A 107,102-nucleotide genomic window follows, 5' to 3' on the forward strand; every position below is an offset into this window, starting at 1 on the left:
TAGGTGTTGGTGGGGACGACCCCCTAGCTGGTGTCCTAGGTGCGGCGGGCCACCCGCCTAGCCCGCCCAGCGCTGTTCTTGATTAGTATCTGGTTAATATCTGTTACCTGTTTGTTAATGTTTTAATTAATAAATTGTTAATTGGCTTCTAACCTCTGATTGGCTCTTGAGGATCAATTTATCACAATGCCACAACTGCACTTTCTGAATACAAACTGTTATATGAGTGACTCAGAAATCTACATTCTCAGTTTCTTAACTCCAGGGTACCATCCATCCAGAAATCCAGTGATGACATTTTAGCATCAGTATCAATAATTATATTACATTCTTATGACATACTGGGAATGAAGTGGGTGGGTAAAATGGAATTGTGAAATTAAAAGAAAAGGTCAAGAACACCAAGTAAATTTGGTAAGGGAGAAACAGAGAAGGAAAAACAAGAAACTAAGGGTCCCCAAAAACAAGGGATAGAAGCAATATTTTTTTTCTCCATGGATGACTGAAGACACATCAGTGAAGAATGGCAAAAATAACCATTCTCCTCCATAAAAGCCAGATTTGGCTCTTAGGTGTTAGGCAAATCGTGTGCTGACTCCAACAGATGTCCTGATGTCTTGGTTTAAAAGACCGGTGTCTGCCAAGGATGGCAGGAATCTTCCTTGTAATAGAGGATATGACCCCTCCCCCCTTCCCTCTGAATTATTCTAACTTTTAAATTAAGAGGCTTTCAGGCAAACATATGGGAAAAGGAATAACAATTCTTTACTCGTATGTATAACAAGGCAAACAAATTACAACGGCAGCAGTAACAAAGCCAGAAACCCAGTGACAACCTTCGCAGGAGCTGTCCCACTCCCTCCCCTGTGGTGCAATTCCAGTAATAGCCGGCAGGAGCGCTGGTGGCTCCCGGCCGGGCAGGTGCTATGATACCTGCTCGCCGGCAGGGGGCGCTGTGGCGCAAGCTCAGTCATCTCTTTCACATGGGTAATGGCGGGCGCAGCCAGCGGAAGGGTGGGGGAAAGGGGCTTTCTTTACAACCTCACAGGGGCAGCCGGTCCCGGTGCCCCACCAAACGACGAGATSGGCTGCAGCAGGAAGCTCGGAGCGGTGGCTAGGACAGCAGGGCTGGCTTACCGGGGATAGCCAGCAAAAGGTAGCAGAAACTCCCCAGCTGTAGCAACAGACACGGTGTGTCGTGGCAGGCATGGGATATAGAGTTACAGTGTAGCAAAAACCCAGAGCAGGAGCAGAAAAACAGCGGGGCTTGAAGGGGGAATCACTCCCATGGGTAGCTTATTGGCAGTGTGTGCTCCCTGGGTCAGGCTGTACAGAGCATCCTCTGGGAAGGGACGGGGATACTCCCGGTCCCGGATTATGGGGCAGCTTGCACTGGCTCTCGTCTCCCAAACAGCAGAGAAGCAGGGAGAGAACCAGTAAGCCCAGTCATAGTGCTGAAGGAAAAGAAACAGGCAAGACCACGAAGCAACACTATCTCTGCCAGAGCGACCTTGCCGCATGGTCTGCCTAANGATGCCTGCTCCCTGGGTCAGGCTGTGCAGAGGGAGGCATCCTCTGTCAAGGGACGGGGATACTCCCGGTCCCGGATTATGGGGCRGCTTGCACTGGCTCTCGTCTCCCAAACAGCAGAGAAGCAGGGAGAGAGCCAGTAGGCCCAGTCAYAGCGCTAAGGAAAAGAAACAGGCAAGACCACGAAACAACAGTATCTCTGCCAGAGAGACCTTTCCGTGTGGCCACCTAATCACCCCACCGGTAAGAAAGGGAGGAGCTGCCCCTTGCCCCCGACTTGTCCCGAAGAAGTGTGCTTGAGATCACTCAAAAAGTTATCGACAAGGGTATGAGTGAGAGTCAGATTTAATATTAAACTACAAAGCACAGCAGATTCGTTGGCAAGATTCACTCTACTTATAAAGGACAAGTAAGGCACAACAAGGGAAAGCAAACAACAACAAAAACAAACCCAGGCAATCAAAGTAGAAGAGAATTGAAAACTACCTAGGTATGTGTGTGTGTGTCTGTGTGAAGACAGTACAGACAAGGATGAAAAGGAATGTGGCCTAAAGCTTAACACATATTTTTAACAGTACTTTGACTTCACTTGTACCTTAATTGATAGCTTAACCTTAACAGTCTAATAGAGAAATAACACTTAACAGCATTACCCTAAATTATAACTATAACATAACCTAACTTTGGTATAGCATATGTGTAAAGGGCATGCATCCAGACAAAAACAGTCAGTGCAAATAAGGTACCTATGGAAAAAATCTCCTTCTGAAGTCAGAGAAAATACTCACCTTGGATGCTTTTGCATCTCCCAACTGGCAAAGGATAGGGCCTCGGGGAGTGAGGGTGTTGGCCCAGGACATGAAATGTTTTGGTGATCCTTCAGGTCTAGCAAACCTGAGGGTTTTTGCTGGCTCTGAGAGGCATCCCACTCAAAGGAAGCTTGCTGGTCACAGGCTTGCTGCAGTCGAGGAGAGCTCAAAGGGTCCCATTTTGGACTGCTGTTAATCGGGGTGGAAGAGAGTGGGCTTTAGTCATAACAATGCTTCATCCTGGCCACAGTTGTGGTCAGCACTTTTTTTGAAAGTGTGAAAACAGGCATGTTATGTCATTTGGGCCAGAGAAATACTTTCCAAGGCTGATCATGAGGAAAACACAAGCTTGTTAGGAGTTCCTGCCAGCAAACAGTGTTTTTGATAAAGTCAGAACGAGCTGAGTCCAGGTGGTGTTTTCAAGGACAAGGCTTAACAAGCATTTCTCAGATTACACTGCAGCCTGGAAAGGAGTAGGGAGTTGGGGTGCATCACCACATCATTCCAACTCTGGTAGGAAATCACAGGCTGCCTCTCAACCATTGTGATATTCCTGGAGCCCGGCTGGGCGGGGTGGATGGGATAGAAGAGCAACACTCCCAGACACAAAGCAAAAAGAAAAAACCCAAATATGGTATGAGATAAAAGACCATCCCCAAGACACCTGAGTAGTCTCAAAAGGAATATCCAATTCTGATCACCCCGTAGGAATTCAGCCCTTACTGATGAATGAATGGGAAGAATAAACATCTCTGCTTCAGCATATTTCACTTTTGCTACCATGATTTGTGATTTTTCCTTAATATTTAAAAATGCAAAGGTCAGGGATTCCAAAGTGTTGTTTATGGTCCTTTTTTGCTTATTAAAAGACTGTGTTTCTGCTGAGGATTCTAAAGTTTATGTTCCTGTATTGCATATTCCATATAAGTGAATTATAGCTATATATTTTTATAGCATACATTTTTGTAATGCTTTGAACAACAGTGTGTTTTGAGAATATAGGTTAAGTATCCTTCAATGAAATAATCTCACTGATATCAGATCAAATAAAAGTAAAGTACTACTTAGCCAAAGCAAGAAAGGTAATCTGATTTTAAGCAGTTTCTCTGTTAGGACAATGATAGCCAAATCAAGCAGTCCCTGTGATTTTAATATATTCAAAAAGGACTAAAACATAGTATTTAAACATTAAATTTAGTTCCTCTGATTAATTCTCTGTAGCATTAAATATGGCAATTATGAAATCAATGCGTTTTTACCTCTAAAGCTTTCAATCTTCTTCAATACCATCAACAAGTTTAACTCTTTCTTTGAATGCTTTAGCTAGTTGCAGCCTAGTATCTGCAGTTAGTCCTAATAATAATGATAACAATTATAATAAAAATCAGGAGATTATGTTAATTTAGTTGCATTCATTACAATTCAGCTGAAGGGCTGTACATTTGTGTTACAATCCCCTTCCTCACATATTATTCTAAGAAGATACTACCAATATTAAAGTTGAATGGTTTTATGAATGTTTATTTTCAACAGTAAACTCTACAGACCAAGCATTCAGGTATCTTTCCCTTCTTAGGTGGTGTGTGTGGGGCTTCTTGTTCCATTTTGGTTCCCTCTAGATCTTCTGAGAGATTCTGATTTGCTATATCCTCCAAACAAAGAAATAGAGAACACTTAAAACAGCCATGGCTGTCATAAACACATCAGGAGAAATACCTCTGTGGTATTTGTTGATACAAATACCACAGGCAAATTGTGCTCTGTTTATAATATTTAGGTRGTAGATATTATTTACACTTTCAGGCAATTTTTCTGAGAAATTGCTAAACACACTTTAAAATGCCTAGGCTAGTGGATAGCCTTTATTAACTCATAAATTTATCTTGGTTACCTTGCTACTTGCATAATTCTGAACAAATATCCCTGCATGTGTCCTGTTTAAAACCAGCAAAAAGGACAGACCTGAAACATTTACATTGGACTGAACTGAGCAAATGATTATTAACTGATACAGCTGCTTATAATAATTCAGAACATATCTCTAATTTCACAGGTGCTCATAGATACTTGGCCCAACACGGTTCTGTATTGCATAATAAAATTGATGTGTTTTAAAGCTCTAGACTTCAGTTTCCCAAAAACCTTTCGATTCTTGTAATTACCTTTCTGATTTTACTGAAAAAATATACTCACTCTGTACTTTATCTATTTATCCCATTCTTTGTACACCTTATTACACAAAAATCACACTGCAGTATTTTTACTTTATATTCACCTCTTTGGCTACAAGATAATATATTAAAATTGTGTTGTGTGTAAAGAGGTTGTGAAAAGTGCTATTGTGAAACAAAACAGAGGCACTAGGAACAGTCCACCTTCAGACTGAATTTCAGAATCACTAATAATTCATTATACCAGTTAAAGTTAAGGAGGGACTACAATCAGTGAAATCAATAGTTTGAATTCCTAAATAGTTTGGTATCCTTAAACCCATCTCCTTTGAAGTACATATTCTGAAAAGTAAATGGTATAAAATGGAGACTTAATTTTTTTAAAATCTGCTTTATACTCTGTACTGCTTTTTTTTAGAAACTGTCATTCCTATTTTTACGTTTCACTCTATGAGTGATGATGTGAAATGATATATTGTCCCTGAGTAAACTGAGTATTAGAATAATAATACAGTATTTATTGAGTCTCTAATTTGTGATGGAACTGTTACAACTAGATTCATGGCAACACCCTTTTGTACATATGGTTTTTGAAACTCAGATTTGGTCAGATTTCAAACTGTTGATATGTTGGATGGGTTGGATTGCTGTAATTTAAGGCAAAGTATTCACATATTCAAAGTGTGTAGACAATACAATTATTTTCTGAGTAGTTTGGAGAAAGAACCTTTGCCATGTCTGCCTGCAAGGAACCACTTTGTCACTGAAAACCAGGAAACAAAATCTCCAACCAGTTTGTTGGGTTAGGAAGCTGATCCTACTTTATTCAGCATGCGGGGTGCATGGGAATAGTTTTACCTAATGCACATTCACTTCCAAAACTTTTCACTATTTATACACTRTAGAAAACAAAGAAATTAATTTTCATAGGCTAAAAATTATGTAATTATCTTCATTAATTAGTATTCTTCTATTTGTTATTGTTCTCTTGTTTCTCATGCTAATTAGTCCACTTCTTAGTCTTTTTATCTTTTTCCCAAATAGAGAGGTTTCAGTTCAATTGCTGAATTGACTTTGTCAGTTTCTTCTTTATCTTGGGTTTCTGCAAAATGTCCTTGTGGTCCATTAATTTTGCATTACTTGTGTGCAGTTGCAGCAATAGATCTGCTTCCAAGGCTTTGTTAATGTCCTTCTAGGTCTGAGATCATTGAACCATATCAAAGCAAAATGTAAAGTTGTTAGCAAACAACTTGTTTTAGCAAAACGTAAAGTTTCAGTCATTTTCTCAAATCATGTGTCCACAATATCAGCTTATGACAACCTTGCTAAATTACTACAGTGGCATATGACAGAGTGGAAAATTACACTGTTTATGAATAATTGAAACAATTAGAAAAGTTAATTAAAACAATTAATTAGAAAAGTTAGGAGGAACATTATATAATTTCCAACACTAGCTGCCACCAGACCTATTAGTCAGAGATGTAGGGATTTAACACAAAGCCACATTAATCCCAGCAATTTTTGCATGACACAAAACTAAGCATTAATCCTGGATAGGGTTCAAACACTCTTGTGTGAAGGTTAAAATAATTTCCCCCCACTGCTGCATAAACTTCTTTTTAAAGAATATAGCTTGTTTGGTAACACTTTATTTACAGGTCCTGTGACTGGCCACAAAAGTATATTTTACATGCTTTACTCACTTCAAATATAAAGATGAAACATTAAACTCTGATATCTAAAACTTGTGGTTGACGGATGGAGGCTATGGAATGCTGCTTTCTTGAAGCATAATTGGATTATACATGTAATGGTATTATATATATATATATATATATATATGTAATGGTTATCTGGAGAGGACATGAGACTACTGAAGGAACCTAAGGGAGCAGAATCACAGAACATGCTGATTTGGAAGTGAAAGGAATGAGAAGGGAGTGTCTTTACAAACAGACTGACTCTGGGGCTAAGATAAGGCTGATACTACGAGATAGAAGGAAACAATGGAAAGAATTTTCATAGGAATTCCTTTGAGYGACTTATCCCAGACTATGTTAATAGACTACAAGAGCAGAGACACAGAGATGTATATTGAAAGGGGACAATGTATGATAGAAGGGGCGGTTTCATCAGGCGTTTCAGGGAGCCTGTGCCTCTCAAGTATCTGAGCCAATGGGGAAAGAGAGAGGGAACTGCAGCCGGGAAAATAAGATAAAAAGAGGCTGAGTCCTCTGTGTATTTGAGAGACGCCATGGGAAATGCCCATGACCTCTCCCTTTATTCATGAATAACGTTACGGGACTCCTCTGTCTCCTTTTTGGACCTAAACCTGTGGTGCTTGTGGATTAATTTTCCCGACAGAAGGGATCCATCAGGATCAAGTCCAGCTCCTGAGCCTTTACAGGACATCCCAAGAATCACACCACGGGCTTGAGAGCATTCTCCTAACATTTCTTGAACTCTGTCAGGCTTGATGCTGTGAGAACTTCGCTGCGGATCCTGTTCCAGTGCCCAAGCACTCTGTGAGTCAAAAACTGATATCCAACCTAAATCTCCCCTGACTCAACTTCGCACCATTTACTTAAGCCCTGCCACTAGGCCCCACAGAGATCCGTGCCTGCCCTGCCTCTTCCCCTCAGAAGAGATCCGTGCCTGCCCCCTTCTTCCTCTTCCACGAGGAAGTTCCAGACTGCGATGAGGTCTCCCCCTCAGTGTCTTCTCAAGCTGAACAGACCAAGTGAACTCAGCCACTCATTATATGGCTTCCTCTCCAGACCCTTCATCATCCTTGTAGCCCTCCTTTAGACGTTCTCCAGTAGTTTAAATGTCTTTTATATTGCGGTACCCAAAACTGCCCCCAGGACTCGAGGTGAGGCAGCACCAGTGCAGTGTGGACCTGCAAGTTCATATGAATAAAACTGAAAGAGAAACAAGAGTGCTGCTATTCTGCAAAAGTTTTACCACACGTTTTGCCACGGTCCTTCCTTAAAAATGAAACATTTGGAAAAGGAAACAAAACACCCTCAATACCAGGACGGACTCACCCGGGTCCGCCCCCCAGCCCCTGCACSTTCAGGCGCCTCCCAGCATGCCCCGCGCGGGCGCGGCCATGTTGCGGGACCATGTTCCACAGCAGCACGCAGTGGCGGCACTGGACCTTCCGCGGTGAGGAGGAGCTGGCGCGGCGCCGCGCTGAGGGGAACCGCCGGGCCCGGGCCAGGGCGGCGGCCAGCGGGAAGGTGCGCGGGGGTGCGGGGCGGGCGGGGGCTGCGGGGTGGTCTCGGGGAGGAGGAGCGGGGCGTCGCAGTGATTCCGCGGCGGACTCAGGCGCGGCTTTGCTTCTCCTAAGGTGCCCCAGGGCGACCCGGTGCTGCTGGAGCCGCACGAGGAGCTAGCGCTATGCAAGCATTACGAGAAGCGGCTGCTGGACTTCTGCGCCGCGTTCAAGCCCGCGATGCCGCGGTCCGTGGTGGTAAGAGAGGCGAGGACGGAACTGCAGCCTCGGCCCCCGCTTAGTCTTTCGCTTTCTTCCTGTTTGGTTTGTTCGGAGCGCGGATATCTCTAAAACCTCTTTTCTCTCTTCCGAAACTCCTATCCAAGCTGTCTGTGGCCGCTTTTTATCTTTTTTGTTTTGTTTTCTGACACTTGCAGTCATTTCAAAACCTGATGTTTTTCAACGTGATCGTCTGCTTGTGGCTCTTGAACTTGAGTGGGTGACTGAATTGTGTTGTTTTTCTTTAGCAAAGAGTAGAAACAAAATAGTGGTAGATGGTTGATGGTAATGTTTGATGATACAATGAAACAATCTCTCAGTAGCTAAAAGAGATGGTCTCCAATTTGGACTGTCCGTTTTTTCTCCAGCATTAATGTTTGTCTGACCACAGAATTAACTGGATCAAATATAGCAATATACTGACCTCCAAAGGAAAAACAAAATTATCTTTAACTGACTGGCTTGAGGGCAGAAGAGGGCGTTTCAGAAGGGAGAGAGTAGGGACTTGGAACCGAAGAACAGAGTGAAATTGTGCTCCTCTCTCACTAAACCAGTAAGCTGTGTAACTTATGTTGTCCTTTGTTAGTCCTCCCTTTTTCAAGTAGATGTGGTGAAGAGTGCCATGCTTGAAGATGCCTTTGAAAAGGGGCAGTCGCTGCCATGGTATGTTCTGTGAAGCCAGGCTGATATTTGAGAAGTAGCCCCTGCAGTCTCATCAAGTAGGGGTTTGGGAAAGCATTAGCTTTCATGTTGATAAACATGCTGCAAAATCTAGTGGTCTAAAAAGTGAAATGGTTAGGATTGCTCGCAGCTTTCAGAGTGATGTTTTTCAGTCTTTGATTTTTAAATTTCATTTCAATACAACATTTTTTTCATAAAGATACTGTTGGCTTTTTCAGCATTGTTTTCCAAAATATGTCTAAAAAGAAAAAATATTTTGTATGGCAGTCATATTGTAAGGTTCTTGCAGGCAAAAATACAGACTTTGAAATATTTAATGACATGGCTGTGTATGTGTCTTAGTGCCTCAGTGTATCTGTGTGCCTGTAGTATATATTCAAACTTGCCTGATCTATGATTTTTTTCTTTTTATGTATTCATATTTTTTTTCTTAATACTTTTTTTTCTCTTCCCCATTTTTTTTTCAATTTAGGGAACAGCTTGCATGTATTTCAAACGCTTCTACCTCAATAACTCAGTGATGGAGTATCATCCTCGGATAATAATGTGAGTTATCAACAGTTCTTAAGTTACTCTATCAAATGGACTATTAGAGGTAGGATTTTTATCTTTGTAAAAACCTACCTGAAAAAAAAGGAAATTTGAGAGCTTAAGTWGGAGTAAAGACAAAATCTGATCAGTTTCCGTTTTCATGTGCTGTGTTCAGAACCTGGTGTTTTAAAGATACACAAATTCTCTGAGCAGAACTCTATAGAAGAATGGATGCTGCATATGTCAATTGTTTGAGTTTTTTTGGTTTTTTCTTCTTCCAGGCTAACATGTGCATTTTTGGCCTGTAAAGTAGATGAATTTAATGTATCCAGTGCACAGTTCGTTGGTAACCTTCGAGAAAGTCTTCTTGGACAGGAAAAAGCTCTTGAGCAAATCTTGGAATATGAACTACTACTTATTCAGCAACTGAACTTCCATCTCATCATCCACAATCCATACAGGCCATTTGAGGGATTTCTAATTGATATGAAGGTAATGCTCTTTGCTATGCTACGTGTCCTGTATAGTGAAGTAATACAAGGCTGTCATGCATTGTCTTAAAAAACTTTATTTCCTTTTATGCCTGTGATCTTAAAAGTTCTCATTTCTAAAGTGATAGACAAATACCTGAAAGATAGTTGTATCACCTGTGATCTTTAAGCTATTTAGGGTACTCTTGAAATAAAAATATGATCTGCTACTTTCTAGCTTTATAAAATATAGTTGAATTGTGTATTCTGAGCTCATGAACAAGAATGATGAACAGCTCCTTATTTTCCTAAATCCTTACTTTTCAGACTCGCTATCCAGTGCTGGAAAATCCTGAAATTTTGAGGAAAACAGCTGATGACTTCCTTAATCGCGTGGCTTTGACAGATGCATATCTGCTCTTTACTCCCTCACAGATAGCTCTCACTGCCATATTATCTAGTGGTTCCAGAGCAGGAATTAATATGGAAAGGTAGTGTTTTCTTTCTTATAGGTGCAATTTAAACAGTATATTTGATTCTTGTGTAAAACTCTTGCACTAGATATTCTTAGTAGAATTGTCTATTTGCTGATTGTTAGCACTGGTCTGTTCTTTATCTTTTAGAATGGCAGTGGTACTGTTCGTTTGATTTTCACAGATAGGTGATAAAAGCAGTTAGTTGGTGTCTGGTTTTTATATTCCTTTGGAAGAAGGAAGAAAAAACCACCCTGATGACTTTGCCTAGTTAGAACAGCATAGGACTTTCAGACTGAGCTTGAGGGTTACACAGTTAAGAAAAAGGAAATATGGTAGAAAGTGAAAAAAATCCAAAAAGTTATTTTTTAGAATAAAATACTCCATGTGCTCTGAATGAATGTCAAATGTCTCTTGTTATAAAAGAAAAAATTTGGGAGTATTCTCAACAGGATTAATTGTCTTCTCAGAGTTGTGTAAAAACATTCAGTTGCTGACTTTAACTTGAAACTTGATCTCGTTCCTAGATCTGTATGTGTACTGCTTGTGCGAAAATTCAGAAAAGTATGCTTGTGAAAAGAATTAAAATAATTTGTCGATAGTGTGTGAATCAACATGTCTGAACTTTGTTTGCATGTTCAGGAGGAACTCAAATCTTTGTAAYCTGTCTGCATCATACAGTTGTTATAACCTTGTTATTTATTGTTTGATGTGAGTCTTTGTTGCTAGACRTGAGAGAAGCTGATGGTGCAGCTTCTGTCTGTGAACTTGTGTGTAGTGTACCTGCAGAAGTGGGACAAAACACTGGGGAGCTGAAAAACCTGTTGCTCCCATGATGGRAGTGATAGAACTTCTTGGTTGTTCTGTGTGTTGAAGTGTTACTCATGCATGTTGGGTTTTATCCAGGCTGTGTGCATTAGTGTTCTTACTAAAAAGAAGTGAGATCTTAGTGGTAAGAGGAAGGCTTGTTTAAGACAGCATTTAGAAATAGCTTTCAGCTGCCAAAAGAAGCATGGCTGTCTTGCAAGCTCTGGTGTCTGTTGGTAAGTCTGAAAACCACTCTTCTGTAGTGTTTGGTTGTCCTGTAGGCATACTGTACAATAGTGTGATGTCATAAAATCTKAAACTTAATTTGCAGTTTAGAAATGTTTCATTTGGCAGTGTTATTGCTATGTGGCTGGGAATACTTTTGTCACTTGTTACAGTGACAGACTTGCATTTTTATCATTGTATAGCACTTAAGTAACCAAAGGACTCTTACTTACTCTAATTATAAAACTCCAGGAGATGTAAGTAATAAATAATTTGCTTTTTGTTAACTCACTGTAATTGCCATGAACTGTATGACACTTCAAGAATTTATTCTTCCATGTCTCTTTGCAGCTATTTATCAGAGAGTCTTACACTGAAAGAAAACAGATCAACTCTATCCAGGTTACTAGATGATATGAAATGTAAGTAAACATTGTAGAAGCATGATAAAGAGTATTGCAAAAGGAGGAAAAACCATCTTTTTCCAATTACAAAAGCTTTAGGCAGAAAAGTGTGCTTCAAATGGTTTTCATCACCTTAAGGCATGCATAGGATAAGTAAAACAAGGGCGGTAGAATGAACTACCCAGCATATGGATGGAAGGGGAAAAAAGACTGACATGATGAACAAATTAATATGAACAAATTAAATAAGTTAACAGGCAAAGGATCTGCCTGATGCTTTCAGAATCTTAAGTGCTAGCAGCTGATTCAAAAGTGAGAAATCTGTTTTGAGAACTAGGTAATGATTTTTGTAAGACAGAATTAAACTGCTTTTCAAGTCACCATATCTTAAAAATTATAGCTTAAGGCAAAGCCTGCATATAATTACTACTACCACCAGAAGATCCCTTTTGTAAGATAAATGATTAATGTGATACACCAGGATTTATACTGTGTATCTCTTTTGCAGCTGCGAAGAAATTTCAGAAGATGCTTAGTTTCACTAGTTTCACTAGTTTCACTAGTCTCCCTGTTTTATGTGTGGGTGTGTATTTTACAAATATTAAGAATATTGCCATGGTTTAGCTAAGGTAAAAGGGAATGTAGTACACTGATTATTACCTTAATTAAATTAAAAGTCTGGGATATAAAATTGCCAGTAAGTAATCAGTTACTCAATGCTTTAAGTTAATSCATGCATGTAAAATGGGAGTGGTGACAGTAATACTGCAGTCTTTGGCTAGGCTGATGTGAGCAGTGAATGCACAATACAAGTAACCAGGGTATTTATTCAGTTTACATTGAATTTATAAAACATAAGATGCCCTTTCCTCTCTCTTTAACAAATGCAGTCTTCAGACTTCCATTGCTGAGATGAAAGGGAATGCTAGGATCACTTACTCCTCAATTATTCTGGAAAGTAGCTTTAGCCCAAAAGCAGCTCTTCTGTAAACACAAGATAATGGGAAGGAAATTTTTCAAGCATTTGTAAATTACTTTTACAAAAACAAAACTAGTGGTAGAGCAAAAAATCTTGTAAATTGAATCTGCATTATTAACAAGACTAGAACTGAGTATTTTTTTAATGACAGCAGGTACAATGCTGATTGCAAAAACTACCTGTGTATTTTGAAGCTTGTGAGCAGAGTAATGTGAACTCTGCCTTGAGGAAATCCAGAGTCAGTGATGTTAGAGACTTGTTTCAGTGTTGTTACAATGAGGGAAGRAAAGATGAATTGAAGGAAGCCATGACTATGAGACATGAGCAATATTCAGCCATGCATCTGAGTGATAGGGTTGTGTAATTCACAAGTTCGGTGGGTTGACCCGTACTGGATGTCAGGTGACTACCAAAGCTGCTCTATCACTGACCTCCCTGTCTGGGCAGGGGAGAGAAAAGAAAATAACAAACTCATGGGCTGAGATAAGGGCAGGGAGTGTCACTCACCAGTCAGCTGTCATGGGCAAAACAGACACAACTGGGGGAAATTATTAACTGCCAATCAAATCAGAGCAGGGTAGTGAGAAGTGAAAAACAAATCTTAAAAAGACCTTTTTCCCCAGCCCTCCCTTCTTCCTGGACTAAACTTCACTCCTGAATTCTCTCCCTCCAGTGCAGGGGGACTGTAGTCAGCTTTTCATATGTTGTTGCTGCTGCTACTTCCTCATCTTCTTCCCCTGCTGCAGGGTGAGGTCTCTCCCACAGATACAGTCCTGTGTAAATTTTTCCAACGTGAATTCTTCCCACATTCTGAAGTTCTTCACAAACTGCTCCAGTGTGGGTCSATGACACAGGATGCAGTCCTTTAGGAATGGCTGCTTAAGTGTGGGTGTCCCATGAGGTCACAAATCTTGCCAGCAAACCTCCTCTAGTGTAGGTTTCTCTCCCCATGGGTCCACAGGTTCCTGCCAGGAGCCTGTTCCAGCACAGTATTCCCAAGGGGTCACAACCTCCTTTGGGCATATCCACCTACTCCAAAATGACCTCCTTTACAGGTTGCAGATGGATTTGCACACTCCACACTCCTCTTGACCTTCATGCAGGAGTACAGCTGCTTCACCGTGATCTGCACCAGGTGCCTGGAGCACCTCATTCCTCTCCTTCCTCACTGCCCCTGGTAAATGCAGGGCTCTTCTCACATATTCTAATTCCTTTTTTCAGCAGTATCCAAACAGGATTTGGGTTTTTCTCCTTTAAATCAATTACCCAAGAGGCAAATCCACTGTCACTAACAGGCTTGGTCTTCGTCAGTGGTGGATACCTGTTGGAGCTGTCAGSTGTTGGTTCTGTTGTGCATGGGGGGAGCCTCTAGCAACTTCTTAGAAAGCCACCCCTGTAGCCCATCCACTACCAGTATCTTGCCACAAAGGCCCACAAAACAAGGCAGAGCAAAATTATCTGTATGCTTAGAGCTGTGTTGTTGCTATTTTAGGCATGAAAAATCTCATAAAGAAATACGAACTGCCAAGGCCTGAAGAGATTGCTGCTCTAAAACAGAAATTAGAGAAATGTCACAGCTTGGAGCTTTCACTTAATACAAACCCGTAAGTAAATCCTGGATATGCTAAACTTCTGCATTTTTATTGGCATTTCTTATCTGAGTGATGGAAAATGAAAACGCTTAAATGTTTAAGCAGTGTTTGCCCACTTGCTATAAATATCTACTGGAAGCTGAGGTCCAAGACTCAAAGTAGTACTTGTATTAATACATAAATAAGTTCTTTTGTGCTGATTTGCACTGGAAGCTGAGTCTTTTGTAATACAAAAGAACTGGAATAGTGGGTGACTTCTAAGGTCTGGCCACTTGATGTTGTATATAATGAGAACCAAGGGCTTTAAAATAATGTGATTGAAACAAGAATTGTGTAAAGGGTTAATTTTCTCTTAAGAATTATGTGGCTTGGAAAGGACTTCCTGATTGTTCTTTTCTGCCCTTTTCAATTCAGTATGCATTCTGAACTTCCAGCAAGCTGCTTGCTGAGGCTTTGACAGTTTTTTTATGGAACAGGCTTATCTGTAACCTAATCTTGGGGTTAAATAAAGCGAATCTTAACTTCCAGAATATCTAAGCATTTCCCTTATCTTCTGGGTTAGGAAGAAGAGGAAGGGTTATGAAGATGATGACTATGTCACAAAGAAATGTAGAATGGATGAGGTCAGTAAACCTATTRTACAAGTTTTTCCTGGTTTTTTTTCACGCTTAAGTACCAAGACAAAAGTGACACAGCTACTGAGATAAACTTATGGATCTGTAATATTATTTTTTTTCATCTTACGTGAGCTAGATTTCATACTAGCCTGCACTTGAAAATGTGTTGTGGAGAGGGGAATGATCATGCAGTCCATCTTTCCTGCTGTTTCTTGTGCTTTAAAAGTTTTTATTCTGTTTTGGTTTCTTGCTCAAAGCAGTGCAATGTGCTGGAATAAATTTATGTCAGACAATTTACTAACAAGGCTGCATGAGTTACAGATGAGTAGCTAGTACTTTGGATTATAAAACTAAGTATAAATAAGGTGGAGATAAACTGACAAGGGTGAATCAACCAATGAAAACAGTGTTAAGGTTGTCTTTTACCTGTGAACACCTTCCATAGTTTTTGTTTGTAACACGAACAGGAAGTTGTAGAGAGTCCATTCTGGCAGAGATGAAGAATCCTTTTTAACTGGACTCCTCTTGATACTAAAGAGACTACATACTGATAGTCAAACACATGTTAAGCATGGCATTAACGATGCCATGGAAAAATGTGCTAACAGCTGAAGAGGGTCATCTATCAAAATCTGAAGATAAATGACACAATTTGTGTCTTTTGCTATTAGAGATTTTTATAGTAGATTGATGCCATAATGTCAAATGAGAATCTAAAAAATTATTTAAACAAGATTATAATAAAATTGGCATTGAAGGTATGTTCTAACAAAATACAGAACCTTGAACATATATTTGTAACTTCAGTGCAGTGAGAACTGTCATTAATGTTCACTCCAAATGCCAGTCTTAAAAAGTATATTGAAACTGGCAATTCCATAAAACAGGCACTTTCAAAACTTTAAACTTTATAACAGAATACTAATGAAACAGCTCCACATAAGCTTTGAAGGTTTCACTTGTTCCCCGATTTAATTTTAATTAGTTACACTACTGTGTTTGAGGCATAAATTCACATAGCCTGCAGCACTTCATTACAGACTTGCACAGTTCCAAAGTCCTGAAACTTTTCATTATTGATGTATCTGAAATAGGTTTCTACTTCGGTAATTTCATTTCCGAGTAATCAAATAAGCAGATCTGAGCTGACCAGGACACAAAGGAGAAAGTGTGCATAACGTTTTGAAAGCTTACAGAATGCAAACTCTTGAGGCTTCATTAATGCTGTAGTTAGCTGATATTAGACTCTAGTCTACAAGTGCACAGTCAATTCTGATCTAAAATGTTTCCCGATTTAATTGCTTGCAGCTGAAGGTCAGTATCAGTAGGAAAGCTAGAACCGAGAGGGTGAGCTTATCAGTTTGAAATGACAGAAGAAAGATAATGACTGAGCACAGGTGACTTAGCTGCCAAGGTGATGAAGCCATGAAAAGCACAAGACATTAGAAGCTGCAGTATGAGCTGCTTTGGACATCTGTATGTAGTTATGCAAAATAAAGAATCATAAGCTTTATCTCAGGTATTAAAAAGGGGATGCTAAGATGACTCTGTCCATGACTATAAGCATAGGTATGCATAACTAGCTTTAAGGTTAAAGGCCTGACTTTCCCCAAGTTAAAATATGTTTTAGACTTTCTTCTGTTCATAGAAGCTCTGTAGAAATTTTTAAAGGCACAGCATAAGGAGCACACCATGGACAATGTCACTCAAGATGTCTTTTTCCCTTCCATTAGGATGAGTGGACTGATGATGATCGTGTGGATTCAGCATTACTTTGAAGGAAGATGGACTTCTGCCACTGCAAACTACTTTCTGGTGTCAGGTGTGACTGCCTGCCACAGGTTCCTTATTCTGTGTCACAAGGTTTTTGTGCTGTTAGTTCTTAACTTGCAGTAAAGCATTTTAAGCTTTTTTCCTAAAAGAATGAGTTGTGGTTCCATTGAAGCCTCATCTAGTGGAGGTCAAACACTTGCTTTAAGAAATATGGTCCTGGTTTTTGGTTCAGGAACGGTCTGATGTGGGTGAAGTGTAGGATAAGAGCTGATTTATTTCCTTTTCATACACTGTATTAGAGTTCTACAATCCCCACACCTAAATGCAGCTTTGAGTGTTGCCCAGTTTCATTCTCTTCACTGTATTTTTTGTGTAACAGGTAAATTAGCTAGGCAGCTCTATCCTTTTATTCTTCTTTTTACCATGTTATACTGCCTATACCCAAGCAATTAAATCCACAAAATCCCTTTTATGCACTGTGGAAGATCTRAGTAGGACAGAACAAGAGATTAATTACTTACTCCTCTGAGCTGCAGTTTCATACAAGCTTGACGTGGTTATGGGACAATTTTAAGAGACTACTTCAGTACCAACGTCTTTCAAGCAGGTGTATTGTCGCTATAGGAGAGCATCACGTGTGTCTGCCCAGTGCCATGCGTGTGACATTTGGAAACTCTCGCCTTCAAGGAAGCCGGAGACCAGGGCAACACAGTAAGAGCTACTGTAATACTACTGCAAAGGTGCAAAAGTGACAGTGGAGTAGCAGTTCTAATACACAGGAAAAATAGTGTAGGTGTTGTAAACAGTGTTCATATGATAATATTACTTAARTGATACCTCATTAGTTGTGCTAGAGCATCCCTTTTATGTATGTAGTGTGTAACACATGGTGATGCTGAAATACCCTCTAAATCAACAAAATGCATTTTACTTTTCATTTTTTTTTTAATGGTTTGTGGCAGTGTGATGGGAAAAGACACCTTCCACTAGACCAGTTAGTCCAAGCCTCATCCAGCTTGACCTTCAGCTTGACTTCTAGGGACTGGGGCAATCCCAATGCCAGCCTCTCTGGCACTGTGCCAGTGCCKCTTTTATGAGAATGTACAGTGATGTACAAATTAAGGGAAATGGACAAGATAAATGTTGTCTGAGGACTCACACTCAAAAAGTGATATAGCATGAACATTGCAAATACACCACCTGTGCAGACACTGTAAAAAATCCACAGCAGCTGGAGTTAGCCAGTTTCCATTGAGTTGTTATGCAGCTTGATTTATTTTAAAAACTTTTCACTTATAAAAATAATATTTATGCTAGACTTACAGTACACAAAAGACCAAACAATACCTATTTTATAAAATGGTTTAATGAATGCATGCATGTCTGATACATGATCAATAAATTTACTCAATTCAGATTATTTACTGTTGTAAACATTTTACAAAAGCATTGTGATTTATCTGGATACACAGTTCTTGATAGAAGAACCATTCAGACTGAATCAGTGGCACATCAGAAAAATAAAGCTGACAAGATCTCTTCTCCATATTCTCTTTCAACATAATTCCAGCAAGAGAAACAGCATGGTATAAAAAGTGTACAGTAAAGGTTGCTCCTACCATAACATCAAATTCTGGAAACTGTAAATGCAAGTTAAAAAGTGGTTGAAACAGTCAAAAGTCATAATTATTGTAACCAGTCAGAAATTACAGTAAAATGTTATCCAGTTATAGGCAGTTGTCAGAATACCACTTCCTTTTCATGTCAGTTGATAATTATTTTCCAACCAGACAGCAAAAACTTTGGCAATCAGAGGTGCTGAAAGTTTTAAAGTTCAAGACAGAGTCACAGCATTTTCTCTGCAGAAGGTGGCTCAGAGGTTGTGAAAACTGTTTCCAAGTGGAAAAAAAAAGTGCAAATGTCCTGCACAGATAGCTTAAAAAAAGCTGCTGGTACAATCATTCACCAACAGGATCTTTGTTTCCTTTTTGCATAGTTCACACATCACTGGGAATGTGACAGGGTGTGCTATTTTTGGCAAGAGCAAGAAGAAAGTGATACTGATGTGAGTTGCCATGTTGGGCATGCTGGATCTGTGCAGAATTCAGGTAGAGGGCTGCTACCTGATGTTGTTAGACACCGAATACTGATTTTGTTTTTGTTGTAGCAGTTCAGTAATGGCCAAAAGCTTCTTAAGAACGTGCTGTAAGAGAGAGTGTGTCAGTAAAACCACATTAGCTACTGGAGACAGAAAAGTCCTCCCTGAGCATCATTTTCAGCATCAGCCTATGAGACCTGTGACTACATAAATACATTACTGAAAAACAAATACGGAGTCATAAGGATAGTCTTAAAACAACGTCATGAATTTGCCTCTCCTTCCATGGATCTTGTTGCTTGTTAATAAGGAGGCAGAGAAAGTGTACACCTAGGGTTTGCCAGCTGAGTTTGCCAAGCTTAAAAGTGTGCTGGCAAACTAAGCAGAAATGACATGTTAGCAGAAAGCTAAACAAAGTGAATTTAGTTCTCAACTGAAGAAAAATCAAGATCTGAAATCTAAGACCCAGAGAGCCTGTCAGGAGACAGTAATTTTGGGGGTTTAAGGATTCCTCTGGAAACAAAAAATCCCCAAACCTACTTGATTTTGTTACATGAAGGAACAAAACTATGGATATGGACTAAGTATTTCCTTCACAGCTAAAAACCTTGTGGTGAAATACAGCATCAGTTGTACTGCTGGAGAAATACTACAGAAGAATCCCGGTATTAAGGAAGTAACTCAGGACATAGCACCTCTACCTGTAATCTGTGTTAACTCACCTGCATCACCCCTCGCTCGTTGCTGAGTGTCCGAAGCTCATCTGAGTGTGCCACACAGATCTCATGCAAAGCTGCCAGGTCACGGGAGAGGTCAGTTCTAGAGTGCTCTGTAGTGTCTGGAAGCTCAGGAACATTCTTCAACAAAACAGAAGACCAATTTTGCTCTTTTCCAGCTAAACCTTCAGTCATTTCTGTTACAAATAATCTATTTGTTTTCTTCTCTCCACAGGCATGTGTTTTGGGAGCATATTGCAATTTATATTCCTAGGAGAATTCTTACTAGAAGATCTGGTATTGCTCTATTACCTTTGACCTGACCAGGAACCTACGGCATGGAGACTCAAACCTAAATGAAAGGTGAATCCATCCATTAGGAGCTTTTTTTAATCTAAGTGAGGGAACAGCGACAAATTCAGCAAAATCTGCTGTTAGCTATAACATAAATCATAAATCAGTAATGCTGCAAATTAAAATGGCAGATTAATCCAACAGGTATTTTCAAACCAACAGTTATCAGAGACCTCATACAAAATCTGTCATTTAAAGAAAACTGATGTATCACAGTATGCAGAAGTTGTGATTTAGTCAGAAAAGGATGAAACCTGGAACCTACTCAAATTTTCCATTTGATCAAAATATTCTGAGATAATTTCTAAGTACTTTAAAAGAACTAATTCACGGTGCTTAGCACATTTTTTTTCATCTGGATTTTTAAAATTAATTATTATTGGCTTTAAAATACATACACATAACGTGGTGACCTACCTGCTGTTACAGCTATCATACACACAAAGCAGTCCCACTTCAAAAGGACTCCGTGACAGCAGTTCACTTTCAAACTACAACTCGTAGAATGCATGCAGTGAAACTCTGGCCAATGCTTACTGAAATTCAGCCTAACATTTTTAAAGCAAAAATTAATTTCGGTCTCTGGTCAAAACCATGTGACAAGTTATGTATAAAAATTTTTGGTTTAAAACATGGTTTTGGAAAGTTTGAATTTTTGGCCAAAACTTTATTTTCATAGCTATAAAATCTACTTGAGCTTCTCACATTTACAGAGGCACTAAATTAGTAAAGTCCTGTATGATAAACTAGCAATTTTTAAACATGCATAAAMAAATGTACTCAGATGAAAGCATTCAAAATTGTGTGGAAACTGATACACCGTTGAGTTAGTTAATAAGAGGCGTAAAGAATTTGAATTTACACTCCTGCTACATAACTTCAGCAAACTTTTTTTTAATCACTTACCCCAAGTTCATCCAAGAACATGATCATTCGATGTTTGTTGCTCTTGATGAATGGATTTACCCCTTCCATATATGGCTCCTAGTAATTTTAGAAAGTATTAACAAATCAATTCCAAGATAATTGTCACACCTGACGCAAACACAGTGCGTTTGGGCAAATGACACTAAAAATAAGTATGTAAATTGGAATTTTATAATCTTTTTTCAAGTGAATTTCTAATGTATGGTTTGCAGCCAGTCAAAAGACTATAGAATTCGGTATTTTCTTGTATTCAGAAGATTAAGATCTGTGATTCAGAATTTTTCTTACACATGCACAATAATATGAATTTATATTAAGATGAGTATCTCTAATACTTGTTTGCAGTGAACAGATGCTCTATGTGCAGAGGTATAATCAGGAACAATTGCTTTCTTCCCTGTTTTGTCATTAATTCTTACATTCCAAGTTCTGTGTGTCAAGAGAAATAATTTTCTAATGCCAGCGTGAAGCTATGTTAATTGTGCTTAGGTCAACAGATTTATTTTTAGCTGTGTGTCAGCCTGGAAATTAAGATCAATTACAGCTGGCATTGTTTTAGTGTTTTAATAGAAACTTCATTGAGAGGTTGGGCTTTTTAGTGCAATATGTACACTTTACTCACAGCTTTAATTATGTATAGCAGTACAAACAGGAGAGCTTTGAAGTGCTCTGTCACAGAAAACACTAGTCTAAGGGGTGATAAAAGCAAGGTCAAAGTGGAGGAAGAGAAAGTCAGAGGTTCTGCATGAGAAAATAGCAAGAGATTTTTTGCGTGCATTACACAGGAACATGTGAAAAGTATACTGAACACACAGTTCTAGGATGTTCTCCATGTATGAAATTATATTCACCTTAGCTCCAAATTCAACCAGATTAGCTAAATTCTGCACAGACTTGGCGACCAGCGTCAGCGTTCTTGCAGCAATGGGGGAAGGAGAATCTGGCAGGAATGCAAAGTGAAGAGTCACTGGCTATGCAATTTAAAATTAACAGCAGTCACATAAAAATGAAGTTCTCCCATTCATATTTTTAATGCAATTTTTTTAATATAACAAAACTGCATGTGAAAGATATCAGTTGGTAAAATCAAATATAATGTTTTGTAATGTCCAAAATACATATTAATCTGATCATCTGGTTCCACACAGAACAAGGCAAAATAATATGTTCGTAGGAGTTACATGAAATAATAACAATTTTTTCAAAACTGGAGCAGTTGTATTGAAAGGAGGATTACTTGTTAAAATAAAACGTTTACCTTTGAAATAAAAAAGACATTTAAATTTTCTGTATTTGCTTATATCCACGTAAGTGGGCCCTGACAAGTTAATACTTTGAAGCTACTGGCAGCAGGAAAACAGTGAACGTTCATGCAGTCATGGCCTGTCTTTCCATGAAACTGTAGTCTGTAATCACTGAGACTATAAACACTTTATGTTAACCACTTAAGTCAGTTAGAAATTTCTTTTCCAACAAGCGATGTTACGCAGCAGTATCTCACAAAAGCACATTTCTTTCCCATTAAGGTAAATCACCGGATTAAAAGCATTCCACTGACAGGGTTATAAGGTCCGTAAGTTTGCCTTAACAGCAGTCACAAATACTAGCTGGAGGTAACTCAGCAGGATTGTAATGGACAAGCTTAAAAGGCATTACTAAAATTTTTAAAAGCAATGGGGAAAGGAGAATCTGTTTTACACCTGCAGTCACAGTGCAACCCAAGTTAGGAGGTGCCTAACTTGCAAACTATCCAAAGATAATAAAATGCTAAAAAAATATCACTTGTTCCAGGCTCTGTTTCTCAAATGCTTTCTCCAAAACATCTACATAAATTATTACTGTGCGAGAGAGAGAAAGGAACTTTGTTTACACAGTCCGTCTCATTTAGAACAGTTTAATAACTGAAGGTAGAAAACATGCCACATTGTCTAAAAGCTGTCTGTAAATAAAGGAAAAGAATGCTTTTCTGAATACGATTTTTTATTTTCTCCTGTATTTCCTCCTGTTTTTCTCCCTTTCTGAAGCCTACCCCTCTCTCATCTTTAAGATTCTGTTTTTAAGACTGACTGTATTCAATGAGTCAAAACACCACGCCAAGAGCTGGAAGCCATCTATGCAGGACATTCAGACAAGTTTTCAACAATAATTTTCTAGATATACAAATACATTCCAAGTTCTGCAGACACATAACTTTATAAATCTTGTTCATTTCAGAAATACCACTACATTCAGCAATTAACTCGGGCAAGGTAGCATACTGAAAGTGACATCTAAGTTCCCATTACATTTTTCACACTGCTACAATGCATTAAACACTGCAAGACAACATTTTATTATTAAATATCACAATGCATGGTTTTTTCGACTTTAAAATAACATTGGCAATAACCATAATCAAGCCTTTGAGGGTGAAAAGCATATGCCCTAAGAAGTCAGCCAAATTATATGAATAACTTGACTTCAAACAGAGCATTCAAAAAAACTTCCAATTTTGCTATATTAGACACCACAGTGATTTCATGCCTCCTGCTGCATAAAGTACAGATAGATTCAATCTGAAGAACATAGTCACCTGAGATGATATTAAACATCCTTGGGTTCAGGATAGCAGGACAAATCAGTCGAAGAAAAACAAAGCCACTGAAATGGAAAGAAAATTGTATTTTGTTCAAAAACCATGAGAAAATTAATGTAAAATTGTGTAGTCTTTCAGGAGTAAAGTTAATTTGGGATCTTGCTGAGACAAACACCAAGCAACTAGTCTGTGCTCTGCCAAAACATCAATTAAGATCACGGTGCTATGATTCTATGAATTGCAGTGAAATCTGAAAGAATAGGCACTTCGCTTTCCCTGTAATAGTGAACTGTTTAAATAGTGTAGGAAGAACTTAATTGCCAAGTAATAACAAAGCCAATCCCAGACCATGCTGGCTCAAAAAGGAAGAGCCCTTGGTCTCTGACCTCCCAAAAGTTCTTCGCTGTCTGCTACTTCAAGTCATCCACCCCACAGCTACCCACTTCTCAAAGTCATCACAAGCTGGAGTGCAGGAGTGGGTAGGCAAAAGAATCCTCCCCTGACAGAACACACCTTTAGGTCAGTTTCAGCTGATCAATTATGGTGATGATAGTACAATTCAGTGGAAAAATAAGGGATCTAGTACTTTCCACCATGAAAGAACTGCTGCTATCTAAAAAGCTGGAAAAAGTGTTCTAATTAAAGAACTATGAATTAATGGAACAGGAACCCAGAACAGGCTTCAGCAGCATGAGAAAGATCTGCCTGTTAATACCACAAATAAAAATCATCCGCTAAGGTCAACCTAAATTCTAGCTAATTGCTGTACAATGAAGTGGCATACAGATGAACTAAATAAATCTAAAACAACGGTAATTTTGTCCTTGGACATCACCAGCAAGCTGGTTTTCAGTACAGCAATACCAGAACCTGACCACTTAGGCAAAGAGGAAGGAAACCTCACACTACCTTGTCTATTGTTAAGTACACGGTGATGGAAATGTCCACATTACTTGAAAGTGACAAACAGCAGTGAGGTTAATGCACCTTCTGGAAGTCCAAGAACACCTAGTATGTTCTGTTATAGATATGTCTTACATCTCTAAGAACTACAAGTTCTGGGCTGGTAAGAAAACAGTTCTTGGCCAGAGGTTAATTTAAAATACTTTTGGTGGCGACAATTTTAATCTATGAATAAGTAATTAATTTTGAAATCATAGTGCATACACCAATCTCTCTCTTAAAGTGCCCAATGATGAAGGCCAACAAAGTACAAATCTAGCAGAGACCCTGCTGATAGGGAAGATCTGATACTTACCTTTGTCAACCTGCCTAAATTAAGACTGACCAAATATCTACATGGGAGTTTTACAGCCAGAGAGAAATGGCAGCACATTCTGACAGATACAATAGGGAAGATACTCAGATATCAAGAATTTGTCCATCTGGCTCTGAATATTTAATCACTCTTAAACCAAAAGCAGTGCAATGAAAAGTAATAAACATCACTGGAAGCCATGAAACTGCACTCTAGAGAGAGATCTCAAGTGTATCCACTTGTCAAAATGGAACACCACAAAAGCAAGTGATAAAGTATTTTTATCATCCAGTGGAGACCACTGGGAAAACTGAAAGTGAGCTGTGTGTCCACTAAGGAAAGTCACATGGTCCTCTTCAGAGCTGGGAGGTACAGAAAGATACAGAATTCACTATTGAGCCTTACAGCCTTCCAACAGCTTAGCCCCTCAGAGTATATGGAGCTCTCACAGTAGGAGCAGTCTACATTTGAAGCCAATGCCACTTCATAGTATGGAACACATAAGGCTTTTGGCATTAAAATGGTAAATACAAGCTCAAGAGAAATCCTCCGAAAGATGCCTTCATGGGATATTAACTTCTGCCAACCGTTCAACTGCCTGACTTCACAAAAAAGAAAACTTAGGCTTTGATACCCTTAAAAGCCCTGGCACATCTAGAAAAAGTGTCAAGATCACATGTTTGTTCAAAGTTTTTGTTTGACCTACCCTGGCAAAGAACAGAGTTAGAAGAACTTTCGCATTGCACTGGCTTAATAACTTAAGACTGAAGTTCTGGTGGCTGGTGTGAGTTCAAAAGAGCCAGGTTAAGTAAGCTCCACAACATTTTCAGATGACCTCCAGAATATTTCGACATAATTGGGTTGTAGTATTGTAAATTCGAAGTTAAAACCATTAAGTAAAACTATATTGACCTCTATATTACATCATTTTATTCTGGCAAGGCTCTAAGAACAAGACCAAGAATCCAGCAAGCTCAATCTTTATCTGGGACATTGTGCTTTAGCATCATAAATATCTTCAACACTGTTGTAACCTGTGTAAGTATATCGTTTTGTCACTAAAAGAAAACATAGGTAAGTACACTGATGTATTCAACAAGGCTTGAAAGAAATATTTCCAGAATAAGGTTGACAAGTAACTTACCTAACAACTCTGGTTCTCATGGTAGTATTAGCTGGCCATTTGTTTTGAACAGACTTCTGCAGGCACCCATAAATATACCTCAATGTCCTGCAGAAATAGTAGCTAAATACTCATTCCATTAAACTTACAGAATCAAAAATGCTGGTTAGAAATGACGTAGACCAACCTCCTACTTGATGCAGAACTGTTATCAACTTTACATTAACAATGTAGCCAAATCTTACATTAACTTTAACTAAGAGTTAATTTTTAAGTTAAAAAATCTATTAAAAATCTAAGGTTTGTACTAAAAAGTAAATTTATAAATTACAAGGAAAACCCATTTTATTTACAATTCTGTAATCATTCAGATGTGCTTTATATGTTTTGTAACTGTCTCCTTAAGTAGATTTTCCCTTTTGAAAAAAGACCATTCTGATGGTTGATTTTTTAGTTTCTCTCTTAACTAAACCAATTCTTTTTACATATGCTGCATAGCAAGAAAAGCTAAAAAATTAAGCAACACAGCAAGAGTCCTCTCCCATTTAAAAAACAAAAAAAGGAAATTTGTGGTTTATTTCAGAAAATGTTGATCACTGCATCATATACTTAAAAGAAGTGCAATTTTCAATGCTAATCTTACCAGCACAGACACAAGAGAAACTTCCACGCTACTCTAATGTCTCAAACTTGACGGTTTCATGTACTTATAAGCTAATGACACTGTGAGAGGATAATGCACTATCAACTTTTTATTAGATGATTCAAATCTGAGGTATGAAAACAAGTTACTTTACCAATTAAAGCAAGTGGGGGAAAAAATAACGTATGCATTCCCTAGAGGACAAAACCAGGCATGGCATGGTAACATTATACCTGCCTGTTTTTTTAATATGCTGTTAACAATTCCATCTCTTTCTCAGAGACAGACTGACAAATATGTCATTGTTTGCTAACTTACCATAGTTTTACCTGTTTGTAAAAATATGAGATTAATTAGTTTTTCCTATTTTTTATCTTGATCTTCTGTGTCTGGTAGCTTGTCCTTAAAAGATAAACAAATGTGCCAGCCARAGCTTTTATAAAAAGCACTATTAATTTCCAGAAGTGTTATTTTTCCCGCATCTATATTCCTCTGTGTCTATACAACAACCCTAAGATATATCACTAAGAATATCATTTTAATTCACAGAAACAGGAATTTTCAAACATAAGTCTGAACAGAAAAGTGCAAACTTACGGGGGCAGTATCTCTGCAGCCATGAATATCTTCTCGACCAATTCTGAAAGTATACTGAGTAGATGTGCCAAATTAGTGTTTACATCTTCATTTTTTTCTAACTTCGAGGGATTTAACTAAAACAGAGAAGACAACAAGATTTCTTCTTCTATCTAGAACTACATATATATATACTTTCCTAATATACACACTGCTATTTTAAAGCCAATATTCTGTTGCAGTGTAAGTCTCTTACAGAACTTAGCCTCTTTCAGTGGCAGGACAGGAAATGTGAAGCAACATTTTAAGCTCTAATACACATATATGGCTTTCAACAGCTTGGACATTTACCACTTTTCTTCTGCATGACTTTTTTGTCTCTCTCAATCCAAATTTCTGACAACTCCCATCCTTTCCACAATGAAGTTGAAGTGAAGGAGTTAGGGCAGTCATTTTAAAAAGAGTTCCAGGATCAGTAACAACCATTTAATATCAGGAATTTTATCATTAAAATAGAAGTTCAGACCTTGATTTCTAAGGTATCTTGTATTTARGAAGACTTACTTATATTAGGACACTCAATAACAGCTACATAATGCCTACAACTGCTAAGTAATTAAAACAAATTTTGATTTAAAAACTTAGTAAGCTCTACTATGAATATTGTTGGAAGCCAAAATCCAGAAAAAAAATTTTAAAATCTCTTCATGAATTCAGTTCCTGTATATCTAGTGTAAATGAAGTCTAGTTCTGAGACATTAATAAATGTCTCTAAAACAAATACTTAATGTAAATGTAACATTTAACAAYCACTGGATTACTGTGTCAACAACATGTTTAGGAACACACTTAAAGGGATCACCTCACAGGACTGCTTGCTCTCCATTATCTTTAATATGGAGTCTTTCAGCGCATGATGAACAAAACTAGTTGCAGTGGCTTTCATATACTGCTCCATAAGAGTGCTTGCTAAAGTGGTGGCACGGAACAAGGTAGTAGCTTCATCTGAAAAGAGAAATCGGAAACAAAAAAATTGAGAAAAGGAGGCAACAAAAGGAGAGGAAGTACATGTTTACTCTTTGACATAAGCTGCAACTAAAGCAGGAGAAAATGAAGACAGCAACCAGAACTCTTCCCACCCCACCTGCCCAGAATTCCCGTAAACCTTCATGTGATTTGGTGCAGTACCTTCCATGCTTATCTCTCTGTCATTTAGTGTTCGTAACAACAAGGACTCAAGCTTTTCATGAAGAAAAATCTTCAGTAAAATGCCAGCCAACAGTGTTCTATCTTGTCCACAAACATGTGACAAGGCATAGACTACATGAAGTTCTTTCTGGAGTATAAGCTGAAAGAAAAACAATTTTAAAATATTCAGAAGCTTTCCTAACATGTAACAGCTTTGGAAAAATATTATGTATCTATATCCATATATAGATGTCATTTTAAAAAATTATTTGATTACATCAACTGTAAGATCTGAGATCTGTCTCAACCAATGAAAGAAAAAAAAGAGTTCCGACACATAAATCAAGGACAGTAAAGAGAGTTCATACCTCTTTAAACTCACTGTACTCTTCTTCTGGCATGATCTTCTCCATGGAATATCGTGCTCGAACACGCAAAGATCCTGGCTCAATACCCTTTAATGGTACATGGGAACTGAGCTGAAACCACTCATCTGTAGCATGTCCTTTTTGTAATCGGCTTAATTGGCAACGCATAAACACTTAAGGAAAAAAAGCATTGTTCAGGCACATTATCTCCATCAAGAAAGTGCTACTACTGAATAAAAAAATCACTATATTTTTAGCACGTCATCTTATTTCAGAAAAAAAATACTAGTAAGATTAAACAAGTTTTTCATCAATATATTAATGGGTTCTCTCTTCAATAGCTTAACAGAGTCCTGTAAACTGAAAAATAAATATATGGCATTTTGTAAAGAATGTATACATATAAATTCAAAAATACCACACAAATGTTGCAACACCCAAGAAAAGTAAGTAACACAGTGCTACCCTGCAAATCAAGATAGCAGTCAGAAACTAAAAAACAGGTTAAATCTTTAGAATTCACAATTCCCTTTCCAGCCTTGGGCTGACACCACCATTAAGTCTGCTCCTATTTGTCACTACAGTGTTGCTATGGTATTCCCAAACACTGACATCTGTATTTCTTTTATAATACTTCCAATCTAAGCAACACTTTATGTATATTAGGTTAAAAAGTGTTTCCAAGCACTTGATGATTAGGTAATGACAATCAGCTCAAGAATGGCAAATCATAAACTGATGGTGTTGGTACACTATACTTGCCAAGCAGTGATCTGGACTGCAGCTGAAGTCGGATACAGCAGCTGGCTAGCAGGCTACAGCASCTGGGACAGAGCACAGGCCCATCCAGAGCAGGTACATGTGCTCCTGAGTGAAGGGCTTTTTACCCAGGAAGACAAGGCCCAGGCACTTTCAGATGCAACAGTGTGTCTGTAACACTCACTATGCTCCAAGAGGAGTCTGCGATTAGTTTTACMTTTAGCCTATCAGTGTGCACCTCTCAGTCAAACAACCACTCTCTCCTTGACTCTCAAAGGTATTTGCTTTTAATTTCCTCACATGAAAAACAAACAAAAAAGCCCATAAAGGGTTAGGTTTTTTTTCCACAGAAAAGAAACTGTCAGTGGTTCCAGCAGACTTCTCATTGCCCCAGTGCTGCAGCAATACATAGCAGGATATAATTTGATACTGGAACAGAAAAAAGACCACATTTATAATGCTCCATTCAAGACAATCCAGCTGCCTATTTAATATTCTTTGGAGTTCATAAACTGATAAAAGTTAATGGATTTAAACCAGTCAAATAACATGAAAAACAATCCATCACCACGTGCTACTTATCACCAGTGTGGACAGGATTATGTCATTAGCCTATGTAATAAATTGATTTTCCTAGAATATTTCTCATTGGCACCAAAGCCAAGTATGCACAACTGAGAAATGTGCTTTTCTTCTTACTTGCTTGCACATGTAAAGCCCGTGTGCCACAGCAAGAGGAATGGTGAATGAAACACAGGACCCAGAATAAAGTGATGATTTAATTTTTCCCTGTGGTTATAGCAGTACTTCATAGCTATAATGTAAATACTAACATTTCATTTTGATTAAGGAAAAAAAAAGATCATAACAAATATCTGTACAAGGATCACAGAATAGTTATCATAATTCATACTAAATAACTTTAAGTAATAAGACTTTTTTCTTGTTTATCAGGTTACACTGAATTGGTAGGCTCCTTTCAGTAAGAGACTTCTACTCAACATGAACTAATTTGAAATTAATCACCAAAGTGTAAACGAAACCAGAACCTCCACACCAATTCAATACTGTGTGGTCCTGCAAGACTTACTAATTCAACTATCAATAGTAGCAGATGAAGTCTATTAAAAATGCTATGGCTTTGGATTTTCCAGCCACTTTATCTATTTATTTGAATAAGTCCTTATGCAATTTACAGTTAGAGAAATGAAAGTGAAGAGATTTGATAAATTGGTGCTGAACTGTTTAGTATCATTTCTGACTATCTGGAATACTTAAAAAACTCTAAAATAAGTAGGGAACACTCAGACAAACTTCAATGTAAACACCTGAAAAATCAGGAAATATTTTAAAATATTGAAAAGGTAGCCTTCACTCACGTATCATTCTGGTATTTAAATTTTGCATGTTATGATGAAAGAAACAAAGCAGTGAATCCAATTAAATGCTGGGACTTCAATTTGCATTACATTGAAGGAAAAGAAAGTAGAAAAGGTGAGTTAACATAATTAACTGACTAGATGACTAGCACCAGCTGTACATGACGGCCACTTCATAGCTTTCCACACATAACATCTGTGGCTGCAAAGGAAAGGAATGGTGGTTCAGGAAAAACAGGCTGTGAGTCCAGGTAAGGGACCAGTTATCTTGCATTTGAAGTGTTCCAGGTTTATTCTGGTAGTGCAACACAACATATGTTAGAGAAGAAGTGGTTTAGCTTATTTTACCCAGTGAACTTCACACTTTTCATAGGGCTGGGGATGTTAGCAGACATGTATGGTCATTCAAGTTGACTTAGTGTAATCTTTATCTCAAAGTGGAAGAGTTTCCCTTTGCTCTCGCTTTCGTATAATCATAGTCATTGCCTTGTTGCCTTTTGGCCAGTCTTAGAATTATGAGGCAGACACAATTAAAGGGATAGAAGGGTTTTACCTCAGTATTTTAATAGGATCCTAGGTGCACAGCTCTTCAAGGTGGAACACACCACAATGCATACCTTGTATAATRAGTTTACAATTTTTATAGACCTTGAAAATTAGCGTATCTGTCTACAATCTCCYAATAAGAAATTCAATAAATGAAGTAATGACCCTCTAGTCTAAAGAATGCCTCCTCAGATGAGGCTAGAGCCCAGTTCACAAAGTATGTTCCAAAGAGAACACATTTTTGAGTTTTGAGACAATATGCGGCTGACGGGCCTCCTACTGGGGATGTTGGTCTTTCAGCCAAGCAGAACTCCAAAATTAAGCTAAAATATCAGGCTACAAAAATTACAAGCATGTACGCTAAAGGTACAAAGAATATATAAAGGGTACAGAAAATACCTTAAAGGAGATACAAATATATTAAAGAGTATATAAAAAGAAAAGATAAAAATCATCAGGCATCAGCCTAGCAATAGTTACCATAGAGCACAGCCATGGCAGACATACAGGGCTGGAGTACTGTGCCTTTTATTACTAAAATCAATGGAAGTTCTCATCATAAAAACGTTAAAGGAAAACCAGTACCAGACATCAAAAACATACACAGACACCAGTATGGCGTACATAAAAATATACTTAATTGTCTTGTGACAGTGCTTGACAAAAGCAGTGATAACTACTCAAAGTATCCATTGTGTAGTATATAAGCATCTTTTACAGAAAAATACTTACATATATCTGGATCTTTACTTTTCTTTGTTTTGTTACTAAGACTTATCTCAAATCTATTAATATCAGATGAAAGATCACTAGGAGAAAAGACAGAAAGCCTTAATTAATACTATAACTGGCTGGCATTCAAGTTTTTCCTAATTTCATTTCAATCCCAAGTTATCATTATCAGCCTTGATAAYTGCTTATATTAGTAAAGATAGGTGTCTACTGAATATTCTGCCCATGCAGAATTTGTCTGAAAATGTGCTGATGTATAAACATATATATGGTGGTTTTTTAAATACTGTAAAACAATACACAATATTAAGAATCTTAAATGTAATACAAATTAAAAGTGAAATTTACTAATTCAAGAAGATTAAGACTTACTCAAAGACAAATTCTTCAGACCACACAGGGTTCTGTCCTTCCCTAATGTGTGTTTTTGCTACCTGGACACTATTCAGGTAAATGTTACAATATGGATTTGTAAAATGCTTTACTGGGAGCGTATGAGCTTCTTCTACATGCAAAATGAGACTGCTGACCTGAAAAAAAAAAAATAAACACAATTTATTTTTTGTTGCTAAAGTATAAAGCAAGTGAATTAATTTTTTTATTCCTCTGTGCAGAGGCTTAATGTTAATACATGAATACAAACTATAAACTCCTTATTAGAAGAGCAAAGAAAAAACATATTGAAATATTTTAACAGGCAAAAGCAAAAAAATAAGAGTAATTCACATAATTACAGAAAGCAAATATCCAGCCCCATGTTCTTAAGGTATTTTGTTTTTTATTTTAAAATAATTTTTGAGGCATTAGGATTTGCAAGTAACAACTTTTCCAGACACAGAAAATTCTACTGAAATGAATGACTGGCACTTTGAGTGAGTCATGAGCAATTCCAAACATTGTTTGGTGCTTTCCTAACAGATTATGTAAAATTCTCTTATGCAACACATTACATTGTATTCCTTTATGTAGATTAGCATTGTCTTTGCTTCTTGAAGAAAATAATTCCCTTTCTGCTTCACCCTGAAGCTCTTAACTGCACCTGCCACTTTATCTATAAATTTACCTAATTTAGTTCACTTACTCAGCAGAATCTAAACTTCTTTAATATTCACAACCAAACAGCTGTGGTTTATTCCTTTTATTCCACATTTTGTTCCTTTCTCTATTGTCTGCAGATAAATAACTACATTCAATGTTCGTAAGATTAAAAAATATTAAGAATTCTTGATGTATTTCCCTGTTATTCTCCAGTCGTTACAGACATAGCAATTTAAGATTGACTGTCCCCTCTTTCTGAAGAAATTCTGCCATAYACAGCACTTTCAAGAGGTCAAGAGAAATTAAGGCATAAGCATGGTTCAGCAGTTATTTGTTACATAAAATGAACAGCATTAATTAAATGTGTATTATATGTAAATGAAATGTAAATTAATATTTTATGCACATGCATTTTATTTACACATTATATTAATTTTTAAATTATCCCATGTAAAGTGCATTCTACATCTTAGAATGTACTGACTTCTTGACACTTCTATTCAGGATTTGCTGCTGTTGAAAGGAAAATTCTGAGATTTATCAATATCATTTTGCAAGGAGGAAACAACCAACCCCACAGTATCAGCTTCACCTGACGCAGACGTTTACTTGATGTTCCTGGACTGGTTTTTCTTAAGCTGCAAAACATCTGCAGGGCTTTCATCCAATCCTAAGAGAGAAGGAGGCAGAATAATGTTATGAAACCAAGTCAGATACAGCTTCTTGCAGTGGAACAGATATATCTACAAAGAGTATCTGAATTTTCACATTAGCTTGGCAAAACCTAAGTTTTCTGTAATTCCACAGTACAGAAGTTCAAATATTAAGGCAAATGTATTATCTTTACTGAGCAAAACCTCATAAAGGATTTGAATCATTTTCTCTTATGGAATTACTAGGCATTACTAATGGATATACAACCTTTGCCAATTTTCCAGAGTAGCGATACTACAATAATTTAAATTGTATACAAAATTAAGCAAAACTTGTTTGCTTCTCAGAAAATTCCGTTTAACAAGCCAAACTGGTCTGATTAATCACTCCAGTATGGCAGTCATAACACTGCATATATTTCAAAAAAAACGAAACAATTAACAGAGAAACACAGAGCATATATCCAACACCCTCCAGTTTGCCTTTAGAAGGTGGAAGATATGTCCTCATTCTCTAGTTACTGTCTACCARCCATCAAATCCTTTATATTTCTTGTAAAGGACAAAATTTAGGTTTTGACCAACAGCCCTCTCTTCAGTCTGTATCTCAAAGATCTACTCTCAAAGTACAACTTAACAATGCCATCAGAACCCCCACAACACTGCTTCAATCTTATTCTTCACAATACCTTCCACACTCTGAAAATATAGGAATATGTACTGTATCTCTTCTCAGCTAGATCACCTTGTGAGTTAGGATTCAGTTCTCAAATCCTGCCAAGGAAAAGCTTTCAGAAACAGCCCATGAAGATCCTATTTGTCTATGAAAGCTGAGCTTTCGCGAAAAAGAAATACCTGTAAACTTTTCTGGGCCAAAGCTATATTATACAGAAACCTGAAAAAACTGTGTTCTGTACAAATGCAGTGAACAGCTTGTTAAGCAGTTTYAGTACCAAAAGCAAATGATACCAAATGTTCAGGAAACAAAACAGAATACTGTATTTTCTACATCTTCTCAATTCTTCCACTTTTTAGAACCTAAGATTTTACATATATGGCAAAAAAATAATGTACAATAAGGGGCACAGAATTTATTTTATTCTCAATTATGATACAGCACATTGCTTCTCAAAAACAGTACAATGACAGTTATAAGACAAATATTACTACATTATTCTTATGTTATTCAGCAAATTTAACTATTTTGCATTAATCCAACATGAAAATTTGTGCTAACCTGTATAGACAACACAGGAAAATACTACATTGATACAGCCTTCATGCTCTGGTGAATAATAATCTGTTATGAGTGGTCTAAAATACTTCCRTTCCCTTCAAAAAACATCAAATGCAAAGCTTAACTTCTAATGTAACATGTATACATCGGAGTAGTGGACTTGCAGAGCTTAAAACTTAATAAACCAGAACACTGTGGGATTTGAGATATAATCTGCTGGTGAATGAACTTCTCAGAAGCAGGCTTTATCCCAAAATTCTTCATCACTGAACATGATTGTTAAGAGACCTAGTAACTGAAGATGCTATACAAACCCAGAAAACCTTGCACTATGCACCAGCAGGGTCAATGACTATAAATGACTACCAATTTATACACAGGGCCAATAACTGGAAAAGGCAGTTCAATGTACGTTGGTCACTGGGCACACATACATGCATTAGCATTTTATTTATTTCAATCTGAAGTTAAACTCTCACTTACAATGCTGTGTTTTATAACATGAAAAAGACCAGAAGAGTAAGTTTTTCTTCTGAATTGAAATATGTCCAAAAATATGTATGTTTTCCAGAAACAGAGAATAGAAAATAATAGAAGTTCTAATGGGACCTGACTGGAATTTGTCCAAACTGAAACGCTGAATAGCAAGTAACAGAGGTGCTGAATTTTCAGCACCAACCTTTCCCCTCAGAGATCTCCTATTACTCCGTTTTAACACATGCTAATATAAACCACTAAATATTTGTGACACATTTGTTTAGTTTTTCAGAAGGGCAACATCACTCAACAACACAAGACAAAAAGTTTTTTTTTTTACACTTAGCAAAAAAAGCTCTCACCTGGGCTTGTTCTGGAGTTTCGCCTGCAAAGTAAAAGATGTAATGCTCTTCACTAAAGTGCTGAACTACTATCTGAAAACAGTTTGGCCTTAAAAATAAACAAAACAAAAATTAAGTTTCATTAATCTTCACATATCACCTCCACTTGATCTATGCCAAAACAAAGTTTACACTCAACTAATGGATTTCTGCTCTTTATCTGTAAGGTGCATTGAAAGACTGCATCAGTTTTTGTTTTACTATTTGTCACCATCACACATGGAAAGATGAAGAACTCCAACAATACTTCTCAAGTCCTTCAAAAATTTTATTTTGTTTTTGAATGTATTATGTCATTTTAAGAAAACTACACTTCAGTATACGCAGCCTGCTTCAGAATATTGACATGTTTTTAGAATGGTGTGTACTGAACAGGCATGTATGCTGAGTTACAGTCAAGGCAAAAAACCAGCCATCTGAAAAAATTTGTCAATAGGGTTTATTCCTGGAGAATTCAAAAGCAGCAGAGGTTCAGCATTAGTTCACAATCAGTTTATCACACATTAAGGATTTTTCTTTCACTAAACAGTATTAACCTAAGGAATCCCCTATGTGAATGTGCCCCAAAGGTCTCACAACCAGTGAAATGTGTACCAAATGATCATGCACTGAACACTCAAGTGTATGTGACAGAAACCTCTACAACCTTAAGTGCTGCAGAGGCACAGACTTCACTGTAGTTGACTGAAAGAGCAAAGGCAGTTTTTTACCAGCTGCTTGAAGTATCGGAAAAATTCTGTCTCAGCTGCAGCTCCTCACTAACAACTTCCTAAGCTGCTGCAATCATGCACACTCTCCTACACACCTGTAGTACCACCTGTACTCAACTATGTAGTACTTGCAGTACGCAACTATGCTCCAACCCGCAACGCAGTTTTCTATCTAAGCTGTTTAAGACACAAAACCAAAATGTTCTTTGATTATAATATACCTCAAGGCTTCCTGCCTAATTGTCAGCTACATAAGGAACATTTCAGTGATTTTTTTAAAATCTGTATCTATGCTCCTCATTCCAGTAGTTAAATATTAGGGGTTTTTTTTTCAAAATTTTACAAAGATTTTAAAAACCCCCATTAGACAGAACAAAGMATCAGTCTTTGCAGTTCAAGAAATGCCACTAATTTTAAACATCTGCCTTTAAGTTTTTTCACAAAGTAACTAGAAGTTGACTAGGTATTATTTTTCAATAAATATTAATACCCTTAGGATAACCAGAATTTCTAACTTCTATCACTTACAATGTAAGTAAATGCAGGTATTTCTTCTATAAATCACTAAACTACAGGCCAGTGGAGTTGCTTTTCTAACTACCAATGAAAGACTATAAAAACTCTCTTATTTATTACTAGTGATATCTAAAAGAATGCTGATGCTCATATTTCTTGATGATAATCACATCCCTTGTGGTCAGCATATTTTGAATATCAAAATATTATAGTAAATAAGATTTGATGCAAMAAGTAACTCTGAGTATGGCAATTGTGCAAAAACAATCTCGGGGGATGTTYACTTAAATGAACTTGTTTATCACAAACTAAGTACTTGTTCTTAAATAGAAAAGCACCTACAGACTTCTAACCACATTAGCTTTTAAATACCTATCAAAATAATGCAGCACTCTTGGATCTTACTATGATTCTTTATCTTTTTAACTCTTGATGCAATAGGATTAGAAGAAGCCAGAAAGCCAGTGTCCTACCTGCCAAACAAACTGTCATGTACTCCATAGACAGAACACACGCTAAGGTCTATTAGTCCTTTGGGTTTTGTGGCTCGTTTTTCACTTTCAAAATAAATAAGCTGGGCATCATTTCCCTCTAATATAAAGTACAAGTTTTTCCATCTCTTTCCTTTACCTGTACAAGAGTCAAGCAAAAGGTTACAATACTGTCTAAATCAACATGGAAATTTTGTAAATTAAGAAAACAGAAGAGGGCAGTGAAGTTTTTGTCAAATACCCAAGAGAAGAACAATGTACAGATAATCACACTTGAGTTTTAACATCAGAATACACACTAAATTTTATACATGTGACTAAAATCAGACCCTTTTCATAGATGCAGGTAGAGCTGCAAAAAGATTCTTCAAACACCTTCAGTGCTCTCAATATGATTAACTAAGTGCATATGAGCTGCCTGAACAGTAAGCTCCTCTCAGTGTTATGCCTGTCTCTATGCAGATTGCAAATAATGTCAGTGTGGAGCCCATTCCTTAGACTTTTACTAAGAAACTGACTTTTGACATGAGATTACTCCTAAGCTCTGACCAGTGTTTAACAGATTGCACTACAGTACCTTAAAACAGTATGGCTGAAGAACAAAATGGAAATACTTTATATGCAAATTTAAATCAGAATCAAGCCCCAAGCACAGCTGTATCTAAGAATTTGACTGGCTCCACTTGCTGCAGAGGAAGATTCTTTGATTTATAATGGATTAGGAACTTTCTGCAACAAATCAGTGCATAAGTCAGAGTACCATTTAGAACAAACTTTGTGTCTTTATTTTATACTTCAATCTTCATAAATCCACTGGGTTCTTAATAAACTAGTAACAACACTACTTTCAAAATATAGACGTACCACTCATTCATTATACTGACACCTAGATGGAAGACTGGTTATATTTCATTTATTCCATATATGTTATGTGCATCTAAAATTTCAGTGCTCCAATTAGCACATTTAATATATCCTTTAGTCTAATTTTTCCAAGTAATACTCAGTTGATTTCCTCACTCCATGACACCTCTCTACACCTCTCAGAGTAAGCATTCTCAACAAATGAGATGCTTTCCTTGTGCTGTTCAGAAGACATAGTTTGGGGTGGTTTAGGGTTTTTTAATGTCTCTTATACTAGGGCTATATGTAAACTCATACCTTCTTGCATTTGGTCACTAATCAGATTACCATCTGTAATTTATCCTTGTCACCTGCAGAAATTTTCTCATTGATAGTTTCTCTGCCTCCATTAATGTTGATTCTTTTTTCAAAAGGAGAAATGTAACACTCAGCAAGGGACTAGCTTCCTCAAAACTTCAAAGACTTGCTCAATGGCAATTCTTCAGGGTTTTATCAGAGGTTACACTGAAGTGAGTGAGGCTACCAGATTTTAATTAATATAATGTATGCTGACTGTGTTGGTGTTAGAACCCTAAAAAGTCACTATATCCTTTGTGTGGCAGACTGTGCATTTTAAATTTAAGACTGAAAACATATAACCTGACTTGGAACAACGGAATTAAACCAGTTGTGCTCTGCAGTGAATGCATAGCTTCATACTATTCTAGACCCCTCAAACCTCTATCAGCTAGAATTTAGTGAGTTCCATATTAAGTACAAACACTTTACAATATTATACTTCATTACATGATTTTGAATGCTACCTTTGACAAGGATGCCTAGCTCTTGTCCTATGCCAATTTTTTTCAGAACTGCCAACCCACATTTTCACACTGCATGTAATTTAATGTATCACATTGCTCTATTAATCTACTATTTAAGGAAAGAGATCTTTCATACTCCTTACACACTTTCTATAACATTTTGCCCACTTCAGTTCTGCTCTTTCTAGTACCACTAAACTCACTAAGTTAAGCTAAGAGCTGCTGATCTCTGCTCTCTGGTGACCAACAATAGGACATGAGGAAATAGAGTTAAGTTGAATCAGGGAAAGTTCAGGCTGGAACTTAGGAAAAAGTTCTTCACAGAGAACGCTGCTRTAACAGGGTAGACAAGGAAATGCTCGCAGCCTGTCAGGGTTTAAGAAGCATCTGGATGATGGTCTTAGTCCTGTAGTTTAGTGTTCAGTAGACCTGCAGTGAGCATGATCATTATGAATCCCTTCCAATTTAAGATACTCTTAAATGTGTGATTCTGTGATCCTTATCTGCTTTTTTCTTCCTTTAAAAATATAATAGAAGCAAACATAACTCACTTTTTTTCAGAAGATAACCTTTTTTAACAATATTTTTATAAAAAGCATCCTTTGTTTTCCGACGAATTGTATTGTAGATTTCTTTTCCATCCACTGTATCATTAAGCACTTGTTCTTGGTGCTGGGAAACATGTAAGAAAAACATACTTTAGGCTCAGAAACTGTCATTACAAAATGCATCCTATGAACTGCAATCAGGATCATTTTACTGAATGTTACCAACTCACTACTATTGTTCTCTCATGCATTTTAATACAGCATTTATTTTTTATACAGTACACATGCTAGAAATGTACTATACCTCTTTCCGTATTTCCAAAACTGAAAGAAAGTAAGAGTTTTCAATACAGAACAAAACCTACAAAGTAAGTATGTCTTTTTCCTGTAAAAATAAAACACATCATCTTTCACTGTGATTTGTGTTAAAATTTATGCAAGTCTTTAAAGATTTATCTAGCTTCCAACTGTCTTCTACCAAAATTCATTGGCCTGAATAATGATGTATAAACTCTGAAGGAAAAATGGTGCAGATCACAATTAAAATCAGCTCAAAGGAGCACAGTCTCTCAATCCCATTAGAAAGCCCAGATCCTAACCGAGCAGAACTCAAGACAAGAGAAGAAAGCAGAAACAGAAAACTGAAAAAGGATAAATTCCCACAAAAAATGGCAAGATATGCAAATGCATGCAATCAATATGGCCAAAACCCAAGCCAGGTTTGACCCTACCATGTAAGCTGATCAGCAAAAGTTCTTCCGCCATAAAAAAACAAGAAAAGCAAGACTGTTAAGTAGTAAGAACATCCCTGAGATGAAAAGACACATATGAACTGGTTCTTACACATTATTCTAGTTTTCTTCCCGTGCATATGTCTACAAGAATTACGATTTTGAAAAAAAAAAAAAAAAAGCAAGCAAGATGAAAAATAATTAACAGGAATTACAGGACCTACAATGGAAGCTATATCCAGATGTTATAAGATGACAATGTCTGTAACATAATTATCTGTCACAATAAAGTTTGTAACATAACTATACAAGGAGCTGTGCACAAAACAAGTGATCTAGTGACAAATAATTTTAAGTAAATAGCATGTAAGACACAGGAATTCAATCAGATTGACCCTAACAGGATACATAACTTTTGAATTTTTTCCCCCTCAAAAACATAAGAGCATGGTGGTATGGGCAAGGGAGGCAAGATAAAGCTGAACTTCAAATGCTCCACTGACCACTAAATTTTTTTAAATAGTCACGTGTTCTCTGGCTAAGTTGAAGAATCTGAAGTAATTTCACATGGAAAACTAATCATTATTAATAGAAAACTGTAAGTTTAAAATGTAAGAGTTACTGCCATGATTAAAGAGCAATGATGGAGCATGAAGAAAGTCACTGTGTTGGTTTTGCACAGCATGGTTTTTGGTAATAGGGAGGACCACCAAGATGGCTTCTGTAAGAAGCTGCTAGAAGCTTCTACCATGTCCAGCAGAGCCAATCCCTGATGGCTCTGAAGATGGATGCACCACTAGCCATGGTGGAGCAGGACATTGCCCTGAAACCCATGGGGTCCACAGGGGGTGCAGAGATCCACCCACAGCCTATGGAGGAGGTGCCCCATGCTGGAGCAGGTGGATGCTTGGAGAAGGCTGTGTTCCAGTGGGAGACCAATGGAGAGAGAGGCCTTGCTTCCAAGATGGAACAGCCTGGCCTTGGAGGACTGCACCCTGTGGACCAGGGGACGCCACGTCACAGCAGTTTTAGGATGACTATCTGCCCATGGGGGGAGCACGTTGCAGTGGATGTGTGTGGACTGCTGCTCCTGAGATGGACCCATGCTGGAGAGGTTCACTGAGAATTGTCTCCTGTGGGAGGGACCCCACAGAAATGCAAAGAAAGGACTCCTCCCTAAGCAGTGGAAGAACACCCTGGTGATGAAGTGACCAAAACCCCTATGCCCTGCCCCCCTGTACGGCTGGTGGGAAGGAGGGGGGTGGGGCAACGGTGTCTTTGGAGGCTTCTTTTACTTCTCATTCTTCTCCTCTGACTGTTAATAATAAATTCACTGTGTAACTTGAGCCTGTTTCATCCTTGAGGCATCTTCTCCCAGTTCCTTCTCAACTCATGAACCTTTGTGTAAAACTTTTTCCTCTCCTCTGCCCAGCTGTGATAGGGGAGAACATGGGAGGAGATGTTATGGGTACCTGGCATTTGGCCAGTGGCCAAACCATGACAACAGGTTTCCTGTGACAGGAGAAAAACCCCAGCCACAGAGGAGAGAAGGGCATACTGGTTTCCCCTAAAATGCGATTAAATCAAAGTATGGTTGAGCCCAGGACCAGAGGCACAGGGTAAAGGTCAAACACACTTCACGGGACCGACAAAACTAACCATACTTTCTATTGACTACAAGCCAGTCTTTGGTAAGTTGGRGGATAAAACATAAAAAAAGATGAGCTGAAAACACTGAAACTGTCAACGACTGACTACTGAAGAAGATGCTGTTTAACTAACAGTGGTATCTCTGTTGTAATTCAGTTCACAAATTGATTTGGTAATGATTCAGTGTGTGACTTCAATATCAAAGGCTTAGACATGAAATCTTACCTGCACTGGAACAGGATCTTTTAAGTAATATCCTTCAACAATCTGCTCTTTTCTATAGTGCTCAATGATGTCAGCAATACTGTTCCAGTGAAAAAAAAATTGAAATGTTAAACACATTAATTTTTCCTCTGTTTGAGAATCTGCTTTCCCATAAAACCACAAACATTTTTCCCACCAAGTTTTAATAAAATCAAGTGTTAATCATCATAATCTTATTTGCAGCAATGAGGATTTACTAATATACTGAAGTCAAGAAAGTTCACAAAACAGTATTCAAAATGAATTAATTCTAAACTCTGCAAACTATTTTAATGACTTGCTTGCTTAAAATGTCAAATGAGGACACTGCACTGTCCACATTTAATTAGCACACGTGCATTATCCACTTTCTAAGCAGGCTGAAAATTGTTATTTCAGTGGCAATAATTTTCCAAGTAAGTTCTAGAGTAATTAACTAAGAGGAATGGGACAGATTCTGAGTGAAGGGCAATCTCTTTCTAGAAGAACAGGAATAGAAAACAGAAAAGGTTTGTAGCAGGGCTTATAAAGCCCTGGATGTCACTGAACTATTCTTTTGAATACTCATGTTGTAGAGCCTTCCTCTAAAGGGAAGCATTCACTCTAATCACCAGATTCAGATTGCAATTGCACTTGGAAGGCTCAGAAAAGAAGTAATGACAGATACAAGCAGAAATTCAAGGCACTTGAGTTGCTTTATTTTTGCAGCTACTGAAATTTACATTGTAATGARAACAGCAACATGGACATCAACAGAAATTAATCATTTGCATGCAAAATACCAATCTCGAAAAGAGTAAAATAATTAAGTAGATAAAAATATATTGAGTATGTCTTCTCAGTTCATGAACACTCAGCTGTGTGTAGATAGATATGAATAAGGAATGTATACAACACAGGAACAATAGCTGATACTATAAAAATCTCAAAAACTTCTAAATAAAAGGTGTATCAAGTCATCTTGGTTTGCTCTTCTATCTCATGCTGAAGCTATGAAGTACTGCAAACTTGCTAAAATGACCTTCCCAGAAGTATTTTTATTTTTCAGGTATGTACAATGAGATTCATTTTTCTTTTAATTATACTGAAATCAAGTAACTGATTTCAATTTTTACTGAAATGCTGTCTGCATATGCTGTTTTCTGCAAAAGTATTTCAACTGCATCTCACTACAGAAAATGTCTCAGTCACATTTCACAAGTTGAACAGCTACTACCAACATTTTGTAATCAATAAAACAGCACTGTATAATTTTTCTGACTCAAAATCAGAATACCTTGACCTTCAATGCCCCCTCTGCTTCCTTGATTAAAAATGCCATGAGTTCCTCAATGTAAAGAGCAAGTGCCTGCAAAATTTCTCCAATTTTGTAATATGGGCTTAAGAACAAACACAGTTATATTTGAAAACTCCTTTTGTAGTTAGAGTAACATACAGACTAGGACTCCATGCCTTGATGGAGCAACTAAGGGCTTGCATTCTTCATTACATGTTTGAACTTTCAGCAAATTCACAATGTGATACACATAGCAAGTTGGACTGAATGTGAGCTGAAGAGCATAGTAGTAATTCTCCCAAACATGCAACAAAAACAAAAGAGATTTTCTTTCAAATGGAGGAAGATCTCTGCAAAATAGGTACCAAAATACTAAAAAAAAAAAAATCTTAAAGCACTTTGTCATAATTTATTGCTGCTTAACTTTACAACCTTGTTTTCTGTTCAGATGCACAGAATCTCAGGTAAATGTAATCTATGCCCCAAATACTGTATTATAAAGCAATCTGAAGCAATAACAATGTAATAACTTTCTGAAAGTATACTATTTAATGCTACAAAACCATTTGGGACTAAGTAAGAGTTCCCTAAGTTGCSGATTAATTTGACAACACCAAGCGTGGGGGGCTTCTGGCCTACCATCCTCCTAATAAGCCATGTAACTAGAGAATGGGCGAAAGAGCATCTATCTTCATGAAATGCTGACAGTGCACCTAGCCTGGTTTTCAATGAGGATGGCTGGAAGCCAGACTGGTTAATGAAGAAGGCATTCAAGCAGCCTGGGTGTGGCATGGGCATAAGTTCATAGGAGTCCAATTGTTCAGTCTCAAAGTGTATGTGAAGTTGTATAAAGAAATGCACTACATTCAGTGAAGAGACATTTTCTCAGACACACGAGCTGCTGAATCTACCTACTCAAAAGCCAAGCTGGAAATGATACAAATTCTCTATTGGAGGTGCCCTGGTTCTATATGAGCAGGATTGGAAAAATGCTGATTTTTTGAGGCAATTACCTCTGTTTAAGCAGGAAAGTGAGTTTTCGCTACTGAGAATCTTCTAGCTTCAACGACTCTACAAAATACTATCAGAAATGGAAGTGTACTAATACTTCTCCCAAAAAAAGGGGAAACATCTCATTACTCCTCTTTTTGTACAAATTACTGTATTTTTGCACCAGTGGCAAAAGGAATGAAATCTTAAGCTTGTTCAYTCTAAATTAACTGATCTGTGTTTCTGTTCCAATTATCATGTATATATTACAATGAAATTTAGTAACTTTTTCCAACAATGAAGGTGTTTTCCCTTTTTCTTATAAATACCCATTTCTACTATTCAAAAACGCTACTGATTATCTCAGATAAAAACAGCATTTTTATTTTCCCTTTTTCAAACAGACAAGAACAAATGGAGTAGCATCCAAGCCACTTAAGAGTATTCTCTTAATTACCAATCCACAATTTATGGATCCACGTGATCCATTCAAGCCACAATTTACACAATGAAGCAACTGGTTTGCAGAAGAAACACAAAAACTTCAAGAGAAACATATTACACCTAAGACTCTTTAAGCTGTAAGAACTTGCCCAGTTACAAGTAACACTAAGGAAATTAGGGAAAATATTTAATATAAGGAAACTACAGTCTTAAAAGCAGAGCAGTAGTTATACAAGCATAAAATATTCACAATTCCTTTTACCAGCAAAACTTACCTATTATAGTATCTGCCTCCCATCATAAACTGATTGTTTGATGTTGGACATATTTTAAAACGCTGAATATTTTCACTGGTCCGAAAATAAAGTGAATAATCACCAGGGGTATTATCTGAAGGCCTCACAAGAAAACTGCACACCTGACCAACTGAAAAGACATCATAATAGTGTCATTTTCTCTGTGATATATATAAACCCTTATTAAATCTATTTCTACACAAATTAGGAAGAACTGTGCACTTCAAGAAATACAAACCCTATAAAGGTAAATTCCAGCAGTGATCTCAAACTAGATTAACTAGTACTAAACCACCAAAATTCATGAAAAATACTTCAACTGTAGCTTGCAATCTAGCCACAACTTTGCCATCTCTTTAAAAACATACAAAAAAAGTTTGATAACMTTTTCAAAAAACACAATCTCTGTTACAATATTTGAAGTAACCTATTAAACAATGTGTCAGAAATACTAATGTTTTCACTTAAAGAAATTCTTGCTTAATAGAAGTGAAAAAATTGGTTACACATATAATAACTTTAAAATCATTTACAGCAAAAAATATTAAATTAACTTTATTTGAGCACATACTCAGTACTCATAGCCACATGCTTTTCTTCCAGTGTAGTATTCTACTGAGGTAGCAAGCAGAGACTTTGGGAAATCTAAAACACTCATATTCAGACAAAGAAGGAAGTTTTGTCACAGTCTAATACTAACAGGATCACTCTATGACATTTCACTGTCACCATATTTCAAATCAGAAATACATGTACCTGTCATCAGCAAATTGTAAGCCTCTTGTTTGGAGATCTTCCCATGGAACCATCTTAAAAAAGATGAAGAGAAAAATTAGAAAGCAAGACTACCAAGCTCTCTTTTCTGGTTGTGGTGACATTCAAGGCTCTGGCACCTATGAAATAATCTTTATTTTAAAAGATCTAATATATATAGATGTGATAATCAATGACTATGCTACTTAATGGTTCTGTTCTACCAGCATGAAAAAACTTACATTAACAGGTATATAAATTATATTCAATAAAAATATCAACACTAGGAGCTGATGTTTGAATACAACTGTGCTTAAGAGATTGACATGAGTTGTCCAAAAAGTAGATAATTTGACAGGCATTATTTGAAGTCAGTATCATACAGCAACATATTTGAATCAAGACTTCTGAAGCTCAAGCAAGAAATTAAACATGTACAGAAAATCTCTAAGTCAAATTTGCCAGAGCTGTGGAAACAAAACCGAGCTTTTTTAGGTTAATGAACACACACTGCTTTGATCTCACATCTTGTACTTTCCCAGAGTCCTGGGTCAGARCAGTACCCTAAAAAATTTCACAGCCTCTGCCTAGTCTCAGCCTGATACTTACCATTATTCAGAAAAGCTTGACATGCTACAATTTAATAATTTGTATTTAAAGGAAAGCCAAAGAGATGGTGCTTTTATGACCTTGATTTTTAACTTTCTGTACTACCCTCAGATGTTAATTTATGGATTCCTCTGAAAGTTAAACAAATGCTGAAAGAGAATCAAAGCTACAAGCAACTCCTACAAGCTACTCTGCAAATAAAAAAAAATCCACATTTGAAGACATCCATATTTAGCAAACTGACTAGCAAAACCCAGTAAAACAAATAAGACAGTGAAACACCTCCCGCCACCAGCATCTCAGAAAGTGGGAAATAGCAGAAAAAGTAGCAAGCACAAATATGACAAACAATAAGGACATTACATTAAGTCATCAAGCCACTAGACATTTCTCAGAACTATCTGCCACACACCCTGACTTGTGAAAGCAAGCTATAAACAGACTGACCTATCAACACACTATTGACTGTAAGTTGTATTCAATTTTTAAAAAAAGTATTTAAGCAAACAGAATGAAACTTACAGTGCTGTGACTTTTTCTTCAAATTTCTAGTGTGATTACAAGAATTACAGAATCCTTTGGGTTGGAAAATACCTTTAACATCATCAAATCCAATCCTTAATTCAGCAGTGCCAAGCCCATCACTAAATCATGTCCTCAAGTGCCATATCTACACACCTTCTGTTTACCTCCAGGGATGATAATTATACCACTGTCATAGGCAGCCTGCTTCAGGGCTTGACAACCCTTTCAGTGAAGCCATTTTCCCTAATACCAGCGCTAACCCTTCCTTGGTGCAACTTGAAAGTTTCCTTTTGTCCTATCTCCTTTTGTGCTGTGTAGGAGATGAGACCTCTACTGACTACCAGCTCTCTTCAGGCATCTGGAGAGAAGATGAGATTCTCTCCGAGCCTCCTTTTCGCAGGCTGAGCCCCACCAGCTCCCTCAGCTACCCCTCATCAGACTTGTGCTCCAGACCCTTCCCCAGCTCAATTTTCTTTTCTCTAGACTCACTGCAGCACCTTAATAGTGACGAGCCCAAAACTGAACCCAGCGCTGAGGGTGTGGCCTCACTGATTCTGAGTACAGGAGGGACAGTCACTGCCCTAGTTCTGCTAACCACACCGCTGCTGACCCAAGCCAGGATGCTACTGGCCTTCCTGGACCCCTGGGCCCACAGTGGCTCATGTTCAGACACTGATGACCAGCACCCCAGGTTCTTTCTGCTGAGCAGATTTCCAGCCACGGCTCCAGCTTGTAGCACTGCAGGGGGCTGTTGTGAACCAAGGGCAGGAACCACTACATGGCCTTGTGGAATGTCAGACCACTGGCCTTGGCCCATTGATCCAGCCTGTCCAGACCCCTCTGCAGAGCCCTCCATCCTCCAGCAGGTAAACACTCCCACCCACTAGGCAAACAGACACACTGTTTTAATAATACTTTGTTACAGTATTTACAGTTGTTATCTCCAAGGTAACCATGTTCAAGGAATACTCCATTGTGCATATCTTGGCTGAAAGTGATCATATATAGCCCCATCCGAGATTTTAACACTACAATACCCACTATCAATAGACATACCCATTATAGGACTCTTTTATGAGACTCTTTCATGAGTCCTATGAGTATCCATGCATCTGCAGCAGCTAGTATATAAAAAAGTCTTGAGATTAAAAAATAAATCCCATTGCTCATTTTCCCAAAAACTTAGAAATCTCACAGTAGAAGTTTACAAACAGTTATGATTGCTTTAAACAACAAAACAAAAATCCTTACATTTTGCCTTCATGGGGATCTTCTTCTCTTCCCTATGAGAAAATTAACACATTAAATGCATAACAACAGTACAATTCACTTCTAAAAATGAACTCGTAATTTAAAACTTTCTGTAGAAAATTAATTACATTTAGAAGTCTGGGGCATTTTTTAACTAAAGGGCTTATTGCAGGTTCTACAAAAAGTTTTCCTCTTCATTCATATGCGAAAATTCAGCAAAAATATATTATTTCTGATGATAACTTCCATCATGATCAAAATCCTTTAGAGGTGATAGCCTTCTAAAATCTCAACTTTTCTAAAGTTAAATGAACCCTGACTTACTAGTCWACAAAACAATAATCTAATACTTCAATTTAGCTATTCACAGCTAATTCCCTGACACAGGTCATCTATGAGAGGCATCTCAGGTAACATTGCTACTAGCAAAATTTGTGTACTGTGTAAAAAGATAATATCAAAATATTTTTTTCTTTTTCACCTCTCATCAATAAATTTTTAACCCAAATTCATCCTTGTATAAAGAGAAGGGCCTACCACAATGCAAAATTACACTACATAGTGAATTTCTCAAGGCAATTTTAAGAAAGAAATGCAATTAAATTATTCTTCTCCAGGAGAGCAGATTTTAGGGGAGAGCCTAGCAAATTTACAGTACCATTAATTTCTACTTACCTTTGGGCAACACACAAATAAGTATTTTTTGATACTGAATTCTTAAAGGTTTGTTCAACTTAAAGGTTTGTTCTAGTATTTTAGAACTACTAGATCAATTTACTAGGTGTAGAAATGTGCATAATTAGAAAACAGGCAATCAAATGTCACTAGGTTTTGTTCATTTCAATATTATTTTATGAAAAAATCCCATTCATTTAAGAAATTTGAATACAAAAATTACTTACCACTTCTTCTACCAGGTCTTCCACAATAAGACCTTGTTCATCTGTCCGTAGGTTTGTAACCCACATCCAGCCATCTTCCAATTCATTATGGACAATAAACATGTCTCCTTTTAGGAAACTGAAGAGTGTTACAGCAAGATTAAATCAGAGATACAACCATAATATAAAGTTTAACGAACACAATAATTCTTGACTATAATTTCCATAGAAGATTTGGGAAAACCTATTTGTGAAAATGCATGAATTAATACCTCCAAGCACATGTGTGTTTTTCCTCACAGTTAAGTGGCTACTACAAACAAGTTCTTGTAATTTTGATTTATGTTTAGAATCTAATATATACTTCAGTGCTATCAACTTCAAAGTGTGCTAATGTAGCAAGCAAAAATAAAATTAAAATACAGAACTATTGTTCTTTTATCCAGAGATCAAATATGAAATACAAGCAAAATAASCCTTAGTAGTGTATAAGAAAATATTGTTACTTTCATTGAAAAATTACCTTATGTAATATAAACTGTGGAATATCTATTCATTATGTTCTCACAGATGAAGACAAATGACAGAAAGAGAACACAGAGCAGTTACCAAAGAAGCCATGCAATTAGCTACAAGAAAAGCATTAGAAGCATCAACATCCAGAATCAGAAAATCACAGGATCAATTAGGTTGGAAAAGACCTCTGTGATTATYGAGTCCAACCTATAACCCAAGCACATGTCAACCAGACAATGGCACTAATTCCCACATCCAATCTTTCCCTAAACACCTTCAGAGACAGTGATTGTACCACCTCCATAGGCAACCCATTTCAATGTCCAACTTTTTGTGTAGAATATCCCCCTAATGGCCAACCTAAAGATGCCCTTTAGACTTAAGGGGAGTTTATGTCCTCTCAGGCTGTCACTGATTGCTTGGCAGAAGACACTGAACATGCTCGTTCATGTTCAGTTCAACTGAACTGGTTACATCTTCTTCCAGGGACCTGTAGAGAGCAATGAGACTTGCCCTGAGACTCCCTGAGAGGCCTCCAGCTCCCTCAGCCACTCCTATTAGGACTTGTCCTCCAGACACTTTACCACCTCCATCTCTCTTCTTTGGACACATTCCAGGACCTCAATGTCTTTCCTGAATTGAGTGGTCCAGACCTGGAGACTGTACTCATGATGTGGCCTCAGCAGTGTGGAGTACCAGGGAATAAGCACGTTCTTACTCCTACTGGCTACACCACTGCTGATTCAAGCCAGGATGTCACTGACTCTCTTGGCCACCTGGGCACAGTTGGCTCATCTTCAGTTGGTTGCTGACCAGCACCCCGAGGTCCTTTTCCATTGGGCAGCTTTCCTGCCACTCTTCCTTCAGCCCGTAGCTCAGCAGAGGGTTACTGTGGCCAAAGTGCAGGACCCAGAACCTGGTCTAAGGGAGTTTTCATTTCTGGAAGATTAGTTTAAGTTACTCCCTAAATGCTGGGACACAAACTCAGGTCATATGAAAACTTTTCACTGCAACACAGAATCTTCAGTCATGTCTCATGATGCACCAGGGTCCAGGAAAAGCAGTAAAGCATTGAAGCTCATTAACTACTATTTAAAATCAAAATTTCATTGAAATGTTTATACCATTGCTCTCATCTGAAGTAGGCTAACAGAAAAAACAAAAAGCAACAAACCACTATTGAAAACAAAGAACAAATTCAACTGCTATTCAACTTAAAACAGGTGACAGACAACAAGAACACCCTCCATTACTGTATAGTTACTGCATGGATGACAAAGCTGAAATTAACTCAGCTTCACTTCAAACTTGCTAAACATTAATTATGATATTAAAATTACACGCCAAGATTCTCTAAAATACATAATATATTCAATACTGTATTAATTCATCCTAGAACAAACTGAGAACTGTGGTCTCAGCTATGCCATGAACAGAATTATTTTAGCCATGTAGACCTTGATACCCAAATACCAACTCTGTATTTCAGCTCTATCCTAATAGAGGAAGAAAAGGTTCAATTGCCTACAATTTTTGTTACGACAGCAAATTAATAAAATGTTTTTCTCTCTTAAGCTGATAGGTGCAATAAGGCACTTAATGACTCAATCCCTTTTTTGTTCACACATATAGTAGGAAGCCTTAGTTGCAATGTGCTATTAAAGAGCCCCTTCCCAGTCTTAACACCTTACTGAAACACACAGATACAAAAACAATTATCCTTGTACCATCCTTTAATGGATCAGACTGAACTGTGAGTCTTGGAAAAAATTTCCATCCAAATGAGGATATAAAGCACTATTACTTCTCTCCACATTTTAAGTTAATAGTCCTAAACCTAAGAAAATTCACAATTCAACTGGTGTATTACATCAATTTATGTAACTTGTTTCATTACAGACTGTCTCATTAGAGAGATTAGAAATCCCCACAAATCACTTTCAAATCCTCCTACTTTTCCATCTGGAAAAAAAATATCTCAAGCTTTCTCGTATCAATTCCAAGTAATCAGAAAATGCTCATCTACTGAAAAACTCACTTCTTCTATTCTTAAATTTCAAGTAGTCTAGGCTCACTTTCTCTTTCTAGTGATCTGAATTGTTTGCCTTAGCTATATCTATTAATAGTTCAGTGGCAATTCAGGAAAAAAGCTTAGCCTATTTCTTTCATGCACTCAAATAAGGCACTTCTATATAGAATTCCTTCACACATAAATTTATCCTTTTGGTAAAAACCAAAACATATTTCAGAATTTTAACATTACTAATTTAATTCTATGTACCTGTCTTGGGTTGATTTTGTGGCAATTCTGTTCTGTATTCCTATTCCATTGGCTTGTAATGCCCAAAAGGTGYGTGTGCTTTAACTCCGACTCGGAAGAAGGAGCAGGGGCTGCTGGGAAGCTGGCGCTGCGCTACCACACAGCCAGGGCCTTTTGGAGCTCGGCTTTTGCTTTTGCAGGTCAGCTCAGCACCCAGGGAGTCCTTGCTCTCTGTGTGCAGCAGAGTTACGTTGTTGCAGTTTTAGATAGCTCTGGTTTGTTAGCTTTGGCASCTTTCCCTTGACAGACCCCCTCTGCGGCTCCTGTGATTCTGCTCCTGAGGCAATTCGCGATCCATAAAGCCACGCGGCTCCGTCTGGTCCAGGATTCCGGAAGCCAAGCCGGCAACAGAAACACACGGAGCCCTCCATTCCATCCACAGTGAAGAAAGGACTGTAATACAGGGGTTTTTTTGGGGGGGGTTTCTTTTTGCCACTGTTACGGGAGAGGCCACTGGGTTTCTCTTTTTCTCTTTTCTTGGGGAGGGGAGCCGCCATTTGRTCTGCGCCAGGTGGCGAGCCGGAGTTTCACATGGTGTTTCTGGACTTTTAAATATCTAAAGGTTCCTTTTTATCTGTGTCCTATGGGCACTGTGTTTTATTAATAAACTACCTTTTTTTCTCTTCAGTTTTTGCCCGGCATCTATTTCACATTGGTGGGAACAGATTACCAACTTTTTTCACTTCAGAGGAAACATTTACTCTGTAACATTTTTGTATAGAAACATTGTCTCAAACTGAGACAGTACCTAATGTACATTCCCTTACAATTAACACAAACTAACATACTAAGAAGTTTTATTCTTATTTCCAGCAAAAGAACAGCGAGGMATCTTTCTTTAAACTGTGTCAAGTTTAAGATGCAACTGTAAAGTATATGCAAACAAACGCCTACTTAAATTATCACTATTTATAAATACCCTTGAGAATTTCACAGCTACTACTGTTGTTCAATCTTACCTTATTTCATCAGTTTCTGGCACTTTGGTGTAAGGCAGAATTGCTCGAACTCTCCTTCTGTCTTCCACAGGCTACAGTTTAAAAGAGAGCAAAGGTAATCCTTTTCTTTATATTACAGAATCCTTCTTCCCAGCATTATGCTATTCTGAGACAAAGAACGGGTATACCTGCTATACATCACTTATACCCCCCCCTTGCCAGTTTTTTATTTTCAAAGCTCAAAACCACTGAGCACTAGAAACATGTATTTAATTTGCCAAGAGAGCACTTAAACTTTCTTTCACTTAGAATGGAAAGAATGTCCAGAATTTTAACATTCAGAAACATCTTTAGCCAGGTCTTCGGTTTTGTTACAGGGGATATTTAGCCATGTTTTGTTTCATTTGAATTACTTACGTTGTTTTAGGGATGTGCATGTGAAAAAAATCTTGGCTATTTCCAGGCTGCCCACTTGAAACCAATGTTAAACATGCAAAACGTCACAGAACAGTGAAGGTTATATTACCACAGTACTCTTTATTAGCCAAGAATTTAACTATTTCTTGGTTTTCTCTGTCTACTTAACATGTCACTACATTGTGAGACAACTGCAATAACTCTAAACAGGGTTTTTTAATCATTACCTTGTACAAGTAAAAATGGATTTTTACACTCCTTATACTTCCATATATGCCTGTACAAAACTACAGGAAACTTTCTAAAACGTCTTTCCCAAAGCAAACCATGAACAGCGATTAAAGTTACAAACATTTAAGTAAATTATACTTCAGAATTTTACTATAATAGTTTTTTTACTTGCCTCTGGAGGTGCTACTGGGAATAAAAGCTTTTCCCCTTTCAGCAAGCAGGACACATGACTGTAATAACCTATCAGGTCTGAGAGTGAAGCAAAGCGACGCCCACCAATGTAATAGTCTCCACACATGGCAATAATCCTATTAATAAAGCAAATGAGAAGCTTGACATTAGAAAATTTCTTTGCTACAGATTTTTACTAAAGAAAAGGAGTTTTGTATCACGTTTAATTCTTAAAAGAGTGCCTATATGCACCAAAATGCAGTACTACAGGCTCTCTGTAAACATGTAAATAAACCTACTAAACGATTTATCAAAATTTACAAGTACATTTTTTATCAAAAAATATACATTGTATGATCTACCAGTTTTTCATTAAAGAAAGTGCTTATTCACAGAAAAAGACAGTACCTTTGTCAGAACTAGATGAAAGTAAAAGGAAAAAATCAAAGCGTGAATGTTACGGAAAACTGAATCCACTACTACACAAAAGCATTATTACTTCTATCATGCACAACATACACCTTTTATGAAAGGCATAAATTTAACGAAGTAGTAAAGCATTTTAACAAGTTACGTGCATGCACTTCAAGACTATGCAGAAAAAAAACCACCATAAAAAATCAGTCACTTCGTTACAGTTACTTCAGCATCCATATTCAAAGTGAAGAAATTACTTTGGAATAATCAAAGTATCTCCTTAAACTCAATTAAAAGATTTGGTATCTAATGGAAAAAAGCTTACACAACCATTTCAGCAGTTTAACAAAACAAAGGCTTCTTACAAAACTGCTTGCTTTTTTCTTTAAGGTTTGCATTTTTTCTTAAACAAGAGATTCTTTAATGCATAATTTGAATTAAATTATTTCTCCTAAACAGCAATGTAAAATCCAAGCAAAGATGAATCTTGAGAGATTAAAGCTCATAAGCATGCAGTACAGCAAGGGGAGTCATTAAACAATGCTAGATGTTTTGGCATATTTTCTGTAAGACTCTTTGGCAAACTGTTCAACAGATAATAGGTTCTAAATTAAATACAGATCATTATTTCATCAAGCTTAGATGAAACCTTTCTTCAAAACACTATTTGAGTCAGCAAATACACAAAGACTTCTGTAATCACAGAGAAATCCAAAGGAAAAGATTAAAAATAGGTATTCTTTCTCAATATATTGTACCACCCTAACTCACCAAAAATGTAACACTACAGTGAAAAAAACATTTAGTTTTGATTCAATCATATGCTGTGCAAAACCACATGTCTGTATATAGCTTTCAAGGGACAGCAAAAGAAAGTAATTATTTTGAATTCTTTGAGGACTGAAACTATTTTGAGGATCTTTTCCTTGGGGGATTGAAAATAACTAGATTATTTTCTACCTGAGATGCCAGCAACACTTTTATGGTGCACATGAACCAATAGCCAATTGCCTGACCCTGGCTTCAAAAGCAGAATTTATTACAAATAAAACTTCAAAACTGCACTAGAAAGTAAGTTTAGGAACAATTTACTTTCCTGTTACTGCTACACAGGAAACAGTTCCCAAATGAGTATCAGTACAGCTGAGAAACTGAAATTGACAGTTCAGGCGGCAAGATGCAAACATGAGGTACTATCTGTATGTCATACTGTCTGCACGGAAGAGAATTATGACTTTATGTCAATGGTACATCAGAACCTCTGAGTCACACTTCCATTACATATTAGATGCAAACTAAACCTGCCTACATTTGCAAACCATATGCACAGAGGATCAAAAGCTGGTATTCTGGAAAGTAAGTTGAAGAATTTGCTTTGGATTTGTTACCATCAAGCCAGCTGACACAGAGCTTTTTAAACTGCTGAAGAAACATTTGCTTTCCTCTTTTGTAATGAGGAACATTAAACAGCAGTACTCCACCTACTGATTAATGTTCTGCTCAAAATACTTCTCATTTACACCAACAAACTACTGAACTTACTATTTGACAATGGTAAAGTAAACTTAGTTGCAACTTGGGAAAAAGAGCTACTTGTATTTACAAAAACTAATTCTAACACATACCGAAATCTGTTTCCAGCAAAACCTTTGAATTATTAAACATAAAATTTCTTTGTGATTTTTGGTTTGGTGTCTTTTTTGGTGGCCTTTTTTTGTTTGTTTTTGGAAGGGGGTACTGTTTGTTCGTTTTGGTTTTGGTTGGGTTTTTGTCCCCTCAAAATTAAGGAAGCAACCAGATGTACTAGCACTTTAATTGTGCTAACCACAATGGTCATTATGGAACAGACACAAAACAATCTCTCTGACTAATGAAACCTGCGTGTTGCTTAAGTCCATTCAAACCACTTTAGACAAGCTTGTGTACACAGACATTTTTGGTTTCCTCACATATCTGTTCTTCACCCTACAAAGCAATTTTTAAGCGGTGTGTTTTAAAACAACTAAATACAAGCAAAAAGCTGTACTATGGAAGCATAGAGTCAAAAATAATGCATTATAATACAATCCTTATTTGTACTCTATTATGTTCTTAAACAAAAAACAAATACATCACAATATTCGAAAGAAAGCATTTAATTCTCACCTAAAATGATTGACATTTGTTTTACTAAGGAATGAAAGCACAAATGAACCTGGTCTCCGATCACTCTCTCTAATAAGGTAGCTTCCAGGTTTTCCCGCTTGTCGAAGACGTTCTTCTGCAATTGTTCTGTCAAGTTTTCCATGATACCACCTGAAAACAAGAGTAACAACGTGTGTCCTTAGAACTTAAGGGTTTTCTTTATTCGCACAGAATAAACCTATGAAATAAAAAAAATCTTTCAGTCAAAACTGACACAAGTCCAAAGCTTTGTTTCAAGCTAACACAAGTTGAACCTCCTGGTTTACTTATTTCCAATAAAAAGTATTACAATAAACAGAAACAGATGTGATTGATCTGATTTGAAAGATTCTTCTATTTTAAGCCTACACAGGCTGGATATTTCAAAAGCACAAACTAAGAAGCAAGTTCTATGAGCCTGTCCTCAGCTGACAGAAATGCTGCTGCAGCAAAGCCACTAGTGAACTGAACAGCACTTACCAAGCCACCATCCAGTCCCAAAGCCATCTTTCCCAATCACAAGGTGCACCCTATCAATCAAAAGTGAGTGCCAATGCATGAAAAATCAGACTGCAAAATACAGCAAAGAACACTTAATCTACTGTTACCATTCAAGTATTCAATCACCTTATCTCAGTTTATTTACACAGCCTTTGTCAGAACACTTGTTCCACCTCAAATGATCAAGTATAACTTTTCTTTTTCAAAAAAGAAGCAATCGAGAGCAGTTTTCAAACAACCTTCACCAAGCCACAGCRTGTTCCATGGCTATGTATTACAACTCATTAGCTCCTACAATTTTGCATGATTCTTTAATTTTTCTTTAATAACTCAGAAACTGTCAGCTTCAAAACAGCCACTGTTTCAGACAATTTAAATCCTTCACCATTTCAGATCACATGACATTTAGTTCTAATAGTTCACAGATTTCTTGCAAGATTCACAAATGTGCAATTTAGAAAATATATGTAAACTACCAACTAATATAAGACAAATACCCAACATATTTCACAGCACAGTTTAAAAAAAAAGGCAAACCGCTGAGCTGTTGATAAAATCTGACCAGAAACTATCTTTTTCTACAAAATGGAAGCAAAAGCTTTGACAGTTTTTATCAGAACAAAAATTAGATTGACTAAACCAATAAACACCATTTCACCAGTAGAAGCAGCACAAGCACAGGTACTGTTAACACTGGCAAAGCTGGGTGCTTGCTAGCATTGCTCTCCTTTGCTTTTCTTCCTCATCCCGATCAAAACAAGCTAAACTTATAAAAGCACTGTTGTGCCTGTACAACGTAGAACTGGAGATTGCTGCAGGCCTAGTTACATTAGCAAGATCCTGTGTCATCCCATTCCACAGCAAAGCAGCCTTGTGAACAGAAACGTGTCATTCAAAGACAGTCCACAAAGGAGTGGATTACACCTTCCCTACCAGAAAGATCCCATAAGAAATGAAACAAAATCAAGACCGTCAATTTGGAAGTTAATGAGGATGAAATATTCTGCTTGTCAGTGTGCACAGCACAGGTGAAACTTGAGTGAGTCTGTTCCCAACATGTCACAAGTGGGCATTGCTTTCCTAGATAGACTGATTTTCATATAAAACTTCCCAGACACTCAAGAAACTTTCCCAATCAAGAAACCAACATTCCATTTTATACAATCTATTTTAAACAAACAATTGGCTCACTGAGCTTTTATTTGTTCCTATTTATCATCCACTTGAGAAAAAAAATCTCAATTCTATTGAGAGACACATTGCATTACATTGTCAAACTTAAAGAAAGGCACAATTTCAAAATTGAGAAGGTGGGAGTCTTAATAAGAACACAGATTACAAAAAAAAATTGCAGAGTAAACAGAAAGGTAGGATCATATGCAAACAAAAGAATTAATTTCTCTGTAAGGGACTAAGATTTTTAACAACAATAGCACAAACCTAGGTGCTCCAATTTTCAGTCCAGAAGCTTTGAATAAAAATGATACCCTCCTTGCTGAGGACAGCAACATATATATTGGTATACCCCACATACTGGAGATCACATTCTCTTACACTGAACAAGTCATATGTATTTTGTCCCATTCAACAGTTTTATATTAAACATACCAGAAGACATTTATTACCTGGTAGCACATTTAAGGAAAGATTTGTTTTCTGAAATAAAAGTATTAAATTAATTTCTGAGAGCAAGTAAATTCAGTGTCACTGAGCCCATATATGAAATGTTAACTTTTGATAGAAAAAACCCACTATTTTACAGCTCACTATGCATTTGTGTAATACACCAATGTACTTTATGGTATTAGCCCTAGAAATAAATATTAACACTAAACTTCATACAAATGACAGTAAAGCAGCCAATACTGAACAACGGTAAGAGAAAACAGCTCAAGTGACATCCTCAGGAAGCCTCTGTAGATCAAACGCATCTTTAAAAAAACAGGATACACAATTAAATGCAAACTTACATTATACCATCACAGTGTGCAAAATAGTTGTCAAGAGATAACTGCATTTTTCCAGAGAGTATGATTTTAACAATAGACAAAAGCAGTTTATTCAAGCAATATACAATCTAGGAGCGTTGAAAGACCTCATTCACAAGTGCTTGTCTTAAAATTAATGTTGCTATCACCAATTTTCAGTATCATAGAAAGATGCACTCTGTAATGTTCCATCGTTATCTTCAAAGACTTTGATAGCTAACAGTAAAGACTTCTACAAAGTCTGCAGTACTCAATATGATTTAAGCACATCAAGTGCTCAGTTAAGCAGTGACATACAATTTCTTAATATTTCTCCTAAATGGTTGGGGTTTTTTTTCTTTTTCTTGTTATGAAAAACATCCATAGATCAGTTTTTCTGTGAATACTGACTCATCTACTGAACACTAAGGAAAGATGTTAAGATAGCTTATGCTGTGTTATAAAGGAAGATCCATCCAATAGTCAGAGCTATCCAAAGAAAGTACAACTGAAATAAGCAAACTACTAGTTCTATGACTAGAACTAGTCATACTTCTAAATTTCAACAGAGAACAGAGTTCCAGAATACTCTGAGGGATATGAACAGGCTACCATAATTTCTCAAATGAAATAAAGCAAACCCCAGATCCTTTGGCTTTAAGCTTTGATCAGGTTGGTATCTGAATAAAGCTGAGTTCAGTATTTCTGCAAAAATACATCACAAGAAACCACCTCTCCCTCTTGAGTTTTATAAGTCAAGATGTGCAACTTCAATACTTTGCAATCAAAGCAATTTCAAGTTTAATGTTTTCAGTCAGAAGCAATGTTAACCACACAGATTCTTAACAACATGAAAGGAATTGCTATGTAAGGTGTACTCTAAGCCTCATGAAAAGAATTAAGGTTTGGATAGGAAGCTATTCCACAAAAAAGCTATCTAGCTGTTCATAAATATGATGTTGCAAGTGACCGCTATTTCCAAATACTTGCACTCATAACTCTAACTCACTAGCACTTAAGACACACGTCCAACACCATTGCCAAAGACAAGATCCCTGTAATTTCTAGTCAGTACCTCTGCTTGTTTGCCTAATCCTACAAAGGAACACTTCTGTATTTCTAACATTAGTTTTGCATGTTTTGAAATGCTAACAAACCACTATTTTCACTGTGTTTTCAGCAAACATAATTCAATGACACTCTGAATCACAGCTATTGCTCTAACCATGCAGTTGCTACTATGCTCTGAAGGTAAGTAGTCTTGCAAGAATATGCTATAAATGATTCAATTATAAAATGTCCTATTAATTACAAATCACAATTCAAGTGGTTGTTTCTGGGACCACCCATTTAACTTGCCTGCTTCAAGAAACTTGTGTAATTGTTCTTTATTTTGCTTCTAAGAGAATACCAATAAAAGGCTTCCATGTTTCAGAAACCAGTCAAAACTGTGAATGAAAGTGCTCCCATCTGCCAGTTTAAATCAAAAGCAGTTTAAATCAAAAGCAGTTCAAAACTCCAACCCCATCTATCACACTTCAATTACAGCAAGCAGACACAGCAAAGACACAACATCACAAAGAGCCTTTGTATCCTCACAAGGAACATACAGATGTGCAGAAAAATCATGCCTATACCAATTGCCACACTGAGTGGCTGACAACCATATACCAAGTCATGAACCTTGTGGAGTGAGTTGCACTGCAGTCAGAGCTGTCATTTCACATCCACACGCAAACAAGATATCCCCAAATTTTCCCATGCTCCAAGCAAGATGCTGAGTACCACACACCCAGTCACACCAGCCCCATTAGGCCCAGCCCTTTCTACTGTGAGTAGAAATGCAGTTACACTTCACCCCTTTAGTAAGTTCACAGTTTGGCTACACGGCTTCTGGCCCCCAACACAGACACACCACAAGGCCCAAGCAAGGAACCAGCCATTCACAAAGCGGTAGCAGCTGGTGAATTTACCATACAGAAGGAGGCAGCTGCTATCATGTGTGGAATTATGTCACAGTGTAAAATCAAATACTTTTATTTTTTATTTATTCCTTTTTACACATGGGAAAAACAATGTTTTACTGTTTCACTAAAGGATTTTGTTTTTACAGTACACTGAGATCTTTACTTGGGAACACAGTTGGCAAAAAAGAAGAGAATGCAAGAGGAAGTGTTGAAGGGGAGTAAGAATTTCAACAAACACAGATGTTGATAACAGCTGCAGACCTCTCTTTTTCCATCTAGAAAAAGCTATGGTGCTCAAAAAAAAGACATCAAATGACACATCCACTTCACTCAAGGCATTTCTCATTCATACCATGGTGCTTCAAGAAAACCTGTAGTAACAATGGAGAACGAGTAGGAATCATGGTCAGAGCTCCATTACTATGAATTCAGACTCTGCCTTAGTGCCTTTCACACATCATAGATTCTTGTTACCACCCCAGACAATGARCTCTGTTCCGAACAGAGGCAAAAGAGAGCAAAGATTACTTTAAACTGGGAAAATCCTCAATTTTAAAAGGCACACAAGAATATCAAGGAGTTTCACAAGGGAGAAAAATTGCACCACAAAATATCCTGAATTATTATTTAAGTCTTTTTATTCTATTAACATTAACTATCCTCCTCTCAAGCCTTCCATATGAAGATTCTCTTAGGGGGTGGCTCATGGTGATATGCCACAGTCATTTGTGCTGGGAATTGTCACTGTTTCCTCCCAGGCCCTCCACAGCTCAGGAGATATTGTGAGAGGTGTAAGCTCGGCCTGGTATTCTGCAGTGGTCAGGAGCAGGGTTGCCCTTTCCCTTTGGCAACGGAGGAGAGTGGCCACATGGGCAACAGAATATTGCTGCTCCAAATGTTTTGGCATTGTAGCCAAACCCTGCTTCTTTGCTTCCCTGCTTTCTTGCTGCTCGGCCAATACACRGGCTGCTGCCTGAGGCCAAGGCCATCGCCGCCGGAACGCTTTCTCTGCCATTACCTGGGAAGATCCCGCTCTTTTATCGGAGCGCCCTTGCTGACCGCAAGACAGCGAATGCACTTTCCCTGCCTCGCTGGAGGCTTCTAGTGGCCTCTGCTGGCTGGAATACAGTCACTGCAGCTGCCGCCTCAACAGAGACAGAAGCGCCCCTTGACAGTTGTCATCATAACTACACCAAATAGTAAAAGTACATATTTGCTAGTAAACAACTGTTATTCCTTTTCCCATATTTTTGCCTGAAAGACCCGTAATTTTTTTAAGAATCAACAATTTGGAAGGAGGGGCTGTTTTTCCATTCCAGAGAGGTTTCCACCTTCCTTTACAGGTACTCCTCTTTTAAACCAAGACAAGAGTCAATGTTTCTATTTACTGCTGAAGTTTCATTTCAGTCTTACAGCTTCTCTCAGCCTTAACTGCATTCTCAGTTTTACTACTTTTATCCAGACTCTGCCTTTCAGTACTTTATTCATCATCTCTGTCATATCTGTAGGCTGTGATACTTTCTTCATGCACATCATTTGTAGAGATTAAACTAAATTTCAGTTAGATTCTACTAAATTCATCTCCTTCTCCCATCTTGTTAGTCATTATTCAGTAATTACCAAATTTTTAGTAAATCTTTGCAGTTTTCCACATCACAAAACTTAGGTACCAGAAAAACATGCACAAATATGTTGCAATGGATGCATCTTTATGGTAAACACTAAAAATCAACTTCTAGCCAAGTTAGGGCTCTTAGTCCAATGGGCATGGCACTGAGCATTGCATACTGTTCTAGAAACACAAGAAAGGGATTTTCAGCCTTTTTGCTTTATTATGCACTTTTCTAAGAGGCATTTAAGCATACCTATATATGCCCAACAAAGACTCATTCTACTTTTCTCATTTGACTGTTCCAAAATCCCTTAAAAATATCATTGGGGAAACGGAACTGTGCTGCGCTACAAGACTAGGAACCAGCCAACTAACATGGAAAGCCACCACAACAGGCATCCTTTGGCAGAGTAGCTATGTCACCCCAACCGGTTAACTGTGGGACTTGCACAAACCTCCCAACTTACACACACCTCCAAAAAAAAAAGCCATTAAAAACTCTTTCAGCAGAGTTTATCTTCACTGAGCTAGAACAAAATCGATCAACCAAAAACCTCAGTATGTCTTAACAAAGAGACTGTGAAAACATGAAATCGCAAGATAAGCATACACTACAAAGTATAATATATTTAAATAACTTCACAAAGGGCAGAAAGGTTCTAAAAGTTTCTATTGCTATAGCAAACAATGCCATTATTTAAAAGAGAGATGTGACCACAGCATGCTATCCAACACTGAAGACTGACTGCCTATCTCATTTTTGCAAAACCCACCAACAAACAAATGAAATACAGTTAAACTTGATGAAAAATTGCTCTTGAAACAGCTGGCATTTGTCTTACTGAAGAATCAGATTAGGAAATTAATTCTGGAACTCATTAAAGGTTTTAGCAAGAAGCTTGTCATTTTCACATGGTAGTTATCTGTGCCCTCAGGTCAAAAACATACCTTTTTCTGTTAGTACTAAGAGAGAGTAGTTCTGAAACAATGTTAAAAATACTACATAAATGAGCATATATTCGTGACAACAAGGAATTTTCAAGATGTTTTTTAACTTGTCCACCATTATCCTCATTAAATGTACCAGAGGCTCCTTCATCATCCTCATCCTCCTTGCACCTCACCCACACTAGTCAAACACAGGTTTTGGCTTTGTGCTCCACTCTCACCTAGTCCCGCAAGCTGGATTGTTCCTCTAGAGAGATATATCACATCCACTGCTTCCATAATGAGAAAACCCTGACTAATTTATACACTAAAAATCAAAACCTCGCCTGAATTGAAAGATGTCCAAAAGTTCCAACCTGCACTAGAAAAAAACAGTGGGGGAATACAACCGACAGTACAACCCACACAGAACAAATATAATAGCGTATCATTAAAAAAATTGTGTGTAAAACTGAGAAAAGGAAAAAAAACACCTCTTCCTAGTCTTGAATACAGATCAAGAAGCTACAGAAGTTTGGTAACATTCTGCTTTAAGAGGAATAAAAACATTTCTCCAGCACCTTTTTTATTGTGTTTTATTAAGGAATGGAAAGAATAACAAAAAATCCAGACACGTAGAAAGCACAAAAATCTATGCAAGAAAATAACTGAGGAAAAACTGGAGTTTGAATAAGATAATGTAAGCAATTCCATAATGTTCTGTATTACGTAGAACTCTAACTCTACTAACAGATATTGAGAAGAAATAATGACTATTCTTAAATTTCAAAAATACAAAATATAATGCAATTGATCTATAAAATAACCATCCAAAGCCTAATGACCCACTAACAGAATATCCTTTATATGACCGAACTACATACAGATGCATAATTTTATGGAATGCGAGAGGTAGACTCATTAACAATAAAAAAAAATCAAAATTTCAGAGAAACATCCTTCACAAATCTACACACAATTACTACATGATTCCTGAGATGATTATCAAAAGTTGGCTAACCCTAGATGGGGATCATCCCTCTTTAGCTTGTGATGCTGCAGCTGGAGTACTGTTTCTAATTCTGGTCCACAAAATTCAAGAAAGATGTGAACAGAAGATCCAAAAGAGGGACACAAAGATAAACAAAGGGCTGGAGAACATGTTCCATGAGGAATGGATGAGCCAGGCCTCTCCTCTCTGAAGAAGAAAAGATTCAGGTGCATCTCATCCCAGTGTTCCAGTAGTTAAAATCATTCACTGAAACAACCTCCCTTAGCAGGAAGAAAAACCTCACCGGAGGTTTTCAAGATGTGACTGGACAGGTTGCCAGACAATCTCAGTTGTACTCCCCTTCCCACAAAAGGTTGGGACATAAGAACTTTCAAAGCCCACATTAATCTAAGCTGTTTTATAGTTCTATAATTCTACATCTTCCAACCCTGATGAAACTATATTGACAAAAAAGGTCCAACAATTAGCACTTGAGGATGAACAACTATTGCTATTTCAGTTTGGCAAAAAACAGAATACCAACAAAAAAACTGATTTGGTGTGAAGTTGGTCTGAAAATGAGTTCAAAATACTGAAATTTGACCACAAAAATTACTTTTCTGTGTCTGATCTTGTTAAGAATCAGACTGTTAACTCATCATAACACACACTGTGTACACCAAGTGTCCTGAAAACGTCAATACTCCATTTATTAAATATGACTGGAACTTTGAAATTAATCTAGCAACACTGGATACATTAATTTGTACACGGATTAATTTGTACATGCTAATAATTATTATAAAAACATACTCTAGAAGTAAAAGCCAGGTATTCAGAGCAAATTTTTAAATATTTAAGAGGCACTGTTAGCTACCTTAGAAAGGTGCTTTTACAGGCAAATTCCTGAGCTTTTACCAGAGAAATTAAGATATATGTCTATATAGAAAGTAATGAAATACTCTTTCTGCCAACCTGAAAATTTCTTGTATGTTCATTACAAATCKTCCCTATTAGCTCCTGTTCTGACTTTATTCCCAACTAATCAAAGTAACAATTTTCAACAAATAGGTCCTTTAACATGGATCCTCAGCTATAAACAGTACATTTATATATACAGATAGAATCATCTGAGTTGAGGTGACCACTGGGGATCAACCTGGTCCCATTCCTGCCCCCAGCTCAGGTAGGATTAGCTACATCTGGTTGCTCAGGGCTGTGTTCCATTGGGTCATGAACATCTTCAATGGTGAAGACTCCCTGACCACTCTGAATAGTAGTGATCACCTTCACCACAAAAAAAGAACAACACACAAAACTACAAAACAACAAATAAACAAAAAAWTCCTGTCTCCATTTAAATGGAAATTCAAGCTTTTCCAATTATCTCCAATGCCTCTTGCCCCATCACCTCACACGACTGAGGTCAGTCTGGTATTCTAATCTGAAGCCCTCGCGTAAGATTTTTATATTCATGTTTAAGACCCACTCAAGCTTCCTCATCTCCAGGCTCAACAGTTCCAGTTCTCTCTGCCTCTCTTTACCCAACAGATGATCCAGTCCCTTCAACACCTTGAAGGCCTTGTACAGGCCTTTCTCGAGGTCCATGTCTATCTTGTACTGGAAAGGCCAGCACTTAACACAGCATCCCAGGTATGTCCACCACTGCTGAGCAGAGGGGAATGAATGATCACCCCCCTCAAGATGCTGAGAACACTCTTCCCAATGATGCCCAAGATACCATCTGCCTTCTTCACCACAGGCACACTGCTGCCTTTTTTTTCACACCCTCACACCCACGTCCTTCTCTGCAGAGCTGCTTTCCAACCACATGCTTGGGTTTACAACTCACCAGTGCCAGAGTTTTGTACTTCCTTTGTTTAATGAACAAGATCTCACGCAATTCTCCAGCCTGTCCACATCACTTTGGATGTCAGCACAGCCACATGGTGTTCCATCTACTCCTCTCTCAGTTTTGCATTATCTGTGAACTTGCTAAAGGTGCATGCATTCTGTCCCAGCATCCACATCACAGTATTGGCCCCTGGAGGCACCCTAGGGAACACCACCAGTGTCTTGCCTCTATACACATTTTGAGCTGCTGACCACTGCATTCTGATCCCAGTCATTCAATCAGTTTTCCAAGCATCTCGGTGTTCCTTTACCTAATCTGTACACTGCCAATTTGTCCATAAGGACACTAYGGGAGACACTGTCAAAAGCATTACTAAAGTTAAGGTAAACTCTCTCCCTTTCTCCCCAGGTTAATGACTACATAACAGAAGGCTCTTAGGTTCATTAAGCACAATTTTCCCCTTATAAACCCATGCTGACTACTCCCCATCACCTTCAGCACTGAATATGATTTAAAGATAGACTCATTCAACAACAGAATTTTTTTCCTGCTCTATCAATATCCAGAGTGATAAAGTAGGTATTTTATATAAAAAGAAAAACTACCAAAGACTACCTTCAGTCCTTAAATATTACATAAAAGTATACAAAGCAGGTCAAGTATATAAACTCTGTCAAGCACTGGTAACATTTGACTGGTACTGACCATACTCTGGAGGGACACTGAGGAATCCACCTTACAATACTTACGTGCAGCACAAAGACTATGTTAAAACAAGATGCCTTTTCCTGCCTCCTACTGTGCCTACCAGTGAGACATATAGTAAGATGCTTGTTTTGTAGGGGAGAAAGATGTGAAAGAAACTAGAAAACTACTATGGGAGTCTTAAGAATTTATGCCTGAATCAAAAGATGGAGCCCTATACTGAAGACACCTATGTCTTTACTAGAAAATTGGTGTTCCTCTTACTTGCACAGCCACAAAACATTTAGACAAAAAAAAGGTAAAAAAAATAAAAGACAATATTATACTTCTCAGTGGGGTAGGCTAACAGATGAATTGCCAAAGTCCCACACTGATATTCTGGGGGTCAATGCATTACACAAAATAAAAACTAAATAAAGAGCAAGTTAAGAGACTCTAGTCACTGTTTAAACAAAATGGCATTATCTGATGTTAACCAGAAATACTGACTAAGCTACTGAAAAATTATCCTCGAACTCCTGCCTTAAAATGCTGTCCTATTCCTGGTTTATCTACCTGAAGCTTTCTGTTACCTATGTAACTAACACTCAGTTTACTTACTGTTTCACTTCCTGTATCAGGCTAGGTCTGATACAGTTCTGCTGTATTTAATCATTCATTTAAAACAGTACTTATAACACCACACATCTAGTCCAAAGTGGCCCAAACAGCACATACCCACCAGCCTGAGAAAAGTACAGTGTTCTCTTTCACACAGAATAGGAACTAACGAAGCAATTCAGTATCTAAAGGAGAAAACATTCAGTGCTAAGTACATAACCTGCTAAACAAAAAAAGTCATACACTCAAATGTATTGACAACACATTTCATTTTTTTTAATGCAGTACCTAACTGAATGTGCCAACACTATTTCTTCCCAGTTTCCAATGCAGAAGATTCATCCATCACTCTGAAAAAGATCTGTCATTATTGAGAAAAAAAAAAAATCCCTTCTCTGAGCTACTGAAACAAATGCTGCAGAATTCTAGACTTGTCACCTTCAACACTCATATGAAATACTAGAACCTTACTCTATGTTCAGACAGAGAAATGTTCCACTTCACTGCTGTCCATTCTAATTTATTATTTCTCTACCCATCTCTATCTTCAATGCTTTTGCTTCTTATTATGCTGTCTCAACACACATCCAAAATGACTGTAAAGAATATATCTGCTTTGGAAAAAAAGATTTATTTTAATCAGACAATATTTTCACAGCCTATTTCATTTCGTGTGGTTGACCACCTTCAGACTGCAACTGATTTCCATTTCAAACTGGTAACTACTGCTCACAAAACACAGTATGAAAATGCCAGTTTCGCTACAATACTGAAATTGCTCTTGCCATATTAATGCAACACTAGATTCTAAAATAATTTTGCCAACCAAGATTTTAAATCAAATACATAACTGAATCAGCATTCGTTCATTAAATCCAAAGGCATTTCCTTACACTATTTGAGCCTCTGTTACTATGGTCTGCAAATGGAGAAGAAAGGGGAACAAATGAGCTAAACAAGCAAAGTTGCCCACTTTATTCCCTAGTATTCTGTGCCTCGCACCTAATATTAAGCTGCAACATAAACGCACCACTGCTGCGCTCCAGAAAAATAAAAACACACACACACTGAACTGACAAGCCTCAAGTTAGTTTCATTCCAGATCAAAGATTAAAAAAAAAATCAACCCCACTGGGAGATTTGGAGTGTGTAAATAAAGAGAAGGTGTTACATGCTAATGCTCCCACTGCTTGAAAATTAAGGAAACACACTTAAGAGAAGACATATTCCTCAGACCTCCCTGAACAAACTACATTTACAACATCCTGAGGTGAAGCACCAAACCTGCATCTGCTTCATTTCCCATCTCTTCATATTGGTTATTATGAAAGCCACAATGTCAACTTCCCAGTATTTAAAAGAATACTCATTTTTAAAAAAGCATTTTTCTTAACAAGATAAAGACATCATAACAACTCTATGGCTTAAAACTTGGGAGACTAGGAACTCATATTTTGATTTGTGTTTGGGCTTTTTTGTTTGCTTTGGGTTTGTTTTTTTAACCTGTAAAACAACCCAAGAGAAAAAGTGATAAAGTTCTGTCGAAATTTATCCAGAGTGCTTTATTTTATTTTATACTTAAAAGTCTAATCTAAAATTGAAGTTTGAACTTGGAAAAACCAGCAGCAACGTCTACCAGATATTTCTCTCAGGAGAGTAAGTACTAAGGAAATCTTAAAATGCAATGCAATTGCATCCAAGGGAAGGCAAGTTGTTACTATTATAAAAGATACAACCTTTTCATTCTTATAGAGTAGAACAGCAATTCTGTATTATGGCAAGGCCAGGAGTGAAGAGTGCCCTCAAATTTCTGATGTACACACAAGACACTGTGAAAAATTAAGACCAAAAAAGCCATGTGACAGAATCATGGAATTATTAATCAAGCCACCCTGCATTCCTCCGATAAAAACTGAATGAATTAGGAGGAAGTGGGAAATTAGGAGGTAGAGCTGGCAAGCATATTTAAATAAATGAAGAGCAGCTGTGTAATCACAACCAACTGGAGAAATTTAATACAAGATTAAACCAAAATATCAATTACTGTTCCTAAAAACTCATACTGGAGCTTTCTTTATATATGATAATGGATAATACTGACTTCTGGTTATGGCAATAAATCAAGAGTTCAACTCTATAGAAGCAGATGGCATAATTATAAAGAAAGTGCATTTCCAAAATTAAACAGCAGGACTGAAAAGGTAAAATTTACTATTGACATATACCAATTTTATGACTTAATTGAGAATGGTAAAAACAGATGCACAGAATAAACAAGACATGAATGAAAGGGAAAAAAAGCTACTAAATCATAAGCCAACTTATGTATTTTATAGAAAAGTCACATACCAATATAAAAATTACAAAGAAAAAGATTAAGTATTTGGTGATACAAACTCCTGAATCCACTTCTAAACATATTTTATTTCTCGTCTGTTCCAGTATTATGTTCTTCAACAGAAGAACATTTAACTAAAGAGCTATGCCCTGGTCTTTTATATATGTACATGTTATCTTTGAATAAGGTAAGCAGCCTTCTCAGCCAAAACAAATCAGGGCTGAACTTTTCTCCTAGCCTGTAYGGCTTGCATAAACCGAACATCCTTTTGTGAAAGTTAACCATGATGCTTGCACACAGTTATGGTATTGCAGTTATATATAAAATACAAGAAAGCATTTTGACTGAAGATCCACTCAGAATCGTAAAAGTGGTAACAATTAACTTAGTATCAAAAAATGATTATTCAAAAATAATTGCCCTACTTTCCAAAAATACTGCAAATAAGCTTTTGGCTTTTCCCTCAGTTCTCTAAAGAACACTCAGGTCTGACAGAAGGACTCTGAACTTTTCTAAGAGAAAAACCAGATAAACAAAATCCTATACCTCATGTGCCTGGCCCCACAATCCTGAAGAAGTAACTTCGCTTTTTATGTGATTCTATTTCCCAGATTTCTTTCAAATCTGTCTAATTCTATTTCTAGATCATTATGGACTTCTACATATTTAAGACTATTCAAATACTGTCTTCAGAAAACAAGGCCTTAATGTTTACAAACCTTCATCCAAAGTCCAGAAGCTGACAGGATAGAGGACTGCTATGAAGCCTGTCAAGGTTAGAGATACTCATTTTAAAAGAAATCCTATTCTCCAATTTTATGTTCTACTTAAAATGACAATAGCTCTTAAAATCCTGAAAGTATGTGACATAATGCAGAACTCCATCAGTCGAGTTATGACAGAATATAAAAAAAGAACACGAAATTCAGTTGGTTTTAGGTTCACTTTCTCACCTATCTACACATCTATCTTTAAACACAACTGTATGTTACCCCCATACAATCCACTATACTTATCAGAACTTCAGGAACATATTTATAAAATTGATACCGATGAAAAAATTAAACCCTTGAAACACTTTAATTTTGGGGAGAATATGATAAGAATATGGAAGAAAAGGGTTATTTTCTATTCTAGTACATGCCTTGGAAATGCTTTGCATAAAACTGCAGATTTTTTACAGTGAAATTCCAAGGCTGTGTTTAGAGTGCTTACTAATTACATGGGCTCCATATAACATTATCTAATCTTATATTTCACACAACACAGAACTAGTCTGCCTCTAGTGCAAGATTCTTTCTATTACCAGCATTGTAGGAATCCAAATTAACCTAATGTATAGACAAATACCATAAAACCTAACTACACGTTTACACTTTATTCCCTGCCTCCTCTCTCTGAGCATAATCTAATTGAAAACAACTTTAAATTGGTTTAGCAGCCAGACAGTTAAGACAGTTATAAAAATATTCCTCTGTTAATGCTTTAAAACATTAAAATTGATTAATTGATCAATTTTAAAACATTTAAAATTGGTTTTAGTTCATTTTAAATGCAAGGCTCAAGACTGAATTTTTAAAAATATGAAACATGTGGGCATTACTTTGGCTATGTTTGTATATGAAATGGAAAAGATAAGTTACCTTTTTTTTTTAAACATAAAGCAATTTAGTACAAAATGATGACATGGTATATAAAGTATTTTTCGCCACGGATAGGGTTTTCCAACTATCTAAAGAAATTAAGTTGATCGCTTCATCGAGAAGGCACTACCAGTGCCAGGAAAAGTTTCCCCAACAGGTAGTTTAAACCACAACCGGAATAGCTCACTCTTCCGGGCAGCATGCAGTATCGCTATGAAAACTTGAAAAAAACTAACTCAGACGCCTTTTTCCCAAGCTGACCCCACTCAGCACCGGAGGACCAGCTCCCGGTGAAGGGGAAGGAGTCCGATTTCCCTACTGCCGCCGCTCACCCTCCCGGCTGGCGGTGGGCCGCCCTTCCCCAGACCCCGGGCAGGTGATGCAGCCTCCCGGCTGGAACGGGAACAGGAGGAAGGGAAGGAGGGAGGGAAAGCAGGAGGGAAGGACGCAGAACTTCTGCGTTGGACACATACTTTCCCCGGAGGCAGGTGGCCGGCGTGGTACGCACTGCCCGCAGGGACTGGAGAGGGGGTGGTGGGTACTCACTGGTTGGTGGGGGGCGCGTTGAGCGGAATGGCTACCTCTTCTTCCTCGTACTCCGGCCCGTCCAGCGAATCCCCTTCGTCCACTGTCCCCAGACCCCCGGCCAACGGCGGCGGCGGCGGCGGTGGCAGCGGAGGGAACCCGGGATCGGCAGTCCCGCCGGCCGCCWGAGGGGCGGGCCCCGCGCTGAGCTCCAGCAGCCCCAGCACCGAGCACAAAGCCGGCCCGCCCGGGGGGCCGCCGCCGACCAGGAAGGGGCCCTGCGGCCCCGGCGCCCTGCCCCGGCACACGGCGGGGCAGTTCGCCAGCTCCCCGGCGGCTGTGGCGGCTCCCGCTGTCCCGGTCGAAGTGCCCGAGCCGCCCTCCTCACCCGCAGCTTCGGCCGCCATCATGTTGATCCTAAAGCCCCCCCCCCCTTCCCACGCTAGCCGCCTAACGCCAGGGAGGAGGCGACGAAGGGGCTCCGGCCCCCCGCTCCGCCCCGGCGGGCAGCGGAGCCGGGATGCGGCAGAAACTTGACGGCGGAGACGGGCCGGGAACAATGCCCGGCTGGGCGGGGGCTAGACGGCTCCGCAGGGCCCCGCGCAGCTGCCTCGGCCCGCGGCGGCCCCAGGGAAGCACCGCCCGCCCGGGGAGCTCCGCGCCTGCGCGGCCCGTCCGCGCCTGCGCGGGCGACGCGCGGCTTCACCGGGACTGTGCGGGACGGCGGCGCCGAGGATTCGTGGTCGTACGCGCCGGGGAAACAAAGGGCTCGTTCCGCGGCTGCAGGGCCAGGAAGGCTCTACCAGTTCAACCCTATTCGAGCAATATATCCCACTGTAACCCTGAATCATTAAACCATATGACCCAGGGCCAGATCCAGACGCCTCTTGAATACTTTCAGGGATGGTGACTCCACTACCTCCCTGGGCAACCTGTTTCAATGCCTGACCACCCTAACAGAAGAAACTGAAAGGAATGAGAAGGGAGTGTCTTTACAAACAGACCGACTCTGGGGCTAAGATAAGGCTTATACTGGGAGATAGAAGGAAACAATGGGAACGATTTCCATAGGAATTCCTTTGATTGACTTATCCCAGACTATGTTAATACACTACAAGAGCAGAGACACAGAGATGTATATTGAAAGGGGGCAATGTATGATAGAAGTGGCGGTTTCATCAGGCGTTTCGGGGACCCTTTGCCTCTCAAAAACTTCAGCCAATGRGGAAAGAGAGAGGGAACTGCGGCCGGGAAATTAGGATAAAAAGAGGCTAGGTCCTTTATGAATTTGAGAGACCCCATGGGAAATGCCCATGACCTCTCCCTTTATTCATGAATAAAGTTGCGGGTCTCCCCTGTCTCCTTTTTGGACCTAAACCTCTGGTGTTTGTGGATTAATTTTCCTATCAATTTGATGGGCTCAGTCGGGGATTCTTCCTTCGTGCGGAGGCGGCGGGCAGCAAGCGGAGCTGAAGGCGCGCCTCACCATTTCGGTGATCAGCTCCCCTTGATGGCGGCCAGCACCGGACGATTGACTGGGTTCCCGAGACTGTCCAGGAGACAGGCAAGTGGTGGACCAAGGGGGTCCGTGAAGRGTCCGCAGGGAAGAACCTCACTGGTGAGTACAATGGGAACTTCGGGAAGTAAACCTAGGAGGGCACCCAAGGAGGGTAGCACAGGTAAACTTGGGAGGCACTCATGGAGGGTTGCAAAGGTAAAGCTGGGAAGGGGCCCCGGCAAAAGGGATGATGATCCCAAAATATCTCTAAAGAGTTCTTTGGGAGAATATCGAGTTGGTTTGCACATTCTACCAAGGACATGGCCGCCCAGGGGGGGCAATAAGGGGAGTCAGGAAGGGGTCTCGACAATCCATGCTCAGTGGGGCAATAAGAAGAGTACAGAGCAATATGGTTAAGGCAAGGAGCGGCAGGACTGGGCACGGAAATGCTGGACCAGGAGCACAGGCTGGGGTCCTGGGGGGAGACGCCAGGCCGGGACTGTGGGACAGCTGTGGGCTCAGTGCCGGGTGGTCCCTGACACTACCAACTGCCCCGGGCAGGGGCAGCAATGGCAGCAGTGGCCTCCAGTCTCCATGAGGCTGCGAGACGATCCGGCCGCCTGTGGTGCTGCCAGCCGTGGGAATGCTGGGGGAGGCTGCGTTTGGACACTGCGAAAGGAATATCTGGGAAATGCAAATTGTGCGTGGAAAGATCAGGATTTTAAGGATTTTGTTTGAGTCACCGGAGAAACGAGGGATCTGTGTGAGGAGGGGTAAGGAAAAGGTGATGGCAGAGTTATTACAACCCCCGAAAAATAAACTGCAGGATGCAAAGGGGAGCCTGAGAGAGAGGGGATGGCCACAACGATGGGCAAAGGCAGTTCCTCCTCGGCAGGGGAGAGCAAACCCGAACAGTGGTTGGGAAGGAATCAGTGTGCTCTCTGCGCGACAGAGGGACACTGGAACACTGGAAGCGCGAATGTCCGCAGAAACAGTGGGATTCTCAGGAGGAGGAAATCCAGAGATGGATAATGGAGACGGATTGTTAGGGGTGTCAGGGGATCCCATTATACCAGGGACCCACCACACAGGAACTCTTGATAACTTTAAAAATTGGTATGGATCGGGAGGAGCTATGTTTCCTGGTAGACATGGGGTCCTCTCGATCCACTTTGAATTTTATCCCTTAAGGGGGGCGGAAATTGTCAAAAAGTTCTTTGATTATTCAAGGGGTGAGTGGAAAAGACGAATAGGTGTGCTTTATCCAACCTCTATTAGCATATGTGAGGGATAGATTTGAAATGCATGAAATCCTGTTTGTTCCTAATTGTGATTGTAATTTACTGGGAAAGGATTTGATGGCTAAAGTGGGAATGCAAATTAATATTGTGAAAAATGATACAGAGGCTAACACTAGGGTGTTTTGTGGGGTTCAAGTCCTTGAGGGGTTCGAGTCCCCTCTGTTGTTTTGAGGATTTCGAGTTCTCTCTGTGGTGCTTTGAAGGGTTTGATTCCTCTCTGTGGTGGTTTGTGGGGTTAAAGTCGCCCTTGTGCTGTTGCATGAAAGCATTGAGTTCAAGTCTCAACTATAAGGAAAAGCAGGTTTTAGTCCTGCATAGTGTGCTGTGCATGTTTTTGAGCAGGGTTTGCTCAGGTGCTTTTGAATTTTTTCTAGGAATTTGCATGTGCGTGTACGCAAATTACGTGTATGTGTGTGTGTGTGTGTGTGTGTGTGTGTGTTTGTATGTGTGTGTGTTAATTTATCTTTCCCCGGAAAATAAAATCACGGTGGGGACGCCCATGAAATAGAAGTAATTTGCTAAAATAGTGTTGAGACATAACTTTTAAGTGTCTGGTTCTAGTGTGTGCTATTGATTACCGTATTGGAGATTCTTTTGTGTGTGTGTGTGTGTGTGTGTGTGTATGTGGCTGCCCAGGTGCTGCAATTCACCAGCCAGGAGCGCAGTTGCTGGAGCGCAGTCTCAGAAATGCAAATTGACACTACTAAAGAGAAAGGTGTGGACGATGTCTGTCTCAACCCCAAGCTGTGCCTGCTTGCAAAGACATTGCAAAATCGGGGAGGAGGAATTGGCAGAAATTTATCCCTCTCCCTGCTCCAACATGTGTTAAGTGTATCTGTAGGGACGTGAGAAGGAGCCACTCAAGCCACAAAAGCAAGAAGGGATAGCTGGGGAGGCTACTGTGAAGCTGCTTAATTTTCTTGCAAGAGGGGGGCTTGGAATATTTGGGGGGCAGCGCAGTTGTCAGAAAAAGAAAAAAAATTGGCACGCGTTTTGCYTGGACGTTTGTGGTGCGTTACTCCGAAAAGAACACAAAGAATATTAAAATTGCCATTGCCCAGACAGATAAGGGGTTACGGCGGTTTGGGGGGTTGTGGGGTACTGCAGAACATGGATTGAGGATTTTTCTGTTGTAGCCAGACCTTTATATGACTTTTTAACACAAGACAATGTTATAAACACATATTATGGTGTTGGCTTTCGCAAATATTAAGATGAGTGCTATGTGTGTGATAAACACATATTGTAGTGTTGGTTCTCTCAGAGATTAAAGGTAGATGCTATGTGTTGTGCATCATGATACAATGTTGTCTTACTTGTAGAAGTTTAGTTATGCAAATATGATTTTGAAATAATTACTGTTCTTATTTTCTTTGTAATTCAGATGTAGTTATAGAACACTTTTGATTATCTTGCAATAACTGAAATAGTCTAGATTGTGACTTAAACTTTTCCATGTAGGATTTTTTTGCACATTATAGCAAAACTATTCAAGAAGCTACAGGGAGACTCATTAAAATTATGAATGGTGCCCTAGCTGCAATTACACTGACCAAAAGATAAGATAAGGAGAAAGGAATGCATGAGAAACCCTGACCAAAAGGGAGAACAGAAGAATAGATGCTTTGGTATACGTATTAGAAAAAGTCTCTGGTCAGAGGAGCTTGTAAAACATCCGTCGTTTCCGGCAAAAAGAGTCTGGCTGGTGAGACCCCCAATCTTCAGATGGGCTTATCTTCAGGGAAAGGTCAGGGTATCATTTCAATGAGAGCAAATGGAATATTATAGAAATACAGTGAGTGAATGTAAATGAGTAAAAGCATATGCTGTAATAAAAGTATTAAGAGAGTATATTGAAAAAGAAAAGAATTTCTGTGCTGTGAGGAGTGGATGCTAAAAAAGAACACAGAAGACAGTATATAGGAATCTAGAAAAATGAGGCAAAGAATCAGTAAGTCAAGATCAAAGAAAAAAAAAAGAGTAAAAAGGTGCCAAAAAATATACCCCAAGATAGCCCCCTAAGAATTAAGTTAGCTAACTGAGATAGAAATCCTAGTACAAAAGGAAAAGATAAAGTAAAAATGATTCAATATTGTATGAAAGAATAGACAAAGGATGAAATTATATCCGATCAAGTCTATTGCCCCAAATATGGGTCTTCTGAGGCCTGGATTTGTCAAGCTCTAAACATATTTGTAAATTCAAAAGAATCAGTTGATCCGGAAGAAAGAGAATATGCTTTTTATTAGTTATCAAATATGGAACCCTAGGGGTAGAAGTTTATTTAAAGTCTCAGAAGCTCCAGAAATAGAACAGGCAGAGAAAAAGGAAGAAAAAGGCTGGGAACCCCTAGACACATTACCACCCCCATATCGTATTGCACCGGTTGCTGCAGCCCCACTTTCCCCAGTCGCTGTAGCCCCGTTACTGCTGGCTGCCCCGGTCCCTGCTGTAGTTCCGGCTTCACTGCCAGCTTCCGCCCATAATGCATCTCTCTCTTTGGCGGTTCCGGCTTTTGTGCCAGTTTCCACTCAAACGCAAGGTTTCCTTTCAGCAGCACCGGCCCCACCGCTGGCCTCCTTCTCTATACCTGCCTCGGCGGTTTCAGCCCCAGCTGTCCAGCCAAATTGTAGCGAAGGGGCGCCATACCAAAGTACTAGGAGTAATTCAAACTCAAAGACAATTTGATGATTCCTCTCCTGCCATTACCCCAAAGTATGGAAAAAGGGTACCTTCTAAGATTATGATGATTGGGGAACAGAGAGATCGAGATCAAGAAGTTGGCTTATTCCCGTTAAGGGAAGTACCCATGGGAGGGGCTCAAGGGGGGACAGGATTTGTGAATGCTCTTTTGACCTCCTCAAAAGTCAGAAATGTTAAGAAAGAAATCGAAGAGTTATTAGAGGATCCCATAAGTACTGCTAAACAGTTAGATCAATTTTTAGGTCCCAATATTTTTACTTGAGAAAAAATGCAATCAATAATGAGTATTATATTCTCCCAAGAGGAAAGACACATGATTAGAGCCGCCAGAATGAGGATTTAAGAAAGAGAGAATCAGCAAAGACCACCAAGGGATCAGAAAATGCCAATAGCACCCCCTAAGATAAAAATGAAGAGGCAGGATGGAGACATATGAATGATTATTGTAATTTGACAATCAAAGGGATAAAAGAAGCAGCACCCCGAGGGCAAAATGTTAGTAAAGCCTTTGAGAGACAACAAGAAAAAAAGGAAACTCCAACTGAATGGCTAGAGAGGCTTAAAAAGAACATGATCCAGTACTCCTGGATAGATCCTAATAGTAGAGCCGAGCAGGCAATATTAAGGGTTCATTTTGTCACCCGGGCTTGGCCAGATATTAGGGAAAGTTAGAAAAAATTAACGATTAGCAAGATAAAGGATTAAATGAATTATTAAAAGAAGCTCAGAAAGTCTATGTACGCACAGATGATGAACAGAACAAAGGAACAGCTAAAATTATGGTAGCTGCCATACAAAAAGGCATCTCCAAAAGCTATTCAGATACCCAGGACACCAATATGTCTATTCCAAACAGTCAGACATAAAAGACAAAGAAAGAAAAAAAAATTGGAACTAAAGTTCAGTCAGCATCTCAAGAATTAAAACCAAATGCCTGTTACAATTGTGGAGAAGAAAGACACTAAAAAAGAGAGTATCCTTGATGCAGGGAATTTAGAAGTTACAGGGTAACTTGTTAGAAACTGCTTGCTAGACAATGCATATTGCTTACTTAACATHGATTGTGTTTGTCAAAGCAGAATGAGAAGTAAAAGATTATTGACAAAAGCAGGGACTGTGACCCAGCTTGTGTTCGTGGAACCCCTACACTGGCTAAAACCAGAGTTGTTGTTTTGGACTTGGGCCAGGGACCCAGAGAGCATGCGCAAGAGGGAAAGGTGAAAAGTTCAAGACAAGAGGATGAGTATTTTACTTCCTCCTGAGACCCCCGGAGCCCACTACCAAATAACACCGCGCAGGCGTGAGCGCATGGAAATGACTTTTAAACTCATTATAATACAAAGCGGAGACAGGTCATGCATATGTATAGGCGAATTGCAAAACTCGGTGAATGTGTAACATGTAACCTGATATATACCAAGCAGTGCCCGTGCTGCGGTGTGTGCGGCTTTGAGGAGTACCTCCCGCTCACCCAGCGCTGCAATAAACATACCTACTTCACAACTTAAAATTATATAAGTTGCGGAGTCTTGCTCAGATCATTTTTGGATCATTCTGGCGAGCCAGSCAGGAGAAGCTCTGTCCGGTGCGGGGGCTGTCCAGAACCGGGACTCTTTGGCGCGCCCCAGGTCTTTTTGTTCCTGGAAGAACTCCGCTTCTGGTACGTCCACCGCCCAGGCAGAGCAAGTACCCACTGGCGCTTCATAGGAACGGTATGTTTATCATGTATGTATATCAGGAAGTCTACAGGGCGTACGCGTAGCCAGGGGTTGGTAAGACGCTGGGGACGCCTGGCGCACAACGGACCCTGAGGGTGCTTGCAAGCGCCAGCGTGGTGCTGGCCAGGAACGGTTTTTTGCAACGGTCTGCCGAGTGGGGCCGGAGCGAAAAGTTCTGCTATTACCTGAGTACAGGCCTGCCAGTGACTGTATTAGGAGGCAGGAGAAAGGGTGGGCAGAACCTGGTTGTGTGTTTGTATGGAGGTCTGCGACTGAGTGTGTGTGTGTGTGTGTGTGTGTGTGTGTGAAGACCCGGATCCCGGAAGTGAAGCACGGACCGGAACCAGGAAGTTGCTGTGCCGAGAACCCGGATTCAGGAAGTAAGTTACATTTCTTCTTTATTTTTGTAATGCATGTTTGCTGTGACTGTGTGTTGTGTGATTACATGCTGTGTGTGTGATAGTTTAAGCTGCAGCGGTTGAACGGGGAGGGGAGGGAAAAACGGGAAGGGAACAATATAACCTAGGGACATCCATCCTCCACTCCAGTGGTTTTACCCGAGGAGATAAAAAGTACACAAAAGGTGGTCAGTGAAATACAGGTGATCTGGAGTGAGTAATAGAACACTGGAATAAAATGGGAAATAGTCAGGATAAAGAAATAATGGCAAAAACCCCCCTTGGGTGCATATTAGTAYACTGGAAAGAAATAGTTGGAACAAAAGGAACAGAAAGTAAGAAAGTTCTTATTAAGTATTGTAATAATTGGTGGCCTTTATATAAATTGGATGGTGGAGAAAAATGGCCACTCTTTTCTTATTCCTGTTTCTCTCTTATACTTGAGTACAGTTTAAGTCCACTTTTCCAATGTGTTATTGTGGGGGTTTTGCTTGATCCAATTTTTTAATGATGGGGAATGGGATCACAAAACCACAAAGATTACTCCTGTGAGAAAGTTCTGGAACCTTTTTCCATAATGTCCAGCGAAGTAGCCCTGCCCCTTGTGTTTTAGGGCCAATCTATGATGGTTCTGAGGGTGATGGACAAGCTGCTGGTCAGGCCTGGGCCAATTAGAGATTCTGGTTACACTTCTGTGATGATGTATGGTCTTGTATTTAAGAAGAATTCAAAACTAGTTAGTTTGCAGCAGCTGCCATTAGCTTTGGCTTTTAGCCCCAGCCTCCCCCCCCCGCACAGGGGAGGACAAAGTGGGAGGGTGAGGAGATATGAGAAAAAATGGAGACACAAAGTCAGACAGGCCGAGGAGAAGAAGAGCCCATGCCAAGAGCATGGGGGAAAACAAACTGTTCCKTAGGTGACTCTTCAGGGGGGAGACCTGTAGAGAGAGAGAGGCCCCTGCTACCGAGACAGACAACCTGGCCTTGGAAGACTGGTTTTAGCACAGCGGGTAGAGGTGGCCCCTTCCCCCCACCCAAGCCTGGAGTAAGTGGATGCCCACAAGAAATTGTGTTTTGCCGGGAGATTTGCCTTGCTCCTAGAATGAAGCCAGCCTGCCTTGGAGGCTTGTTTCCCTTTCCCTGCAGACAAGGTAGAGAAAAATCCCATGCCAGTAGAAGTGTTCTACTGTCTGTTTTTGGGAAAAGAACTTCCAGCCTGGAGCTGGATAAGAACTCTTCTACTATGATGGTGTGGTGGAAGACAACTGTAGTGATAGACTGACCAGAAAAGCTGTCATCCCCTGCTCCCCGCTGCACCCGGGAAAGCTGGAGGGGTGGGGAGTGAATCAGGAGAGAAACATGTGTCTTAAAATGCCAGGTATTTTTCTTCTCCTCATAAATCTGCCTCTGCCTTTGTTTTTTTCCCCTCCCCTTTCATGCAGTAGTATTCATAGTAGTTTTTTGTAATAAATCTATTTTGCAACTTAAGTTTTCTAGCCTGTTGACCATTCATGGAGTGTGAAAATCTTTCTCTCAATATGTTATCTTATCTAAAGGCCATAAATCTTGGTGTTACTTGGGCTTTTTCTCTCCCTTCTGCCTCTCCGGGGTGGTGGGGGGTGGGGGGGACGGGACAGGACATTGTGGATGCCTTGGCGTTCAGCCAGGGTCCAACCATGACATTTTTGGTATGTTGGCCAGGAAAGGGGTTCAAACCCCGACAGTTATCCTGTCTCACAAACAAATAGCTGCAGAGGAATTTTCAGTCTTTTTGTTATAGGATGGAGTGATAAGAAAGCAGTTTTCTGTAATGAAGAATATGAAATGCTCCAAGTATTCCAGTTCTTCCCTTTGTACTGCCACAAGTATTTAATAAACAGTTACAGAGAGTGCTGTTTTTTTCTACCTGCATAGTTGTCATGCCACAAGTATTGCTGAGGCGGTGGAAAGGTGGGAGAATTTAGGCCTTGAATATTAACATTTTTATTTTCTGTGACCTAAATTCTCTATTTTCATCATATTTTTATTTTGTTTTTTAATGAATAAAGCTGATCTTATTCACAGATTGGTTATCCTGAGACAGTCATTGAATAGTCATCATCACTGCCTTAGTGATTAATTTTGGGTCTGTACTGTCAGTTTTTCCATACTCATGGTATAAATTAGAAACTTTGGCTTGAATTCAGTATTTTGTTTGTATTGCATCACTGAAGAGATCAGCATTGATAAGCAACTTTTAAAATATTTCCCTTCAGTTTAAAAGTAAAACAGTTTTCAAATGGTATTTTTTGTTAATGAATTTTTTTATGATTGTTGATTTTTGAGAAATTGTTGTTACATAAGAAATCATCACTCTCAAAACTCCAGACTCTTCTATAACCTTTTGTCCCTGCTGACTTTGGTCCTGCATATGTTGGTGTCTTCAGATAAATGTTTAAGCTGGAGGTAAGTTGAGCCCAAATAAAAGACTGTACTTAAATTGTATTCTATCTTGAAGAGTCAAAATGTTAATGAATTTGAAATTCATTAAGAAATTACTGCTGCATCAGTACCTTTATTTTTGTCTTTTAAGCAGTTGCAAAAATATATGGTCTTGCACAGCCCTGTTTCTGTTATTGTTGAGCAGGACTTGCACAGAGCCTGGGCCTTTTGTGCTTTTTATGCACTTGCCAAGGAAGATGAGGATGCATGGGGAGCTGAGAGGAGACACAGCCAGGACAGGTGACCCCAACTGACCAAAGGCATATTCCAGATGATGTGACATCATGGTCAGTATATAAAGTTGAGGGAAGAAGGAGAACATTTTGAGTGATGTCATTTTTTTCGCAAGTCACTATTACAAATGATGGGGGCCTTCTCTCCTGGAGATGGCTGAACACCCGCCTTCTCCTGGGAAACAGTGAAGTAATTCCTTGTTTTGCTTGTGTGTGTGAGTTTTGCTTTCCCTGTTAAACTGTCTTTACCTCAACGCATGAGTTTTCCAGCTTTTACCCATCCAGTTGTCTCCCCAGTCCTACTGGTAAGGCAGTGAGCAAGCAGCTACTTGAGGCTTGGCTGCTGACTGGGCTTAAACCATGACACCCTGTGAACTCAACATACCTTTAACTTCAGTAGCATACAAAAAAGTGCTATGTGATTGCTCTGTCGGATCTTAATGACTGTGATCCTTTTATTAAAATTCTGTATTATTGTCTATATTTAAATGTGAGAGAAATCTGACTATGTATACCTATCTATAATATATGCCTTCCTACAAAACATTTTTGGATTCTCTCATGAGCCTGTGCATACTAACTCCATGTATAGATACACTGAACAATTAAGTTATTTTTTAAGCAACACTAAAATTGTTCTCATTTTTGGACGTTGGTTCATTAGCTATTTTTTCCATAAGAAGAAATTTAAAACTGAGTTGCAAAGAATAAACAGGGTTTTTTTCCCCAATTTTAAGCATGAAAATATTTGCATGTAATAATTTCCATGTYTAGTTAATTGCATCTAACTTCCATAAGAGTTCTCAGTAAAGGTGGTGCTTAGGTTTGTGCAGCATATGTCTGACTGTTGATGGACAAAAATTACATGTTGACAAATATATTTGTATTTTTGCAGATGCTTAGGTATGGTTTGGATATTTATGTAAATGCTTCTACAGGAGCTAGGGAAAGGAAAAAAAACATTATAAGAATGAACAAACAAGAAAATGTAACTACATTCTTAATACTTACAGAACTTCTTTGGAGACCCATGATGTAACCTCTGATGATTAATCCCAGCTGTTGCATGGAGGACTACCTTGTGGTTAAAATATGGATAATTTTTTGTGCTGTTTTCTCTGAAATGGTTAAAACAGCAGTTAATAACACAATTGAGGAATACATCATTTTCACTGACTTCAGCAAAATAATTTCTCTATTTGTGATTATTAGTTCCAATGGCTTAATATAAAACATCTATCTCTTGTATTTTAATAAAGGATATTTCTGTCAGGCAAAGTTTTATGTATAATCTATAATGAACAAAACATATATATAACTGCATGTATCACTCAGCAGGCTCATATTCTGCCCTGCTGAACAGAACAATTAAAGAGTAAAATTCTATATGTAACAGCAATATAATGTAATGTAATATATAAGCTACATATTGTTTTTTCAAGGAATATTTATATAATGAAGCTCATAAAGTAATAACAGTGGAAATTATTTTGAATTTGAAAATTCCATGTAAGTTACCAGAAAAAATACCCAACTGTTTTTGACCTACATTTTACATTAACATCTTCATGAATTGTATCATTGAAAACAGAAAAGTAAGTAGAGAAAATGCTGATTCATGTAACAAATGTTTGTTTATCTAAGATGTAGACAGGTTTCATTTCTCTGGGCATCAGATTCTATTAAGCCAATTACATTTTAAAATCTCAGCTCACATGTTGCCAACAAAATTTCTATATACACTTACTGACTGTATGGACACTGGTATTTGCATGTGAGATGCATAAAATGCATTTGTGAAATGAGTAACTGACATTATATTTACACATCTAAAGCATCCATTCTGTATWTGAAGATTCCTGTTTCCTTGTGTGTATACTCCCAGAGAGAAGTTCCTTCAGGTGTTATACTGGGATAGTTTGAGTGTCTTATTCTTCTACTAACAGTTTAGTTCCTGTATGTCTTCCATACTGGGATGAGTTTGTTCATTAAGGTATGTTTCTTAATTAGAAAGAACAATTGTTAAAATCCAAGATGCTAGCACAAATTCTTAGCTATTTTGGTTATAGGGTTCTACAACCTAAGACGCTGAATTAATCTAACTGCAAAGTTTAATAGGTGAAATGCTGTGGTTTGTATTATGTTACTGCCCAGACTACTAAACTTCTTGGCCTTATAATGTGTTAGTCTAAACATTTACTTCTCAAATACTCCACTTATCACTCCTTCCATTACCATTATGTTTCTTGCTTATGATAGAATTTACTTGTATGAAACAGTTTGTTCAATTATATTTCTGCATTTGAAATCAATTCCAGAGCATGAAACTACTTGGAGTAGGAACATACGTAGTCCATAGTTTTAAGGAGTGATGTAATTCATTCTAGAATGACCTAAACATACTCACACTGTGGGTTGAATTCTAAAAAGTATTAAACAAGAAATCACTACCTGTCGTTTCATTATTCTGTTTAAGGCAAAGATACCTGAGGATTTTGGTAATGCTGAACCTAATTGCTTTGAAAGGTATAGAAGTCTAATTCACATGCTTCATGTGGCGTTGATGTGTCATCCGCTAATAGGGGCAATTATTGTAGCAGCAGTTAGCTACAAATAATACAGGTTTCATTTGATATTTAAATGATAATGCATTAACACTGTTTAAATTTAATCTAAGATTTTCCAACATGTCCTGCTATATAGTTAGTTCATTTGCTGCTTCTTCAGTGCCTGTGAGTAGCTTTGCAACCTTCATTGATACAGCACAATTTGCAGGGATATCCATTTCCTCATAGTGGGCAATGACACACTGGTTTTTCTATCTTTATTTCTGTAAAACAGTGAAAGATGAACTGTTTGGAAAGATGTGTCAGAACATATAATATGAATACACAAGGCTTTGGCTGTATTTTGGAAATTGTACTGTGTAAACAGCAGTATATGCATGCAGTTTATAACAACAGCAATGTTTAGCACACTGAATAGGAAATTAGGGAAGGCTAAATACTAGTATCTTTCCAACTAATGAGAAATTGCGGTATACATGGTAACATGGAAACAGGGACCTGCCTTAACACAAGGAATAGGCACATCTAGTCCCTGCAGCAGGTGCGCATAGAGGCACCATGATGGGAATAAAGGGTTCAGCTTCTGCTTAATATCATGCCAGATGGTGGTAAGGACTTTGTCCCAGAGGAACAAAGTCAGAGTGGCAGATTTCAGATAAGGCTATACTTTCTAATGGAATTAGAGCTGGCAGTGGTCTTCACTGGTCTTCTTTGTGTTGGTATTTTGAGCCTATTGCTCCATCTTTTAAAATCTGGGGKTTTTTTTCTGTAGGGAGAGATCTCTCTATAGGAGCAGATTAATTTATGTTGTATCTGCACTAGAGAAGAGTGTCCCTTCTCACTGAGAAAGGATGCTTCTTAGTATTTGTGTACTAGCAGGGAAGTGGATAACTGACAGATCACATCCTATGATAACCTGCTACTCTTAATTGGGCTTGCCTTTGAATTCCTGACTATTTCATGCCTCAAGTAAAGCAGATAATTGAAAAAGTTATGGGTTTGTGTATGTGCATTACAGTGCTCAAGATCCTATTCAAGTCTACAACTGAACTCACATATCTGTAACTAAGATTTCCTCTGCATAATTTATCCTTGTAAAAAAGTAATTTGCATTGACATAAATTTGTTTAGTCACATCTGTGCCAAACTGTCTAATGATTTTGCATTTGCCTTCCTCCTTTGCTTTCTCACCCTTCCAACCACTCTACCTTCCTAACCAGCCAATCCACCTATTGGCATCAACTGTTTCCCAGGGAAAGAGCTCCTGGACAACAGGAATACCTGACATTACCTCCTTGTACAAATGTCAGCATCTGGCCATATTCTGCCTTTTTCTATTGTTCAGTTTTGATACCAGCATAGCTAGAATAAATGCTATTATTGTTAGACCTTTACCATACCTCTTCACCGAAGTTAAGATCATGGATTATAGCAGACCCTAGGAAGAAATGTAAGAAAATCCTGTCTGCAGATACAGAAAATATGGCATAGTTGAGAGTAGTATTATATTGTGGAGAAGTAAGGTCTCAGCTGAATTTCTCTGCAGCGCTGTAGTGAGAGTAGTGTACCAGCAATTCCATAAACAACAATATAAAAAACTTTAGTATCAGGGTCACATAGAGAATTTTACACTTTTCCAACTGCTTCAGATCCTAAGTTGCCGAGAATCACTAAAAAGTAAAAAGCAATCTTGTTAACATAGACTTTAATTAAGCCACAGGTACAAGATACTATGTTTCAGATCTAAAAATTGCAATATTAAAGAAAAATATTAAAGAAAAATATTAAAGAAAAATATTAAAGAAAAATATTAAAGTAGGCACTGCCTATCTCCATCTTGCTTTCTTAATACCTTCCTGGATGACAGTAATCTGTATGGAGGGCCAGGACAGGCCCACACCTGGAAGGAGGGTTGCTCAGCTGTATCATGAAATCCATTATCACACTTCCTCCCAGTGGAGGGGGAAGAAGGGAGATGGGAGCCATTGTTTGGGATTTTTTTGTGCCTTTGCTTGTGTTTTTTGCACCTTCACTTGCTTTTTTTGTCATGTCTTCCTTAGCATTATTAAGAGTTGCATTTTCCCTTTGCTGTTTTGTTGCACAAATTAGCAAAGTATCTTTTGCTATTAAGAACCATGTATAATGATGAATTAAACAAGCCTCAAAGGGAAAACTACTCTTAACTCAAGGCCATACTGTAGTTATTTTTTAATTCAAAACTAGCACTAGGAGATCTATATCATCTTTCTGTATCCTTATTTTAAATGAAGAACAGCTCATCTGTAATGAAGTGTGTCCAATATGGCAGATAGGCTGTACTCTGCTAATGGCAGTATCGCCAAGATGGGTGGTTCCACAGCATGTTTTAAAGTACACAGAAAGAGGGACAGAAAGGGATGTACCTCAAATGTTTAAAAACAAATTGAAGAACTGGACAACTGAGGTTCTGGGAAGACAGAATTTGTACTTCAGACTCTGTATTCTCCAGAGTCTTTAGTGTTATTTAGTATTGCAGATAGCTGTCCAAATTCTGAAAATCACTGATGTTAACTGCAGCTTACTGCTTTATTTTGTTTTTTTAAAAGCAACAGCATAATAAAAAAGGCTAATAGAAACTGGAAACTGTTAAGAAAGTGGAAACTTAACTCAATAATTCATAGAATAGTAGAGCCACAAAATGATTTGGGCTAAAAGGGAACTCAAAGATCATCTAATTTCACCCAGCTGCCATTGGCAGGGACACCTTCCACTATCTCAAGTAGCTCCAAGACCTGTCCAACCTTGCCTTGAAGACTGCCAGAGATAGGGCAACCACAGCTTCCCTTGGTAACCCGTGCCAGGGCCTCACCACCCTTGCAGTGAAAAATTCCTATTATTTAACCTAACCCTGCTCTCTGACAATTAAAAGCCTTTCCCCCTTGTCCTGTCACTCTGTGCCTTTGCCAATAGTTCCTCTCCAACTCTTGAAGCCCCTTTAGGTACTGCAAATGGCTCTAAGACTTTCCCAGAGCCTTCTCCAGGCTGAACACCCCCAACTCTCTCAGCCCATTTCCCCAGCAGAGGAGCTCCAGCCCTCTGCCCCTTGTTATGGCCTTTCTGGGTTTGCTCCAACAGATCCACATCCTTCTTACAATAAGGATCTTAGAGCTGGACACAGCACTGCCATTGGGGTCTCACCAGAGCAGAATAGAGGGGGGAAATAATTTTTTTAACCTATTCTAAGCAATCTTATTTTTCAAGAGTTGATTCACTCCACTTGTAGAAATGAAAGGTGAAGGGTGACCACCTAAGRAACAGAGATGGGATGTGTCATTCATTAATTCCTATTTAGGTAACATAGGGAGCAAAGCCTCTACTGGTGTTGCAGTACAGACCTACTCAATTTAGAAGAGTCATTTCAGTGGAACACCAGAGTAATGCAAAATAGTCAATACTGAACCATTTTAAAAGCTTCTGGGAGCACTACATTTTTAAGTTTTGGAACCAAAGAGGGGTATCAACTCACCCTTGTTTTGACTGCTTTAGAATCTTGCTTTTGAAAAGAAACATGTTAATTTGAAATAGTTTAGTTTTGTTTTGTTTTTCATGTTACATAGGAAATACAGTATGTTGTCATAATTAAAAAGGTTAATTCAGTCCTTGAACTTTCTTTTTCAGGTATTTTGAGATGGTAACTCAGAGCAAAGCCAAATATCAAAGCCTCTAGGTATTTTCAACCTTTTCAGATTTCTGTTCAATATACATAAAAATGGCATTATAGTCTCTCCCTTATGTAAGGTTTGTTTGGTTTCAAATGGGGTCTGATCCACTACAAGCTCTTTGTAGTGAAAGCTACATGCAGTTTGACACATCCTCAGTTACAGAGGATGTGTTGCACAATTGCTAATGTCCTCTGAATGTRTAATTATGCTTTTTGGGTTGTTGGGGATTTTTTTCCCCCCCAATGAAGATCAGTATGTCTCTTATTTAGAGTATGCAAACAGCTTGATAGCATGCCATGAATATTTCTCCCCACATGTCAAATTGGCTGGCTTTTACATAGAAACAAAAGCAGAGATGGTTGTGCAACCAGAGATTGAAATAATCCGAAATACTGTCTGGAAGAAAAACTATGCAAATGATCCATCTGAATTACCATATTTCAGCCTTTCCTTTAAAAAATTGAATTCTGTGTGTGCAAGTATTTATACATGTGTAGTCACTTATTGGATAGAGACAAAAGAAAAAAGCAAAACTATTTATGTGAAAACATGCAAATCCTGTGCAGCGAAATTTTGCACTAAAGTCTATTAAAATGTTCATCTAAGGGTGGGTTGGATTCCCWAAAGCCGATACGTAATAGGTTTTGAATAACGATGGCTATTTGAATAGCTGTGAATATATTTAGAGCCCAGGAGACTAAAAAGTACATAAAAAGGAAATAACTGAGGAGGACAAGGAGGAGACTGGATAAATTGCTTTAAATCTATATGCTGCTATTAGAAAAACAACAAAAATTTTATCTTGAATGACTAATGTCAAATTCATTTTCTACTTTTGGCATTTAATTCTGGTTTTATAAAAGGAACAATATTTCATGTTTAATCATTTGAAAAAGTGGTAATAACTTTTTAAATTAAAAAATACTACTGCAGCTATTTAATGTAGATGATAACAGACACATGGAATTTAGTTTTAAGCAATTTCGCTTAGGATTAGGCTTACCAAAGAAGGAGTGTATATGTTCTCTTCAGTTCTTGGCTGTATATACTTCGTGTATAGATGTGTATACATATATACACTCTTCATATATACACTTGTTGCTTCAATATAGCTGCTCCATTAGAGTTAAAAGGGGGAGGCGTGTGAAGTTTTCTTGCTTAGAAGGTGGATGGACTAAAAAATAGCAGAGACCTATATAAAGACGTACAAGATATTTTTTTGCTGACCCTCTGGCATTATTCTGACAGAACCATATCCCACACTGTCCATCTGTAAGGAAAGCTACTGTATTAGCTCATTCCCTTATTTGGGAATGCTCTTAAATCAGCTGTGTAATTCTCAGTAGGAACACAAAGCATTCTTGATGTTCTACATAGTGGTCATTTACCACCCAATGCCATTGAATAAAGGCATTATTTTTCACTGAAAACCTCAGTAACTTTTTTGTTTTTATGCTTATCTTCCAGAAGAATGCCACTGTGTCTTATTGATTAGATAGTTAGTATTCCTTGCATTCAAAATTTCTCTCCCATTATTTTTAAAGGCAACTGTAAAGGTTTAACATTTGCAGGTGAAAGACCATAGCTTTAACATGTTTATTATCAGTATTTTACATTTACTACAGTACTGGATTACTGTCATTACTTAATGTTCCATTTGTTCAATAAGAGTACTGTAGAAAAGAGTGAGGTTTGTTCAAACATATACTTCTGAAAATAACAGTATTTTTGCTAATCTAACAATATAGTGATTTTTCTTCCATTTGTTGTGTCTCAAAGGTTTGGTTTGATCTATCTCATTGCTCTGTAAAGGAAAAGTAAAAAAGGAGGTAGAAAGGGAGGTTCTCTCCCCTCTCTTTTATAAGAACTTTATCATGTTTTTTATTATGCAGATAACATTTCTTTCTCTGAGTATGTGTTTCAACCTTGAGTTTTGTTTTACGATATTGAAATATCTGTTTCTGTAAACAGCAAATCCAGTCATTCTGAGCTAAATATACCCAGCTATTAACAAATGCAAAGAAAAGTCTAATGCTTCTAGTGGAATACAGAGAGAATCCAGTTCTCTGACTGTTTCAGGAGATTAATCTGGAATGGAAAGAACTGCCAAGGGAATAAAAAATGCACAAGCATTAAAATATAAAATGCACAATGCAGGATTAAAGGTTATATTTATTCTGTTTACAAGACCAATCCTACAATTTCTTGTATTCTGAGCTATGTATGTATAAATAATCTTTAAAAACTTTTCCTTATTTCAAATGTTACCTGCAGATTTTACAAATTGAGCAAAATGCTGCAATGTAATTTTCATGTGTAAAATCCCAGAAGGGTTAGAGAACAAAATGTGTAATGTATTTAATAATACTGGGCTAACCAGCAGCAGCACCACCACCACCACCAACCACAACAGAAAATCTAAAAAATATTTTAAAAAATCAGTTTGGACCATTACTCTCCATTTTGCCATTGTATCATTTTATAGGTCTTGGGTGCTTGCTTTAACAACCTCACTGATGGTCAGCTTCTAGTCCAAGAAAATCTCTATGGTTTAGTGCAGAGCTCCTTTCCAACTGGATGGTCCCAGTGTCACCAAAACTGCAGGAAAAATAAAAACCCGCCACACAACATTTTAGTGTTAGAGAATCAAGGCTTTACTTCATTTCTGTCCAGGATGGTGTTCTGGCCAGGATGTGCAACAGAAATAATTTCATCCACACATAGCCCAGGTGTGCAGAGAAAATCATTCCATGACATATGAATTTTACTAGATTTTCCCCAAACATTATACCATCAAGAYCCATAGAAATTCATTGCTTCAATGTTCATTGGTTTCAAGTTGCATAGTTCTTAGTATTTGGTTTCCTACAGGATCTGGATTTCTTTGCCTCTGATGCTAATCAGGTCCTCCTTCTTAGCGCTCTTTTCCCAGACCGAGTGTCACCAACCATACCAGGGTGAGGTTTGGAAAAGATGTTCCATCAGTGGCCTTTGGTGGTCCTTATCTTTTGTGCCACTCCCAGTCTGCTAATATGTTAAGTGTATCAGACCTCACCTGGTGGAACAACGTCCTGGAGAGAAACTTAAGATTCCTTTTCTCTGGGCAAAGGTGAATGAAACACCTGACTAAAGTTACATATAAAAAAAAAATTTAAACTGGTATATTTTCTAACACCAGTGTATACTGGTGCCTGGGGTCGTTGCTCCCAGGTGCAAGATTTTGCATTTCTTGAACTACGCAACCTTTGTATCAACCCATTTCTCCATCTCTCTGGATGACAGAACAACCCTCTGGCATATCATCCGCTCCTCCGTGTACCAGCCTGTCGTCACAGTGTGATATCAGCAGAAAATGGAGGATGCACTTTCCACCACCATCCAGATCATTTGCAAAGATTTTAACTCCTTTCATGTGATTTGAGGGTGGGCAAGCATTAAACTAATGAATTACTACCTGTCCTTGCAAGAAGTCAGGCGTGAAAATACAGTCTCACAAGAATAATAATAAATTGCTTGTTTGAGGTTAAAAGCAAGATGCTTGTATCGTGCAAAATTCTATAATATTGCCTTAGTAGGGTCTTCCTTCATAGGCCAATGATAGGGATTGAATGCCAGACTTTTCTTCTCCAAGTCTACGTGCAAGAGAGAATTCAGCAAGTCCTCCATCCATGTCAAAGCTGTGAGCTTAAACATTTCAAACCCACCAGGCTGAAGACCCAACTAGACAAGGTAAACACTATCCCATTGCTATATCCATTGATCTTCGTTTTCTTTAAGCCAATAATTAGGGGCAAGAATCATTTCTGAAGCTAGAACTTTCTCACTTTGAGGGTCAGTGTCAGACAGACAAGGGAAGATAAAATTGTTTTCATTGTAGGAGAAGTTTAAGTTTCTGTTCTTCCACTCCTATGATGGCAATTTTGAGAAACGTGTTAAGTACTTTGTGCATGTATTTTGTCCACCATAGGTGATTTCGTTAGGCCCGAGTACAAATGTGGTGAAGTGTCATGCGACACTTGATATCTTTCTCCCAATACAGAAATAACTGCTTCCTTTCATTAAGGGTCTGTCTCAGAGTGCTATTTCCACCATGTGGCTGGTTTTTGTGGTTTGCTTAACATATGAGTAATCTACACTAGGCTTTTCAGTTTCAGATTCATGCCTGATATAYGGGACTAAGGTGTTAATAGTAACTGCTCAAGTTAGCTAACTCTGCTGGAACTTAATGTACATCGTCTTGCTTAGGGAAACCCAAGTTTAATAAAGATTGTCATTAATCATATCGATAAGATATTGTAGGAAGGAAGACATAGAGAACTGAGTGCTGTTCTTTGTACCTTCAAACCGGTAAAAACCATCCCAGAAGTTTGGACTGATACTAAGGAGYCAGGAAGCATGCACAAGAACCAAAGGTCAGAAGGGCCTGCCCTGAGGTAGAAGTCTTACTTCATTAAAAGACCACCTGAAGACAACTGCCAGGAGGTGAGATGCATGCACAAACACGTGCAGACTCATAAGCATAGGAAGCAGAGACAGATGATGAATATGTATAGGAATACTGCAAAACCCAATACATATGTATCCAGTAACTCCCTATGAACCAAAGGGTTTTACTGCAAAGGTGTACATGTCTTTAGAGGGTGACCTCTCGCTGCAAATAAACATACCTACCTTACAACTTTGCRTAGTTGTGGGGTCTTTACCGCTCATCAACGCCCTTGTCACACCACTAGATGAAAAAAAAGATAGTATTTTTAAACAATATACTGTAAAATCACACTGTAAAATAGTTAGGGCTGGAAGGGACCTCTGCAGATCATCTAGTCTAACCCTCTTGCCAAGGTGAAGTCACAGGTGGGTTTTGAATAGCTCTAGAGACAGACTCTACAGCTTCATTGGGCAGCCTGTCCCAGTGCTCGGCCTCCTGCATTGTACAGAAGTTCTTCCTTATGCTGAGCTGGGACTTCTCGTGTTTTGTTTTATGGCCATTATCCCTTATCCTGTCACTGGGCACCACTGAAAAAAACCTGGCACCTTCCTCTCAGCACCTGACTTTGATATGTTTATATGTGTTAACAAGATTACCTCTCAGTCTTCTCTATTTTAGACTAAATAGGTACAGCTCCCATAGTCTCTCCTCATGAGACATGCTCCAGACCATTTGTCAACTTTTGTCACCCTACTGCACACTGTCCAGTAGTTCCTTGTCTTTCTTGTACAGTGGAGATCAGAAGTGAACATAATACTCAGGATATGACCTCACTAAATGTAATGTATTATGAATTATTTTAGATATTAGTTCTCTTTTCCCCCCCAGTATTGTTATATGACTTTCTCACTAATGATTTGTGAGGAGGAGGCTGTTTTCTATAGCAAGAGTAAAAGTAATCTCAAATAATCCAAGAAACCTTTTGAGAAAATCAGATAGCATAACATGTTAAATATATTTAATTAGCACGACTAGTTACACTTCTTTACCACTGACATCATCATTACTATTAACTATAGAGCAAGTTATCATTACTACTACTAATAATACTAATACTAGTAGAAACAAAAAATGACAGATGCCATAGTAGTATCAAACTTCTTTTAATTTCCTTCAGTAACTCTTCTCTCCCTTCTCTAATAACCCTCTATCTAGAGACAGATGTTAAAGAGTGGGTGAATTACACTTCGGAGATTATCTAGTGACAATATTGTGCACTCATCCTAATTAAATTAAGTGTTCAACTTCTGGCTAGCTAAAAAATGTGGAGGGTCTCTCATCTATTGTCCCCCCAGTTCCAGCTAGGTTTTTCTTACTGGAAAACAATGCATCTTTGGTTTGCCCCTGTGTTTCTGTCTTCAGTTTCCAGCTGTGGAGTAATATCATTGCGTGCTATGCGAAAGATCTCTTTTCTACCAAATTTTTATTTAGATCAGCAGATCATGTTTCAAATCTCATTTGGATCTCAATAAAGTGAATTGTAGTTCTGTAATTAGTCACCTGACATTTCATTGAGGTCCCTTGCTTTTTTTTCAGAACACACACTGTACCAGTGCCACCATCAACAAATATAATGTTACCATAATCTTCCTAGTTTACATTTTCTCGTTTATACAGCCAGGATTCACAGCCAATTTTTCACATTATATAAGTATCCTGGAAAATCTGTTTTCATCTGTCATGACCAGCAAGTCTTGCTGATGAAGGCTGGGCATGGCTACTCCCAAAACCAGCAGGAAATTGGTATGTCGTGTCAGATGGTGTCAGCTGACAGCCTTGTTTGCCACTCACAYAGATAGGTGTTAAAAGTCCAGCACTGTGACAACATGAAGATGTATTTGACTTTCACTGTAAGTCTGGGGAAGCATCCATGGTTGTTTGCCCTTGTTCATGTGAGGGTAGGATGGGCTGTTTCTGTACGAGAAGGAAGAAGTTGACTGACATTTTAATACTCCTCCTGGATACTATCCAGGGAGACAGAGTTCGTGGCAAAGCAACAAAATCCAGTTAAGTGAAGAAAGAAATTCTTCTAAAACTTGAGAACCCCTTTCATTGGGTGATACAGTACTGGTTTTCAGTCCAGAGGTGCTACCTATTCATGAATGACTTCAAAATAACACCTACTTTGTCCTCAGATTTCAACATATTTAATTTATAATTGTTTTTCTCTGTGTCTATTAGGGAGCAATCAGAATTGATGTGTCATCTTGCACCAGCTTTACAAAATCCCATAATACATTTGCAGTTATTTTTGACACACTCAGACTCACCATGCTGATAGAAATCAGATTTTTCATCTGATACAGCTACGCATTAGAATTGCCCTTTCACTGATGTAGTGCCAAATGTGTTTTATCTCATTTCCCGGAGACAACATGAAAGTGATGTTAAAATAAAATCTGTCATTTGCTCTAATATGAACTTTATTTCTTTTCATTCAGAAGCACTAGACTGCTTATTATGATGTTTTGATGCCAGGAAAAGAGAAAAAAACAACTTTTTTAACAAAGTAGGAATTGGGATTTTATAACTGCAACAAAATGCAGAAAAAGAAAATACATAAATTGACTTCAGCAGGCTTTGAATCTTGTCTTCAGATTTCATCAAGAGAGTTCACCATATGCCTAGATGTATTGACAGYGCCAAGTACTAGAACTCACTATACAAGATTGGCGAAAGCTTCTTCTTGTAAGATCATTTGTCTTTGAGACTTCATGTTCTGTGATTGCTTGAACAGCAGAATGTCATACTCCAGCAAATGAGAATATGTTCCTCTGGGTGAGGGTGGATCAACTCATGTGTCTGTTGGTCACCGAGATGTCTGGGTGCAGAACAGTAATAAATGTAAAGTAGGTCATCTTTCCTTTACTTGTTTTGCAAAGACATCAGAAATATTTATATTTTAAAGAGAACCAAAGCCAAGAAGCAGATGCTAACGTCCCCATAGATRATGCAGCCCAGTTTCTGAAGATTTGTCTTCTAAAATGGAAGTGTTTTTGTTTGCCTCAAGCATGATATGGAGCCTTACATACCTTTTAGTAATGTTGTTAGATTCAATCTCACATACTCAATGTCTTCCACAATATAGAATTATGATATAATTTTATTTACTTTATACCTACTGGAAATAAATACACACCTAGGGGAAGATGTCCCTTACCGTGACACATGGTTTGGAACAATATTATACATTCCAACGCAACCTATTCTATGAAATCTCACTTTGTTTCCTTACACACTTGAAACATATATACAAAACTCATTTACTCCTTTGCTTCTTCAGCCTAGGTGAATGTGTTGGTTTTGCTTGGCCCAGTTTTTGGAAGTKGGGRGGCCACTGTGAGATGCTTCTGAAGGCTTCCACCACGTCCAGCAGAGCCAATTGCTGTTGGCTCTGAAGATGATGGACATGCCACTGACGAAATCTGGGCCAATTGGAGGTAGTGGTTACGTCTCTGTGACAACATATTTAAGAAGAAATCAAAACAAAGGTAGGGGCCACAGTAGTTTTGCCAGAGGAGGAGGAGGCTGAGAATATGTGAGGGATACAGACACCAAGGTCAGTGGAGAAGATGGAACAGCCTGGCCTTAGGCCTGCACCCAGTGGATGAGGGACCCCACAGTGCAGCAGTTTTTTTGGGACGACTGTCTGCTTGTGGGGAGGGATTCACATTGAAGCAGATGTGTGTGGACTGCTGCTTGTGAGATTGGAGCCACGCTGGAGAGGTTCACAGAGAACTGTCTCCCATGGGAGGGACCCCACGGCAATGCAAGGGAAGGACTTCTCTCCTTCAGCAGCCGCAGACGATCTGGTGATGAACTGACCAACTCCACATCCTGTTCTCCCCCACCCCCCACTTTGCACTGTCAGTGTGAAGTGGGGAGGGAGTGGGGAGAAGATTGGTGTCTTTGAGGGTTTTATTTCTCATTCTTCTCCTCTGACTTTGTTAGTAATAAATTCACTTCGTAATTTAAGTGGAGCCTGTTTTGTCTGTCAAGTGTTTCCTCCCCATTCCTTATCTCAACTCATGAACCCGTCTGTTAATTTTTTTCTTTTTCTTTACCTCGCTCTTCTCTGTCCAGTGGTGGTGGGGGAGAGCGAGTGAGCAGGTGTGTGTGCCTGGCTTTCAGCCAGCATTCTAAACCACAACAGTGTACCATAAACAAGCCTAATACTTGTGTTATTTCTAATTGTTCAGAGCCATAGCTATCTGCCAATCCTCTAGACTCTGTTATTTTTGTTTTCTGTAGAAGTACCAGTAATATTTCTAGACTAGCTCTACTAGGAAGTGGTAATAAAAAATCCCAAACCAACTACCAAAAGACTTCTTTCTTCTCTGTGATTCTATTCATATTGTAAATTTGGTTTATCAACACTTTGCCACTTCTTTGTCAACCAAACTCTAAGTTATGTAAGAGATTTATTTCGTTAAGACTGTGGGATAGTTGGTTTGTTTTTTTTACTATGGTGAGTAAGCCCCATTTGGCTTACTACAGCAGAGTCTCTGGAGCTGGCTGAAAGAAGTTTCAGCTGTCATTGCTCCTTGTTGTTTTTTGGATATTGCTTTCAAAATGACATATGAAACTTCAGGTTGGAAGGCAGCAGACATTGATGTGACTGTATGTTCACTCCAATGTTGATTTACAATACCATTTGTTTTACAGGTCTGGCAGGAAGCATTTAAACACGGTGGCATTTAAATTCCCTGCCTGCCTGCAGCTCTGCCAAAACCACTTACAGATTTATTGTATCTTTTATCCCCTGCCTTTCAAATGCAAGTACCTCTGGAATCTTATGTAATCAAGTAGGAAAAAAATGCCACAGGCTCATCAAACGGTGCCTGACCTTTTGGCCATTTTCTTCCCTATCAAGTGTTATTTAGCAGTTATTGAGATGAAGTTCTCTTTATTTAGGCACTCTTTGCTTTCCAAATATTTCAGCAATTATTTTTTCTTAGGCTCTGGCTTCCACTGTTTATTAATCTCAAGAAATATCTGCTTCTTGTAGTGATTTTTCTGATGCAACACTTATCCTATGGGGATGCCTCTGAAAGTATTCCTGAAACTATCGAAAAGCACCAGCTAAAGGTGCATTTCTGTGGTTAGTATGTGTTAACATGTGTTCAGTGTTAGCAGTGCTCACTGCACTTACATATTCTCTGTTTGCCCCTCTGGTCCACAACATTCTTCTGAAGGGCTTTAGTCTCCACATCTTAMCACTTTTTAGTGTAAAAGCTCTTCCTGTCTTTATTTTCTTCCCTTTATATTTATTTATATAGTCATGATAATACTTAGCACAGTAATTTAGTGAAATAATGAATTGGTAGACCCAAGTATCTGCTACTCTTTGTCTTTTTTTTCTATAAAACATTTGCTTGAAGAGGATCAGTAGGACTAATGGATCATTGGGACCAGTCGTAAGTCTTTTCAGACATGCAACCATCTCACAAAGTGTTCTCCCTTGCCTGAGCTAAAGCATTTTTAATGTTGCCATGATGTAATATGGTGGGGGTATCACTTTGGTCACCTTGGGTCGGCTGTCCTGGGTTCATCCTCTCCCAGCTTGTTTGTTGTGGGGCAGAGGGGTAAACAGAGAAACTGCATGTGCAGTAAGCACTGCTAACACTGATCTGCTAACAAAGCTGCTTTAGCCTGAAATCCAAAGCCCAGCACCTTATGGGTTACTTTGAAGATAATGATCTCCATCCCAGTCAGACCCAGTCCAATCAGTAATAAGTGAAAAATCACTGATGACAAGGGAGAAGTGGAAACTCTATGCAGACCCGTACAATTCCTTTCTCAATGATGTGCCATTTAATTTTTTTTTTAAATAATGTCTATCAACTTCATGTCGGGCAACTGCAGTAATATTTCTTGGTCAAAGATCTCAGCAAATCTGTATTTCTCCAGAAACAAAGCAATTTTCTTAAAAGTAAGGAGGGATAAATTGCAAAGCAAGTTCATTACTTTTAGAAGAGGATGCTTATAAAATTAGCTATCTTACTTCAAATGTACTAGAAGCAATGTATTCTTTTAAAGAAAAAATACTGACAAGGTCTAAACAAAAACACATTCAAGAACTATATAAAAAGCATAGAGGGAAAATGTTTAGGATAAAGTGCAGTTTATTCAGTGTAAAATTAAATTATAGCTTTATATTGTAACCATATTTAAATTTTGTGCAATGTTCACAGGTGCTGATATCAGAGTTGAAGGGTATTGCAAAAACATCCTGATTGCTAACCTAGAGACAATTCACAACTTAAAATTTTAAACTTTCATGAAAATGCATCTGCTTCACCTTTACTGGTCTTACATATATACACTTTTTCCCAACTAGCAGTATTATGGTTTCTCGATGAAAGGTAAGTGTGTTTCAGAGCTGAATGTCAGAAATTTAAAGAACTGGGTCCAAGGTAATGGAAAATTAAGAGAAACCTAATTCTAAAATCAGGAAGCCACTTCAAATCCCCAGTGTACAATGTGATATTTCATAGGCCAGCACTGTCATAAAAAGTACAAAATTATCTGTTTTCTAAAGTGGGAAAAATCCAGATGAATGCAAAAGGTGATGTTGAATTTATTTTTAAGTTAGGAAAAAAAACTACTAATGTGGAACAAACGTAACAAATTAATATTTCTACTCAAACAGCAGATACTTTTAATTACTATTAATTCAACCTATAAATTTGTAAGTCCCAACCTACAGTTTCCCTTGCTTGAAGGAGCTGGATATTTGAAATGTGTCATATTTTTCATCCTTTTTTAATTCTGTCTGGAACCATGTGAAAACCTCAGGAAAAAAAATTATTTTTCTGACCTTTTCTATTGTCCTATTCTTTACTGACCCTGAGAAGGTAGTCATGATAGCCTTTAAGAGAAGAAAAGTTACAACTGCTTTTTATTTACACTGACAACTGACAAAGCTATCATCTATGAAAGATTATTACAACATTTTATATGCATGTTGGTTATCCCAATAAAAGCACAGCTATTTGCTTTATTAGTAAATTGCAAATAAAGTGGAATTTTCAAGTTAGACACACTCACATGTATATGTATATATTCACAATCTTGGTTCCTGATTCTACAAGCTGCAATAACAGAGAAATTTTTTTGTATGATTTTGTTTAATATGCAGGTAGGAAGATCTCATTTTTCCCAATTTACAATGGTGTTTTTAAGGGATGAAGAAGTGAAGTCTGAATTCAATACAGACAACTCAGTCTTTTTGGAAACATTTTAATTCTCTCACAAGACGCAAAAATGTTTAAAAAAATAGGAAAAGTCCTTTCTGTTTAGATATTTATATAAGATTATATATGTAGTTCCTGAGACTATGTTGAGCATTATAGTTGAACTGTGCAGCAGGACTTGCTTTCAGAGTTATGTGAATACAGCAATACTAGTGTAAGTACTGAATTCATCCATGTGATAAGAGCTGAATTAACATAGTAATCTGCAAAGAATGCACAAGTATCTGCTTAGTTTCATAAAAAATCAGGATATTAATGTTTCATCTTCTGCACACAGCACTGAAATGCATTCCTTTGTTTTCCCTTGTCCTGTTCTGAAGCTTCAACCTGTTGATGGGTACTATGTGCCTATATCATTGAAAGTTACTGCTCAAAAAATTTGCACTGAGTATTTGCAGCCTGTGGGCATCCATACACTGAACAGAATCCCTAAAGCCATGGAGTAAAAACTCTCAAAACATATTTTGATGGGGAAAAGTGAAAACATCAAAGTTGTACATGCATCATGTCTCAGTAATTTTTTGAGTAATGGAAGGTAGCCGTTTACTCATATATAATTTTCGGAGATTTGTATCTCAGTTGATGGAATAGCTATGATATTCCACCAACCACCTAAATGCCCAGGCTTTCAATGAGGGCTAATATTTGTGTTGCCAGCAGAATTCTCTCTTCAACCACCATGATAACACATGCCAAGCTTGCCTTTGCAGTGCTGCTTGGTGTGTATGAGCTAAGCCATGGTGTATCAAAGGGCTGGAGAAGTTGGAAAGACTTAAGAGTCTCCATCACAAGAGGTTTTTCAGATATGAAAGGGCAGGGTGCTAGACCATCTCCTCTAGGCCCCCTTTTCCATTATTTTTTTTGTGAAAATTTTCCAGGTGATCCCTTGAGGTCCCCTCCAAAGGAGCTGTTCTGTAATCTTCAGTAACAAGTTGAGTGAAGCAGTGTCAAAGACAACCTATAGCCATCTTCCCTATGCCCAGTGACATTCCTTATTCTCCATGATTTTATTTAAAGGTGGAAATCATTACAGAGAAGCTTCTTGTACATCCTTGATCGAAAATGTCAATATCCTCTTTTAAATTCTATTAAATAACACATAATCTCTTTTGTGGTATTGCAATATTTTTGGCTCACTTGACTTTGTCCCAAAACAGATTGGTGGGGGTTGCTTTGGGAATTTCTGTGTTCATAGTGTGCAGATTTTGAAGAACAAATACTGATGTGCCTGGCATGGTGCATTCTACCAACTGTAATGCACCTTCTGTGCTTTTCAATGAGGACAACTAGCAAACAGGTATCAGGTGGCAATAACAATTTACAGTCTTTTATTTGAGAAAGCAGGTGGTCTTGGACTTACATAAAGAATTGGCACAACTACTCTATATTAAGGTTCTAAAATTATTAGTGTGGTTTTAGTTCATAGCTAGCCATTTTGAAGTGGGCATGTAATTTGTTAGGATGCTCGGAGTGGAGACTTGATATGCCTTTAAATGTTTATTTATAAACTGTTTGTTCGAAATGTGCCTAGAATAACAATTTCTTTATTTTATTTCCACAAAGAACATGTATCTAAACTGTATTTGAGCATCTATGAAGGCAACAGAAGCTCACAGAATAAGGAATTTTAACATTTGCATTAAAAGTATCTTGTAAGTTTGAATAGAGAGCAATTTTACATCATTGCTGTATGAAGTTGAAGGTTACAGATATTACCAACCAAAACTTTATATCCCTCCTTCAGGTTTTACACTTATATCAGACAAAAAAAAAAATCTGAAAATTCCTAAATGTGAAATTGCTTTCAAGCCTTTGAAGACATCTCCTCAAAGAGTATGCTGAAAATTACACTGACTAATGTTCTCACTTAGGCTCTGTCTAAACCTCCAAGAAGCAAAAGATCTCTCAGTTTCACACACACTGATATTCAAACTTCCCTTACTTTAAATATTTTCTATAGAGATAATGGTAACAGACAGTTCTTTACCAGGATTTAGCTCCCACTTTGGGTTTTGGTTTGTCATTTCACAGGTATTTAGACCTTATGTTAGGATGCAGGTTTCCCCTTCTCTCAAGGCCAGGTTTTAGTTTCCCCAAGAAGCATTTACTCCACCCATTTTTAAATGGCCTTTCGTAAGATTTGAGTATATTCTTTTTAGGGTATCCAGACAATTTTAATTTTATTTTAGTGTCTGGATTAAAATATCTTCAACCACCATAGGCAGCCTTCAAAATGGGCATTGTGCTATAATTTTTGCCTGAAAAGCAATGCCATTTGTAGTCCTCAATTAAACTTCTAGCATGAAGAGGAAAATAACATGAAAGGAACATTACAGATACTGAAGACATTTAGGCTTAATATTTTAAATTTTGGCGTTTTGTTTGGATGTGATGCAAATTCAAAGGGCGTTTTAGAGAAGTAATGACTGGAACTGTACCTTTTGCAAATAATATGAAGATTTACAAGTCTTACTTCTGTGTGGGTGATCTTCTATTTAAATATTATCTTTCTGATGAAATTTCTACAATTCCTAAGTGGAAACTAAATTGCCATTGGGCATCTTAAAATCAAAATTATACTGTAGAAAAATGAATCATTCACAATTATAGCAAAATGTGGAGTATTTTGTATATATGCAACAAACAACTGATATTGTCATTCTCCAGTACACAATGTCAAAAAATCCCCAGCAAAAGTCATCTCAAGCTACCTGCAGCCCTTGTTTTTATCTCTTCTCCTTAAATGAATTCCTGCAAGGCAGCCAAAGGAAGTGGTTAACAACTGCCATGGAAGACTTCATATTTAAAGAATGCTTTCATAAAAGCTTGCTTGTGTTTGTTTCAGTAGCTACTGTTAATATTTCACTCTGCTAATATTTTACCTTCTTTGCAGCTGGAAAAAACAATCTTAAAAGTGGCAGAAGTATAGCAGTCTTACAAGTATCAAAAATCATGCATAAGTTTCATAGAATTTCCATTCAACAGAAAGTAATATAGGCAATTATTTTATATTTTCCAAATTACTGGTGTGATATTGCAACACAAAACTCTCTGTGTTTCCTGTTGCAGTGTATTTCTAGGGGAAAGGTTCTATGTTGCTGCACTGTAGAAGTGTACATTGTATAGTGTTATGATCTTTCCTGGTGCACAGTCTCCACAGGCTTTCACTACTGAACTTTTAGCTTAATTTGAGAGAGCAACCTACAGTCAGACTGTGGCTGCCATCAGCATAATAAATTGGAAAAATAATACTGTCTTGTACCAGCAAGGGATACTTGTCTTTTTAGTTTAGAACACCTGCAGCTTGTCAAGAGAACTGTGTAATTTTTTTATTTCTCACTATTAGCCTTTCAGCACTTTGCCCAGGCTGATGGAAAATATTAACATATTTGGATCAAAATTGCTGTATAGCTTTGATCACAGTGCATATTTCCTTTATTAAAACTTCCTCCGAACCTCAAACCACAGAATGATTCAATAATGGTCATAAATTGAATGAGCAACTGTGAGACTAAAAGACACTAAGATCAATGGATCTCACTTGAGTAGGTGAGAAGTGCAGCTTCTATGATGAGATGGTTCTTTTTTTGAAACCCCACTCAGTCCCACATTTACAATGTCTCTTCCCTTCCCTTCCCTTAGAACAATGTCTCTAAGCTGGGATTGCCCCAAAAGAAACACATAACAAATAAGCAATCCAATCACTTAAAGACATTTTTAATAGCAGTTGGGCAAAGTTCTACAGTGTCTTCTCACAGGCTGAGGCTTATTTCAATGGTCTGATTCTGGCAGTTTTATTTATTTGAAAGATCTCAGGGTGCAATTGCAAAGACCAAGTGTTAGACAATGGAAAAATCTCCTGTGGGACAGAATTTCCAGTGATGCAAACGTTGACTGTGGTTAGGTCTGACCTCAAGGCATCAAATAGTCCAGTCTTCCACTACTTCTTGCAGTTRTTTGTGGTCTTGCACTAACAGCAGCGTATTTTTAGTTTCTTAGCAAAGCCAGCTCACACTTGCTAGTACTCAGAATTTACAATGCTACCATTACCTAAACTGTGAAGAGAATGGTCAAGGTAATACACCAAGTGTTTTTCAGGAACCTGCTGCGACCTGATATTCGGAGGTTCAGTCTGTCCAACTTTTACGTTCAAGTCATATTTTTAACTTTTCCATCATTTTACATACAAAACACATTCAGACAAACTGCAAAGATTCCAATCTAGAATTTTAAAATTGTTTCTTCAGTATCTTTACATATATTCAAAGTCAATTTCTCTCAATTCATTGAACCTAAGTTGAAGCAATATCCTCTTGGCTCCCTCCAGCAGTTCAGCCTGACCCAAAAACACCAGAGAACATCAGACAGGATGGTGACTCCGCTTCTGAGATACTCATCCAATTTTGTCTCCATTATTTCCTATGCATGCTAGAGGTGTAGATGTCAAGTTGAAGCAATCCTACAATTCTCTATTGTTTTTTTCTGAAAATATCCTGTTAAAAAGCCTGCAGGTACTGTGTTTCGCAATGAATTATGTAGCAGGTAGAGAAGGATATGTTCAGAATATCAGCCAAACCCTGACTTAGAAATCAACATAATACATCCTTATTTTGCATCAAGGACACTTCTCTAGGGAAGGATATAAAACAATTACAATGAAGTTAATTCACACCTGTGTTTACAGCACAGTAATTTCTGCAGATAGGCAAACTGTGGGACACTAATCATCAGCAAAAGGTATGATCTTCTTCAATAACTTCATTAGRTTTTCAGAACGGGGATCCTCACCACATTGAGGAAATGTACAGATTTTTTTTTTAAAAAAGGAATGCTACAAAGGAGCCTCAAAGGAACATAAATCTCAAGTCATATACTGGTGGTTTCAACTAATAAAAACAAAAGTCCCTACATTTTGGGATGAGTTTGAAATATGAGAGTGTGGAACCTAAGAGGAAGTAAAGCTCTAAAACATGACTTCAGCTAATAGGGATGATATGAGAAATTATTTTCCATAGCTGAATTTATGTACTATCATATTCCCTCATACTGGTAACCAAAATCACTTTTCATGTCACAGGCATAGAATGCTGGAATGCATTCTAAAGGCATAGAACTAGAATGCTCCAAAATGTGGTTCAGCACTGCTGCAATGCAGGCATAATTTATTGTAGAAGGAAGAGGCCCAAGTAATTTTTAATATGTTCACATAGATGCAAGCTATAGGCCTGGCAAAACAATTGTGTCACTAAGTACATTTAAGCCACAAAATAAAGCAAAGACTGTACCATAAAAGATCACTTTTTGAGCCACCTTGTTATCTAGAGCACTTCGCTCTGTGTTGATTACTACAATATTAGAAATAATCAATAAAAAATGGGTAATTTACTTCCAGAAAAAGTCCGAAGTGATAAGGCCATTATAAGGAAAGGTTTACTAGGTATGAGAAATTATTAAGCTAGAAAAACCAGCAAACTGCTGAGAAATGCAGCGAATGTATAATACAGAAAAAATAAGGATGGAATCAGGTGGAATTGAGGACTCAGTCTTTTGCACAGATAAATATCTAAGGCTAATGGATGAAATGCAGAAATAAAGCCTGACTGGCAATACTTCTTTTAGCTGCTGATAAGGAAAGTGATGCAAACCCCAGTATTTAAGATTCTGAAGACCAGAAACACATTTCTACCCCGATTCTCTAGTTAATACATCTGTCCTGAGTGATGGCAGGTTTACTATTTATGGACTTACTGTGTGAGTCTTAAAGTTCTTCACAAGTTATATGGTTTGTCCAACAAATATTATCTATTATTCCAATTTTTGTTTTCATCTCATGTGACTCTTTTCAGCTCAGTTAAAATATCTTTTGTTCAGCATTGAAGATTTGAGTCCATTTGTTCTGAAGACTTCTACTTTGTGTTCAGTAAAAAAAATCAAAGATATGTTTAATCCTTCATTTTTGGGTCACTTTTCTCAAATAGCTTTAGTTGTGTGCCAAGAAACACTGTAAGCAAGTTGTGTGTGCATTTTGAAAGTGTAAGGTATGGATAAATATRCAAAAGCAAAGTAGGATTTTCCTAGGTGATCAGGAAAATCATTATTTGGTCAACATCCTGATAAAAAACTTCTGCAGTGATAGGGATAGGTATAGGACTTCTTTATATTTGCCTTCTCACAGGGACTAAAAGACAAGAAAAAAGAAAGAAAAGTGTCATGTAGGAAGAAAAAGGAGATGAAGAGCTGACAATTTCAAAAGACTTTTGATTAGAAATAATGTAAAACAAAGCCTTTATTCCACTGTCTGATATCAACATTAACTCTGTAGCAGATGCTGACTTTAAACTTACTATGAAATCACCCAGTAAGAGTAGGAGATTCCAGAAAATTTATTTCTGTCTGTAGTTTTCCTTTATTTTGTAAAAGTAGAGCAGCAGGAACAAGCTGAGATCTGCCATATCTCACCCAACTGAAAGTCAGCTCTTGTTTTAGCTCAGTCTGGCCTTCTAGTTACTTTCAAATTTTAAAACTTATTTATGGCGTCTGAAGTTTCAGAAACAGGAAATGCTGCAATGGTTAATTGGTGCTACAAATACCTTATTCTTCCACTTGGAAATGTGGATTTATCCTTCTTAAAGGATTTAATGTCAGAAAGTGAATTAAAATTCATTGATGCATCTGAGACTGCAAAGTCTGCTAAAGAAGTTCAGGGAAGTTCAGGAGAGGGGAAGGGAAGGGAAGGGAAGGGAAGGGAAGGGAAGGGAAGGGAA

General features: G+C 38.2%; 2 protein-coding genes across 3 annotated transcripts; one reads left to right on the top strand and one right to left on the bottom strand.

Annotated features, from left to right (window-relative positions):
• The first annotated feature begins 7,492 nt into the window (after window positions 1-7,492).
• On the top strand, window positions 7,493-20,642 carry CCNH (cyclin H). Of its 2 annotated transcripts, none has more exons than XM_057381871.1 (10): window positions 7,493-7,681; window positions 7,866-7,988; window positions 9,163-9,236; window positions 9,503-9,713; window positions 10,019-10,182; window positions 11,548-11,618; window positions 14,072-14,183; window positions 14,734-14,794; window positions 16,522-16,610; window positions 19,611-20,642. In XM_057381871.1, the coding sequence occupies exons 1-9, from the start codon at window positions 7,508-7,510 to the stop codon at window positions 16,564-16,566; spliced, it is 1,035 nt and encodes a 344-aa protein (XP_057237854.1). In that variant the 5' UTR covers window positions 7,493-7,507; the 3' UTR covers window positions 16,567-16,610; window positions 19,611-20,642. The 2 variants fall into 2 exon arrangements, with proteins under 2 accessions (XP_057237854.1, XP_057237855.1); XM_057381872.1 differs by having other exon boundaries at window positions 7,607-7,755.
• Window positions 17,807-72,419, bottom strand: RASA1 (RAS p21 protein activator 1). Its single transcript, XM_057381870.1, has 25 exons — window positions 72,016-72,419; window positions 56,346-56,495; window positions 53,785-53,920; window positions 52,986-53,056; window positions 49,212-49,329; window positions 48,310-48,341; window positions 45,928-45,980; window positions 45,151-45,301; window positions 42,148-42,226; window positions 39,545-39,665; window positions 37,309-37,465; window positions 35,571-35,658; window positions 33,434-33,511; window positions 32,176-32,333; window positions 31,804-31,880; window positions 28,388-28,560; window positions 28,020-28,179; window positions 27,694-27,836; window positions 26,853-26,968; window positions 25,634-25,720; window positions 23,229-23,296; window positions 21,508-21,596; window positions 20,636-20,713; window positions 19,382-19,516; window positions 17,807-18,764 (listed from the first exon to the last, which is right to left on the bottom strand). The coding sequence occupies exons 1-25, from the start codon at window positions 72,402-72,404 to the stop codon at window positions 18,681-18,683; spliced, it is 2,991 nt and encodes a 996-aa protein (XP_057237853.1). The 5' UTR covers window positions 72,405-72,419; the 3' UTR covers window positions 17,807-18,680.
• Window positions 72,420-107,102: the final 34,683 nt, after the last annotated feature.

The sequence above is a fragment of the Malurus melanocephalus genome, unplaced genomic scaffold, assembly GCF_030028575.1.
Source record: "Malurus melanocephalus ecotype Western Australia unplaced genomic scaffold, MMel_1.1 scaffold_538, whole genome shotgun sequence".
Taxonomy (NCBI): domain Eukaryota; kingdom Metazoa; phylum Chordata; class Aves; order Passeriformes; family Maluridae; genus Malurus; species Malurus melanocephalus.